Source organism: Corvus cornix, chromosome 10 (genome assembly GCF_000738735.6).
Source record: "Corvus cornix cornix isolate S_Up_H32 chromosome 10, ASM73873v5, whole genome shotgun sequence".
NCBI lineage: Eukaryota > Metazoa > Chordata > Aves > Passeriformes > Corvidae > Corvus > Corvus cornix.
Window position 1 is genome coordinate 20346030 of NC_046340.1, and position 138239 is coordinate 20484268.

General features: G+C 51.7%; 5 protein-coding genes, 4 non-coding genes and 1 pseudogene across 16 annotated transcripts; 4 read left to right on the plus strand and 6 right to left on the minus strand.

Annotated features, from left to right (window-relative positions):
• Positions 1–398: 398 nt before the first annotated feature.
• LOC104697489 (mucosa-associated lymphoid tissue lymphoma translocation protein 1 homolog) lies at positions 399–27407 on the minus strand. 2 transcript variants are annotated; one of them, XM_039557820.1, is made up of 15 exons: positions 27302–27402; positions 26085–26179; positions 25622–25740; positions 25286–25439; positions 23992–24170; positions 22942–23038; positions 21299–21325; positions 20291–20494; positions 15832–16009; positions 11482–11556; positions 10752–10879; positions 10385–10516; positions 10108–10259; positions 4678–4803; positions 399–2621 (listed from the first exon to the last, which is right to left on the minus strand). In XM_039557820.1, the coding sequence occupies exons 2-15, from the start codon at positions 26092–26094 to the stop codon at positions 2259–2261; spliced, it is 1944 nt and encodes a 647-aa protein (XP_039413754.1). In that variant the 5' UTR covers positions 26095–26179; positions 27302–27402; the 3' UTR covers positions 399–2258. The 2 variants fall into 2 exon arrangements, with proteins under 2 accessions (XP_039413754.1, XP_039413755.1); XM_039557821.1 differs by having other exon boundaries at positions 2333–2617; positions 27302–27407.
• A 4501-nt stretch (positions 27408–31908) lies between these two features.
• On the plus strand, positions 31909–65238 carry ALPK3 (alpha kinase 3). 3 transcript variants are annotated; one of them, XM_019293633.3, is made up of 14 exons: positions 32018–32160; positions 42303–42341; positions 45542–45663; positions 52188–52305; positions 53523–54546; positions 57635–59471; positions 60357–60504; positions 61553–61680; positions 61944–61979; positions 62099–62373; positions 62705–62793; positions 63024–63241; positions 63438–63486; positions 63647–65238. In XM_019293633.3, the coding sequence occupies exons 1-14, from the start codon at positions 32018–32020 to the stop codon at positions 63966–63968; spliced, it is 4548 nt and encodes a 1515-aa protein (XP_019149178.2). In that variant the 3' UTR covers positions 63969–65238. The 3 variants fall into 3 exon arrangements, with proteins under 3 accessions (XP_010410689.2, XP_019149178.2, XP_010410691.2); XM_010412387.3 differs by lacking the exon at positions 42303–42341 and having other exon boundaries at positions 31909–32160; positions 63647–63968; XM_010412389.4 differs by lacking the exons at positions 32018–32160; positions 42303–42341 and adding an exon at positions 35446–42033 and having other exon boundaries at positions 63647–63968.
• Positions 65239–65500: 262 nt separating this feature from the next.
• On the minus strand, positions 65501–75886 carry LOC104697518 (sodium/nucleoside cotransporter 1). 3 transcript variants are annotated; one of them, XM_019293634.3, is made up of 19 exons: positions 75564–75885; positions 74560–74682; positions 73860–73989; positions 73656–73750; positions 73223–73314; positions 72642–72831; positions 72144–72285; positions 71259–71372; positions 70801–70878; positions 70388–70468; positions 69968–70048; positions 69703–69828; positions 68368–68498; positions 67991–68159; positions 67598–67795; positions 67052–67133; positions 66474–66572; positions 65923–66034; positions 65501–65829 (listed from the first exon to the last, which is right to left on the minus strand). In XM_019293634.3, the coding sequence occupies exons 3-19, from the start codon at positions 73926–73928 to the stop codon at positions 65706–65708; spliced, it is 1983 nt and encodes a 660-aa protein (XP_019149179.1). In that variant the 5' UTR covers positions 73929–73989; positions 74560–74682; positions 75564–75885; the 3' UTR covers positions 65501–65705. The 3 variants fall into 3 exon arrangements, with proteins under 3 accessions (XP_019149179.1, XP_019149181.1, XP_010410736.1); XM_019293636.3 differs by lacking the exon at positions 67598–67795 and having other exon boundaries at positions 75564–75886; XM_010412434.4 differs by having other exon boundaries at positions 73860–74682.
• Positions 75887–76413: 527 nt separating this feature from the next.
• Positions 76414–76485, plus strand: TRNAH-GUG. Its single transcript has one exon. It is a non-coding gene; the product is annotated as a tRNA-His (tRNA).
• Positions 76486–77352: 867 nt separating this feature from the next.
• On the minus strand, positions 77353–77424 carry TRNAH-GUG. The gene has a single exon. It is a non-coding gene; the product is annotated as a tRNA-His (tRNA).
• Positions 77425–88164: 10740 nt separating this feature from the next.
• Positions 88165–106257, plus strand: LOC104697487 (SH2 domain-containing adapter protein F). The gene is given in 10 exon segments (XM_039557819.1): positions 88165–88261; positions 88264–88310; positions 88312–88587; positions 88589–88633; positions 95592–95721; positions 96700–96909; positions 98427–98564; positions 101387–101558; positions 101863–101982; positions 105101–106257. Coding segments are annotated over 10 exon segments (1422 nt in total). The 3' UTR covers positions 105288–106257.
• A 6497-nt stretch (positions 106258–112754) lies between these two features.
• LOC120410534 (mitotic-spindle organizing protein 2B-like) lies at positions 112755–125462 on the plus strand. 3 transcript variants are annotated; one of them, XM_039557514.1, is made up of 5 exons: positions 112769–112935; positions 113027–113169; positions 118200–118377; positions 121754–121917; positions 123363–123447. In XM_039557514.1, exons 1-4 carry the CDS (start codon positions 112808–112810, stop codon positions 121905–121907), a joined length of 603 nt encoding a protein of 200 aa, XP_039413448.1. In that variant the 5' UTR covers positions 112769–112807; the 3' UTR covers positions 121908–121917; positions 123363–123447. The 3 variants fall into 3 exon arrangements, with proteins under 3 accessions (XP_039413450.1, XP_039413448.1, XP_039413449.1); XM_039557515.1 differs by lacking the exon at positions 121754–121917 and having other exon boundaries at positions 123363–123455; XM_039557516.1 differs by lacking the exons at positions 118200–118377; positions 121754–121917 and having other exon boundaries at positions 112755–112935; positions 123363–125462.
• A 614-nt stretch (positions 125463–126076) lies between these two features.
• On the minus strand, positions 126077–126150 carry TRNAI-AAU. The gene has a single exon. It is a non-coding gene; the product is annotated as a tRNA-Ile (tRNA).
• Positions 126151–126230: 80 nt separating this feature from the next.
• On the minus strand, positions 126231–126302 carry TRNAM-CAU. The gene has a single exon. It is a non-coding gene; the product is annotated as a tRNA-Met (tRNA).
• Positions 126303–130424: 4122 nt separating this feature from the next.
• Positions 130425–137414, minus strand: LOC109146349 (annotated as a pseudogene).
• Positions 137415–138239: the final 825 nt, after the last annotated feature.

Below are 138239 nucleotides of genomic sequence, written 5' to 3' on the forward strand. Positions count from 1 at the left end.
AACCACCATGGGAATGTGGTGATTCTCCCCTGGGTTTGGCTGCAGGGTCTCCTTGGAGGAGCAGGAGAACTGATGACAGGGACAAGTGCTGTGGTTGGCACCAGGACAGGAGACCACCTAAGCCATCAGAGCCACACTTAGAAAGCAGAGGGACAAATCACAATGAATGAGGACTTATTTTATCTACACATTTCACCTGACATCATTTCATCCTATCTAGTAATTTGATCTGCCTTCTAAATCCAAACCTCAGTATTTTTAGTTATCTAAAAAAAGAAACAATGCTCACATAGAAGAGCCTGGAAGCTCAAGATGGAAGCATGAAATCCCAGTAGATCAATATTAAGTTACACCCTGGCAATCAGAGGGAAAATAAACACAGTTAACTCAGAGCCACGTGAAGCTTTGTGCATTAAAAACACCAATAGTGTTTTATTCAGAAAAAATAAACAGCCTCACTTTGAATGAGAAAACATTCACATTAGATGACACCTGGCAGGATAATGGGAGTCAGGAACAAGCCTTGCCTCAACAGCACAGGAGGGTGGGAACAATCCTCACAGAGACCCCCCAGCTCCTCCCAAATGCCTGCTGAGCCATTCCCACAGTGCCCTCAGTGGCTGCTAGTATTGAGTTCATCTTTGGTTCTTCCTGAAATTAGTTTATTATTTTCTGGTTTAGTTTTTCTATCAGCCCATCTTATTTAAACTATATCCTCTGAATTTTTTTTTTTTTTGAGCTTTAGGCTTTTTTCTAGGAGACTTTCTAGCCTTCAGCCAGCTGGGGCCCCTCTTCTTTCCCTTGGCTCTACTCACTGTGAGAAGAATAAAAGCCTCCTCTGTTCTCTTTGGTTTCCAGCACTTGTAGAATGGTTTATCTGGAAGCAACTTTTCAGATTTTTCTATGCTGCAACTGACACCACAGACAGAAATGTATCTTCACTGAAGGAGAGCAAAACTGAGAAAATTCTGCCTCCAACCCTTTTAAAGCAAGACAGAGCTCAGGCATTCTCCCCACCCTGCTACCCTTGACCTCTCAAGAAGTTTTGCCCTCCAACCTCTTTCTTCCACAGGACCACAGCAGCCAGAAGGGATCGCCAGTGGTCTCTGCCAGGCCTCAGCCAGCTTGGATCAGGTCATCAGCACCTTCTGTAGTCCAGAGTGAACTGTTCTCCAAGGATGGAGACTGCACACTTCACTGGGGTCACTGGCCCCTCTGGAACTATTGGATCACCCTCTCAGGCCGTTACTGAGTAATCACCTTTATCAAACATGTATTAGGGAAGCAATCAGGGAGGGGCCTGTGCCCACCCAGGCTGCCCTTTGGGCCCTGCTCACCTGTGGCTTTCCCCAAACAGCTGGTTCTCCATGTAGCGCTTGAGGTTGCCCACAGCACAGACAGGCACACAATCTGCAGAAAAAACAATCTGCACTAATAATAACTTTTTTGAGGTTATCCTTTCTCAATCCCGGTACATTCCATCTCTCCAGTAGGACACTCTGCACCTGAGAGGAACTCGGAACTGCAGAGGGCTGAACACCCTTTAATGCCCCTGTACCAGGCTGGAAGGGGCAGGTGTCAGTGCACCTGCCTGGAGGCTATTCCTGGTGGAACACCAGCCTCCGATGTAAACACACACTGCATAGAACACCTGACCTTCTTTTCCTGGCAAGCGACTGTCTCGCCCCAGTTATAAATACATTCTTCAGAAATACATAAATGCATAACTTAACACCTGCTTTGACACAGGCATGGGAAGGAAACCATGCTGGGACCCCAGGGAGAGCCTACACTCTCACCTGGTCCCCCTGGTCCAGCCCTGTGTCCCTTGCACAGCTTGGTGAGACCCAGCAGCCATGGTTGGGATTTGAGCCAGAGGGGTCTGTAGTGTTTGTGGGCTTCTCATCACATTCCATGCAGCAACTTTTGTTTTCAGGCAGAAAACATCAACCAGTGCCCTTGTCTTGCAGTGGTGCTGGTTTTGCCTGGCAATGCTGTGACTGGAGGGTGGCCCTGTCCTCTGCCCGACACAATGACTCCCCGCTGGTCCCGATGCTGCCATGGGACAGGGAATATTCCCCGAGGGAATTGAGGCCCTGCACACCACACGGTGCAGATAGGAGAAACCTTTCCAAAAAAGCAGCCTTGGCCTCATTCAGACAGGGCGATGCCGAGGCTGGGAAGCAGCTGGTGGATTCTGACAGATTTAGCACTCAAATTGAGGCCTCAGTTAAAAGAGCAGCTCCCAAGGTTGAGGCTCAGGGCCCGTCCTGCCCCGGGCCAGCCCGAAGTAGTGCCAAGCAGAGCTCGCCCAGCTCGCTCTCATCGTTCTCCTCGGGCTCGCTGCTGAAGTTGGAGGGGCTGCTGCTGGGCAAGCTGTGGCCAGAGCCTGTGCTCAGGGATCCCTGGCCCTTCGGGTCTGCGCTCAGCGCCAGCGCAGCTCGCAGGCACGCGCTGCCGGCGCGGGCAGGAGCTGGCTGGGCGTCCGGCTGGGAGTCATTCCTCTGGCTGAAAAACTGCCCCAGCAGGGATCTCTGGAGGGTCGTTTGGAGGCTTTCACAAGTCCTCTGTTTTGTGCTTGGCCGGGTGTAATGCAAATCCAACTGCAGGACCACGTCTGTCTGGAAGGGGAGAGCAAAGAACACAAAGTGAATGGGAGAATTCGATCGGAAGCAAAGCTCTCCTGCTGCTGCTGCTGCCAGAAAGGAGCCTTGGCTGGCTCTTGTGCAGGCTCACAGCCCCATGCTGTGGCACGATGGAGCAATGCTACTGCCAGAGAAAATGAGCTGTTCATATTCACACAGCTCATGATGCTTACAGGCCTCAGCCATGGATTCTGTATTTCAGGACTTCTCCTGAAATCAGGGATCTCATCAGCTCTATCAGGGCACTGTCACTGCAAGCACCACTCTGGCGATGTGGGCACAGGGGAGCAAGAGGGGCTGCACCATGGCCAAGACCAACGCACATGGGAGAGGAAAGCATTAAACACTTTCAACCCTGGAAGTGTTCCAGGCCAGGTTGGATGGGGCTTGGAGCACCCTGGGCTAGTGGAAGGTGTCCCTGCCCATGGCAGGGGGTGGAATGAGATGAGATTTAAGGTCCCTTCCAGCCCAAACCATTCCGGGATTCTATGAACTAAAACACACCTGACACTCTGAAAACCAACAGCTTTAAGCAGCAGTGCTCCACAGGGATCTGCTCACAGCCTAGCACTATTTTAGAATTTTCTAAAAGATGAAGAAATAAGAGAATAACCACATTCATGGCAGTCAAACCCCTGAAAGCAGACCCCAGCACGGCACTGTGCCTGAAACACCTGTGAAGAGCAGGGAGATGTATAATAGAACAAGAAGATTTTGGCAGGCGATGCCCAGTCCAGGTCTCTGTCTGCACTTAAAAGCAATGCAGAACAACTGGGAAAGGTTCAGAAAAGAGCTCCAGGAACAATCAAGAACTGAAAGCACTGCCATATGCTGAAGCACATCACGTACTCAGCAAGCAGAAGTTGCTGTAGGCAGATCCAGGCAGCAGCTTGAGAGCAGCACTCGGTGTAAGATCCACTGGCTGTGTGTTAGGAGAGGAAAAAAAATGTCCAAGTAGAGACAAAGCGCACACTGCTGTTTGAGGAGAGACAAGCCAGGAGACCAGCAATTCTGCCTCTCTCATGGTCTTTAAATAGTTTGAGGGTGTTTTCAAGCGTGCCAAAGAGGCACAGCTTGGATCAGGCTTGGCAGTGTTACTCTGATGACAGGAGATCCTGGCCAGCCCATGAGCTCATCTCTCAGGCAAGCACACAGCCTCGTGAGACATCCTCCACCTGAAGTAACTGGGCAGGTCTGACCTCCCCGTGGCTGATGGGGCAAAGAGCAGCTTCCCTGGCCAGGCAGCACAGAAAAACAGAACAATCCACGACCAGTGATGCCTGTCTCTGCTCCCAGCACAGGCTGGTGTGGGTCAGCTTTGATAGGAAGGTCAGGCAGGGGAGACAACACAACAGCAAAGAGCATCCACGCTTGGGCTCTGCAGCCTGATTGTAAATCAGAAAGATTATGCTGAAGTGGAAAAGGTGAGGTGAAAGGACAGTGCTCTCCTATGGAGCCAGGCTAGGAGAGCTGGGTGTGTCCAGCCTGGAGAAGAGAAGGATCCAAGATGACTTTAGAGCCCCTTCCAGTTCTTAAAAAGGGGCTCCAAGAGAGCTGGAGAGGGACTTCAAACAAGGGCCCTAAAATAACAGGACAAGGGGAATGGCTTCCCACTGCCAGAGGGCAGAGCTAGGTTGGATATTGGGAAGGAATTCTTCCCTGTGAGGGTGGCGAGGCCCTGGCACAGGGTGCCCAGAGAAGCTGTGGTTGTCCCATCCCTGGAAGTGTCCAAGGCCAGGTTGGATGGGGCTTGGAGCAACCTGGGATAATGGAAGGTGTCCCTGCCCATGGCAGAGGGTGGAACAAGATGAGGTTTAGGATCCCTCCTAACCCAAACCAATCTGTGATTCTGTAAAAGAGGGCAGCTTTTGTGCCTTGAAGATCAACAAGCTCCTCTAACATCAGTCTGGATGTGACACTGACACAGACACGTGGTCAGAAAGGCATATCCAGCTCCAGCCATGGGGATGGGGACACCAGTTCCATGAGAATGCAGGAGAACTGTGGAAATTTGCACCTGGTTACTCTCTACCTGAATTTTCTGCAGTGCACAGAGCTGGAAGATGCAGTCCAGCTCCTCCCGCTTGTACACGGAGGCGAGCAGACTCTCCACATGGTCCAGACGGCTCTCCCTCTGGATGGCCACGTCATCCGTCTCCTGGGTCAGGAAAACAAGAGGAAATGCAAGGAAATTTTAGCATCAGCATGAAGCACTGAGGCACAACTGCCAATCAAACACGTGCTCAGGGCTTTGATTGACATGTTGCCTGATGGAAATGCTGTGTATCCTAATAGGGAAGTACTACAGAGAGCAAGCAACAGGAATGCAGAGATTTTATACACTTGCCTTGTGCGTATCAATGAGAAGACCCCGAGTACATCTTACTATGAAAAATGGGGTATGGTGGGATTTTCAGCAGAGCCTGAAGCAGCACCAGCCAGTATTGTAATCACTGGTACTGCCAGCAGTTTGAAGGCAGCAAGTTTTCCAAGGGCACAGCTGGAAGCTCTGAGTTGTGCTGAGTGCTGAATTAGCCCCTCACCATCTACAGAACTACCAATTCTTGCTGAGTTCCTCAAATTTAGCCAAAAACAGCCCTGTGTCTGAGATCCTCTTCAGTACTGACTGAATCTTGGAGCCGCTAATACCCCGGGAAGAGACAAGGGAATAAAGGCCTTACGAAATCATAGACCATGGAACATCCTGAGTTGGAAGGAACCCACAAGGGTCATTGAGTTCAACTCCTGGCCCTGCACAGACACCCCAACAATCCCACCCTGTGCCTGAGAGCAGTGTCCAAACGCTCCTGGAGCTCTGGCAGCCTTGGGGCTGTGACCATGGATTTGAGTCCTCCAGAATGGACCATAGTCCACCAGTCCCTTCCAGAAGGCACTTGCCTCTGCTAGCTGACTCTGGCAACCGTCCCAGTGTGATCCTTAGCAGGAGAAGTTGTGCTGGGCATGCTGATGAAGGAGGCCGTTAGGATATTTGGGGAGGTAGAAGTTGGAGAAGCCCTGGGAGCTCTTCCCGGCCTTCCCTGAACTGCTGCCTGCAAACAGCCAAAGTGATTTGTTTCTGGCCAGGAGAGTATGAGGAAAAACATTGGATCCCAAATGCTGGCTGGGATCTGCAGGCATCAGGATCACCCCTGCATGCAAGGCTGGTGGAACAGGAGTAGCACCATTGCTGATCCAGTAGGTCACTGGAGGCTGAGGAAACACCATTTATCTCTGTGCAAGAGAAAGCCAAATCCATCTCCGCACTTGGCAGCTCATTACTGGAAAGATAAACTGGAGGGAGGTTGGGGAAGATCAGGCCAGTGAATGGAGACTAAACCTGGGGACCAAAGAGGCACAAAGCACATCAGCCAGATGCTGCTGACACAGGGCTTTGGCAGCACGGCTGCAGAAGGGAGGATGTAGCCCTGCTGTGTCCAGCCAGCTCCATCCTCCAGCACATGCTCCGACCCACAGCGCTGCCTCCAGCCCAGGGGTCCAACAGCACAAGGACCTGGAGCTGCTGAAGCAAGTCCAGAGGAGGCCACAGAGATGCTCTGGGGGCTGGAGGCCCCCTGCTCTGATGCCAGGCTGCGAGAGCTGGGTCCAGGGAGACCTCAGAGCCCCTTCCAGTGCCTAAAGGGGCTCCAAGAGCTGGAGAGGAACTTTGGACAAGAGCCTGGAGTGGCAGGACAAGAGGGGGACAGCTTCCTACTGCAGGGGTAGCGTTAGATTAGACGTTAGGGAGAATGCAATCTCCACGTTGGAACTTCCTCCCCGCAATTCAAACCATGACTTACTTCCATGTTGGAAACAACTTTTTATAGATTTGAAGGCCCCATAAAATCATAATTTTTGCTTTTCTTGCCTAAACTACGATTGTCTTGCTCTTTCCTTTCATTACTTCATCTGTGCTTTACTTGGCACACTTCTTTTCCATGAAGCATGGACCCAAAACTGGACCCAGTGTTCCAGCAACAGCCAGGAGAGCCAGACAGGATCTCACAAAAATCTCAGAGCTCTTGTTTCCAACCTTGCCATGGTTCTGTGCCCTGTTTTTGTCACCCCAGCTGTTTTGGGCTCTGACCAGAACTGGTTCCCATTCACTGCCCATCCCATGCTTATGCTACTTTTTATTCTTGCTCATGTGCAGGAACTTGCATCTGCTGAATAACAGCCTTGGCCTTGAATTGCACCTTCTGTTTATCCAAATCCTTCCAAAATCTAACCCTGCCTTGTAGCACCTTGCAGAGACACTTGCAGGTGTTACAGGATCTGTGTATTTAATAAGCACATCAGTGAAAATAAAAATCAATCCCACAGCCCTGATTTTCCAAAAAGCCCAAATATATTCAATCACCCTCAAAGGAGAGTTTTCTCTTAGTTTTAAATGGAATTTCCTGTGGATCAGTGTGTGCCCATGGCCTCCAGTCCTGGCACTGGGCACCACTGGGAAGAACCTGGCTCTGTCCTCTTTGCACGCTCCCTGCAGGTATTTGTAGACCTGAATGAGTTCTTTCTAAGCCTGTCCCTCCACAGGATGAACAGCCCCAGTTCTCCCAGCTTTTCCTCACAGGGGAGGTGCTTCAACCACTTCATCATCTCCATGGCCCTTTGCCAGACTCTCTCCAGTATGTCCATGTCTCTCTTGTGCTGAAGAGCCCAGAACTGGACATGTGTGGAGGACAAACAATATCCACTGCCCTTGCCCTGTCCCCCGAGCTCATCACTTTGATGCAGAAGGCATCAGGTTATCAGGCATGGAGGCCCTTTGCAATCTACTGTAACTGCTCCCAGTCACCTTCTTGTCCTTGCTGTGTTTGGGGGTGATTGGCTCTGTCACTTCCTCAGAGATCATGGTGAGGTTGACTCTCCTGGAGCTCCCCAAATCTTCATTCTTGCCCTCCAGGAAGGCAGGACTGACAGGGGCTTTTTTCCAGGCCTCAGGAAGACCATGAGGAGATGGAGAGTGTCCTTGCAGTCTTATCTCCAGCTCCCTCAGCACTTGTGGGTGCCCCCATCAGGTCCTGGGGATTTGTGAATGTCCAGCTGGTTCAGTGCTCCCTGACCTGGTCCTGCTCCTCCTCCATGTGTCCCCCTTGCTTCAGACCTTTTCCTTAGTTTCAGGATTCTGGGAGTCCTGAGGTACTTGTAGAAGCCCTTCTTGTTGCCCCCAGATCCAGCTCCACATAGGCTTTGACTTTCTGAGCCCCATTCCTACATGCTTCAACCACATCTCTGTAGTTCTCCTACATTACCTGCCCCTGCTTCTGCCTCTCGCACACCTTTTCATGTGTGAGCTCAGTTAGGAGCCCCCAGCAAATCCATGCAGGCCTCCTGATGCCTTTGCTTGACTCCCTGTTCCTCAGGATCCTTGAAAATCCACCAGCTGGGTTCCAGGGCTGTATCCCATGGGAACACAGCTCTCCAGCCTAGTGACCTTCAAGACAATCACCTGGGCAAGAAGCAACCTGGTGTGTCTGCTTCAGCAGGAGGGTTCTGATCTGCAGAAATCCCCTCCAACCCCAAACGCTCAATGACTCTATGCTCTCAAGGGATGAATTAAAGCCCTGACACATGAGATTCAAAGCCTGTCAGCTGACAGCAACTCATTATCCACAAGTATCAGCAGTCTGCTAAATTCCCAGCCACCACAGCCTCCTGTTCCACAAACTAATTCCCTTCCACACTCTCCTTTATCATTTCTGGCTGTATAGGAGAAAATGGAGAAAAGCATTTTCTAAATTAATTTTTTTAGACAATTCATAATTACTTATAAACCTTTCCCCATGGTGGGATGTGTTTTTTAATGAAGATGGTGCCCAGGAATTGGCAAGGCCAGGTTTTAGCTGGCCCTCAAATAGGGATATTCTAAATAAATTGGGGGAAGGTTGACTGGCAAGGCCATTATGTCAAACAGCTCCAGATCAAGTGTCTGGTAAACAAGGAGATCCAACATAAAGGTTTTTAAAAAGTAAGGATTTAAGCAGTATAAAGAAAAAAAAAAATAGGAATGCCTTGGGTCATGTGCGAGACCAGCCTCTCCCTTTAAAGACAGTGCTTGTCAGGTAAAAATGCAAGTCAGGCAACCCACAGGATGGGAGGGAATATGGGACAACTAAAGAAAATGAATCAATGCCAGAAAATTCCATCATAATTATTCCTGGCAAACCCACAGCAAGCCTATTTAAGTCCCTTTGATAACCAGAATGTGGCAAATGGTGGGAACACTCCCATTTCCTACATTCCCCATTTCCTCAACAAAACAGCTCTCTGGGATCATTCTAAGGGCTTACAACCTCACATTCAGCCTGGTGTTGTTGGCCTTCAGCCTCTGGCTCCTGCAGCCCAGCCACGCACGTGGGACTTAGGGGGACCCCAGCTGCCCTGAGCATCCCTCAGGTGCTCTGGAAAGATTCTGGAGGGAGCCCGGTGGGCATCTCAGGGACCCCACAGGGGTGTGGTCGTGGCTGTGGTGTCTGAGGTGGGGCAGGTGACAGTCATGGGAGGACATGCTGCTGCCTCTTCAGACGGCACTGGAGCTCAGCATGAGCCAGCTCCGCCGTGCAGTGGGACAGAAGCAGGGATCTGGCTGTACTGGGGTACCTTTTTGACTCTCTGATCCCTCTTGAGACAGCTCCAGAGGCAGGAGCAGGCAGCTGGGTTCCCCCTCCCCCCCAGTCACTGATGTTGGGGGAAGCCCACAAATACATGCTCACACACACAGACACAATTTTCATGCATGATGCTCACAAGAGGAAATGGTGGTGCAGCTTAGGAATGGGCAGGATCAGGCTCCAAACCTCCTGGATACACCACGCTGCATCAGTGACCCCAATGTGCTGAGGAGCAGCGTCCCTCCACGAGCAACAAGGGCCAAAAAATCCACCACAAACGAGCTACGCTTTGGAAGAAGGGCTACAGAAAACAAGGGAGATGGTTACAGAAAGGAGCAGCAAATTAAATCCATAGGGGTGGCCCATGGAGACCACCAGGAAAGCCCACACTGGGCACATGGTCTGTGAGGAAAGGTGTGAGAAAGGGTGCAAGGAAGCTGGTACAGCTCAACTGGGAAGGAATATACTGTTGCATTAAGATATATTAGCATGGCAGACTAAGAAGGCATGAGTCAAAAAGCCAGACCTGCTTTCTAACACAGAAAACAGAATAGCTCTTGGCCTCAATCAGATTAAATGCAATAATTTAATGAGGCAGGACAGAAATCAATCTGAGGGACAACTGGTTAAAGGCATCAAACTGCTGCCAAATCTTTTTTGTGATGCATGACGAGCAAGGCAGGGAATCCACAGAGGTGTGGAAGGAGCCTCAAAGAGGTGTACGCAGAGGGGGGGATCCATTTTCACCAGGGATCAGCCTTTCCCAGCCCTCAGGACTCAGCCCAACCACCCTCCGACCTCTGAAATGGAGAAAGCAGCCCAGGAACAGAACTGGCCAGAAGACTCACGGCAGGCCAGCGGAGCAGGAGCTGGGGGTCAGTGATGTGGGCCAGGGGTGGCTGTGGCTTGGCACACACGAACATCAGGTTGGAGAAGAGCCGGAGGAAGTGGAGCTCCACCCGTGCCCCGCATGGGAAGGTCACCGTTCTGCTCAGCGGCTCTGGAAGGGAAATTCAAGCAGGATCAACTCCTCAGAGGGTCCTGTCAACACCTCCCTGCAGTGCCGTGTCCCTGAGGAGCACAGGGACCCCCAGTTCCCTCCTCCCCACACCCCCCATGGCTCACCTTGGCTGTGTCCCCAGTGCTCAGTGGCTGCTCCCGAGGGACAGATGGGATCCGTCAGGGACCGGGCTTCCTTCAGCGTGTGCTTGATCTCCATCACCTGCTTCCCAGTGACCAGGGGATCATGGCCAATGTCTGCAGGAAAGAGTCGGAAGCACAAGGATCACTCCAGGTTCGTTATTGATCTCCCTGCCTTTCGGGCCCTACACAAATGTCCCCATGCTGCTCCCAGGCTACTGAAAGATCCCATGGGGCATGGCCTGTGATTTGGATTTTAGGGAGGAACGGTTGGCTGGCTGGGATGGGATGGTCTCTGCTCTCTCTTCTCACCCCCTGCACTGAAGCAAGTGGTTTCTAACTCGTCTCTCACCTTCTAACACATCCTCCAGCATATGTGTAACCTTCTTCTCTTGCAGAATGTGCTTCTTCAGGTATTTCATGAAGATCCCAGAGCTGAACTCCCCATCCTGCAATTCATAGGCTTCTGCATCTTCACTCCTGCAAGAATAAGGATATTTCTTCAGAGTCCTCACAGTTCTGCATTGGGCATGAGGTCCAGGGTGAGTCTGGGGTGGCCAACTCCATCCAGACTGTAGTGGCTGGGTCCAAGTGAGCTTCTCAAGGAATAACACAAAGTGCTTGGGTTGTGTCCTGGAGAGGGTGGGCAGGCCACAGGATGGGAAAAAGCAGTGGAAGGGAATGGGATAGGACAGCACAGTCTCCTCTGCCAGCCCAGGCAAGTGATGAAGGTGAAAAGCCAGTGGAACTGGCACTGGACCGGGAAATAATACCCAGCATCTCAGAAGGCTTTGGGTGGGCTGCTCATGGGACATGCACCTGGAGAATCAGGCTGAAGAACAGGTGACAGGAGCTGATGTCACCTTCACACACAACTTGTAACTGAAGCACAGGCTGACAGCAGCAGGAAGGACAGAAGTGCCTGAACAGCAAACCCAGCAGATGGAGGGTGAGAGCCAGAGGGAACACAAGAGAAGCCCTCTCCAGCCTCCAGAGCCACCATGCATGCAAGGATGAGAGGAGACAGGGCTGTGCCAGAGTGTGGTCCCACGTGAGGGTGTGGGGGTGGTGAAGTCACTTACGTGGAATAGCCATAGACAGTGTTTCCCCACGGCTCCAGTGGCTGCACCTGGGACAAGGCACACCCTGGGTTGTACCTGGAGAGGAGGCAAAGGCACAAGTCAGTGTCGAGGACATCTGCAGCTGGCACGAACAAAGCCCACACACTCCTCGTGTCCATCTCTTAGGGATGGCAGTAGGATCAACCCTCACCTCAGATATAACCAGAGAGACTAAAGCTGGGAGTCCCACCAAGAACCCAAACCACAGGGGAAGGAGTAGGTATGTCCAGCTGTGGCTTAACTGCACTGGTAAGCTGCTCCCTGCCCTGAGCCTGAAGCTGTGGTACAACCTGGAGCTGTGGGTACAACCTGGAGCCATGGGTGCACATTGCCACCTCCCTCCAGAGGCTGGATTTTAACATGTCCAGGCAGAACCACGGTGCAGAGAACACACAGGTTCACCATGGCCCAATGGACAACCGTCCCTCAAGAAGTCAGAGGTGCACACCACCATGGTTACAGCTCAATTGCCTTTGCTGGAGGTCTGGGACACCCCACGGGGCCCTTCCAGACCACACACACACACTTTTGCCTCAGGGAACCAAAGCAGGCTATGGATGATACGCCCCCAGATCTCCCTCAGAGACAGGACCAGGACACGCACACAAGTCTCAAAGCTCAAAACTGGTCCTGACACCTCAGTCTAGATGCAGCTGAATGAGCACAGCCCCTGTTATTCTCAAAATCAGGTAGATCCATGGTGACAGGATCTGATTTCCAACAAAAAAAGATATCTTGGTTGCATTGAATGGTCAAGCCTTGCCCATCTGACTGAAGCCAGACTGACAGCACACGGACAGGCTGCCTCCAGGTCACACCAGTGACTCGGAGCTGTTTCCAGTCACACAGTGCAAGAGCCAGGCACAGAGGCAGCATTAGTCCATGCAATTCAATCCCAGCACAGTTTCCTGGGGCTGGAGCTGGGACGCTAAGGAGAGCAGAAGGGACAGGGATATTGCCAGCAGCCAGCACGTCACCTACTGCTGGTGGCACAGTCTGGAGATGTTTAATGGCAGAATTCAACTGACTTGTGTAAGTTGTCTTAAAGATGATCAGAAGAGAAAATGTGAGAAAGAAGACATGTTTCTAAATCTGAATATTGAGATTTATCTGCTCCTCAACTGCTCCTAATTTAATGCAGAAATCTTTGGTTCCAGGTCCAAGGAGAAATCAGGGAATTCCTGGAAAAGGCAATCGCATCCACCCAAAATCAGCATATAAATGTATGAGGCTACACACAGGCTCTGTGCTCTGGTTCCTCGCCTGCTAAGGCTGAGCATCTGCTCCCACTTGGCAAAGGATGTGTTTCTCACCACCCTGGCATTTCTGATGCCAACATACAGGGTGAGGAGAAACTCTGGGTGAGCTCCCTCTTAGCACAGACACAGCTTCATGCATGAGCTGCTGACAGACCTGCAGCATCAGTCTGACCAGGAGGGTGTCAGGAAGGGAGGCCATGGGAGCCTTGTTTTATACAAAGGTGTAAACACACACAGCTATGAAATCCAGGTGCTTCCTTGAGCTGAAATGGTGATTTCTCGAGAAAAAATGAGCTCAGGAGAGAGTTCCTGCCCCCAAAAGGTCTGGGATAACACCCACTGCATGAAGTACCATGCTTGCTGAGGAAAAGGGGAGGTGTGAACTTTGCAGAAGGAGGGAGAAAACCAGCTGCACAACTTTGCCTAAATATCACAGCAGATCTCACGCTGCATCCTCTTCCCAGAGCACCACTGAGACTCCATTGAGCAAAGGAACCGCTGGAAATGCCAAGGAAGGAGACAGCAGCTCAAAGGGAGACAGACAGCAGCTCAAAAGCTGGTTTACAGATTGTTAACATTGGCACTGAGGTCCCTGTGCAGCCCCCACACTGCCTCCCCATCACACACTGCCCTCACATGGAACACCAGCAGCCCAGAGCTGCACTAGTCTGGCTCCAGCAGAGTATCCATGAGAGCCAGGTGTTCCTGCTTGGCTGCAGGCCATTCCCTGCCTGTTACCAAACTGGGGAGGACAGCCAGGTGCTGCAAGGTGTGCCAGGGAAGCAACACACTCTGCTTTCAGCCGCCAGCAAGAAGGGAGAAAGGGGATGCTCCATTCTGGGGAGTTCAGGGCAGCATCAAGGGACATCAAGCTCCCACTCCAGAGCTGCAGGACAAGTCCCAGCACAGCCAGCTTTAAGCTACTCAAAGCAAGCAGCCCCACCACGACAGCTAAAAGGCATGAAAAATTTATCATCTCTCCAGGGGCTGGCAGATCTCTCAGGGTATCAAAAGCTCTGTTGTCTTTCCAGTTCTTAGCACAGGAACCACAGCACGAAGAGAGAGACATTCCTACGTTTGCTCTCCAGGTCTTTTCTGACCTGTAAATCTGCCTCAGGAGCCTGAAATAAATGAACTAATGACAGCTTCTACTGCAGCAGTCCACCCACCTCTGCTGAAACTGGACAAGTAGTAATTTTCTGCAGCAGGATAGAAGTCTGCAGGCCAAGTGAGGATGATGGGTTTTCCACAGAAAGAGGAAAAATGCTTATCTCTGACCTCAGCAGCAGCTGCTTCACAACACAACCACTTCAGGAGGATTTAAGGCCAGGAAAAACAAGTAGCAGGGCTTAAAATATTTTCCCTGTCAAGCTGCACTCTTCTCACTGAGATGTTAACAAGATTGCAGCCAGGAGAAGAGAGGTGAACTGAACGCTCCCAGCCTGAGCACGTGGGAAACCTGGAGCAGGAAAGCACACAGTCAGCAAGATCAGCTCAGGTGGGTCAGGCTTGAAACACAAGACAAACCCTGTGCTGAGTTTCAGCCAACAATTTATGCCAGGCAGAGCTATCCCTCCACAGGCTTGAGGCAACCTGCCTGTATTTGCCAGGCTCCTTCGCCTCAAAAAACCAAGGGAGGGTTTCCAGCCCCTTCTCTCCAGCAGATCTCAGACAAGGTCTGATGCTCTCTGCACTAATACGTGACTGACCTGTGGAGGCCGGTGAGCCTATGGAACAAGGGACAAAGAGAGTCCGCTGGTGGGACAGTCCCTAAGATCAGAGATCCTCCCCAGGTTAGGGTGACAAAAGAGGCTTCCCCAGGATGCATTGCTCTGTTATGTTAATGTACTCCAGTTCTGTTTCCCTGGTTGGCCCATTGGCCTCCCTGCCCCTTGGTACTTTATATGTCCCTGCCCTAGAAGGTTCTCCACTCTCCATTCCCCCATTGGCCCTTGCCCCATTGCCACCCCCTCAGAGCTCCCCACTGTCTCCCTTACCTAGTCCCGCCTGTGCACCACCGCCGTGCCCTCAGATCACTGGTCCCTGATGCTCCCTCCGCTCCTGTATAACCCTGGACCCTCCTATGTTCTTTGTCTTCGTCCCTGGAACCCTTCATGAGCGTGGCTGCATTAAACTCCTCCCGTGGAACCCCATAGGAGGACCCTTCCTGTCTCTTTGTCGTCGATCCATTCCTGCAGCTATCTGTGGTGTGTGGGTGTACATCCACTCCTGGAGCTATCGGTGGTGTGTGGGTGTACATCCATTCCTGCAGCTATCTGTGGTGTGTGGGTGTACATCCATTCCTGCAGCTATCCGTGGTGTCTGGGTGTACATCCATTCCTGCAGCTATCCGTGGTGTGTGGGTGTACATCCATTCCTGCAGCTATCTGTGGTGTGTGGGTGTACATCCATTCCTGCAGCTATCTGTGGTGTGTGGGTGTACATCCTTTCCTGCAGCTGTGGTGTGTGGGTGTACATCCATTCCTGCAGCTATCTGTGGTGTGTGGGTGTACATCCTTTCCTGCAGCTGTGGTGTCTGGGTGTACATCCTTTCCTGCAGCTGTGGTGTGTGGGTGTACATCCACTCCTGCAGCTATCTGTGGTGTCTGGGTGTACATCCTTTCCTGCAGCTATCTGTGGTGTGTGGGTGTACATCCTTTCCTGCAGCTATCCGTGGTGTGTGGGTGTACATCCATTCCTGCAGCTATCTGTGGTGTGTGGGTGTACATCCATTCCTGCAGCTATCTGTGGTGTGTGGGTGTACGTGTGTGTGAGTGTGTGCCGGTCCTGCCGAGCGCTTTCGCCCTGGAGACGCTTTTAGGAAGTTGTGGCTGGACACCGCGACACTGACCCATCCCCAAGGACACCCTGCAGGACCTGACAGTGTGGTTGATTTTATGGCACAGATCAATAACATCTGACAGAGGCTCAGCAGCACTATGGGGGATGTAGCAATCACAGGGGCTGCCAAAACCCACAGGTGAGGATGGCCACCCTCCTCCAGCCCTTGGAACGCCCAGCCCAGGCGGGGGAAGGGGGAAGAGGACCCTACCACTTCCTGCAGGTGTCCAGCAGGATGATGTTCAGGGCCGTCTTCTGCTGCTGCATTTTCTGGAGGATCCTCTGCACACTGATGCAGTTCTCAGGGGCATAGGGTTGTGGAGCATCAACAGGGACCATGTAGTTCCTCCCCAGATGTTCGTACCCGTGCCCAGCATAGTAGAATATAGCTGTGAAGAGGGAGAGGAGAGGATGACTCAGGATGCCAACCTGCAGGTCTGTAACCAGCTCCCCATGGCCATGTCCCACCTCATGTCCTGAAGGAATACTGGTGCAGGGCAGACCTAGACCAGTAGCACCTATGGAACTGGAGCTACACTGACCTCACAGTTTCAACTTTTTCCCAACTATTCCCTTAATTAGAGTTGGAAGCAGCCCCAAGAGACTCTCCCTTACTTGTGGGTTCCTGCACTGTTTGTCTCCTGAAGTCCCTGGGTTTACACACTTCCAAAACCTCTGTGCTACAACACCCAGGCTCAGCACCTGCCAGGCTGAATTTCACCTTTGTACAATGTCTTGTACAAGAGCTCCTCAGCTCTTTGAAGGAATAAGGCAACAGAAAAAGATTTTACCAGGATGGAAAATACATTAACAGCCATTTAAATGAGACGCTCCTCAGTTTCCTAGTTTGGGAGAAGAGACTAACAACTCTTCTTAGGAGATCAGCACCAACTTAGGTGATGGGAAACATTCTTGACTTCAAGGGTCTGCCTGTTTTCACACACCTGTAAGCTGGTGAAAAATTAAGACACAGAGAGAAGTGAGTTCTTCAGATGTCCAGAACACAAGGATCATGTGCTGCAACAACCTCAAACCAGGCACCAGCCCTGTCAGGCAGGGGAGGAGTCAGACTCATGCAGATGCTGGTGGGAAGTCCAAGACCCAACAAGAATTTTGGGTTTTACACTGAAGCACATGACACTTAGTAATGGTTTCTGCTTTCCCAAGAGATGGCAACACAGGGCCATCCAAGTGGGAAGCCAGCACTGGGGAGCTTGGGATGGCCTAAGCTGGGGCTCTTCTCCAAGCCCTGTGTTCAGTGCAGGGCTGGCACAGGGATCCCCAAGAAGGCTGGAGCTTCCCAAAAGGAAGCTGCACAGCGGCTGGCTGCCCCTCCCCAGCACCAATGACACTGCTTGCGGGATGCTGGTTGGTGAAAGCCAACTTGGAGAATTGAAATGGGTTAAAAATAGCTCTGCGAGGTGACACAGAGAGTTGTGTTACTGCAACCGAAGGACAGTGAAGAGTGAGAGGTCAGAAATCAGAAAAAGCAGCTAAGAAGCAACAACAGGAGAAATTCTTCACTCAGATTCGCTGCCAAAGCCCACAGTTCAGTGAGTAACCTTTCCTCTATTTTCCCTCCACTGTTCCTGCCCCTGGACTTGGGAGGGCACTCACTTTGGTCTGATTTTGCAAGGATGCAGTAACAGGGGTAGGAGCTGAAGGGCTGAAAGCATGATCTCATCGTGTGGAGGATGGAAAACATGATCTCATAGTCAAAAAGGCCTTGAGTCACCTTTGGTTTCTATTCTCAGGGCACAATGGAAAGTTTCTCAAACGGCCATTTTCACAGGTGCCCGTGAGATTTGTGTTCCTCTTCTTGTGGATTGCCAGCCAGAGACAGTAGGATCTGATTTGCAGAAGCTTTAAACTTTCATAACTTGCAAATCAAACCCACAAAACCCTCCCCTGAGATTAGAAAAGAGAATAAAAAAGGAAGCCTTCTAGAAAAACTAGATGCAGGTTGGGCCCCTTGAGCCTTTGAGCACTGGTGGCTTTCGTCCCTCTGCCTGTACACACAAGAGAAGTGATGACATCTGTTACCAGGCAGCATCACTGAAGTTTGGAAAAAAATGAAATGTAACAGGAAAGCCCACAAAGAATGATTCAATCCTTAAATCTTCTAACTTTTGAGGTCTTGTTGAGCACCTGAATGTACCATCAAGTGCTCCCCATGCTATATAAACCACAAAGACTCATGTTCAAATCAAAAAGGGTGGGTTTCACATCACCTGAGCAACTTCTCCAGCCTCTCCCGGACTAAATCTCTCCTCCTGAACAGGAAAGTCAACAATTTGCCCAGAGAAGGAAAGGGCTGTTTAATTCTGAGTTCTTTCCACATCGTATGAGTCAGAACTGCCCATCACAGACAAACTTCCGAGTACCAAATTAAAAAGGGGAAGCTCCAGGCACTGCTTACAATGCAGCATGAGGCTTTATAAAGGCATGACTCCATTTTCCTCGTATTCCACTCACAACTTTCTGCTCTCGTTGCATTTCCAATGTAATTTTTTTGATTTGGGACTTTTTAGGATGCTCAAAAAAAATCCACGGGGATTCCCTATTTGTCTGAGGGATGTTTGGGGCCTTCAAAAATCCTCTGCAGCTTTTCTAAGATGAGATCAGGAGGAAAAGCAGCCTGATAACCCACCACCTCCACACAGTGAATTGGAGAAACCTTTGGATCATAGAATCATTAGGGTTGGAAAAGACCTCCAAGATCATCAAGTCCAACCTTGGACTGAACCTCACCATATCATGCAGTGCCACATCCACTTGTTTTTTGAACACTTCAGGATCCAGGCCTGGGAGGAGAGGGAGAAGGAGCTGTGCTGGGGTGGCTGGGAGATGTGGAAGTGGAAGAAAGTCTCACAAAAGCCCACAGTTCCTGGAGGGACAGTTACAGAGACCACAAAGCCCAACTGCCCTGTTTGGCACAGACCATACAACAAGGGGCAATGAGCACCAACTCATGGAGGTTCACGTTCACCAGTCAGCCCTCTCCTTCCTCTGTATGTCTACACAAAGCTCTCCTGACTTCAGCTCTGGTGGTTGCTACACAGGAGGTGGCACCTCCAGGTTCCTCAAGAACACTGGGATGCTGCAGGAGCGTGTCCAACACACACATGGATGTACAGGACTGGCTGTCACAGGCACCTCTGGAGTCTTTAACAGGCTGCCTGGGTTGTTCCTGGAGCTGCTGTCTCACCACAACTGGGGCACTCAGCAGGCAGCCTGACCCAATGTCCCATCATTAAATTAGGATTCCAGCCAATGTGGCAAGAATCCTGAACTCAATCACTGCTGGACCCAGCTCACACTGGGGTTCACTGCCTCCAAAGAATAGCACACCACTGAGCCTGGAGAGCTGTTAAGAAAACCTCAACCTAAGCAGGCGCTGCCTCACAAACACTCAACACTCAATTCAGCTGTTAGTGTTTTTCCTGACAGCGCACAAAATCAGTTTTGCCAGGAAGGATCAGAGGCCACGAATGCAGAAAAGCTCTAAAAGTCCAAATAAGGAATGACACTGTGAATGGTTTGCTGTTTCCAAGCATTTTTTCTCTCCAGTGCTTAGGAAGGGCCATGGATAAAATGCCATTTGGTCCTCACATGCCACGGATAGAGGGTAAGACTGGCAGCTGGGATGACTCTGACCTGGGAGAGGAGGTAAAGCTTGGGATACAAGGGGATTTCAGAGAGCAACAACAAAAGGAAGCTGCAAGTGAAGTCATGGGAATACGCTGTCATAGGTGACGTGCTCAGCTGGAGCACCAGGACTGCGCACAGCCCTTCCCACCAGCTCAGCCTCCCCCTCCAGTCAGTGCTTCCCAGAACAAGGCGGCTGTGCAGCATTTCCCTCGTGGCCAGGTCCCCATCCATTGCACAATCTCCAAACCTCACACTGAGTGCCAGCCTGGAATCAGCCCACGATGACTTTCACTGTCTGGGTGCCACACAGCTGGCAGGTAAGCCTCACACCGAGGTTTGGAAGCAAAAAAAACCACCTGCAAGGTGTTTTCAGGATATCTGTCATGCTGGGAGAATCTCAGGGACCCCAAAGATGCTACTTGCACCACCAAATCTGAACATCTGCTTTAAGACCCACAAATCTGCTGGTTGGGTTCGTGGCTGAGGAACGCTTCCCACTGAGCAGTGTGCAATAAGCTCGAAGCCCAACCTCAAAGCCACCTGCAGATGGAAATGCTCCTCTGCAAAAGGGTTGTCAAGGGCCCAAATTAGACCTTCAGGAAAGAGAACTAAGAAAATCATGACCAGATTCAGCAGTCAGGGCTCAAGAGGAGCTCCCCTCCTCACACATGATGGGGGAGGACAATCAGTCAGTCTCCTCAATTCTTTCAGCCAAGGAAAAATCAAAGCCCCCTTTCCCATTCACTATCAGAAGCACTGGCTCCCCAAAAACTCAGTTTGAGCCCACACTGTTGGGGTTGGAGGTGAGCCACGTGTTGGAGAAACATCCACTTTGCCTGACTATAACCTGGCCAAAACTGAACTACACTTATCCAGGGGCTCCTGCCAAGCCTGGTACTGATGCAGGTCTCCCTTGAGATAGCAAAGCTCAATTTCTTCTCTTTTAATTCAATAACTGTTCAGAAAATTGCCCAATCTCTACTCAGCATGGGCAGGTGGCTGAGCTGGCTTTGCCTTACCATAGACTCCCTTCCCCAGGAGCTGCAGGAACCGACTGACCGCTGCCACCATCTCAGCCTTGTTCAGATCCAGCAGGGAGACAACCTGGAAGCCCAGATGCTCCAGGAGACGACTCAGCTCAAACACATCCCTCACAGGAGCCATGAGGTTGGGGTGATGCTGGTAGCGGTTGTTGCCCACTAAAAGTGCTATTTTGCCTGTAGCTAAAACAAACACCAAGTGAAAAAGCCAGAAATGCTCAGCAGGAGGCAAGATCACCTCACCTCCTCCTGTTGGAGTGAGGATATGGGCAATCTAAGGAAAGAGTTAGGCAGCAAGGATAGACCCTAGGCTGCTGCAAGCCTGGAGCACCCTCCAGAAAGCCCTTGGCTTTCTGAATACTTCAACAAAATACACAAACAATCATTTTGACAGAAAGGCTTGAAAAGTTTTCACTTGACAACCAAAATCCCAGGAATGCAGAGGTTCTGCTCTACCTGCCCTACCATGACCACAGGTCTGGCGTGTCAGTGGTGCATGGGAGAGGGATTTGCTGAGCCAGGCTGAGGGGTCCTCTCCCTCACAGGGCTGAAGGAGAGAAACCCATGGCTCCTGCTTTGATTTTATCCCCACCTCCCACTGTAAAAAAATGGGATTTATGTCGCTCAGTAGTGGTGGGAGCGAGGAACTTTGCCTTGCTCTGAGGAGGTATTTCAAGTAGGGATAAGTTGTCATGTGAACAACACTTTTAAAATCATTTGGCAGGCACAGAGTTTAGGACTCAGTTACTCATTACGAATAATCTTACTCCACTTGCTGAGAAAGATCAGGGCTTGGCAGGGGATGGGACTCATTTTATGCTGTGCAGCTCTAATCCAAGAGTGCAGAGCCTGTGGCAATATGGGCATAAAGGCTTGAAGCGGTCTCTGCAGAAAAAGCACTCCCATTCCTTGTCCTCCCATCCACCCTGGAGCCTGGCTTTTAATTAAAGGAAAAATTGCTCAGGAAGAAAAGATGAAAGTACTCACCAAAAAACTTTCCAGAGCCACATGTACCTGGAAAAGAAAGAGGGAAATGATAAGCCTGGGCCCAGCACCCAGTGCCAGGTCTGAATCCTGCTCCAATATCCCCAACAATGCACAGCTGGATCAAACACACAGAGGATCTGCACAAGCAACACTCCTCAGGCAATTCCTTCATAGCCTAACTTTATAGACACTGGTCTGATGTTAGGAGGATTTATGAAATCCAGCCTGATTTATGACATCCTGAGCAGCTGGGATGCAAAGCCTGGAGAAGTGGCAGACCAGGATAGGAGGGACAACATGGAGAAGCTCGTACCTGATGTGACTCACCTGCTACCCTGCTGCAGCAAAAGCAAAGGGAACACAATGACTCAATAAAAGCTCCAAAACGGAGCGTTTCTCCCCAGAAATGTCCAGAACAGAGAAAGTTTGCCTGTTTGCTTTTGATTGCAATAATATTCCCAGAGTTTTTCATCTCCCTGCTCAGCCTTTCCCTGTTGTTTTAGCACTTCTGGCTCAGAAAAGCTGCTCCAAATGTTACTCACTTTGGTCCACAAACTCTCCTACCTGAGCACTTCCAGCCTCTTAAAATCATCATTACCCTAACAGTTCCAGCTTTTCCTATTTAAATTAGAAATAAATTTAAAAATCCAGCCCAGGAGAAAATTCCAGAACCCTACATGCTCTAAAAGAAAAAATTAGGGATAAATTGCATAAATCTCATGGGTCTTTGGCCCCTGAACCAGTGTTGCTAATGCACCAGAGATGCCTGAAAAGCTTCAGAACAAAACCACTCATCCTTTTCTGCCTCTGACAGAGGCACCTGTTGCAAGTTAAAGCTCCCCAGCAGTAACACATTGAACCCAACCCAATCTGGTGTCCAAATCTCACTATCCCCCTAGGACGTGTTTTGCCAGCTATGAGGAGGCAGGCAGAGTGCTCTCTGGCTACACAAGATCAATTTGTACTTTGGAGAAATTTTAAAGCCAGCCTAAAAGGCAGGATAAGAAGCTTATGGCATAGAAAAATCTCTAGATGGAGTAAAGAGCCAGCAAAGCCAGCCCATGCTATTCCTGCCTCACATAGGGTAAAGGCAGAGGGTCAAAGCAGCCAGAGGTGGAACGTGCCTGGGGGTCTGGGGACACATCCTCTCCCTGGGATCCATCACTCACACAGCATCAGCCCTGAGCTGCCAGCCCGAGGGGCCTGAACCTTCCCAAATAAACACCATCCTCTCCAGCTCCGTGTCTGAGCACATCCCTTAATCTCAGTGAGACTGGAAATGGGTCTGGCCACAGGAGCCTGCCGCGATTTGGCCTGGAGCTGTGAAAGCAGCACGCTGGCATGGTAAGAAAATGGCAGGGAGTAGCTGAGAGCACTGAGCCTGCCCTTACACAGCAGGTGTCTGACACACTACAGGGCCCAGCAGCATCCCACCTGTCGGACAGCACATTGCTGCAATTAGGGGGTTTTCCAGCCACTGCTCCTTTTACTCCCTCAGAGCCCCAGTATCAAGGAATCCTATTTATCACAGTCCTTGTTCACCAGCTCAGCACCTCCAGAGAGCACCAAATTCCTCTGTCCCCTGTAATTATGTCTCACATCAGGTGATGTGCAGCAAAGCAACGTGGGCTGGTTCTGCTCACCGATGTGAACGTCCACGGCGTTGGTCCAGTGCTCTCCGTGACTGTTAGAGGCACAGCAGAGGTACGTGCCGGAGTCACTGACCTTGGTATGGGTGATCTAGGCAGATCAAAAGTTAAATCACATTATTTATGGTGAAAGTCTGAAGCTCCCTGCCAGGATCTGCTGAAGGCACTCACGGTCATGGAATAAGAAGTATTTTTCCTGCTGTTCGCAGAGACTTTGCCTCACAAAGAATCAGGATGGGGACAAGACCCAGAGCAGTACTAGCTGGCGAGGACTCTGGTTCTCCAGCCCAGGATCCTGCTCAGAGAGGGACTAAAGCCACCACTGAGTCAGGGTGGCCATAGCTCTGTCTATGCAAGCCCTGAACACCTCCAAGGACAGAGACCTTGCTGCCTTTCTGGCTCCAGCACAGCACCATCCACTTCTGAAAACAACCTCTTCTTAGTGCCCAGACTGAGCTTTCCCATCAGAAGTGCAATCTAAGGCCACCACATAATACCATCTAAGGCCATCTGTAATACCATCGACCACTACTGAGAAGAGACTGGATGTCTTGTCCTTGTGCCCTTCACGTAATGCCCTGGAAGGAAATCTCCTTTCTTGATTCAAGAAGACAGCACTGATTTACACTCAGCCAGCGACACAAAACAAAGCGAGCCCTTCTGCTGCCTCCCTGACTCTTTCCTGTCAGGGCAAACCACATTTCCTTCTAGGTCTCCAGCAGGCACACAGCATTCCCGCAGCTCCATCAATCTGCACTCCCCTGCATACACAGACAATAACTGTTCTCACGTCTCTACTGTAAACGGGCACAAGAGATGTGCTGAGAGCCCTTGACGCATCTATGGATTGGTTTCCTCCTAGAGGAATATCCACAACTTTCAAAGAAGTCCATAAAACATATTCCCCCTTCACACAGAGCCATCCAGCTGGCTATCAAAGCAGTGGGGTGATATGTGGAGGGCTTTCTCACAACCCTGCAATCAGCTTCTCCCATTACCCACCTCAGCAGCAAAAGCTTCTGAACTATCCCCAGAAAACCTTACCCAGAGTTTTTTTCTCTTCTGCCGCTCCAGCAGGTTCCCATTGTGGTACCACTGGTAGCTGGGGGCTGGGACCCCCATGGCAGCGCACTGCAGCTGCAGCGGCTGCCCCACCTCCACCCGCTGCTCGCTGGGGTTGAGGACAATGACTGGTTCTCCTCGCCACAGCCGAGGGGGCAGACCTGCAAGGCAGCAACACAGAATTGGTCCTCCCTCCACAAGGACAGCAAACAACGGCCATTTTCAACTATCACCTTTCTCCTTGGGGAGCAGGGAACCCTTGAGAGCAACGCCTGTGATAGTAAATGCCACACCAAAGCCCTGCCTCTGGCTTCCCAAACCTGATCCTCGCCCTTTCCTTCCAAGGGTGCAGTCAACATTCTAAGGTCAACCACGCCCCAAGTTATTTTGGGTCAGCTTTGAAGTAGCCAGATGGGTTCTTCCAGTCCCAATACCCAGAATAACTCTGGGAAACCCATGGCAAGCATGAGGTGCAGGTGGACGGGGCTTGGAGCAACCTGCTCTAGTGAAAGTGTCTTGGGGTGATTTTATGATACTACTGTATTTCCCTATCATCTGCTTTATGCCCAGAAATGGGTCCCATAGCTTTAAGCTGGGTCCAGAAGAGGGGGGAGAGAAGCCAGGCGAATTCCTCAGCATGGTTTGTGTTCAAGGATTCACACACCCCCCGCATTCTCACCGCTGCAGAGCCGAGGGAGCACCTTTCTGCTTTTAGCCAGCCTCTTAGCTGAGGCAAGAAATAAATTTTCCCATATTGGCATACTGAATTCCTCCGGTAACTTCTTCTTCTTCTTCCTCTTCTTCTGGAACTCTTCTGCCTAGCTGTGATCTGAGAATCAGATCATCGGACCCCGTGGACCAGCAGGGAGGCTGTGGGGATGCCACATCTCAGCCTTGGACATTGGGAGGAGTCGAGCCAGCTACAGAAAAGAACTCTGAATCCGCCAGCTTTCTCCGCATTGAGGAGGTTTATTATCTAACACTACTCATTTGTTTCCTGTGCCTTGCTGGTACTCTGCTTGTTAAATAAATAGGTTTTCTTCACTTTCATCCAAGAAATTCCTTTCATATTGGTGGGGGGGGAGTGCTGAAACCTGTCTTCTGGGGAGGAGACGTTCCTTCCAGAGTGTTTCCCCCTAAACTTGTCTCGAACCGAGACAGAAAGGTGTCCCTGCCCATGGCAAGGGGTGGTACAAGATGAGCTTGAAGGTCCCTTCCAACCCGAACCATTCTGTAATTCCATAATACATCAAGAAGGTAAAAGACAGGTTTGTACCTCTGGCAACACACTGATGGACCTCCACCTTCACCCAGTCGGAGAAGACGGCATTTCTGTGGAGGTCATTGACCCTGCAGGTGTAGAGCTGGGTCTGCTCTGCAATGATGGGCAAGTCTTGGTTGGTCGCTCCAGGAATCGGGCGGCAGTCAGACTAAAGGGAAAACACAGGCAGTGGGCAGCAATTCCTTTCCCACTGCTGGCAGTAGAAGGCACTAGGAAGCCCCTTGTAAGAGCGGCAAAAGTGGAAATCCCTGGTTTCCTCCCCTTCTTCAGCTCCCCCACTGTGTGCAAGGACCCAGCCTGGTGCCATACCCAGGGCCACCCCATCCTTACCTGGTACTGACAAAACCACTGGTACTGCAGTGAGGTGCATCCCTGGGCTCGGCACCGCAGCATGAAGGAGTATCCCACCGGGACAGAGACGGAGACTGGCTGCTCAGTTATGGCAATGGCTGTGGAGAAACAGCATGTGCAGCTGGGAACAACACTGCAGTCACAGCCCAGCATCTCACCCTCACCCAGTGGCCAGGCATGGTGGGCTTCAAGAGGGATACTCATCCCAGCAGGCAGGAAAGACTGGAAGAACAGGGATGCTCCTGTGCCCAGAGACTGGAGAGATGGATGGATGGATGGATGGATGGATGGATGGATGGATGGGTGTGTACGTGGATGGACAAGAGGATGGGTGGGTGGAAGGATGGGTGGGTGGATGGATGACATGGGGCTCCTCTGGGTACTCTCGCAAGTGCCCGGGGGGTGGCACAGTCACTCTACCCACTGCCCCGTGACCACTCACCTTCCTGCATCGCTTCTCCGGCGGCTCCTCGCCGGCCTGGGCGGCCGCCGGCCGGGCCCGCGGCAGCTCGTCTCCCCGGGACGCGGCGGCGGCACCTGCGGCGACGGACGGCGGCGCTGGGGCGGGTCGGGCTCGGCCGAGGGTCCGCTCACCCTACGCGGCGGCCCATGGCGGGCTGGGGGCTGCGGCGCCGGGCTGGGGCCCGCACTCGGCTGCCGCCGGCCCCGCGGCCCCGGCACTTCCGCGCTCCCGGCCCGCCCCGCGCCCGCCGGCACCGGGGGCGGCGCCGCCACGCGCCGGGGCTGCGGCGGCCCTGCACGGCCCGGCTCCGCACGGCCCGGCCCCGAACGGACCGGCACGGCACGGACTGGACCGGCTCCGCACGGCCCGGCCCCGAACGGACCGGCACGGCACGGACTGGACCGGCTCCGCACGGCCCGGCCCCGAACGGACCGGCACGGACTGGACCGGTTCCACACGGCCCGACCCCGAACGGACCGGCACGGACTTGACCGGCTCCGCACGGCCCGGCCCCGAACGGACCGGCTCCGCATGTCTGGCCCGCTCCGACGGGGACGCTGCAGGACGTGTCCCTAGCCTGGGTGCCACGGCCGCCCGCACCTCCCTTCCCACGAGTGACCTTTCCCTCTCCCCAGGGGTGTCCTCACGCCCACCGCCACTGCTGACCTCACCCTCATTCACACGGGTGTCCTTTCCTCCTCCCTACAGTGCCCCCTTACCTCCCCCCCCCCCCCGTTACAGCTCGACTTGTCCATATCCCACAAGTGTCCTCACCCCCTCCCCACGGGTGTTTTCACCCCCAATCCCACTGGTGACCTCAACCAATCCCCACAACAGTCCTTGCCCCTTTGCCACAGGTGTCCATGTCCCCATTCTGGTGGCCTCAGCCACTTACCGTGAGTGTCCTCTCCTCCTCCCCACACACCTGCTTATGGGTGTACTTGCCCATATCCCCACTGGTGTCCTCACCTCCCTCCCCACCAATGTCCTCCACCCCATCCCCACAGCCGTCTTCACCCATATCCCCACTGGTGTCCTCACCCTGTTCCCACAGGTGTTCTTGCCTCATCCCCATGGGCATCCTTGCCCCTGTCCCCATGACCACCCTTGCTCTCATCCCCACAGCCACTCTTGCCCCCTGCCCACATCCCCTGTGCCCACCGCTCTCACCCCCCAGGCTCCACAGCCACACTCACCTCTCTCCTGGGGACCACAGCCCAAAAAGTTCATGGTGGAGCCAGCACTCCCACGGGTGGGCACATAGAACCCGCTTCCTCCAAGAAGTCCCCGCCAGCTGGGCCGGGCATCACGAGGGCCGCAGGGGAAGTTGTGCCAGGCCAGCCCTCCGGAGGTTGCACAAGCCCTTCTGAGAAAGGAAGGACAGACTGACGAGTCCACAGTGCTGTGCCGTAGCTTGCACTTACAAGGTCAGACTCATTAACCCAAAACTCATCACCCTTCCAGAGGCAGCAGGACTCAAGGAAATTACCTGGAAATGGTGAATGTAGAGGAGAGAGGGTGGCCAGGGAGTGATTGAGTGTCACTCCCAAGGAACTTTGATGTGACTGGGAAGGCAGCGTGACACAAAGCCCATAGGAATTAAGCCGGTCTGGGCTCAGGATGTGGGGTGACAATGTTCCCATTCCCAGGGCAGAGAAATTCGCATCTGGCTGGCTTCTCCCCATGTTCATAATCCTAGGAAGCAGGTTCCCATGGTGCCAGGAGTGACGGGGACCAAGACTTCAGCATGAGGGGGATGATGGACCAGTTAGAGAGGAGGCTGTGAGACTCTCACTCTGCTGCTGAAATTTCTCTATGCTGTAGCAGTGGCTATGGGCCGACCAAGGAAAAGCAAGGCCATCAGGGATGTCTCTCCCAGGTGGCAGCATGGAAGGGCACAAATAGGGGCATCAGGATGGCAGAGAGAAGCAGTTGTGGCCGAGTGCTCATGGATCCACGCTCTATGGAACCCAGGGCAGGGCTGAGCTGTGCCATAGGGTTGGAGGGACTAAGCAAGGCTGAGGGCTGCACCTCTACCTGCTGCTTTTCTTTTATAACCACTGGGGAAGAAGGTGGTAGGAAAAAGCCAAACCAAACACACCTGGTGGATCAAGGAAGGATTTTCTCCCTCCACATCCTTTCCTTTGTGCAGAATGGGACAGAATCTAACACTGCAAAGGCAGGAAAACCTGCTACACCTTGTCCATCCAATGTGACCCAGAGCAACCCCTGCTCCAAAAAAGGACTGATCTCTCCTTCCATGGATACAAGAAAGGTGATGCTTAGCATGGGACCTTTCTTTGTGCTCATCTCCCCAGCTGTCTGAAATAACACAGACTGTCCTTTTTCCTATTTTCTCGAGGGTCCAGCCAGGCATTTGGAAATACACCCTTGCAGGTTGAAAATCTATGAATGATTGTAAATGAGTATGTGCCAGCAGCTCCATGTCACGCATATGCTGCACAATTATTATCTATGCAGCACAGGTAGCTAATAAAAATTATCATTAAATAAAGCCCAGAACTTTCCTATGGCTAAAGATAACACTTCTGGTTGATGCAGAATCTCTTCAAATAGCTGGAGGTTGCTGCGTTCCCTGTAGACAGTTTCTCCAGGTTTGGACAGAGAATCCTCCTCCAAAGGCCTCCTCAAAAAGTCCATTGTGCTCATCCTCTGTCAGAGCCCTTCCCTGGCACCATCTGTGAATATTTGGGGAAGAACCAGAGGTGAGAGCTTGTTGTCAGAGCGCATGAAGAAGCCTGTCATTTTAGAAAGGGAGGAACTTAAGGGTGCAGAATGGGAAAGGGAAGGATAAATTGTGTGAGAGGAGTGAGAAAACATCTGCGACTCTGTGAGTCAGTGCTGGATTTGCAGGCAGAGGAAGAAAGCTTTGCTAATGAGGACTGAAGCCTCGTGCCCAGCTTGCTCAGGCTCCAGCAGCTGAACACGTTTCCCCCAGAGCTGGGAGCAGAGGGCACTGTCACTCTGAGCAGACTGACGGGAGAGCAGATGCTGTGAGAGGAAGCTGTCTCAGCAAGTGACGGGCACAACAACCATTCAGAGCTTGCAAGGGCAGAAAAAGAATATAACATAACCCCTGTTCCTCTGGGAGGGACGATCAAACACCATAGCAGGCTCTTTCTCATCACATTGGAGCTAAACCTGTGCTCACTATCCAGGCTTCTCTCCACTGACGGGGTGAAGCACCAAATCATGGTATGAGCAGGGTGGGAAGGGAGCTCTGGGGGTCTCTGGTCCAGCCCCCCGCTCTGAGCAGGACATCAATCAGCTGCTCAGCACCATGTCCCATCCACAGCCAACTGTCTCACAGAGTGGAGATTGCCCACCTCTTGGGTCCCTGTGGTACTGCTTGATTCGCTTCACAGGGCAAGTAATTTTCCTAATATCTAATCAGAACTTTCCTCCTTGCCATTTGCATTTTCTCCTCTCATTCCATCAGTCTGCACCTCTGAGTCTGTGCCCTCCTGTGGGTAGTGAAGAAAACAAGGTCTTTCCCTGAAGCCTAAAACCCAGTTTCTCTCATCCTCTTCTCCTATAACAGGTGTTTGAGCTCCTTCAATCTTTCTAATGGCCTTCACTGGACTTGATCCACCATATTAGTGTCTTTCCTGTATTGGGGAATCTGAACAGATACAGTTCCAGGCTCAAAGCAGAAACCTACCTGTTCTGGACACGCTTCTTAGATAGTCTGGGCCCTGTTCCATCAGATCAATATGCCAGGAGACTGGGCTCATGGTAAAATAATGTGTAATTCATAGGCTGGGACTTGAATTCAGGTTTCCTGAAGGTGTGGGACCTGAAAGTCCTCTTTCTCCTTCCCGAGAAAGGGACGGGAGCAGGAGAATGCCAGCTTGGGTCCTCCCAGCCCAGCATCCTGCCTCCCACATTTGGGCAGCAGCCAGAGCAGAGCAAAGGGTGTGAGATCAGGGCACGCACACACTGAATATTCTTATGCAGCTCAAACATTTCTTGAACTGAAGGTACTATCTTCATCCTGCATAAACCTCAGGAGATTTTCTTTCCACAGATTTGTCCTGTGGATTTTATTAATCCCTGTTGACGGTGAACAGCCACAGCCATGTGTGGGAGTAGCCTAAAGCTAAGGGGAGGGAGGAAGCATCTCCCTTTCACTTATTTTACCTGCTAATTTGACTTGTTCTCCTTGTCCTTCTCAGCTGTGTATACCTCAGTCATGGGCACCTCAGTAGTTTCTTCCAGGCTGAAGAGTCCCAGTCCTCATAGGTACCCTTCATGCAGCAGCCAGTCTGGACCTTGGCTCATCCTTGCTGCCCTTCTCTGAGTTCTGCATTTGGGTATTTTGGGGGTCTGCTGTATTCTGTTTGAGATGAATTATTTCTAAGTGACATTAGCTCACACAGAGCACACTGCTGCCTATTGAAAATGAGTATTGTGGTTTCCCCCGTGGATCATGTTACATTTGTTTTATGCAATTTCATCTCCTATTTCACTGCCTGGTGAAGGTGAAGTCTTCAGTCAGCCCTCTGGGACCACCATTCTCCATATTTCCTAGGACCACATCCAAATGTCTTATGAGGTCCATCTCCTTTGCATTTGCCAAGATCAAGTATCCTCTCTGGTATCACAAATCCTGCACCTGACATGCCTGATAATGTGATCATCTGCCACTGTTGTGTCACCTGTATAGGTGATGCACACACTCTGTGTGTCCATGCATATCCTGGTGCCAATCCCTATCCAAAGTCACCTTCCAAATCACAGTGTTTGCTGGGGAAAAGGAATCAGGAGTGTACTGCACCAACTGATCCATCACCTGCCCTGCTGCTTGCTGCCACATCTGCTGCCTCTCCTGCCCAGGGAGGACCAGCTCAAATCATGTTGTATTTCCTGGAAAGGAGCAATTTGCCATCATTTCCCTGCTCCTGCCACAATCGCTGCTGTGCAGCCATGGGCAGGCAGCTAATCCACTCAGATGAATCTGCTCCATCCATCATTCCAGTGCTGGAGGGATGTGGTGCCACCAGTGACACGTCTGCAGCTCATGATGCAACAGCTTGACAGGCAAGAGAAAGGTAGAACAAGAAAATAATCCAATTTTATTACTCATTATATTTTCATTTGGTATTAAATCACTGCTAGTAATTGTTTGTGACATGTATCCACCTTTTACATCCCTCTTTTTTGCTGTCTTTTTTAATGGAGACTGAATAAATACCATCACAGACTTTCTCTTTGGCATTCTGGGATAAAAAACAGGCTGCCAAGTCACGAGACCCCAATGTGAGGATGTGACTGCCATGACCACACTGAGTGGTGCAGCCAGCCAGGGTGGGAGCCTTGTGCCTGCAAGGAATCGGGGGATGTTGTAGCTGATCCTGAGAGATCACAGAATCATGGAATATCCTGAGCTGGAAGGTACCCACAAGGACCAATGAGTCCAACTTCTGGTTCTGCACAGGACAGCCCAACAATCCAACCCTGTGCCTGAGAGCATTGTCCAAACTCACCTGGAGCTCTGGCAGCCTTGGTGCCATGACCATTCCCTGGGGAGCCTGGGCAGTGCCCGACCATTCTCTGGGGGAAGAACCTTTTCCTCATATCCAACGTAAACCTGACACAACTTCATGCTGCACCGTCGGGTCCTGGCAGTGGTCACCAGAGACATCTTTGAGGTGTGAGAAATCCCCCGCGGTTGGGAGGTTAGTATAAGAAAAAGTCCACTTCTTCCTCAAGGCTGGACTCGAGCCGGCAGCGACGGCAGCAGGAGGAGGCCGGGCAGCGGGCCCGGGGAGGCCGGGCAGGGGCCGCTGCGTCACGATTGACAGCGGCATGTGCGGGGCGCCTATAAAGGGCGGCGCTGAGTGACAGGGCGGGCAGCGACGGCCGCGGGGCAGGGCAGCCGCACTCCGGCCATGGGCTCGACCCGCCGGGCCCTCGCGGGCCTCTACGGGCGGGGAACGAGCCACATCGACGGGGCGGAGGAGGCCGAGAGCGCGGCCTGGGCCTCGCGGCCGGACCGGCGGAGTTACCTGCTGGGCATCCGACCCCAGAACAGGTGAGCGCCGGCCCGTGGGAAGGCGCTGCTGTGGGTGTGTCCCCGGGCTGGCCGCTGCCGTGGTGCGGTGACAGCGGGCGCGGGACAGGCGGGGGAGGCGGGCCGGCCGGGCCGGGCCGGGCCGGGCCGGCCGCGGGTGCAGCGGGGAGGGCGGGCTGGCCCTCACCCAAGCCGTGAGGCTACCCCGGCCTCGGAGGGAGCGCGGGGCCGGCCGCCTGGAAGTGGTGTAGCCAATGGGCCTGGCCATCCCCGGGGAGCTCCTCCAGGGGAGAAAACCAGGCGATGGCTCTGGGTCTCCAGAGGAGCTGGTGTGCTGTAGACCAGTCCCTCGCCTCCCCAAAGAGAGCTTGGGGGTGTCACAGCTATTGCAGGGCAGGGCCTGTCAGCATCGCACATTGTGTTTGGCTGGGCGGGTGTGTGAAGTGGTGGCATCATAGAATAGAATCATGGAATATCCTCTCCACAAGGATCATCGAGACCAGCTCCTGGCCCTGCACAGGACACCCCAACAATCCCACGCTGTGCCTGAGCTGGTTGTCCAAACACTCCTGGAGCTCTGGCAGCCTTGGGGCCGGGACTACTGCCCTGTGGAGCCTGTTCTGGTGACCCACCACCTTCTGAGTGAAGAACCCTTTCTTAATATCCAATAATCTATCTTAACCCCCCTTGTATAGCTTAATGCTGGTCCCTCGGGTCTTGTCCCTGGTCACCAGAGACCAGAGATTGATCCGTGCTGCCTCTCCTCTTCCCCTCATGAGAAAGCTGCAGACCCCAGTGACGCCTCAGTCCAAGCTGTAATTGTGAAATCCTGACAAACACGAGTGTCTGCAGTTAAACTCAGGGAACAGCACTGACCTTCCTGCCTTCATTGTAGTAAAGCTGTTCACCAGACAGAGCGAGGGGCCCGCTGGGTTCTGTGCTCGGGTGCCTTATCTTATTGCCAAAAAGGCATTTCTACAATGTAGATAGGGGCTGAGCAGCAATGAGATCAGCATTCCTGGGTCAGGAATGGCCTCCAGCAGAGGGTCTGGGGTAGGAATAAGGCTTTGTTCGCAGGGAAAAGGTATGATAAACATGCTGTCAGCTGAGCCTGACTGAGGTTAGGAAACACAAAATTACAGGGTGACATGCCAGCAGCACCCAAGGTATCAGTGATTGTGTGAGGCATTCAAAAAAGCCTCGAAATTTCTTTGAATTCACTGGGAATGTTCTTCAGTCTATGAGCTCTCCAAATGAGTGTGCCTCTTCCCTGCTGATGGTTTATAAATAATCCATTTCCAGCGTGTCAAGCATTGATGCCTCAGGGAGTCAGACATTCATAAAAATAAACGCAGGACCAAAAGAGATAAAAAAGTGCTGCTTGGAAGTCAGGTGTTAAAACTGGGGTAATGCCAAAGTGAAGTTGCCTAAATTCAGTTTCTTTGTGCTGGTATCATGTCATGCTGGGGTGTGAGCTAATTGCAGACTGGCTGCACACCATGACATCTTCAGCACCATCAAATGCCCATACAGCTTGCACAGCCCGCAGCCTCAGATCATACCATGGACAGGAAATCTCTTAACTGAGCCCAGTGACTCCATTCTGCGGATTACAAGCTGAGAGAGGCTTTAATAAAGATGTTGAGATGTTTGGGTTGCCTACAGCTTAACTTTTCTTTCCCTTGACTATGCTCAAATTGCAGCTTTAATCAGTTTAACAGTAAAGGAGGGTTCGTCCATCCTGCAAGGAATACCTTCAGTGTTCCCAGCCGGATTCCCAAAGTTAGGTCTGCTGAGGAAGGCATGGAGCAATGTAGAGCCCATGCAGGCAGTGCACCTGGTGTCTTTTGGCTGCACCACCACTTGAGGCTGTGGCTCAGGCGCGGTAAATCCGGCCCATGGCTGCAGAGCTCTGAGCCCTGAACCTCTCGAACTTGTCAGTCTAATGCTGCCATGGCTGCACCCCAATTTCCATCCGTGGGAGCCCAGTGCTGGCAAAGGGACTCTGTGCTGCCCCACTTAAATCAGCAGCACATTCAATTTCCACAAATTCTCCGGTCATTTTTCCAACCGCTTATATACATGATCGTCAAAGCCTGGGGAAGGGCAATTTCATTTTGCCTCGTAACTCTGCTGTCTGCCCCTTCTGTTGTAAGAAGCAGTGACTAAATAATTGCTAAATGGCAAAACTGACCTTTCCTTGAATTCATGGCAACTTCCAGGTTCCCTAATGAGTAGGGAGGAGGCGTATAAAAGTCTGGTTCCCTGCAGAGCCCTACAAGTGCTGAAGGCTTGAGCCAGGATTTTTGGAAACTGTTGTCTAAGATGCAGGGCAAGGGCTTGAATGAAGTGGGGCTTTTTATGTTGTAATTAAATAATGTATCATAACAATTCTGGAAGGCAAGTGAGTGGAATAGCAAGGAGACTTTCAGAAAACAATTATGAGTGTAATTAAATCCAGGAACATCTGGAGAGCTTGCCTAGGAGAACTTGAAAAGCACGATGAGCAACATGCAGAACAGCAGATAACACTGAGCAGCTCTCTTTAACACAGAATGGATTTGGATTTGCTGGGTTTGAAGCTAACAAAGGCAATGGGACAAGTGATGCAGAACAGGATTGCTGTGGGAGGCTGCTCTGGTGGTTAGAAAACAAAAATGGATATTCCAATCCGAAGAAAATGTGGTGGTTTTCTCAGGTTTCTCTCTTTCTGTCTTTATATGTCTATATAGAATATGTTTAACCAAAATATTTGCCTGTTCTCTTCACCACTTCTTAAAGCAATAGAAAGTGTAGTAACATGGTAGAGATACATGAAGACATGGAAAAATCTTCAAGAAAAGAAACTGAGGTTGGAAATCCCTGCTTCTGGGGTGACTTATGAACACATTCTGCTCTGGGGTTCCAGCACAGCAATGGAGCTGTTGGAACAAGTCCAGAGGAGGCACCAAGATTGTCAGAGGGATGGAGCACCTCTGCTGTTAGGAAAGGCTGGAACTGTTCATCCTGGAGAAGCTTTTGGGTAACCTAATTGTGGCCTTCCAGTACCTGAAGGCAGCCTAAAAGAAGGATGGAGAGAGACTCTTTACAAGAGCCTGGAGTGACAGGACAAGAGGGAGCGGCTTCAAACTGCCAGAGGGCAGGGTTAGTTGGGCTATTAGGATGAAATTCTTCCCTGTGAGGGTGGTGAGGCCCTGGCACAGGTTTTCCAGAGAAGCTGGGGTTTCCCCATGCCTGGAAGAGTTCCAGGCCAGGTTGGATGGGGTTTGGAGCAACCTGGGCTAGTGGAAGGTATCTCTGCCCATGGCAGAGGGATGGAACGAGATGAGCTTTAAGGTCCCTTCCAACCCAAACCATTCTGTGATTCTATGTTAAGGGCAGTTTGGATGGTCTTACTTGGTCTCCCTAATCCTGTCAGAGGAAAGGGTTGTCATGTAAATTGAAGGATATGAATTGGGTAACCAGAACATGATTTTTTTGGGTTTTAACTTGTAGAATTTTCCAGAGGTGGTGCTAAGGGGGCCAAAAGAATAGAGATGTTGAAAATGGCCATAGAGAGAACATCATCCTTTTATTAAACAGAGCATTCAGGGTATTTACTTTTTGTGCCCTCAGGAACTAGTCTTTTGGAAGGATTTCCCTATGAGCAAACAGCTCAGTGTCTTTCCTTTGCTGGTCTTTTAGCCTACCTGATACTGGACAGTGTGAGGAACAGCTTTTGGCCACAGTGACTTTCCTTCTGCTCTGGCTGCTGACTGGATTTTTTTTTTATTTTGGAGTAGCTGTTTTGTTGTGTTTTTTTTTTTAAACAAACCTCTTATGTCTCAAAGCACTTGCCTATAATTATTTCACAAAGTGAGAGGAGGAGCTCTCAGTCCTGTCCAGGGTCTGCCTTAGCTGCATTCATGGGCCACAGCTCTCAAGACATCTTTTTAGGTGTCCTTTTTGTAAGAACTAGTGAGTCTGGAGAGTGTATTGTGCAGAGAGATGCAATTTTATATAAAATCTTCATCTGAGTGCTAGGCAAACCTCTCTGCTGGAAGTGATCAGCACCTCTTACCTCATGCAGGTGTCTGCTCCTAAGTCTTGTTAGAGCATTGCTTCCTTGCTCAAATATCTTTCTACTGTCACGGCTGCATCATATGCAGATATTTATAGAGTGTAGTGACATTGCCTCTGATCTTTTCTTGGATGACTGCTCGGGGTGGCAGTTGAGCTCAGGAGAGGGCCTTGCCACTTGTCTCTTCTGGCTGGAAGCCATTCCCGATGTTGTCCCTCTTGCTTTGCACATAATATCAAATGAAGGAGAAAGATCTGTTGCTATAATCAAGTGTGCTGGAAACTCAGGAGCACCTGGTTCCTGAAAAGCAGGTTTAGTTCAGACGAGTTCCCTGTTTAGCAGCTGGGCATCTGTAATGTCTGACAGTGATGCCTGAGATGGCCACCTAAAAACAGAGATTAGACAAGGGTAAGGGAACAAAGGTAGGTATTTATTTGAAGGGCCTTCAAGGTACACCCCGGGGAGTCAAGAGGCAACTCCCAAGATGGACCCCAGGTCACGAGTTCTTCACACTTTTATAAGTTTGGTCCATTTGCATATCAGGATCAATTCTTCAATTACAACCCCAGTTAATGATGTAACTACCCCAAGTTTGCCCTCCTCTTCAGAGGCCTTAGTTTACATATTTTGGAGCCTGGGACAATCTAGGTGTGCTTGGAGAGCAAACCTAGAGTGTCTTGTTATGTCTGCCTGGCATAAGAGAACAGTAGCTAACAGGCCACAAGAAACTTCAGAGTTACACACTAGGCAGTACAGGATTTGAAAAATATAAAAGTTAAAACCTAAGGCATCAATGGGACTTTGCTTTTGGCGAGGAGTGGTGTAACCCCCTGGTCAGATTCCAGCTAAGGCACCTGAGAGCACTCAGTCAGTTTGATTTGTGGGATGGAAGTGTCCCAAACTCTGGAAGGAGGGACAGCCAGTACCCACTGGAAAGGCAAAGTTAAAGGCGTCAATGACTCATCTCCACACCCTGTGACCTGTAGGACAGAGGTCTCTGTTTCCCATTGCTATAACTACCTGCACAGTGTGGTGTCTGGTTTGAGTGGGGCTTCTTGGCAGTTGTGCACTCTGAATAACAATCCCCAACAATTCCAAAGGGAGATTTTTCAGTTCCCTTTCCATAGCCTCCTGTCCATATGTCCATTTCCCCTGGAAAGCCAAGCAGAGCTGAGTGTGTAGGCTGATGAGCCAATGCCCTTCAGGGCCACTGTTAAAATACAGAGTATATCACATGTGAGAACTGTGCTTCTCTCTGGAAACCTCATAAAAAGAGATGTTTCCCAGGCCAGAGATACCATTGCGTGGAGGGGAGAGTGTGGTCATCTCCAAACAAGGCACCTCTCATGCCACAGCAGAGGCAGTTTCCAGGAGATGGAATTAAAGCCTGCTCTACCCTTGCTCTCTTCCGATGAGGGGAAGAAGGTCTTGAGCGAATGAAGTTGTTATCTCTCACTGACTCAGTCTCACACTTCACAGCATTGCCTGGTCCCAAGAAGTGGAAGATGGAAGGGCTGTTACAGGCAATTTTATTTTCTTTTTTTTTGGTTTTCTACATGTAGTGAGCTGCCAGGAGGATGTCACCTTTCTTGGGCATCTCATTGTCCAATATTTACTTTGCTTTTTTTTGCCATTTCTCACTCCTTGATGTCTTTCTAAGTTTAACTCGGGCCGTAGAGGCAGCAATAATTCCAAGTTAAAATACACAAATCTGAGCCATCTTCAGAGCATTACAGAGGCTGATACAGGAATGTGTAACTTAATTGATTGTTTTCCACCTTCTCTGTTAATGAAATCTAGCCCTGAATTGTTATACCCAAGTCCATGTTTTTCTCAGCAAATAGTAAATTACCTGCAGAAAAAATTGCAACATTTCTGCATCTCTGACACCGATTCGGTCTGTGACCTTGACAAGCAAAGACTCAATACATCTGTTTTCCAGTCAGTGAAATAATAATGTGTCTTGTACAGCAACATAACCCTCGGAGCTGCTTTATCACGGGCCTGCTGATAGCTCCTGCCATGGTGTATGAACACCAGCACACTCGTTCTGTGTGTGCAGGGAGTGCTTGATAAGGAGCAGGACACGTGGCAGGAAAGCAGCCGTGAGCACAACCATGCGTACATGAAAGCCTCAGTATTGGCTTTTAAATGTTGAAAAGGGTTCACTGCTGACAGCTGAGGCGGGTTTCGGAGTGGCTTGTATTTGTCTCAAGCAGTATTAACCTTGGAGGCAGACAAGTTCATAGGAAACCTTATACTTGGAAGTCTGCATGTCCAAAACATGCCCAATAATGTGACGGATCAGAGAGCCAGTGAGGAGGAGTGTCTGTAGGGAATTGCCAGTCCCTCTGTCCAGCTCCTGGGATGGACAGGCTGCCCGGCTCTCCGGGCAGTGCTGATTCCCTCAAAACATAACTTGGAATTGTCAGGTTTGCTGTCATAGACATATTTTGCTGTTTTTATCCTTCACTGGACAGCTTGTGTAGGTCAATTTTCATGCTGTGGAAGAGTACTGAGGAATATTGATCACTGCTGCAGCTCAAGCAGCTCGAGTCCAGGTGCTTGTCTATATGAGGATGGAGCCACTGTTAAGCCTATTTTAGGGTCTCCTGAGCTCTTGTTCACTTCCATGTGAGGAATGAACTGGAATGAGAAAGATTTCTTTATCTCAGGGTAAAGAAATACCAAAAGAGAGTAATTTCATGGAGTGATTGCAGGAGAGGATTGGAAAAGGTGCCAGACTGAAAATCTATGTTTTTCAAGCAGTTAACTTTTCAGTGCCAGTGGGGTGATGTACCAGCCCAGACCATCAACTTGAGTGGTTAAAAAAAGTGAGTGGTGTTGACAGTTCTGCATCCTGCCCTTGCAAGACTGAAATTCAGCAAGTGCATGAAAAACGGGGAAGGCTGTCTTCACTTCCAAAGAAAATTATGAGTAGTTGAAGGGCTAAAACCTTTAAGAGGATGATAAACAGCCAAAGGAGTTTGAAAGCACATGATAAAATGAAATTTAATGAAGAACTGAGACTGGTAGAGGGGATGTGGTAGAAACGTATAATGCTATGGTCCAGCACTTAAGAACAGTTCTGTATTTTCAGAAATAGCTTATAAAATGCTGAGCTTCTCTTCATGAATGGGAAGGAGGCTTCATCCCATGGGTGCTGGACATGCCTGGGGCAGACCTCTTTGAAGTCCACTTTTCCAATAGAAGGAAAAGTTATACTTGAGCCCTTGATTCACTACTTTAGACGTGTTCCTCAGGATAACACGAGCATTTGCCTTTATCCAGTAACTGTAATGGCCCTGAGCTTGCTCGAGGGAGACACATCCATTGCTGATGCTGCATTTCATTAGCAGAGCCTTGTGCTGTGTGTGCTAGTAAGTCCCTGAGGAGCCTGGGGCACAGACAGCCCGGTCCCAGGAGAGTCAGACCAGGCACGCTGGAGCATCTGGTGCCCTGCTCAGGAGTCCCCTGTTTCCAGCAGGGTAGATTGGGTTCTGATGTAGCTGTGCTGTCGCAGCTCTACATGGATATGCTGGAACGTAATTGAAGTGAAGCGCCAGCTGCCTGCAGGCGGGGTTGTGCTGGCTGTAGCCTCCACAATTTGATCGTGCTCTCTGGGGCTTAAATCTCTAGTCTGAAAAGCAAATTTAGCATATTGAGGTTAAACTTCAGTTAATACATGATGGTCTTTTTCTTCTGATAATATCAAGGCTCCTCAAGAGACCCTCAGTTCAGTGTTCAGCACTGTCTCAGGATGTGCAGTGAATAAAGCCCGTGTTGTCTTAATACTGGGGATTAAAAAAAAAGCGTTGTCAGTGCTTACTGTTTGATCACATCCATGAGCACAAGGGGTTCATGGCACAGGCAACCTTTGTTCTGCCTCTTGCTATTTTCTTTACATCCAAGCCAAGACACATCCCTATTTGTCTTATGCAAGAAATCATGATTAAAACCACGCTACTGCCTACACTAGCATTCTAGCCAGCAAGGATTTTGGGAACTTCCCTCAAGAAGGTCTTTAGTATTCCTGGAGGGTGAAAAGATGCTTTTCCCTTGCAGTGATAAGAAAAATGTTTTGAGACAAGTTAAACCTGTGAGTTGTGCTTCCAGACAGAGAGCTGCCTGGGGTAAGCCCAGAGCACAGGGATACAGCTGCCCCTGGGATCAGCCCAAGGGATAGAACCACCCCAGGGATACAGCTGCCACTTGGGGTGGTTGTGCTTGGGAGGAGTGTGGGGAGGAGGAACCTGGATCCCCAGGAGGCCAGGACAGGGTGAGAGCAGCACGAGGTGCAGTTTGAGCTCTGGAAGCTCTGAGGGTGTCTGACAGTGTTGAGGACAAGGTGAGGTGCTGGTCAGTAAGGCAGATAATGCAAAGCTGTGCCAGAAAGGGCATGGAGCTCACAGGGATGTTGCAGGAGGACACAGCTCAAAGGACACAGCTTCTCTGTCTGGCTTCTCCCATGGACCAGCACAGCATATGAAAGATGGATCAGGTGAGTGAGTGATCCTCAGCCTTTTACTGTGAGCATTTGATTTTCCCAGCTGGATCCCACCCAGCCTGCATATCCTTTGGCTGCATGACCAGCAGTTGGCGCTGGGAACGGACCAGGATCGTGTGGCGGGGGGTGAAGAGGGTGAAGCTGCTGCCAAAAGGCCAGGTGCCACCCATGTTCGTTGGGTTAAAGCTGCTCCTGAGCAACAGTCCTAAACTTCTGCTGTCTTTGCTTTCCTGAAGGAGAAGAGTCAGTGAGCCCTTCAGGTTTTTCTCCTTGATGGAAATTTTTTGTGGAAAGTGTCAGGACTTCAAGCTGAACTACTTTTTTCGTTATTATTCACGTGGAGGTTCTGCCTCCACAGGTGGAATGTACAGTTGGCAGGAGCAGTTTTCAGAATCTCTCTGTGGTCTTTTTTAGAGCAAGAGTTGGAGTCTTGCTGGCTTCCACATCACTGGGACTCACATATTTGGGGTAGGAGACCTGAAGAGGTGCACCTTCAGGTGGACTTCCATGTGGTTCTTTCTGCTGTCTTCTGTAGCACCATTCTAGAGCACTGAAGTTTGGTGGTTCACTGGTCTTCAGAACAGAGGCTGAGAAGGTTTGATCTGTCAGCATCTCTGGATGTGGTAGTCTGGCTTGGTGCATCCCAGAGGGGGTGCCTACGCTGCAGTCACTTCCAAGGCTCTATGGTGAGGTTGTTGCATAGGCATAACATGCACCTCAGTGCACTTAAACCACTGAGCTTACATGCTGCTGACTAGCTTGTCCCTGTTAGTTGTAGACTTTTGATTGCCACGTGGGTGAGCTCAAGGCTTGAGGAACTGTTCCTGACTGCAGGTCAATGCACAGAGGTTGTTTCCTACAGCCTGCAAGGGGCTGCTGCCACAGTCCAGCAGTGTGGCCCTTTGGCTAGGGCATGAGTCCCTGAAGACACTCCTTTGGGAGAGCTGGTGACCACTGGTAAGTAGCTCATCCAGATGTCTTGTGTGTTTGATTTCATTCCCTGAATTGGTTAATGCTGCTACATGTTCCTGCAAAGAAAGCAAAACCTGTAGATTCTTGTAAAGTCTACTTCTGTTATTTTATTTTGATGTTTTGCCAGATCTTAGTGATTTGGTTGGAAGGCAATGTGTAGTGATCAGAGAGTTTTCAGCTTCTCCCAGGGGCTGTCCTTGGAAACACAGAGGGCACCCAGCTCAGGCCACCTGCTTGCCAGCAGAGAATTGGGATGGTCTCGTCCATACTCCCGCCTGCGTTTAACCAGAAGTCTCCCGTGGTGGAGTTGCCTGCTTTGAGCACAATGCTGCGGATGGTGCATGGAAGGCTCAAGGTGCTGCTTCTTGGAAACCTACTTGTATAAATGTCCTGACACTGATTCTGTGCGGTTAACGACCATTTCAGTTTTACAGCCTTCGATTTCAATTCACAGTGTGGCTTGCTCGTCCTGGCAGGCAGCCTAAGGCAGCTGTACCTTCTTTTAATAGGAACTCTGACCTCTGCAAAACAGCTCATCATTAATATGTCTCTGTAACGGTTTGTTTATTTCAGCTCCTTTCCATGCTTTTCTCTCTAATGGTTTTTATGCTGTTTTTTGCTTAGCTTATCAAGCAGCAGATTCTCTCCCTCCAGTTTAGGAAGGTAAAACTACATTGCATTAAACTGCTCTGACCAAACACTTTCCTGAATCTGTCTGCACACAATTAACCTGTAATGCTTTGGTACTAATTAATTAATCAGTCGAGAGCCCTGAAGTGATCTAACAGCCTCATTTTGCATGATTTGATCTGTAATACTTGCTTGAACTGCAGAAAGAAAAGTGAATGTTCATCATAATTCCTGTATTAAGGTGCAAGAAATATTCCTCTTTCTTGGCCAAAGGATGGGTGTTCAGCTACTTCTTTATATTAAAGCGAGACTTCCATACAGTGACATTAAAAATTGGATGTGACTGCCCTGAGACATCCAGAGAAAAAATTTTCTTCCCCCCTACCATGGTTGTGAGGATCCTCTTTCACTTGGACTCTGCCCCAAAATGACTTGTACAGCTGTACTTTGCCTTTGGCAAAAGAACACATTTGGAAATCAGTTGGCATTTCTGGTTTGCTGGAGTGGCAGGTGGAAGAATGACTGTGGAGGGAAAGGCCTCTCCGGAACACCTCTACAGCTCTGGGATTTCTAACCAAAAAGTCAGAAAAAGAAAATCATGACAAGAAGAATATACTTCTCAAATCTCCTTTTCCAGCAGGCTTTTGTATGGAAATCCCTCTTTAATTGAAAAGGCTACTGAATTGCTGGGGGTCTCTTCTAGGCTCCAGGGCTTTTTCTGCCCCAAAGATGCAGCTCCAGGAAGGCCCAGAGAAAAAGTGGGTAGTGCTTTATGTCCAGTTCCTTGAATACTCTGAATTACTGGTTTAGAAAGCAATTTGAATTGGACAAGCCTCCTTGCAGCTGGAGTGAGTCACCTGAGAGCCCCACAGTGCCAGAGCCTTCAAATCCTGCTGTGACCAACACAATAGTTTCTTTGAAAGACTCAGTAGACCTTCCAGGCTTCCTGCCAAGTGTCATTAGGCAAGTCTCTGATTCATCTGCCAAGCCTGTGGAACCCCCAGCTTCTGACCACAGCTGCTTTCCAAAGCCATTCAGTAGCCTTTGGTATATGTATTTCACCTGGTTGTGGGATTTGCACTGAGTGGACCAGACTTATTCCCGGTGCTGCCTGCTGGTGCTGGTGGCGTGGTGCTGGGATTAAACTGGGTCCCGAGTGTCACTATGTGTGTGTGCATCACTTGATTATAGGATGCTGATCCGGTTTCCCTCCTGCTGGGATATGAAATGTTGGTTGATGCTTGGGAAATCCCTTTATGTGGATCTGAAAGGCATTTACTGGTATGAGGTGAGGGATCTGTATTGAAGGGAGCATCAAAACCCTACCAGTAACCGCCTTGTACTGGATTGTCTGCCTTGCTCCATGGAAATGGGCATTTTTTTCCTGGGATTGGAGTTTGGAAAGGTTGCTCTGATTTGAAACAGCTTTTGACTCCCACAGCCCTTTCCTGGCCCCACAGTTGAGTGAAGGGTTGCTTGCCAGGGCCAGTGTCCTAGTAACCATTGATTTCCACAGAAAAGAGTCTGAGCTGTGGAATCTGGTTTTTTTACCCCATCCCACACATGTGTTTGGATACAGACCATGTTTTTAACCCTCATCCAGTAGATGAATCGGGTTTGCAACATCCTGAGCTTCCCCTGTCCTGACCCTCATCCAGCACAGGGTGCCTGGGAGCTGGGTGAGGTTCCTGCTGCATCCCAGGGGGTTGTTACTCAGGGATTCATCTCCCTGCATCTCTTACAAACCCATTCTAGCAAGAAGCCAGAGGGAAAATAATGACACTGCCGCCTCCAGGTAAGTTTTCAGGGTGGATGGAACAGGCAGTCACTGTGGCTGGAGCTCTCCTGACACCTTCAGCCATGCATGCTTAGTCCCTGTCAGTGCACCTACCCTTGCTGGGTCATGCTAAATGTGGGGTTTTTTGGTTTGCCCTGAACCAGTTTGCTTCCTTAGCAGGTAGAGCATTAGTGGCAGCAGCACCAGCATCCTGCCTGCAAGCTGGGGCTGCTTGTGAGGCTGGGGTCCTCCTCATGGAACCCCCACCATATACTCTGAGCCCTTCTGCTCGTGGTGGAGCTTTGTCAGGAGTGGTTTGGGCATTTGTTCCATCCCTTGCATGTTTCTGGAAGCTGATCACTTGTTTAAGGAATGTCTTTCACTGCTGAAAATTATATAAATGAGCTGCCAGCTACCAGTTCTCTTGCAATATTTGCTGTTTCTCCCAATGTCCTTGCACTTGAGACCTTGGGGTCCCCTCTCCTATTGTAAATGTGTAGTGTTTTAATTGCAGAGGGAAAAATGAAATAAGAAGCTCTTCCCTTCCAAGAGCCTCAGCATTATCTGAAGGAAAACCCAATTTGGGATTAAATTTTTTCCCTTTATTTAAGAAAGCCCAGATATTCTGGGACCTTTCTCAGTGATGCTGCAGCAGGGTTGGCAGTGCTGGATGAACATGGTGATTTATTGCACTCATTGGACAGTGCTGAAATACCTGGAGAATCCATGGTCCACTTTTGAGCATTATAGATTGCACTGTTAGGACAGTGCAGGCTTTTTGGGTGTCCCAGCATGAACTTTGAGGTCAGAGCCTGAACTCCTGGAGTAGGGAGTGTGAGTGCTTACCTGCATCAGTGAGGAGCTAAACAGGGAATTCCCAGCTAGCTCCTGAGCTCAGAAAGCTGCTAGCCAGACTCAGGTCTTCCTCAGTGAGCTGTCCCATGGCTGGCAGCTTTTCTTCATTCTAAGAGGGCTGCTGCATTCAGGAGACATGTTCGATTCCCACTTGACCTGAAATGACACAAATTCTTCACAAATAAAGAAAAATCCCAGTGAACAGAAGAACTCTTGAAACATTTATGGTTCAGAACTGGGAATTGACTTTGTTAGATGGGGCTCTAAGTTTGCTGGCTGGCCAAAGAGATGTTTTGGTATAATCCAGAGCTAAAATGGGTCTTCATTAATCCAGTGGGTCAACATTCATTGCCCTGATAGCCATAGGGGCTAAGACAAAGGGAATGGCTCCCGAATGACACTTTAAATTGACAGTCATCTTGGGAGGGAGAAATCAGTCAAATGCCCTGTCACTGGACTGGACTTGTGAGCAAGTGTAGGGATCATGGGAGGGAAGAGGGCATGGACAACAACAACACAGGCTGCTGAGATGAGACACGAGGTGGACCCTTTGGTTTTTCTGGTGCTTTTATCTCTAAGAAATGCTTCTTGAATCTTCCAGGAGCACCTTCTGCGCAATCATTTCTCAGCTGACGGAGGAAACACAGCCACTATTTGAAACCACTATCAAATCCCGTGCTGTGTCCGAGGACTCTGATGCTAAATTCACGTGCATAGTGACAGGTAACAGTGTCTTCAGTGAATAACATGGTCCTGCCTCACCTGCTGGACTTATGCCAGTTAAACTGTCCAGCAAGTGATAACAAGGACAACAAGCCCACTGTTGTCAGAATGCCAAGTAGAGGTTCAACAATTGCATGATGATTTTAGCTTTAATTTAAGGGAGGGGGGAAACACCTGAGAGTGTAAAGACATAAAGGCATAAGCTAACATCTCAAACAAGGCAAATGAAAGACCAGAAAGTGGGATATGCTGGTTGCTGCTTGGACCAGCTACGTTTTATTGTCCTAATCTCTGCTTCTCTAATCCTGGACTCCATAACTCAGGAATGTGCAGTCTTGAAGAGGCTGTCATGGTGGAACCAACTCTGTCTTTGCTGGCTGTAGATGGTTAGAGCACAGCTACATTTGTATCAGTGATAAACTTCTGTGTCTGTCAACATCTGAAATAAAAGCTGGTCACTGCCCAATGAGCTAAAATCTCCCCTTGGGAAGGACGGTGTTAGGTCAAGAAGAAGAGGAGGAGGAAGAGGCCAAAAGAGAGGGCTGGTGCTAAGGCATTGTGGTGATGTGGCATGGCAGCACATTGGTATAGAGGCAAGTAGCTCCTTTGCTGATGAGATTTTGTTCTTTAGATATGGAGACTAAAATCTCTTCTCTCAATGTACTTGTTAACAACTCCATGATCCTTCCTGACCTCACTAGTATTAATTACTTCCAACAGGTTACTCAGTGAGAGACATGAAACAAGTTTGTAAGTTTTGGAAGGAAGAGAGTATATCCAGTGAGCCTCTTAGGCACAAGGGCCAAAGCTTTCCTAAGGAAATCTTTGGTTTGCTATTAGAAACGGGCTGGAAACAAAGCACAGCCTCAGTCCTGAGAGCTGCCAGCTATGAATTCTTGGATTTTCTCTTCTGGATTCCCTTGTTCTGAAGGCTGACCCCCTGAACTTGCAGGGGTACAATTGATGTATTGATTTTATTGAGGCTTAACTTCAGCACACCCCTTCTTGCTGCTTCTAGGGCCAAAGGGGGCTGCTGGGAGGTGCCTCCAAACCACTCTATTTGGGGAGTCATTAGAAGGGCTCTTCCCAGTTTAAGTTTTTTGAAAGCAAAAGCTTGACATGTTGTGCAGTACCATGGAGCGCACCATTCTGCAAGTGTCAGAGGTGAGAAAATGTTTAGGTATTTTGGGAAATCCAGAGCAACAGTCCTGGCTTCTTTCACTGGCTTAAGTCTTCACCAGTTGCAGAAGGTTGATGGTTCCTTCTAACAAATTCCGTCTCTTGCTGGTGTGCTGCACCAGGCAGAAAACTTGACCTGATACTGGCCTCATTTTCTGCTCAAGTGAAGGAAATTGTCAATGAGTCTCTTTCAGCATGTGTCACAGTATTTTTGTGCTTGGTAAACTAGGTTGGGGGACGTCTCTATGCACTTAGAAACTTCCATGGAATTGTTTTTAAAATCAGCCTTGGTCTGCCTTTGCCAGATGGGCATCTCCCACATGTGGTCCTATGGACTGCTTTAGGAGCTCGGGATCTCTTTGGGAGAGAGGAGCAGGAGGTGGAAAGCATACTCTGACTGCAGAGTCTGGGTGGTAGTTCAGTTATCTCACCCTACCATGATGTTTGTGTTCAACTGGGAGGCATTGCTGGGGGCAAGGAAACGGCAGTGACATCCCTGGCCAGTGACCAGGGTGGAACCAGTTCAGTCCCAGCACTGTGGCTGGAGTCCAGGGACACTTGGGTGGAGGCAAAGGGCAGACAGTCACCTGCTCCTGTTGTGACGGTCAAGCCACAAATATGGATACATGACCTACAATAGCATCTTACTTTTTTTTTTTGGCTACTTCTTGTCCAGTAATGAGAGTTACAGGCTAGTCCCACATCTGGGAATACTTGGACTAGGGCTTGCTGGGCCTGTCCTAGGAACACAGGAAGATGCAAGCGTTTGAAGAACCAATCTCCAGAATGTGCTGAGTGGTGCAGGCAGGGAAAAAGCAGGTCAGGCAGAGGCAGATTCCTGTGTGTGGAGGCACAAACCTTCCTTTCCTCCTGATGCCTAGTTCAGCCTGCTACTGGTGTCCCTTCTATGTCTGATTTGACTTTTTTGGGTCAAATCCTGCATCAGTTATTAGATGTTTTCTTTTTTCAGACAAAATTAGTTTCATCCTTTGTTCTCTAAGAGATGTGAAAAAGGGAACAAGAACATCTCCATTTACTGTGCAGCTTCATCCCACATCTCTGCACCAAGTGCTTTCCTTCGTGGGCCTGCCTGGACTTCAGGATCTCAAGGGTCATCACAGCTCATTCCCAGTGAGTGGATATTGGGCTTCTCTCTTCAGAGTTGCCCTTTGTGGAGGTGCTGCCACAAGGATTTTCCAGCTTTTAGTCACTTCTGTATAGCATTGGCTGGGAAGGAGAGATGTCAGCTGATGAAATGGGGGGAGTTGGATGAAGGGGCCTAGGTCTCTGGCTGCTTGTTAGGGAATGAGTCCAGCCAGGACAGGTGATGGCTGCATCTAGCCAAGACCACTGTATGTCAGCACCAGCCCACTGTTGTACAGCTGCCTCTTCAGTGCTGTTTCAGCCCTCCTTAGCCACGTTCAACCCCTCTGATCTGGCTTCCCAAATCGTCAGCTCAAGAGCTTGATCCCATCCCTGCCTCCATGGTTTTATTGCAGAGTACAGTGTGCAAAGGGGAAGGAGTTGGGGTAGGGTGAGTAGACAGTCACATGCTTAGTGGATGCAGTTTTTAATAAGGTTAAAGGAGTTTAACTTGCTGCATTGGTGGTGACCCTCTGAGCGAAGTGTTTGAAGGATGAGACTGAGGTGCTTGGATGAAGAATTTCTGGAGACATGCAAGGGCTGTGAGAGGAGTTTGGGGATGGGGTAGTGACTACAAGAGCAGAGAGTAGGCTGCTGGGAGATGAGGAGGTTTGGCTTTGGGGCCAAGGACAAAGGAAGGATGGTGGATGAGCGCTGCTCACAGTGGCATGGGGAGCTGCTGCTCTTAGTATCTGTCCCTCCTGTCAGTATTGCTAGAAGCTTCCTTGTCCTTGTGTGCTGGAGGGGTTTAAATCCATGAAGCCAGGAAGGGTAAGATCTTGCCATGAATTGTATTCCCAAGATTCTTGAAGCCCCTACTCCATGTAGCTTGTGTAGAGCAGAAACTATGGAGATTGTTTAATGGTTCTAAATTCTTACCACCTTCCCAAGTTTCAGAAGACTAACTCCCTCTCCTTCCCTGCCCCCAAAAAAATAAAAAAAGAAGAAAGTGACTTGAAATAGTTTCTCTGGGTGATTTTGGATAGGTATATTGAGAACTATTTTAGATGCAGTCACCAAGCTTTGAAGACTTCTCAGATTTTAACACTTTTCAGAAAAAATGTTTGATCTAAACCTGGCAATCTCCATGAAAAAAAAAATCCTTGCTCTGAAAAGTCTTCAGGATCCTGTGGTGGCTGGCCATCACACTGGAGAAATGCTGCTGGAAGACACACTTCCCAAAAAGCTTTTGCTGGGCCCGAAGATAAGGAGTGGATGCCTTCCCTCCTCCCAGGAGCGCCCGGCACCACTCTGTCTGCAGCTGCGGCGCTCTGGCTGGGGGCTGCAGGGGCCCAGCTGCCAGCAAATCCCTCTTGGCACCAGCTGCACGGGGGGGCTGCAGCAGTGGAAGGTTTGGAAGGACGTGTGGCTGCTCAGGGTGTCTCCTGCTACGGGTGGCCATCCGGTGCCTGCAGCATGGCAATGCCCTCGGTTCCACTTCATCCCACTGGACAAGCTGCGGATGCTGTGCCTGCAGGGGATGTGCTGGGAGTGATGCCTGACCCCTCTTTCCCCCCCTCAGCAGCCCAAAGATGGATGTCAGCAGCATCAGCACCAGCTCCCCTCCCCATACCGGGGAGACTTGTCCCTGCACAGGCGTCTTTCCATCCCCTGCTTGGCTCTAATTACAGTCCCTGGGGAGGGGTGGATGGTGTTTGGACAGGCAGCTGGGGCCACTGTCCCTGTGTGGGAGGTGGGAAGCCTTTCAGCATCCACCTGCCTGCAGACTTCCAGCCAGCACTTGCCTGCAGCTCCCTTTGGCTGCAGGCTGGAGCATGCAGTGGGAGCTGGTCCTGGCATTGGGCTTGCGTGGCGGTAGCTGCTCAGAGGGAGCAGGCAGCCTCAAGGACAGAAGTGCTACAGGTCAAAGGGAGTTTAAGCATAGCAGGAAGGCACTGCACAGCTATGGAAATTGCAGCTCTTTCCGGCATATGTCAGCTGGGAATGGAAATCAGCTGTGGAGGCCACGGGGGGACATCACAGCGTTTCTCGGAAACTGTCCGCTGACAGTTCCCTGAATGAAGGGCTGTGATTGCTGTTTCTTAGGGTGTCAGGAAAATCCACCTGCCAGCTCCCTGCAGGATGGACCATGGGGGCCTCCTGAAGGTCTTGCTTGCAGAACAGCCCTTGGGACGGGTTGGATTGCTCTGGGCACAGTGTGAGCTGTGTATGGAAATTGTTGTGTTCGTCATCCCTGGAGCAGAAAGAATTCACCACAGGCTCATTCAGCCCAGGGTCCTGCTTCCAAGTACAGGCAATAGTTAATATTTTATGAAAAATATAAGCAGCAGCATCAATCCCTGATGATCCCGTCACTGGGATGCTCTCAGGGTGTTCTCCAGTTCCCAGTTTAGGGCTCATTTTGTTCAGCCACAACTACCTGAGGGCTTTGCATGTCTCTAGGAACCTGTTTGGGAGGTCAGAACAACAGCAAGGAACAGGCCGTGGCAAGAGTGGGGCAGAGGGGGAGGACAGAAAGCCTTGCAGGAAGGGTGTTGGGAGAAAGTCATGGCTTGGCTTCCTACAGAAGAGGAGAAACGAGACACTACCCAACAGAAAGCCAAAGCTGCTGATGGCAGCAGTGGGAGGGGATTGAAGCAGCAAAGCATGTGGGAGATGTACGGAGAGCGAGGGTGGAGAGGGGGGATGCTGGGACAGTGTAGAGCAAGAGACCTTAGAGGGGGAGGAAGAATAGAGTAAAATCCAGTCTGTGAGGTGTCTGCTGTGGGGATGGATGCTGCTCATAGAGGAGAACAGGAAAGAAAAGCTTCTGAGACTTACCTTCCCAGGTCTGTCTGGTCTCAGTGGACTAAATCCCTTGAGGAGCCAGAGGACACTGAGGAGCCACCACAAGCAAGGGGTGAGCAGGGGAGCCAAAGCAGTACAGGAGATTTGGCATATGCTGCTTTTCTGGGTAAAGGCATGTTGGATTGGCCAAAACCTGGGTGAATTCATGCTGATGAGTCTGCTTCTGGACTCTCAGTCCGGCTCTAGGACCTTCATGAGAGCAGGAGTAAGCTGGGCTCAGGCATTGCTATGGGCTGACAACACCTTTGGCTGGTGCAAGGAGGACATTTGAGGTCCTGGTTAGCCTTCAAACCTGTGGCTTGGTAGCTGGGGTCCAGAGTGCACCTTTTCCCTGCCTTCTCATTACTCCAGAGTCATTGGGTTGGGACACTTTGGATATTCCTGGAAAGCCCTCATCAGCCCCATGTCTGGGATGTCCATGGGAGCTGACCCTTGCTACATTCTGGGGTGCTGTGGGTGATCCTTGGGGTCAGGTAGAGTTGAGGAGCATGCCAGACTGCTTCCTTCGGCCACACAGAAAGCCTGCAGGGACATTTGCAGCAGATAAGCTTCAGGTGTCTGCACTGGGGCTTCAAACAGCTGCTGAGCATATCGACTACAGCCAAGGCATGATGTGATCATTGAAACTTTCATCCCATGCCCTGGGGGTCAGCTTGGCTGGGCAGTGAGCCCTGAGTGAAGTGCAGGAACCCCTGCTGGCTGCATGAAAACTGCTCTTAATCCGAGCTAGAGCTGCTGTCAGTGGGCAGTGTAGGCTGTGGCTAGCGCTGGTCCATGGGGGACCTACATGCTGATCCAACACCTCCGCCAGTGGTGGGGTACATGGCTGCATGCCCAGCTTCCCAGCCAGCCAGTCACACACATCATGATGTCATTCTACTGAAAAGGCAGGTGACATCTGTTGTCAAGTGACATTTGTAGGACACTGAGCTGACTGTGATGCAATCAAGGTTGTTTCTGTTCAATGGAAAGTTTCAGATCAGCTTACAGGCTGTGACACTGTGTGAAATGCTGAGAGCTCCGTGGAGGGGTGAGTGCCCGTTCTCCAACCATAGCCTTGGCCTCATCAAAACATCTCTCTTCACATAAAAGTGACGGCATGCTCACCTTCTCCCAGCCAGTGTTACAGGAGACGAGCGTGTGATCCACTCCTCTCTGTTCAGGAATGAAGTGCTGGGATTTTTTTCTCAAAAATAGCGCTATTCCTAGGAGTGATAAAAGTCTGAGATAAGCCCATTAAGTTTCCACTGTTTCTGTTGTGCAATTTAGGAATGTGGTGAGCCCAGAATAGCATCTATCCTGGTGTACCAGATTGTTTTGCTGCTGATACCATGCTGGCTGTGCTCCTGTGTGGAATGTTTCACTCTCTGATATACCCTCCGTGTCCTCCCCAGGGTATCCACAGCCAGACGTGACGTGGTACAAGGATGATGAGGAGATGGATCGCTATTGTGGCTTACCTAAGTACGAGATATTCCGCCACGGAAACCGCCACACCCTGCAGCTCTACAAGTGAGTAAAGGAGCTGGAGAGTGGCTTCCTTTGGTGATGGGAGCTCTGAGTGTGTTCTCAGTGGCTGGAAAAGCTGTCAACAGTGATGTGGCGACAGTACTTGGCTGGCCCCGTCTGCTCCCCACTGTGAGTTCACAGCTGGCCCTTCCCCTCCAGTTGTGGCTCCCCAATCACACCAGTATGAGATCCATTACTGCATCCAGCGATAGCTGCCATGCTGGAAGCAAGAGGAAGGGAAGGAGAAATCCCTCCCTCTGGAGCCTTCCAGTGCTGAGCATTAGGGCTGACAAAGGTGAGCAAGGAGAAAGCACTATCTGCCTCCAAGATGATGGGCCAGGGAATCAGGTAGAAACAGTAGGATTGTCCTAAGCAAGGAAGGGGCTGCAGCCATGGCCCAGGTGGGCCTTTCCTAACTGTCATCATGGAAAGGGCTGCTTTGGCCCTGACTAATGAATCTAAGGGCCTCCTTCATCCAGCCCTGACTACCAACTTCTTTTAAATTTGAGCAAGGACTGTGTTTCTGGAGAGCCAGGCACACCTTGTCCCCAGCAGGCAGAGACCTGTCGCACCTTGAGTCCTGGATTTGGGATGTCACACAGGTGTGGCACTGACTGAAAATGCAGAATATCAGTGTTGCTGATAGTCCTGCCATCCTTGTGCTTCTAGCCTGAGCTTTTCTGCTCCCTCAGCTGTGCTCCAGGTGTCCATCAGAGGCTGGCTCACCTCTTGCAGTAGGGATCTCTGTGGGTCAGGTGTCCTCAAGGGGTGACAGCAGGGTTACAGGCAGGTGCTTGTGCTGGTGCCTGTGACATGGGGTGGGAAGACTTCGGTGGTGTGGTAGGGTAGAGGAAGAGCAAGAATGCCATGTGGGCTGTGTAGAGCTGAGAGAAAAAAGATCCTGCAGAGGACTGTGACCAAGAACAGCTGGGAAGCCTGGTGCTGCCTGTTGCTCCTCCATCACAGCCCTCATACCAGAGTTACAGCCCTGGCTGGAGCCAGAACAAATTTAACATCAAACTTGCTTGTCTGTTAGTGCAGAGAGCAGGCAGAGCCAGGGACGGAGGCCAGCCCAAGGCCTCCAGATGTTCTGTGGGCACCTTAGGGGCTACATCTTCTGGACTCTCCGGAGCAAGAAGTGGGAGAGCATGCATGCTTGTGTGTCCAGTGGACATCCTGGGGAGGATGGGTAGGTCTCACACACAGCTTTTGATTTCCAGGTGCCGAGAAGAGGATGCAGGCATTTACCAGGCCTCAGCTAGAAATAACAAAGGCATTGTGTCCTGCTCTGGTGTGCTGGAAGTGGGAACCATGACGGAGTTCAAAATCCATCAGAAGTGGTTTGACAAAATCAAGAGAAAAGCTGAAGAAAAGCTGCAAGAGATAGAACAGGGCAAGAAACGAGGAAAAGAAAATGTGGAAGTGGAGAAGTTGCAAGGAATGAGCCCTGAACGGCTCCAGAGGAAGCGGAGGCTGGCTAGAGATCAGAATCTCCGGTCAGGAGACTCTTCATGGGAGAAGGAAGATGCAGCAAAAGTGCACGTCGCTGATTCACAGTCCAGGTTACACAAGGATATTGCAAAGGAGACAAAGGAGCAGCCACTCAATGCGGTGCCAGGCTTCCCAAACAAACTGGTGGCACCTCTGAAAGCAGAGGTGACCACCAATGGAGATGCCACTTTGGAAAGTGGGGAGGAGAATGGGAACAACTTTCTCACATACATCTACGAGACCGTGGAGGACCTGGCAACTAAGCCAGGGGCGAAAGACTCTGCAGCTAAAAAGAAAAAGAAGGTGGAGGCTCCTTCAGCAGCAAAGCAGGAAGTTTCTAAGCGAGAAGAAAGTGGGAGAGACAGGGCCAATCCGTCTTCAAATCCCAGGTTTGCTCCTCCTGTCCCCTTACGCAGGAATGCACGTTTGAGGGCAGCAAGTGATCAAGAAGTGGAAACCAGTCCAAAGCTCAAAGAGCCTGGGAAAGCTGTGAAACAGGACACTAAAACCAATGATGATGTGTACTTCTCTTTAAAGGACATGTATTTTGATAAGCAAGTGAAGCCAACAGCAGGGAAGAAGGAGGTGGGAGCCAAAGACAAGGCCGGGAGTGAGGCTGCCCTGTGGCCTGTGGAAGTCAGCAGACAGACAGAGGATGCTCCATTGTCCTCTGAGGTGTTGGAGGCAAAACCTGTGCTGTCCGAGGGCCAGAGAGGCCAGCAGCAAGAACAGAAGTTGGAGGGAAACAAAGAGGTAACTAGGAGAGACAACAGCCAACACAGGGGTGGCAACAAGAAAATATCTGTTCTGCGCATTTGTATTGTGGCACTGGGCCTGGTAGGCTGCCTGTACCCACGGGATCTGCTGCCGAGGCTCTGCAGGTCTCCACTGGTGAAAGCACCCCGGAGAAGGGCTTTCTGGATTTGGTGAGCCCAGACAGCAGAGCTTCCACCCCATCTCCAAACAAATGTCAGCTGAGGTGTTGAGAGATGTAAGTTGGGGCCATTCGAGCAGCTGGTCTCAGTGGCCTGGGGCTCTCCAGTTTAATCGGCAGGCTGACCTCATTCGAAATGTTTTCAGATCAGGTCGGCAGGGAGCACTGAATGGGTATTTATAGCTGGGCTGGGTGCCTTGTGGTGGCATCTGTTCAGTTTAGCAAGGGAACTTCAGTTAATGAACCCCCTGGGCAGATGAGTTTGGGGTGCTAGGTCCCATGTGACCCTCAGGGCCTCGAGTTTTGTTTACAGTGCAACATGTATACAGTAGGTCTGGACTATTTTTTGGCTCATCCCTGTCGGAAAAACTCTGTTGGGAGACTCATTGTGGTGGTGATGAAGTGCCAGGGTACAGCACCTGCTCCTGACCCTCAGAGCATCTTTTAGTCAACCACTATTTTTGTCGCCTAACCTGAAGTATTTGCCATAAAAATATTAGCCTGGAAGCTACCAGACTATTTTCCCCCCATTTTTCTTTAATGACCCTTTCTGTCATAAAAGGTTCCCTGAGTCCAGTTTGCAGGTGCTGTCAGGATTTGGAGTTTGGGCTGTGGTAGGTGCTCACTTCCAGCACAGACAAGGCTCCAGGTGCAGCACCTCTTGCTTGGTAGGTAGTGCACATATTTCAGAATGTGGAAAAATCCACAATGCATAAGGGACTGACGGGTGCTCCAGTGGAAAAAAAAAACCCAGACATTTCTTCCTCTTTTAAATTTCTTTAGCCATAGGTGAGTGCAGCTTGCTGGTAAGAACCTGCTGTGTTGGGCAGTGCACACCTGGGTTCTGGCCTTGCTGCTGCACAGTGCCATGAACTTGTCTTCAACCTGACCCACCAGCATCACATACTGCTGCAGAAATTATTGCTGTTCAGGCCAGCCCATGGCAAAGCCATTTGTTTCTCCCCTGTCTGCTCATTTTAACACCCCTCGCTCTCAAAAACGAAGGAAAAATGCTGGTGGGCAGCAGCCAGGCTTGGGCTGTCATCCCTGAGCCTTTGACAGTACATCAAGGTTTTTTTCTCTTTAAAAACCCCACTCACAGAGGGAAACCTGTGACTTGTCAGCTGGTGTGCCTTTGAGGAGACAAAAGGGAATGCTTCTGATTTGAATTTGAATGCTTCAGCTTGTTGGTGCTGCTGGGGAAAGTCCTCAAGCTTTTGTGAGAGCAAATAAGCTGGTTTAAAGCATTTAAAGCCGATTCCAGGCATGTTTCAGGGTATTTTCAACTCCCAGGACAGGCGTTACTTGTCCTTTTCTTTTTTATTCTTTCTCTTTTAAACAATACAGGTCATAGCGTGAGTGTTTTCCTAGGCTTGGGACATCGCTGGGCCTTATGCTCAGGACTTCTCTTCTGAGCTGGATTTATCTGTAGCAAAAGGCCAGACTGTAGCCAGGCTCTGAACATCCTCCTCTACAAGAGCAGAGAAGAAACTAGATTCGCATGGTGATCACTCTTGCCTCAGTTTTAAACTGATGATTTTATTATACTTCTTGAATTTTGTGGGTAGGAATGGCCTCTAATGGTGTTTCCCCCACCCCAGCCCTTCAATACTCGTGTTGCCTTAACAATTGGAAAGGGAGTTTGGACAAGGACCTGGAGTAACAGGACAAGGGGGAATGGCTTTCCACTGTCAGACAGCAGGGTTAGATGAGATATTGGGAAGAAATTCTTGGCTGTGAGGGTGGTGAGGCCCTGGCACAGGTTGCCCAGAGAAGCTGTGGCTCCCCCATCCCAGGAAGTGTTCCACGCCAGGTTGGACAGGTCTTGGAGCAGCCTGGTCTAGTGAAAGTTGTCCCTGCCCATGGCAGGGATTGGAATGAGATGGGCTTTAAGGTTCCTTCCAACCCAAACCATTCTATGTTTCCTTTATTTGCTTGGAGAAGGGCTGAGAGACTGGTCTTACCTTTCCTCTTTTCCCCAAGCTACCAAATGAAGCAAAAGCAGCACAAAAAAGAGCCACAGCCCTCCTTTCCCATGCCCTTCATTCTGGTGGGCTTAAAACTCAAGTCAGGGACCTCAGGAGAAAATCCTTAGCAGCGGATCCTCCAGGGTGGAAGGGGGACCCATTGTGTGCATGCCCTGTCCCCGTGCCATTGTCCTGGTGATACTTGCAGAGCATCAGCCGGGCAGAGCGTGTACCACGGTATCGCTGCCTCCCCTGCAGAAACAGACCATGCCCCTTGGCTGGAGGATCTCGGCAGCTCTCCTCAGGGTGAAGCTTGGCCATCGCAGCAGGCAGCTTGCTGACACGTCTGCTGGGTGCAGCTGCAGTCGGAAACATTTGAGCTTCCCGAACGTCAGAGAAGCAGAATGGCTGAATAGTGCTGATAACGTCAGGGTGTACAGTTTCACTATAAATCATTTGGGCAGCCTCATCCTGATAGTGTGTGACATGCTGATTGCCCCGTCTCGCAGTGGAGATAGGGGAGCACTGAGTCTTTAAAAACATCAGAGAAATTATACAAGGTCTCAGCAATGGCTGGTGAAAATGGGAAAGTTTTGCTCCTTGGGAAGATGCTGAGTCAGAGGATATTGGATTAAAAGCTGAATTATTTAGAAAGGTAGATCTCTTGCCTCTGTACACTGCAAGGGTGTTGAAATGCAGAAGGGTTGGAGCTGATTAAAAGAAGAAAGATTTTGTGCAGCCTGACAGGTGGGACCCACTCCTGTGGGATGATGGTGAAGCCAGAAGACCCTGGATGACAGAGTAGCACTGGTATCAGGGTAATTCTCATGATTCAAGAAGAAGTTGGGCAGTGCCATATGGTACAGGTGGACCACAAGTATGACTGCACAGACCTGGGCAGTAACATGATGCTAATTTTCTTTTTTTTTTTTTTAACTAGGTTGCAGCAAGAGTGGGACAGTTTCCTGGTGACCTAAAGCATCCAGTGTCCAGTCCAACCAAAGAGACCAGTCAGCAAGGCAGTAAGGTAGAGGAGGTCAGGAAAGAAGTGCCTGTTTGCCAGGAGACCAGGGGGGCTGTGGAAAGGACAAATCCTCGGTTTAGGCCTCAGGAGCCACCAAAGCCACCAGCACCTTCTCCAGACCATGTACAGTCTGGCAAGGAGCACCCACCCCCCAGGAAACAGGCAGAAAGACATTCCCATGCTCTTGAGGGCAGAGAGACTCAGCAAGGACTGTTAAATCAAGAGGACAAAAGCCAAGGTGGGGAAGAGTCATTGGTAACAAATTTGAGTCCTCCAGAACCTGGAGAAAACACTCCTCTTGAACAAATCCCGTGTCAGACAGTCAAGGATGGGAAGAGCAAAGAGGCAGGAGCAGAGTTGTCTGGGAGCCATCCTGGTGTGAGGACAGCAGGAAGTGATGGAGCAGAGCCATATCGTGGGACTGTGCCCAGGGAGGCAGGAGGGGTACCTTTGGGCCATCAGAACACTGAAATGGCAGCTCCTGCTTCAGTTCCTCTTGCCAAGGAAGAGCTGCCTCCTGCTCCTCCAGTGAGGCCATCAGTGGGTCGGGAGGCACTGCAGGTAGCTCATGGCACCCCAGGGATGGAGGCCACTGCAGGAGAGGTCCTGTCTGGAGCCCAGCTGCTGCCTCCTGCGAGTGGAGAAACAGAAATCACAAAAACAGATGGATCTGCCCCGCGGGAGATGTTTTCAGCCATCATGTTAGAGGAGGAGAATGCCAAACCAGTGCCCGTGGGACCTCAGGGGAAGGAGGGAGGACTCCTGACAGCCACAGCTCCATGCCAGGAACCAGCAGCATCTTCAGGGACTTGGGAAGGAGTCTCTGAGGTTCAGCCACAGGTACCACTGGTCCTGCCTGGCTCTGAGAGATCTCAGGAGATGTCTTTTGAGGAGAAAATGCAGCACAAAAACCTGGTTTCCTCCTTAAAGAACTACCTGCTACTACTTCTAAAAATGTCAGATAGCAGTAAGGATGCCACAAAAGGAGACATTGACTCGGGGGACAAGGAGCAGCCAAATGCAGGTGAAGGCATAATCCCAGAGATAGGCATTGCTGGCCTTAGCCCTCGCACCTCAAGGAAAGTTTTGGAAAAAGTACAAAACAACCAGCTCTTTCAGACAGCAGAGAACTTGCCTCTGACCCCCAGGACATCCAGACGGATCACAGGCATGATTAACGAGGAATTTGTTACCAGCAAGGAGATGCTGGCTGGCAGGCCTGTGCCACCGAAGAGACGCGCCTGGGGGGCTCCTGAGGCCGAGGGGCCGCCTCCACTCTCAGTGCCCTCCATTGTGGTGGGCAGCATGCCCACAGCAGGAGTGGCTCCTCATCTTTCTGATTCGCCTCCAGTGAGCTCTGAAGAGAGCCCTGCCGACCCTCTGGCAGTACTACCTTGTGCCACACCAGAAGAGCTCGCTCTGGGGGCCCGGCGCAAAATATACCTGCCAAAACCCAAACAGGTGGGGGTGGAAGAGGAGGCAACCCCGGAGAGCCTGGAGCACACAAGAAGTCCGACTGTTTCACCACGGCAATCCAGGAAGAATGCATCCCTTTTGCATTCTCCTGCCCTGGCTCCATCCTCTCCCTCAGAGCAGTGCTCTCCAACCCTCATGAGGAAGATGGCCACGCTGGAGGTTCCTAAGCTGTACGAGGAGCCTGCAGGTGACACCAGTGGTGACCAGGAGGTCCCTGGAGATGCTAAGCCAGAAGCACAGCCAGCAGAGTCTCAGAAAACAAATAACCCATTTAAAGGTGAGGGAAGAGAGAATCCCCACGAAGCACATTCCCTTGTTGCCTACAAAGGGAGCCAGTGATAGTCAGCTGGGGCCACATGAGTTTTGTGCATTTGCAGGGTTTTCAGCATCAGCCTTTGGCTGTGTGAAAGCCAAAAGTCTCTCCCAAGACTTCTGCCCCAGTGCAGGGAGGGATGAGGAATGCAAGAGGCAGCAGCTCTGACACTGGCTGTCTCCACAGCCTGGGCTTCCCCAGCCCAAGGGATCACAGAATCCTCTTGATTATGGTCTCTGTGTTCTGGTCCTCATCAAGCCTGATGCTGGTAGGGGATCCTGAGCTACCTGGTCGAGTGGAAAGTGTCCCTTCTCATGGCAAGAGGGTTGGAACGAGATGGTCTTTAAAGTTCCTTCAAACCCAAACCATGATTCCATGATTCAGTGGGCATCACAGGGTACACACTCCTCTTCCACGTCTGTGGTCAATGCTAATTTGATTCCTTGTGGCATCAACTGTAAAAAGGGAGAATCCTGGGGTTGAAGGAACTAGGTGATACGGGAATCAGGTCTCTTGCAAAGTAAGGGTAACCTCGATAAATCCCTACTTCAGTAGATGAATGTTTCCTCCGATATTCCAGTGTTTTTCTGCATTTCCTCTGGCCAGGCCTCACTGGGTATTGCAGTGCTGCACTGTTGAAGGAATTTGTTGTACCGCTTGTATCCCACCCTGTTTATCCCAATGGAGCTCTGAGACCTTCCCTGGGAAGGCAGTGTTACACCAGGCTGTGCTGACATACACGTGATACCCAAAGCCCTGAGCAGCAGCGTGGGCGTAGGCTGGCCTGTCCCCAGAGCTGTGGCCAGCACTCTGTGTCTCACCACCCATCTCTTTGCACCCTGTCCTTAGCTCCACAGGTGGTCCGTAAGATCAGGGCAGAACAATTTTCCGATGCATCAGGAAACCTGAAACTTTGGTGCCAGTTCTTCAATATATTGAGCGACTCTAAGCTGACGTGGTACAAGGACGAGATCCCTGTAGCTGAAGCCCAAAGGAGGTAACCTGTCGGCTCCACGGCAGCACAGTCCATGTTGTCACCTGTCACATCCCACTCCTTGCCTTGACCAGGGTGAAGGTGCCCCTCTTGCTAAGGCAGCGTGGGAAGCTCAGTGCATGGCACAGTACATTGTGAATTTCATCATCTCAGTGCCCCACAGAGGGAAGGATTGCCCAGATGGGGAATTGCTGCCAAATTGATCCTATTGATGCTCCATCTGGAGTGTCTGCTTGGAGTACCCAAACCGTGGGGAGGGCAGAGAAGGTGTTACACCCATCACAGAAATCAAGAGCTGGATGTGAGCTGCAAAACTGGGACCCCAAAGAATCCATGTGAGGGTGGCAGCCGTGCTGGGAGGGTCTTCTATGCAACCACTGCTGGGAGAAAGCAGCTCTGGTTATGCCCTCCCTATCCCTTGGCACTGCCCTTGCGCAGGGAGAGCATGTTCAGATAGCTGGGGGGCTGGTTTTATCCTTTGGGTCTACTATGGAGAGCAACTTGTTCTCAAGCCCAGAGGATTTGTGTAGGAACATCATCCACATCATTTAGGGTTTGCCTGATGCCTTTGGTGTCCCCCGAGTTCCCTTTACAGTGAGCAGATGGAAAGAGGTGATTCTCGGGCAGAAATTGTCTCCTGGGGCAGATATTTGAGCTGGGGCAGATGGGCAGGAGTGGCCATTACCTTCCAGCAGACCAGAACAGAGCCTTCTCAGCCAGTGGGTTTCAGGATGAGAGTCCCACCTCTTCCCTCTGTGAAGCCCTCACTCAGGGGCAAGTACCTTTATCAGTCTGTAGCCTAATCCCGGTCAGATTTTGCAGGGTTTGCCTGGAGGATGAGCATGTCTGTTGGTACAAACCACAGGGCAGGACTCCTGGTGCCATGACATGCTGGGGGAGCAGCTGAGCTGCCCTTGGGATGGCTTCCTTTGTAGCTTTCTTCCATTCTGCCAAGGGCAGTACGGTGCCCACCCAGAGTGCCTGTCACAGGGCTCCCATGTGCCCCCCCCACACCACATGGGGATGTGGCCATGCTCCATTTTTTTTCCAGTGCTGGCGATGAGGGTCAGGCAGCTTTGGCTGTTGTGCAGGCGTCCCAGAAGGATTGCGGGGTCTATCGGTGCGTGATCAGCAACGAGTATGGCACCGACTCCACAGATTTCCTGCTCAGCCCAGAAGGTGAGGAGCCCTCAGCAGCCTCTCACAGCTGCCTGGGTGTGCCATGGGTGGTATAGCCTACTGCAGAGAGGGCTTGGTGCCAGGCTGCAGCGGGGGAGCCTTGGCATGTTCCTTAACACCACCTCTGAGGTGCTTCTGCCTCCGTGTGCCAATTTATGAGTGATTCCCACCATCCTGCCTGCCATCCCTAACTGTGCAAGTGCACGGGGCAAGGTGGGATCCTGGCAGGACCTTGACACCTCTTCGCTTTCTGTCTCCTCTAGTGTTGTCAGGATTTATCCTGCGGGAAGAGATTGAAGGTAAGGGCCACATGTGATGAGCTGCGACTCTGCCCCTTGCTGAGTGGGGCAGGCAGCTCTGGGGCAGAAGCAGGACGTGCCCATGTTGTCCCCACCTCACCAGCTCTTCCCCCCACCAGTTGGAGAGGAGATCGAGATGACGCCCATGGTGTTTGCCAAGGGTTTGGCTGACGCAGGCTATTGGGGGGATAAGCTCTTCGGGCGCGTGGTGAGCGAGGACATGGAAGTGGGTGCTGGTTTCTTGCGCAAAGCCTGCCGTGCCAGAGCCATCTACGGCCTGGAGCCTGTCTTTGAGTCCGGCCACACCTGTGTCATCAAAGTGCACAATTTCATCGTCTTTGGGACCAAGAATGAGAACAGCCTTATTGAGAAGAACTATGATATCACCATCCAGGTGGGCATCCTTGTGGGCCACCATCCACCTTTCTCCCTCCCACCTTCCCCATCTGCGTGTGAGTTGGTCCCCAGAGAGTCCCCAGTTCTGTGCCCACTTTTGCTATTTCCTTCCACTTTTGGAATGCTCTGGAGAGGTCTAGCCATGTTCCAAGGGGCTGGACATGTCCTTGCCATTCTTGGCTTCAGCTCTTCCCTCTGATTAACATGGAGCTGCTCGGGACTTTCCCATCACCCTTTGACCACCAGGACAGGGAAAAAACTGGCAGTGGTCCCACGGAGGCATTGGTGCAAGATGGGACAGGTTCTTAACTCTTCGTTTGCTCCTCCAGGAATGTAAAGTCCAAAACTCCAGCCGTGAGTACTGCAAGATCTTTGCTGCTGAGGCACGAGCCATCCCTGATTTTGGAGCAGTGCCTGAGTAAGTGATGTGCTGCAGCTCCACTGGCTTGATGCCCTGGCAGGGGATGGTGGGAAGATTTCCTGTGGGTGATGGGGCATCCCAAAGGGCAGTGCACTCTACTCCCACGCACAAATGGAAGGGATATTGGGAGGAAGGCAAAAGCCAGGGTTGCAGACGGTGGTGTGAATCGCCACTTGCAGAGGAGGGAGAGGTCACTATGCTGACATTGTCTGTGAATTCCCACACAGGATAATTCCTCTGTACCTGATTTATCGACCGGCCAACAACATCCCTTATGCCACAATGGAGGAGGACCTCGGCAGGCCCTGTGAGCAGTACTGTGTCACCGAGAGAGATGGCAGCTTGGTGGCACGAGGCTCCTCGGAGATTGTGCTCAAATGCTGCACCTTCCAGCATTGGGTCTACCAGTGGACAAATGGAAACATCCTCGTGACTGACATGGAAGGTAAAGGGATCTCCTGTGTGAGTCCCATGGCCCGTCACCACCCTCCAGCCTGGGAAAGGAGGAAAAGCCCCAGGCTTGCCCTCCTGCCTCTCTCTTCCCCCATGCCATGGAGCCCTCTACCCAGGGCAATGACCTGCCCTTGGTGGTGGTGCCTGTCATTCTCTGGACAGAGACTGGTTGTCCTCTTAAATTACAGGAGTGGGCTGGAAGTTGACCAACGTGCGGATTGCTACCAACCTGAAAGGGTGAGTGACCTCCAGCTGCTGGAGCAGGGTGGCCCTGGCTGTCCCCAGCTCTGCCGCTCACCTGGCGAGGGCCATGGTGGTCAGGCTCCATCCTTGCCTCCCTGCTCTGCTGGGACATCTCCTGGTGCAAAGCGGGAGCTGAGGATGGCTGTGTTGGCAGGTACCAGGGGCTGAAGGAGAGCTGCTTCCCCTCTCTGCTGGAGCAATTCCCGGCCACTCACAGGTGCAATCATTACTGCAGCATCCTGGGCCTGAAGATGCTGGAGCCAGCCAAGCCCAAGGGCTCCAAGAGTCCCTGCCTGGGCAGGAAATCTGCCCAGTCCAGCCCCCAGCTCCAGAAGAAGGTGTTGACAAGTCCTCAGGGCACCCGCAAGGCTGCTGTGAGCCCCAAGAGCTCCCGGAGAGCTGCAGAAACAGGGGAGGCCCCAACAGCCTCCAAACCCAGGTCAGGAGAGAGCAACAGAGCTGGCTGCCCGCAGTAGTCAGAGCTGCTGCAGCTGGGACCCCCACATGACCATTGTGGGAAGGGGAAGACCCTGGCAGTGGCCTTCTCTGTGGGGCTCCTGCCCAGCCTGCAGCGCTTGCATTGTGTGGTGTGTGCTAATTTGTGAGCAGCTGGGCCAGGGCTGCGGGAGCTGTGAGCCATGGGCCACCTCCCCAGTACCTCTACTGCTGCTGCTGTGGGGAGCCTGTGGGGCCGTGTGCCTCTCCACGCTCGGACTCGCTTTCCTCTCTCAACTTTCCGTAGGCCTTCCTTAAGGCAGGGGCAGAGCTGCTTGCTCGGGCTTGGCAGGCACCATGTCCCTGCCTGGCTCCCCAGCAAACTGGGAGTCCTGGACACCCTCCTGGCTCCCAGCACCTCATGTCCCTCTCTGTGTCCCCATAAAGCGACCGGGCCAAGCCTTGCCAGCACTGTCAAGGATGAGAATCCCACCAGTGCCCAGGCTGTCCCCTGTGCCCTGGCACCCCCTTTTCCCTGCAGAGGGCTCCAGCAGTCACTGCAGGGCTCCTCTGCTATGGTGCGTGGCTCTGGAGTGTTGGCTGGTCCCAGGGCGGGGTGCTTGTACTGGTACCAGCTGCTGCATAGGGATGGGGTTTTGCACTCCTGCCCTTCCCTGCATCCCAGGGAAGTCTCCCACCCTGTTGCTGGGTGGCTGCTGAGGGCAGCCGTGCTGCTCTGGATGGTGGCCAGTGCTATGGTAAGGATGCTCTACCTCACATGGGATACCTGGGAGCAGGACAAAGGAGCGACTTCCCCTCCATACCAGGATCTGCCGTGGCACATGGGGGTGTGTAGCCCACAGGACACGCTCCTCCTTGCCTCCGTGCCATACATAGATCCTGTATGCCCCAGCCCCACAGCACAATCTGGTGCTTAGCATCACCCCTCCTTGGCACAGGCTGGACTCCAGTGACAGCTGGCGGTACCCACTCCAAATCCTGCTACCCCTGGCTCAAGGCAGTGATGGACAGGCACAGGAACTGTCTGTTCCATCACTGTGCAGAGCATCCCCTTCCTTGGGGCATTGCAGGAGGGTGCTGGGTGCCAGTGACACTACCCTGCAGGGTGGGGTCCCAAGCAGTGGCTTGGTGCAGCCTGATGGAGGGAAGGGGCTGGGCTGGGAGCGTGGCGTGCTCTGGACTCCTGGTCCTTCATCGTTGGGTGACTGTAAAATACCAGTGTACATAATGTGGCTGCCTTGGCGCCTGGGTGCTCTCGAGTGCAATAAAGCGAGAAGGACTGGCCTGTTCCCTGGCGCTGTGGTCCCTCTGGGAAAGGTGCACCCAAGTACAGTGGGATGGGTTGGCTTTGTATTTGGGGGAAGGAAACATCTTCAAGCACTGGCTTTACCCCATCCATGCCCCGTGGGGGAAAAGATGGTGGCTGGGCCCAGAGCCTAAGGCTGGCAGCAGACAGGGGCTCAGCTTGCGAGGTCTGCAGCGGGCACGGGATGCAGCCACAGCAAAGGACCTTGTGCTGTGTGGGACAGCCACAGTCAGGGGCCAGAAGGGGTCTGAGGGCAAGCACACAAGGGTTGCCATAATTTATTTGGGAGCTGTTCCCTTGTGTCCACGGGGCCAGCAGCTAAGGGTGCAGGCTGCAAGGTGCACACAGCTGTCCGCCAGCACTGGAGTGGAGAAGACCAAATGCTCAGGTTTCTTTGGGGTTTCTTCTACCTTTGGGGATAGGCCTTGCAGGTCCTGGTGTTCCCCCACCTCTAGGTTGTCCATGCACAGGATGTGTGGTTGTAGTGCCCGCAGCACTCTGTGAGCCAAAGAATGCTCTCTGCCTGCTCAGCCCAGGATCCAGTGAAGGAGAGTGTCCCGTTCTGGAGCACCGAGCTGGAAGGAGAGACACAGGGTCAGGACAAGCTGCTGCCTCACCACCTGGGTCCTTGAGCAGGACCAGATGGCTCTGGGGCCCTTCACACCCACCTGGCAGAGAGCTGCTTACAGCAGGTGTACATGGTGTAGCTGGTTGAGCTGAAGTTGGTGGTGCTGAAGAACATTGCGCAGTCACCCACCTCTGTTGGCACGTGGAGGAGACCTGGGGGACAAGGTCTTCTACTGGGACTTAAGTGTGACCATGGATCCAAATCCCACACCCCAAGCAAGCTGTGAGTCCTGTACCCCGTGCCTGCTCACAAATCCCACACCCTGACTATACCTGCTTGCAAATCCTGTACCTGGGGCTGTGCAGGTCCCATGAGCCATCCCACATCACCCCCCAAGACTTCAGGGAGCTCCGTGAAATACTCCAAAAGTTGCCCTTGAAATGTTCCAGCCCAGAGGAGGATGAGGGGCCCCAGAAGAGCTGTTGGGCTTGGGCAGCCCTTGGCAGAGCCACGAGGGGAGAGCAGGGTTTGGAGGCTCTGGCAGAGCCTTGGGGGGACAGGCCATCCACCTCCATCCCTGGTATGTCTTCAGCCCTGTGCCTGTCCCTCCCCGGATCTCTCTGGCCCCACTGGCAGTGGGCAGAGACCTACCTGCCAGGCAGGCATTGAGCATGGAGACGCAGATGCCAGTGAGCAGGGCCCGCAGCACCACGGAGGCAAGGTCACTCTTGCGCTGGGGCACCATGGAGGCTGTGGGGGCAAAACAGACAGTGGGGTGAGTCAGACCCTTCCTCTGGCTTTACACTGGGCTGGGGACAGATGGGGACATGTCCTCAGTCCCAAGCTGGCTCTGCCACATAGTGCCCTGCCCAGCCCAATTCCTGCTGTCTAGAGGGCGTGGTGATCCCAGCTAGCACCCAGTGCATTATCTGCCCGTCCTGGCAGAGCACTGTGCCCACCCTGTACCTGTGGGTGATCCACCAGAGCCCTGAGCACTCCCAGCACTGGAGTCTTTCTGCTCTTTGCCCTGTGGCTGGGTGACACCCAGGCTTGGGGTAACATGCATGTGCTCTTGCACATGGGTGCAGAGCAAAATCATCCCGGTTACCTCATGCAAATCCTGTTTCTTATCTGGCAGACACCAAACATGGAGGCTTGAGGGCAACAAATTCCTGGCCCAGGATCCCCCTCACTTGTGCCCAGGCACCCAGGACATGGGTCACACTCACCCAGGCCTCCCAGAGTGATGCCAATCGAGCTGAAGTTGGCGAATCCACAGAGGGCAAAGGTGGTGATGCTCTCGGCTCGCTCCTGGAAGGCACAGCAGCAGGGGATGGTCACCTCTGCCCAAGAGCAACCCCAGAGTTGAGCACCATATTGGAGCTCCCAGACAGACATGATAGAGGAGAAGTCCCCCAGCCCAACCCCTTCTCCTTCAGCTATTTTTGGCAGCAGGGGTGAACGGCTGGGGGGACAAGGGGCCCTGTAGCACCATGATCCATCCCATCAAGGAGCAGGATAAATGGGAAAGGGCTTCACTGACTCCTTTCTCCCACAGCCAGCCATTAGCAAACATCCAAGTCTAGCTGGCCATAGGTGCCCCTCCACTCCCAGCACCATCAGCCTGATTCAATGACCTTAGAGGACTTTTCCAAACTCAATGGTTCTATGGTCCTCTGCCTGCCCACCCCCCACCTGCCTAGCCAGGTCCCATGCCCCATTCCAGCTGGCTCCATCCCTGCCCTGTGCCTGGCAGGGTGGGAGGTGTCCCTCACAGATATCCACTGCTTCCGGTTCCCATCCCACTCCTCCAGGCCCATCAGACGGTTCTTCTTGTACGTGGCCAGCTGCTGGTATGCCACAAACTCATTCAGGAAGATCTTGATCCCCAGGAGCTCAGCCACCAGCGGTGAGTCTGCCCAGTCTGCCCCCATGAGAAAGGCCACAGGCATGAGGATGTAGGAGCAGATCACCTGGGAAAAGCGTCCCAGAAGGGAATGACTCAGAGCTGACCTTCTGCACAGCCCCCGGATTGGACATCCGCTGCCAGCACTTGCCAAAAACCCAGCAAGGGTCTCAGCAGCCCACTGAGGCAGCAGGCAAAGGTGGGGATGGGTGGGGGATGCAGGATCTGGCAGCCCAGACCATGGGTCTGCTCCTAGGGATACCTGGAAGGTAAGACCTTCTATGTCTACCATCTCCCCTAACCAGCGGAGGGTAGCGTTGATAAACTCCAGCACGGCCAAGAAGGCGATGAGGTTGGCCGCAATGTTGGCCACGAGACCCACGGAGGCGGCAGCCCCATTGCTAGCAGCTTCCAGGATGTTCTGCTCTTCCCTGCATGGAAAAAGACCCCAATGTACTCATCTGGCTGGGCATCCTCCATGCCAGGTCAGCGCTCACTCCATGGATGTGTGCACACAACAGGCTCTCCCAGCCTTGGGCCACCTGCAGTGTCCACTTGTGCCCCAAAGTGCCCCCATGGCTTCCCTGCACTGGAAGGACACATGCAGCCCCACTCCACTGCCCCTCTCCTCACACTCACCCACTGGAGAGGCGGATGCTTGCTTTGCCCTTGAACTTGGACTCCTCCACTTCAGGGTAGACGAGTTTGGCCATGGCGAGGGCGCAGGGCGCAGCCATCACAGAAGCTGCGATCAGGGACGCTGCATCGATCTGCAACGTGCAGACCAGGGGCATAGGCACCTCTGCACAAGGCTGCACCCCGTGACCTGCCACCCCAGGGCATCCCAGTATGTGGCTGAGGGCATCCCAGCACGTGCCTGGTGTCAGCCAGTGACACTCAGAGCAGTTCAGGGCTCTCCACTTGCTCAGGGTGGGAAAATTGGCTGGTTTTCCCAGCTAAGCAGCCATGCACATGGGGCAGCTTGCCTGCATGGAAGCATTGCTGGAGCTGCAGTGATCGTACCCTTGGTGATGTTAATCTCTCCTGCTATTTGATTTAATCATAATGGCTCTTGCCCCTTCCTTGTCCCTTTTTACTGGTATCAGAGCAATAGGTTGTGTAACACTGCGAACTTCTACCTGCTGACAAAGGGCCAAGCTCCCAACCTCACCCCTACCCTGGCAATGTCTCATTTCTCTGACCTTCCACCCTTGGTTCCCCATTTAAGGAGACTAATTAATGTTTAAATAGCAGGAGCTCAGGCAGCAGGTTAAGGGGAAGGTTTATTTAGAGCACTGATGAACTGGAGAGGCATCAGTGCTCTGGACCCTGGGGGGTTGGGGCCAGGAGTGCCCAGGGGATGCTGGAGGAGCAGGGATTGTTCAGTTGGGCAAAAAGAGGGAGGGGGGTGGGTATTGCTGGTTCTGTTTAAAAAGGGGTTGGAGGGAAGACACTGCTCAGTGATACTTAGTGAAAAGGTGAGAATCACAGGCACAGTTTGAGTTGGATATAAGGAAAATTTGCTTCTTGTGACTGAGGCACCTGCGGGGGAAACCAGAGAGGCTGGGAGAGATCTCCATCCATGGGATGCTCACCACCAACCTGGACAAGGCCCCAGGCATCCCCTCAGTTGCCATGATCTCAGTTGGCAGGAGGCCAGACCAGAGACCTTCCCAGAGGGTCTTTCCAGGCTATATTATCCCATGATTCTGTGCAGGGACACATGGTAGGGGTCCCATAGCACTGCCTTCTACCTGGCAGGGCTCTGGGGTTCTGGCCAGGACAGCAAAGGTGAGGCTGGATGGGGTGTCTTTGGGACAAGGTGAGTCTAGACATCCTGCTCTCATCCTGCTTATGGAAGGGGACCATGGAGCACCTGCTGGGGGTCTTCTCTCATCCTCAAGTCCAGGGCAGTTCTTGCATGTCAGGACCCTGTAGCAGGGAGCATGTGGATCCAACTGCTCGTGCACTCACCCCAAAGGATATGTAGGCACCCATCACGCTGCCTGCGATGGTGGAAAAGCCACCAGTCATCACAGCATGGATTTCGGACAGGGTCATGTCTGCGAGGTATGGGCGGATGAGCAGCGGGGCTTCGGTCTGTGGAAGAGAAAACCCTGCTGTCCTTGGGATGGGGCCACACAGGGACACAGATCTCATAGGGAGGGAGAAGACCCTTTCTCCAGGGCAGGCTCAGCTGCAAGCACTGAGGAGCTGGATCTGCTGCCCAGGACCTTACCTGTCCCACGAAAATGTTCCCTGCCACACTGAGAGTCTCGGTGGGAGTGGTGCCCATTGAGACTTGAAGCAGCCAGGAGATCTGGGAAAGACACGGGCACTGTGTTGACAGAGGCTCCTGGCACCCTGCCACCATAGCCATGAAGCCAGGCACTGTTTGGCCCCTGCACGGAGGTGATCCTGGGAAGCACCCCCAGACTTGGTAGAAACGTCAGCTCTAGGGTTCTGGTTTTTCGGCTTTCTGAGAAGGACACGCTAGAAAGAGGGGGTTTGTGCCTATTCTTTTAAGCAGGACAAATCACCCCAAATTAGTACCATGACAAATTTCCTGGGACATCTCTCAGCTGACCGTAGTAGACAGAGAACCCAACAGGTTCCTCTCCTTTCCACTGCCATCTCAGATCTAGGAGTGAGGCCCTACCTTGAGAATAAGCCACTGCATGACACCGAGGTAGTAGAGGATGGACATCACACAGCTGAAGAAAACAATGATGGGCAGGGTCTGCAGGCAAGGCAAAGGGTTAAAGGAGAGCTGAGCCACACATCCCAGCACCCATGGGCACCAGGCTGGGCAGGATGTGGTACTGCACAGCCAGCCAACAGTACTGGGTGCCACAATGCCCAGCTGGGCTGGCAGGAGGGACAGGGACCAGTGAAAATCCTCCATGGCACTGAGGAAGTCCACAGGTGGATAACACAGCTGAGGAAGATCCGTCTCTGAGATGGTTGAGCTCTACTGCAGCAGATCTGGCTGCATTTAGCTCTCCGCTCTCCAGGACCCAGCAAAGAGCCAGACCAGAAGAAAACCTCCCCACGCCCCATTCCCTGGCTGACCTGGAAGGCAAAGACTTCTTCAATCAGTGTGTTCCCAAAGACAAAGCTGGAGCCAGCTGTGGTGTAGCCCAGGAAGTACTGCAAGGGAAGAAGTTACACAGTAGGACAGAGATCTACATCAGGTCCTTCCCTGGTATCTCATTCTGCCTAGTGAGGGGCTGTGCCCCCAGTCCCACACCTCCCTTCACTGCACACCGGAGAATGACTCTCTGAGACCTCAGATGGGGATACTGTTGGGCTTTCCCAAAGCCACAGGGCTCTGCTATAGCCTGCAAGTGAGAGCACACCGAGGGCTCTGGGCTGCTGCAGAAAACCAGGGAAGAGTTGGCTTCCCTCCAGTCCTGAACAAAAGTGTCTGTGAGCATGCAATCTCTGCCATGTCCCCTCCCCACACCACACTCAGCTTTTCCTGTTAATCGTAGGGTGCAAGCACAGGATGGGATGAGTAGATGCAGTACCTGGATCTGGTCTCCCAGCCATTGGAAAGCTTGAGTGCCGGGAGTCGTTCGGAGGATGAATAGTCCAAGTAAGAACTCTAAACCAAGACCCCAGAAAACGGCTCTCCAGGACACCTGGGGACAAAAAGCAGAACAGGAGCTGAAATGTTGTCAAGGCCTACAGGCTTCCCCCTCTGGTTTCCAGCTCCTGCAACAGCAGCACATGGCAAACACCACACAGTGCCCTGGGTGAAGGTCATGGGGAGACTGATAAAGTATCACAAAAACCAGCAAACATGGGTTGGTGACAGAGCCAGAAATGAGTTGGTGGGACTCTGGAACTGGCTGGAACATAACCTTCTAGGCTGACCCAGGAGACAAGCACAAAGACTTTATGATGACTGGTAGCACAGACCTGCTAGACTGAAACTGGCTGTTCAATAACCCTTTGGAGGAGCAGGATGAAGGGACTGCCAAAGCATTGCAGCAGTTTGGGCTGGAAACCACTGGGACTTCAATCATTTCTGACCATTTCAGGCCCCCAAGGCACCTGAAACTCAGGCCCACCCTCCACCCACAGCACCTGAAGCTCAGGCGTGGGTCTGGTGCTGGGTTTCTAGGTCTGACCCACCATGAGGGACATGGCAGAAAACAGGGCAGAGGCAACGTAGGGGAGCCCTGGGTTGGGAAGGAGAGCAATGCAAAGAAGAGCAGTGAGGTGGCTTTGGGGTCCACCCACCCAACCAGTTCAGCTCCCCAGGCTGTGCCCAGCTCGGCTCAGCTCTGCTGGGCTTCTGCTTCCTCCAGAGAAGGGGATGCCAGGGGGAATGAAGTGCTTGTTCTCCAGTGCTGGGTGGCCACCTCCTGCAAGGGGACGAATGGCCAAGTCACACCTGAAACACGTACCGCACTGTGGTGCTTGGAGCAGGCAAACAGGAACAGCACCAAAAAGCAGAAGCCACCTAATGAGATGAGCTGCTCTGGGTTTCTGCCAGGGTCCAAAGCCAGCCACACAATCAGGCCTGCCAGGAGGGCCACCCACAGGAGCCTGCAGAGGAAACCCCGGACTGTCAGCAAGACTGTGTCCCCATGGGGAGAGCAGCTCACAAAGGGCAGGAGCCGATTGTGATGGAATTGCCACTGTAAGGTCCATGTATCTGAAGAAACCTGGGGCTCAGGCACAAGCGAGGGGTGTGAACAGCCATCACACTACTGAGGCAGAGCAGCAAGACATCTCTGCCATGGCTTTTAAGTGGTTCCCAGACTGGGCCATACTCGCCATTTGTGAGGTGCCAGCATGGCACTAGAGCACATGCCTGATCCCATCAGCTGTGGTTGTGCTGGCAAGGGCCATGGGAAGGGACCCAGCTGCTGGGAGGGATCTGGCCCTGCCTTCTGACTCACCATTTCAGCCACTGCCAGGACTTTTGGAAGCACTTCCCGATGGGGCGGAGGAGCAGCAGAACCTTTGCCCCACAGTGCTTCTTGAAGATGTCCCAGCAGATGAAGAAGACAACCACAGCAGTCATGACCACCAAGGCAAGGGCTCGCTGGAAGTTGAGGTAACAGGCCGCAATGAAGTAGCACAGGTAGGCTGGAGAAGGCACATTGGGGGTCAGAAACATCAGGGCTGTAGGATCATGGGTTCATAACTAACTGGGGCCAACCACGAGGTTTATTTCCTCCAAATGTCCTTCCCTGACCACCCTTGAGGATCCCATCTTTGCATGAGGAGACCTCAAGAGCACCACCCCAGCTGGAAGCAGAAGGGGCACAGTAAACCCTTTGGGCAGGTAGAGAAAGGCCAGGGGGACAGTGAGGAGAAGATAGAACTGGACAGGAGTGATGGGGTGAGGAGGGGGCAGTGAGGCTGCTGGGAGTGGATACAACCTGCACACACATGACCACATTCAGTACATGGAGTCTGGAGGCGCAGCCAGCCAAAGGGGTGGGGATGTGGAGTCTCAGTGCTGGGAAGTCCTCACCTACTCCAAGAAGCCCCAGGACAACTCTTCTCAACACCTTGGCATGAGCCTTGCAGAAATGTTTTGCCTTGGATGCTGGCTGCAGGGCCTTCCTGGGGAGAATCACACGCCAGAGACATGAGAGACACAGAAGATGGATGTGGAAGATCAGCCCAAGCCAAGCCAAACCACCCCAACTGCAGCTGGCAGTTGACCATGGCTCCCACCGGGCACTTCCAGCAGGAGGAGGTGGTACAGGTGGGCCATAGTGACAAACCCCAGCACCCCCATCATCACCTCCTACGGGGACAGAGACCCGCCACTGGCACCCTACAAGACCACATGGAGCCATCAGACATTGTCCCGTCCCCCCATGTGCTCAATACCACCCTACTCTACTCCCAAATCAGGTTTGTCTCTGGCAGAGCTCACACATCTGTGCAGATTATCCCACCTGCAGTAGGAGGAGAACCTCCCTTTCCCTTCTCTTCTCTCCTCCTGGCTCTCACTACATGGACCACCACAATCCTCATAGTGTTTCTTCTCTCCCTGGAAAACATCATTAACTGGAGCACCCTGTGCAGGGAAGGGAAGGGAAGGGAAGGGAAGGGAAGGGAAGGGAAGGGAAGGGAAGGGAAGGGAAGGGAAGAGAACTTACTTCTAAGCTGAAAGCTGGGTTATCTGTCCCCTTCTCAAGGCTGGCCAGGGTTATCTGATTTCCTTCCATCTCCAGAAGTTCCTTTGCTTCAGTGCATTAGGGAAACAGCACTGGGAGGGCCCAGTGCTGGCTAGGGAGAGAATGATGGGATCACCTCGGGGAAGCTCAAACGTCCCACTCTGCTTTTGAGTTTTGGATGTCTGAGAGGAGAATGCCCCTTGCAGTCAGTATTCAGAGCAGGTCCTGCCCCAGCGCATCAAGGGACCATCCTATGGGGTCCTTAGGCGATGGTGCTGGTGTGCTGAATTCCTTGTAACTTTGGAGAGGTCTTTTATGTGCTTCTAAGGAATTATAGGAGAGGACTGAATGCAGCTGGGAGTGCTGGTACTCCTCATCCAAGTTGGTGACTGTGTCCACCAGCCTCTGTGAGCCTCTTTGCAAGATGGATTTTTCAAAAAGTATCCTTCCTCATCAAAAGGTCTTGGTGCAACCAAGTAAGAGGAAGAAGGTCCTTTCATGCTGATAATTAACACAGTGAAGGAATGAGGGGTAGGAATGAATGGTAATTTGCATAGGGACTGGTCCTAAAGAAGAATCATATGGGGAGAATTGGTCCAGCAAACCCAGAAGGACCAGTGTTGTGCCAGGGCAGGAACCCTTGGAGCATCATCCCGTTTGGACACCCTCCCGGTTCCTCTACCTGGAGAAGGATGAGGGAAGAGCAGAGACTTGCAGGCAAGGCAGTGATCAACTGCAGAAGCACTTCTGTGTGGGGACAGGGGCAGTAAGAGGTTGTCTTTGCTCTGAGGAGAGTTGTAGAGGTCTGTGTGGAGAAGGAGGAGATTACAGGGTCATCGCCAGTTTCTCGCAGTGTCCACTGAAGGGAAAGACTCAGCCCCAAATGAAACAGGTGAAAGTGGGGAGTTTTGGAGAACATCCCCCTTGTCATGGGACCTCATGGCAGCTGAAGGTGGTGTGGCCAGGGCTCCACAGGCTGACAGAGCCGCCATGGGGAACCACTGGGGCGTGCTGGCCCCCATGCGTCCCTGGGTTCATGGCTCCTCGGCAGCAGGGCAGGACCCAGGGCCATGGTGGGAACCCAGGACCTCACACCCCCCTCAGAGGCCTCCAACATCGCTGGTGCTCCTGGTGCTCAGGGATGTCTCCCCAGGACTCTGGCAGAGATCAGGAGGGCCCCCCTCCCCAAGTCCACCACCACTTCAAGGACACTCCCCAGGACCCATCTGTTCTCAGTGACCCCTCCTGGACCTCACGGAGTTCCAGGACCACCCCGGGTTCCTGGCTGTGACCCGGTCCCAGGCTCGGTGCCTCCCAGGACTCCTGGGCTGCTGCCACCTCCTCGTCCCCGCGCCAGCCCCAAAACCTCTTGTTTTGGTTCAGGCTCATTGGCTGCCGGCCCCTCAGGGGCGGGACCACATGGACAGGCAGATAATGAGGGAGGGAGGGAGCGGAGGGCTGCCCCCACTGCCCCCCGTGTACCGGCGCCCCGCGCACTCCTGTCCCGTGTCCCCCGCAGCCCCTGGAGCACCGTGGCCACGGGACCCTCTGCCCTGTGTCCCTGCACCCCACGCCCTCACACTCCCGGTGGCCTCATCCCCCGCGTCCTCACATCCCCGGTAGCCTCGTGCCTTCCCTGTCCCCACGGCTCCCCCGCCCTGGCACCCGCCGTCCCCCCGCACTCACCCGCCAGTCCCGCCAGCCCCGCAGCTCCCGGTCCAATGCCTCGGTTACCCATTAACAGCTCGGTCCAAAGAGCTGGGCTGGGCACTGCGGCGCCGGGGCCGCCCCGGCTCCTCCCGGGGCTCACACCGGGGCGCTCTGGAGGGCGTGCGGGGGAGGCCAGCGCCGTGGCCGCGCAGGGCACCGTGCCACCCAAAGAAAGGTCAGTCGGGAGACTTTCCCCCCAGGCAAAATGAGCCTTGAGGAGAGATACTGAAGGTAGAAACCAAACTTTTACCCCACCCTAGGAAATGTTTCCCAAAGAAATCCGGGGTGCGGCACACGTGGCCTCCAAAGCTTCAGTGGCGTGAAGTCACGTCACCTGGTCCCTGAGAAGGGCGGGGTGGAAGCCAAGAAAAAATGTCCCCCCTTGCACCGTGCGCTCGAAACCACCTTTTCACGTGGGATGGTGGGAATCGCATCCCCAGGTTTGTGCACCCCACTGGTACCTCCCGCTCTCTGTTTACACAGGGAGCGGTGGAGTGCTGTGGCTCCGGGTGTGCCAAACCGGGGCTGGCAGGGATCAGTTCAGACATAGGTGATTAATGACACCACCGGGCACTCAGGGCACTCAGTGCCACGCGCTGCCCGTAAACAAACGCTCTCCGAGCCACTTCCGCCCCTTCTCCCTGTGGATTTCGACCAATCCCGCCGCTAAAGCTGCCCAGGGTTGGGGAGGGGCGAGGGCGCGATGGCACAGATCAGTATGTGGGTGACAAAGGGGAAACCCCGAGACGTTCGGCCCCGCCGCGCGTCAGCGGCGCAGCACCAAGAGCCGCCGCGCCGCCACGCCCGCCCAGAGCCCCGGTAGCGCGCCGTGATCGTATAGTGGTTAGTACTCTGCGTTGTGGCCGCAGCAACCTCGGTTCGAATCCGAGTCACGGCATCGCCCGGCGGTACCACGGCACACGGGCTCTGCTTTTGCCGTTTTTCGCTCGCCCACCGCGCCTGCCGGTTTTTGGTCACGTCGCGCCGATATTTCATTTTTCTTCATTTTTCTTTCTTTTTTTTTTGCCGGTTGCCGGCGGGGCTTGGGGGCCGGGCCGGGCTGGGCTCGCCCAGCGCGGGGGGTCCGCGGGCGCCGAAGGAGTGGAGGGACAGAGAACAATAAAACAACGTAAGATGAAGAAAATAACATAAAAGTAGAAATAGTAAACAAAATCATAAAATTAAATTTTAAAGTAGTATTTTTAAAATGAGAGGAGACGAGAGGAGAGAATGAGGTACAAAGTAAGAGTAAAATTGGAATAAAAATAGAATTAAAAATTAAGCAAAAATAAAATATAAAAATAAAATATAATAGAAGATATAAAATTAGCCTAGGTAAAATAAAAGTAAATAAAATAAATAATTAAATTGAAAAATAATATAAAATGAACTATTAAAATAAAATTAAATATTAAAATAAAATATAATAGAAAAAACGAAACTATAAGTAACATTCGATGACAAAAAGGTAAATAAATGAATAAAATTTAAAAATAGAATAAATTAAAGAAAATACTATTAAGGATAAGAATAAAACATAAAGTAAAAATAAAAAACTAAAATGAAAATTTTAAGTTATATTAAACAGAAAAAAAATAAATAAATGAACATAAAGTAACTAAATAAAAAAATTAAAATAAATGAAAAATAATTAAAACAAGTTCAAAATCCTAACAGAGAACAACGATATTAAATTATGAAATAAACCAAAGCAGAAACAGCCCCGGCAAAAGCAGAGCCCGTGTGCCGTGGTACCGCCGGGCGATGCCGTGACTCGGATTCGAACCGAGGTTGCTGCGGCCACAACGCAGAGTACTAACCACTATACGATCACGGCGCGCTACCGGGGCTCTGGGCGGGCGTGGCGGCGCGGCGGCTCTTGGTGCTGCGCCGCTGACGCGCGGCGGGGCCGGCCCCGCTCCGCGCCCCTCGCTCCGCCCCCGCGGGCGTTCCCGCGCGGCAGCGCCGCGGCTCCGTCCCGCGTTCCCCGCGCGCGGCCGGGCGCTGCTGGGGGGCCCCGGGCCGGGACACTCTCTCTGCCGTGGTCCCGGTGCTCTCACGGCCCTCTCCCGCTCCCTGGCCCCAGCCCCGAGTCTCGCCCCGTGTCTGACCCCAGCTGCGGCGTTCACCCCTTCACCTTCACCCTCTGCCCTGGGCCCAGCTCCCTGCTCTGACCCTGATCCTGACCCCTCCCCTCATCCCAGCCCTGTGTATCCCAGGGCAACCCTGTTCCCCCAGCTGTAACCTCACCTCTCGGTCCCCTTCGTGTTTCTCAGAGAGTAAAATTTTTCCCAGCCACAGGACTAATGAACGACTGGGCACAGAGGTATGGGAGAGGAAGAGAGGGACTAAGGATTTTATGCCCCTGAAACAGTACCAGGGATCAGTCTGTGCCAGACTCCTTGTTTCTCCTGCTGAAGCACATATCAATAGCTAATGACTGCTCTCACCACTGCTGCTGCTTTCCTGCTCCCAGTACTAAAGGTCCTTTCATTTTCACAGATATGCAAAGAATTCCAAACACCTGGGATCAAAAAGATTTTTTGACATAAAATATTTTAGAGTCATCGCAGTATGACTCATTCTCTCAGAAGAGCTGGTCGCAAAAACATCATCTCCTTCACATGGGATGAGCTCATCGCTTGTCATACATACACACTTCCCATGGGAGGGGGTGCAGGGAGAGGCAGGGGTCCCCTACAACCGTGCTGGGCATGTCCCTGCACCCCATCCATCCTGGTGTATCTGCTGCAGCTGGCAAGTCCTAAATCTAAATCAGTCTTCCTGAGGCTTGGGGGAAACCAGAGAAATGCCCTGTGCACCTTGATTACTCTGTGAAGTAATTGCTCCAGCCACCCTGAGCTCATCTTGCTCATAACCAGCCCAAAAGAGCGAGCTCAGAGTGGTGGAGGAAGACAGAATGGGTTTTCGTGTCCTCCATTTGTCTATGCCCACCTCGTCCTGTCCTCAGCAGTTTGCTGCTGTGCACCGGTGGTCCTTCAGCAATGGTGGGAGCCTTTGCAGTGGGAGATGCTCTCCCACATCAAACTGGCTGACCAGCAGACAGTGAAGGGGGTCTCTTTGGTGGTATTTGAATGACCTGGGTGTCCGTGTGCTACTGTCCTGCCAGTGTCACCTTTCTCCCTCTCTTGTCCACGCACCAAGATCCCAGTCCATGCCTCCTATGGGGCTGCAGGGATACTGCTTTTGTTCATCTGTGTCCAACCCTGTCACCATCTGTGTCCTTATGCTGGAAAAAAATGGATACAGCGACACTGGAAGGAGATACGTGGTTCTCCTCCCATGCCCAAGGAGTTTGACACCATCATCATCCTCTTGACTGCACCAAGGAGACAAATCCAGCCACCAGGCACCTGCAGGACAGGTGTAGCTGAGTCGTAGAGGTGGGATCACTGCAAGCTCTGAATCCCAGGGCATGAGTTTGTGAAGGGAAAAGGTCCTTGTGCTGCCCTGTGCCTGGTCTCTTGTGCCTCCCTCTCCGCTGGCACAATGCCATGAGTTGGACCATGTCACTGGTGAAGGGATAAGCCCAGCTCCATGTTGGCCTGGACAGGTGCTGTGTTGAGTCAGGACGGTGTGGTGGGACCCATGGGAGATGGTGGGGCGTGCTCTGGCAGGACATGCTGTCCGTGACTGGTGGGGACAGAGAACCTACAGTGACACACATGATGACCAGGGGATTCCTCCTCGGGGACTTGCATGGGCAGGCAGAGTGGGACCCCTGAGGCTGGTATCACCACGGCCTTTATCCCAACTCCTGGCCTGGCAGGATGCAGAGCTCATGTTTGGGCGGGTGGGAGGATGCTGGGCACTGGGCACAGTGGGCTCCTTGATGGCATGGAGGAGGTAGCAGGGCTCGTGCTTTGGATGCTTGGCAGATGTTTCTAGAATGTGGAAGTTGGCAGAATTACAATGACCTCAACTGCTGGAACAGGCATGGCTGAGACAACACTGCAGCAATACAGGGGAGTCGGCCAAACATGGAAGTAAGCAGGGAGGTGCGAGAGGACACAGATAAGTTACCGGCTGTGGATGAGAAGGAGGGAGCAAGAAGCTGCTGCCACCCATCGCTGGTGGTGGCCTGTCCCAGCTCAACTTTCTGCCATAGGCTGCCCTCCTCAACAGAACTGGGATCCTAAGGAAACCGTGCCAGGTTGTCAGGGCCCCAACCGCCCTTTGCCATGTGCTTTTTTGTCCGGGTGGTTTGGACCTGCCAGGATGTGCTTGCACAGCATGGAGGAAAAGAGACGAGCTTGTGGGAGCATTGAGGGACCCATCTGTCTACTGGGTAACCTGATCCCTTCAGGCTGCTCAGTGCCCAGGCAGGATGGCTGCTCCAGGCAGGCTCCTCTGCTCTTCCCACCCTGCTCTGTCCCTCGATGTCTTTTCTCTGAGCCCTCTGATGCCTGTGGGTTGCATTCAGAGGGATTTTAAAGGTGCCTGGAATGTCAAAACACTGGTGCAGCCAGGCAGAGAGTGCTGCTGCACCCAGACGTTGCCACTCTGTGGCACAAATATAAATCTTGCAGCTGGCACAGGGACAAGAGCAATTCATCACTGCACGGCTGCCTTGGCTGCTCTGCCCCTTGAGTGGCCTCTCCAGCTGTTCCCTCATGGAGGCAGCCCCTGGCCTCCTTTCCCAGTCTCAGGAAGGCAGATGGGAGGTAGAGGGATCCCCACCACCTCCTCTTTTTCTCGTGGATTGCTAAAGCAGCCCTGGTGCTGGGGAGGCAGGATGGATGCCAGTGCTGTGAGGAGGCGCTCTGTGTTTTACTGGTGATGAAAAAGCAGCGGTGCAGGTCAATGCTGTCCTCTCTGGCTGTTCAGAGGCCAATAAATCCAACTCAGAAATTGCTCTACTGCTGAAATCCCACCTTCCTTCCTAAGGAAATCAGAGCAACTCTACCATCGAGCCCAACATCCCATATTCCCATACCCATAGGCACTGCTGGGGCAGAGCTGGATACTGGAGCAAGAGCAGGGAAAGGTTCTGGGGCTGTGATGATTCGAAGGTGAAGGTCTGGGTGGGTTTTAGGAGTGAAGGACAAAACACCTGAACTGGGAAACAATTGCAATCAACCTGACCTCATACTGTCCCCACCATCCTCTTCTAGGGCCACAGATGCTCTAAGGGCTGGAGCCCTTCTGCTCTGGAGCCAGGCTGGGAGCAGTGGGGACCTCAACCTGGAGAAGAGAAGGCTCCAGTGAGACCTCAGAGCCCCTTCCAGTGCCTAAAGGGGCACCAAGAGAGCTGGAGAGGGACTTTGGACAAGGGCCTGGAGTAACAGGACAAGGGGGAATGGCTGCAACCTGACAGAGGACAAGGTTAGATGGGATATTGGAAAAAAATTCCTGGCCATGAGGGAGGTGAGGCCCTGGCACAGGTTGCCCAGAGAAGCTGTGGCTGCCCCATCCCAGGAAGTGTTCCAGGCCAGGCTGGACAGGTCTTGGAGCAACCTGGGACAGTGGAAGGCGTCCCTGCCCATGGCAGGGAGTGGATCGAGATAAGCTTTAAGGATCCTTCCAACCCAAACCATTCCATGGTTGTACCTCATGAGACATGCACCAAGAACTGAAAGAGAAGGACTTGAGCATTTCTTGACATGAGTGTTCAGCTGTGATGCTCTCCAGAGGCTTTATGAGCCCACAACAGCACATGAGGTGGGTCCTGGTTCTTCCAAAGCCTGAACTTCAAAGGACATTTTACAGTCTGCTAGTGAGAAAATGGGAAGGGAAGACAAACAGGATATAACAGACTGATTTTCTGCTTGGTTATATTTTGGGATCCCCTTGCCTGGCTCCAATGCTCAGAAATCAAAGAAAATGGTACCCAAAATGTGTGGAGCAAGGATTTACCAAAGCTGTCCTGTCCAAAACCCAGGGAGCACAGAGCAGAGCAGCCTCTGGAGCCCTTTCCTTGTGTGTCCAGCATCCTGCTGAAGATGGAACAGAGGAAAGTGCCCCAGAGGAGAACCATCCTGCAGCCCTAAATAAATGCTGCCACATGTCTGTGTGTGCCCTGACTGATTCCAGCTTCCAGCTCCAGCTCTCACTCCGCCTTTGTCTGTGCACAGCAGGAGCCTCCTCCTGCTGCAGGGATTTATGGCCTCCACATAGCCACCTCTTAACCCGGCTTTGTGCTGCTGAATGGGCAGAAAACAGGCCACCATGAGCTGCCAGGCAGCCTGCCAGCCCTCACTTCTCCACCTCTTGCACTTGTCTCTGAATTCACCTTCATTTTCTGCCTCTCAGCCCCTTCAGAGAAACTGGACTGGTGGCAACTGCAATTGATCCCCTCTCTGTGGGAGGAATGGCCACTGTTTTACCCTTGTCCACTGAGCCCATCTTCATGATGGCTGATGACAGCCCAATTAAGAGATATAAGGGGATATCAGGGGTGGTTCACACCCCACAGGCAATGTAAAGCTAGTGTGAGTCTGTCTGGAGAAGGACGCAGCTGTGTGATCGTGGCTGTTGCAGCTGGATTAATCAAACCCACCATTAACCCCTTCCTGGGGCACTCAGGTCCCCTGCCAGCCCCACAGCACAAGCCCCCACCCGCATGTTGCTCTGATTGAGCTGCAAATGCTCCAGCTCCTTAGTTTGCTCAGCCTCAGATCGATGAGTGCAGGCGGCTCCAATCAATTCCACTTTACCACTCGCTATTGAGTTCAGATGCATGCTCTCCCAGCTGGTCCCGCTTCCTTTGTTCACTCAGAAGAGGGATTCAGGCATTTTATCCCAGCGGGACACTGCTTTGCCCTTGCAGGGTCAAACCCTTTGGTAGAAGCAAATAAAACCCCATGGAGGGCCAGCAATGAAGGGACAGAATTTGTGCCACGGTTGAAGCCCTAAGAGCATCCACCTGGCCGGCAGTGTGGAAGCAGGTGGCTGGGTGAGGCAATGCAATTTGCATGATATAATAGAGCTGTTGCCACCCAGCCAGCATCTGTCATGAGGTTCCCCTGCCATGATCCTTGTTTTGCTGCAGGAAAGCTCCTGTGTCTCAGTTTCCCTGTCCCCATGGGAGCTGAGTGGGGAGAATTCAGCTCACTGGGACTTGAGCCCACACAAATGATCTTGCAGGAAAAAAAGAATAACATCAAAGAGTTTACATAACAGCTGCTTGGAAATTTCCCTCAGACCTGGCATTTGTCAGTGAAAGAAGTGTTTCTTACCCTCTGGGTGTCAGACCTACAGTCATTTTTCCCTCATCTCTTGTCACCCAGCTTTCTTACTGGCCTGTCTCCAGGGTGCTGCACCTGAACCTGTGGAAATTAAGTTCCCCACGGCTCTCTACACCTCATCAAAGTGTTAATGACATAACGGATCACATCACAGAGCAGTTGTGACACTTGGGGTTGTGATGTGCAGAGGGCTGTCAGCACCAAGAGCAGAGGCAGGGACCAGGATTGGCATGGCTGAGGGGATGACCGATGGATCTGGCTCCAAGCTGGCAGATGTCTTTCAGCAAGTTGTCATCTCTTCTTTTGGTCAATTAGCATTGCTTCAATTATACTATCAACTGCATAGTGATTTTTTTTTACAGAAAGGTTGGGGAGCTGCAAATAGTGCCTGCAGAAATTCACTCCATTTGGTAAAGACACATGCTTTGGGCATATCCTGCCCAGGCTTTGATGGTCTCCTGGTGCAAATGTGTAGCAACACTTCCCCTGGACATGATCCCTGCCTCTAAAGACTCACAAGGCTCCTTGTGCCAGTCCTTGTATTTAATATGTATTCATGGATTTTTTTCTGTGGATTTGTCTGGTCTTGTTCCTAAACTATGTAGCATCTGCAGCAGCTCCTGGCAGGGAGGGCTGCTGTGTGCTGAGTCTCCTCCTTGTGTTATCCTTGTTATTGCAGCCTCTCCCACCTCCCCCAGCTGTGTAGATCTCTGCTCTGTGACCCTGGCTGTCTCTTTGCTGTGCCAAAAAGCCCTGGTCCTTCATGGACCCCATGTGCAGAGACCTTGGATCATCCTGTTGCCCTTCTCTGCACATTTTCCAGCTCTGCTGCATCCTTGGAATATGGGGACCAGGAATGCATGTAGACTGGGACTGGCTAGGGAATAGTGGCACCTCTGATTTCATCTCTCCTTTTTCCTGACCCTTCCTATCAGCTTGACAGAGAGTCTTTGAGGTTTTGACCTCTACTGAGTGCTAAGGGGATGGTTTCACAGACTGTCAGAGCTCCCAGTCTCAGAGCCCATCACTTTAGACAAGAGCCTGGGCTTGGTTTCCCCATGTGTGTCACTTCCCTAACACTGGCTTTTGTCTCATTTCATTGCCAAGTTCCTCAGCCTCTCAAAGTCCTCCTGCAATTCCTAGCACGCATCCGCAATTTCCAGAATAATTCCGTATTCTTGCAGATTTTGCCGTTGACTTCATCTTGTCAAAAGATCTGTGTGTGGAAACGCAGGGACCTCTGCTGGATCATCCTCAGGGGCCTGCTGGCTTTTTCCAAGAAAGTCACTAGCTTTGGAAAAGAGAAATTCACTGCAAGAGAGATGTGTTGACTCTTCCCCAATATGTCATATTTACCCATCTGTCCCCTAACGATGCCAGTTTCCTCCTCCGTATGCCAATTTTTGTTCATTTGCAGAGAACAGATGTGTCATTTATCAGTCTGGGACTCCCTGGCTGCCTCCCAGGAAGCATTTTTGGTGTCACAGTTGCCACCTTCCAGTCCTCATGTCCCCTGCTCTACCCAGACACCGGGGGAGGTCTGGGTGTCACCCAGCAGATGTGACATCCTCCTGGTCCCTGCTGTGCTGCACAATGGGGTGTGTGTGGGTTGCTCCTGGGGAGGAAAGGAGCAGGAATCACCACAGCTCCTGCGAATGGCTTTTATTTGAAGCTGTGGAAGAAGCACCTGAAGATTCAAGGAGCTGCAGGCTTCCCTGCAAGCCGGATGAGATGCTGGCGTCAGGGGAAAGAGCCGACCCAGCACCTGATTAAGGTGACACATTGGCAAGAGTCAGATTCAGCCCCCACATTAACGGGGGGTGAGTCACCAGGGAGTGTGCAAGGGCAGAGACCTTCTCCTCTGAGTCACCGGAAGCTGCTGCTTGGGGGACGCTGGGCTGTGTCCGCACCACCCAAGGTTAAACTGGAGGGGAAGGTTTACCAGGAAGATGTGCCACAATCCCTCCTCAGCCCAGGGAAGGTCCTGTGTCCTGTTCTTGGCCCGGCTGCCATACAGGGCTCTTGTCTCCAGCTGGGGGTGAGCACCAGGAGCACTTAGGGCGCCTGAAACAGCTCCTCAGGCCCCGGAGGATGGATGAGGGCTGAGGATGCACAAAGCTCTCTGCTGGGGCTGGCAGGAGCCCAGAAGACATTGCCTGGCTTTTTTTTCCTGGTGCGTGCTCTGACCTGTCTAGATATACCCAGACAAGCAGCTCCTTTGGTGAGAAGAAGGGTGATGCTGTGAGCACCAGCCTGGAGATCTCAGCAAAGAGCTCCTGGACCCTTCAGAAGTGGAGAAGAGGGTGGGAGCAGAGATTGCAGTGCAGAGGACCAGCCCGGCATCCTTGCACACAACTGCAGAAAGCCCTTCTGCCTTCCCTATTCCTGTGGTCCCTCAGAGTGAACCACAAATCACTTCTGCACAGCCATGGGTTGTTCTCTTCCTATTGAAGGACAGTGTGTGAAAGGCTTCGTCACCATCTTTCCCTCCCTCCTGGGGGCTCCATGGGCTGCAGGCACTGCCAGGCAGCCTCCAGCACTGCACATCCTACCTGGAGATGCTTCCCGCTGTGGCTGTGTGAGAGAGAAGCTAAAATGTGGAGTCTGACACGCAAGTGGTGCGGCGTGTGCTCCCTGATCCTCCCCTCCCGCGTCCCCTGCCAGTCCCTACATCCGTGGCACTCCATGACAGCCATCTGTCATGGTGAGCTGCGGTGACTCGCAGGCAGAGTGGCATCACAGCCACCGTTGTGGTATCGGGGTCAGTCTCCACAGTGCAGGCATCAAACCTGGGTCCCAACGTGCATCAGATATGGAGCATGTAAACAGTTGGGATTGGAGCAGCGCCAGGTGCAGCTTGAGCTGCACACAGAGCCTGGGTTTGGCAGTGGGAATGTAGAAATCTGCCACTGCTCCTCCAAACCTGAATTGAACCACTGTGAGCAGAGGGATGTCACCAGCATCTTGTCATGGCTACAGAAAAAAAGTATGAGCAGCCTGTACCTGTGCCAAGCTGTGCAGGTGGTAAGGAGGTCATTTGGTCTCCTTCTGGAAGGCCATTAAAGCCCCCCAAGCAAAAAGGAGTCTCCCAAGGGGGCTCTCACCTCAGATGTGTTCTCTTCACCTGCTGCTTGTGTTGCTGCCTGGGTGGTTTGGCCAGGGGGAAGCCAATAACCAGGGGAAGCTCAAATCTGAGGGCTCAGGTGCATCCAGGGATTTTGATGCCCCTCCAAGCTCTGCTGAAGCCTGAGGTGAGAAGGTGATGCCTCAGGGGCACAGATCAGAGAACGGGGCTACATCGGGCCAATCTGGAAGAGAAACAGGCCTGACAAATGGTGAGGAGGTGCTGGGGTCCTACATGGGCGTGGACCACAGACCTTTGTCAAATCCCAGCATAGTCCCAGCATAGCTGCCTCTCCAAGGAGGGAGCGATGTGAGGGATGTGCTAGGACTGGATGGGAAGGAAGAACCTCTGCAATTCCTCTAGTACAGTAGTATTTAAAAAAACCAAACACCACTACAAGCTAGATGCCTCCTCCGTCCCCTCTCTGGAGACGCTGAGCGTGTGTTTTCCAGACCTGAGGATTTAACAAGATCCATCTCCAACAGCTGTTGCTGAACATCCTCCTTGGTTACTGACAGAGGGTGGAACTGCTTTCAATCTCAAGTGCCATTAGCCCTGCTTCCTTCCAAATGCTGGACAGGCAGATTTATTGAGAATCTCTGTCTTTTCTGCATTTCAATAAGTCTCATCATCTCCATCTGCCAGGAGCAAGGTCTGCTGCTAGACCTCAAACACTGCCTGGTGATCACTTTGTTCCTCGCAGATGCTTTTTCTCCTGATGCCTTTTGCATCTTGCAATCCCTATGCTTTGAAATTTCCAGTGTTGTTTTCTGGGTTCCATGTTTTCTTCTTCCTGTGGAGAAAGCTCCCTTGGTGTCTGGTTGGACCTGGGGAATCTGGATGGGTCTCTCAAGCAGGAGTGTGCTCAATGAATCAGCAAATCTGGGACTCAGTGGGCTCCCTGGGCACATGTTGGGTGTGTACAGCGCCAGGATGGCACAAGAGGCTCCGTTCCTTGGCAGCCCCATCCTTACTCTCCTCCTGCACAGGGCTGGTAGGAAGGAGGTCACCACAAGAAACTTCTCTCCCCAGCTAGGCACCCTGACAGAGATAGCCCAGCACCTGTCCCCACACTGTGCAGGACCATGGCTCATGGTGTGAGGACATGCAGGAACCCATTGTGGCATCTGTCCCTGCTCACTGGATGCCTCTGCACAGCTTCAGCTCTGTGGGGGTCCTGCTCTTGGAGCAGCCTGTCTCTGGCCCTTTTCTTTCTTCATGGCCTTCGGGGATTCAGCCTGTGAGCCTGGAAGCAGATTTGGGTGAAGGTGTGGTATTTCGGAAGGGATGTGAAGGATTTGGGGGCATAGCTCTGGAGACAGGGCTGCTGGGGCATTGGAGAGCCCAGGGAAGCAGTCTCCATGGTGGGTGAGCTGAGGGGGTGGTCAGGCTGGTGATGGCTGTGTGTCCGGGGGGAGCAGTCAGAACGTGTGTTAGCATGCTCTTTGCTGCTGCAGCGGCCTCGGGCTCTGCTGCCATGCTCCAACACACTGCTCCCAGTGCCACATTCCCACTGCATCCCAGGGGATGTCCTCCAGCCCGTGTGCTGGGGATCAGCCCTGCACACTCGCCCCAATGTCTCTGCACATCCAGCTTGAATTCAGCCTTCTTCCTGAGGACTTCTCTGCCTTGTCCCGGCTCACCCCTTCCTGCAGTGTTTCTTGTGGGGGTCCACAGCACCAGCCTTGTGTTTCAGTCTCTGTCTGGAGTGAACTGCTCCCACCAAATACCTCCCAGGCCCGGGGTTTGCACCGAGGTGTTGGACTCGATGGCCCTCGTGGGCTCCTTCCAGCTCAGGACATTCTGTGACCCCACGAGGGACCTTTATCGCCCCTGCCTCGCCAGCTGCCTCCCCGTTGGCCCTTGCCCTGGTGCCGGAGGACGCTCCGGGGTGGCTGGGAGCAGCACCGGGGCCGGATCGGGCCCAAGGCCGCCGAGAGCGAGCCGAGAGCCCGCAGCCCGCCCGAGCGCGAGAGGCGGCCCGGAGTGCCGGGGAGGGCCGCGCCGGGCGCAGCGGAAGGCGGCGGGGAGCGGGGCGGGCCCCGGGAGAGGCGGGCCGGGGAGGCCGGGCCGCGCTCAGGGCCGCGCCGGGCCGTGCCGGGGGAGCGGGCGCGGGGCGCGGCGCGGGCGGGGCGGGGGAGGCCCCGCACCCGGCGCTCCGGCAGGTGGCACCTGGCTGCCTCCCCCGGCCGCCTCCCCCGCGCCCCCCCGGCCCCGCCCGCCGCGCTCAGTCCGCCGGCGACCGATGCTTGCTGAGCGGAGCGCCGGCTCGGAGCGCGGCGGCGGCGGCGGCGGGGCGGGGGCCGGCGGAGCCCCGCAGTGCGTGGGCACCATGGCCCGCTGGCCCGCGAGCACCTGGGCTTCCGCAGCGCCCGACCCGCACCACCCGCGGCCGCCTAAGCCCGACTACCGCGCCGGGCCGCCGCCGCAGCCGCCCCCTACCGCCGGGGGCGCGGCCGAGCCGCTGGCCGCCGCCCAGCCCGACATCGTGGCGGCCTACCGGCTGCAGAAGGAGCGCGACTTCGAGGACCCCTACAGCGGCCCGCCGCCCGCTGCCGCCCCCGACGGGCCCCGCTATGTCTCGCCTAAGCACCGGCTCATCAAGGTGGAGGCGGTGGAAAAGGTGCCCGCCAGCCCCCCGCCGCCGCCGCTGGTGCCCGCCCCCCCAGCTCGCCCCCGGCCGGCCCGAGCCGCCCGACGAGCCGCCGCAGGAGGTGAGTGACCGGGCACGGGGCTCCGCTGCTCTCCCCGCGGTATCCCGGCACTTGGGATGCCCCGAGTGACCACGCCGGACCCTCGGCCCTTGCCGTGACGAGCAGGGCCAGGACCCCAGGGGCAGGTGGAGCCTGAGCGCCTCGGTCACGGAGATGCCCTCGGTGGTTCCGCCAGACCGTTGGCATCCACAGTAAGGAGCAGGGTTAGGATCCTCGAGCACCGAGAGGGGGCCACGGCCAGGCTCCACGGGGCTTTCGTGTCGCGTCCCCCCCTGTGCCCTGGTAGCACCGACATGCCGGGCACACGTCAGCGGGAACGGGGGCGGCCCCGGCTTCCCCTCCGGCTCCCGCGGGAGGCAGGTATGATCCCCAGCGGGAAGTGCGCTCGTAGAGGAGTACAGGACCGTCTGCGGTGCCCTTCGACGCTGGGGCCGGTGACCCTGGGCCTCCCACCGCTCCATGCCCGGCGGATCTCTCTCTGCCCGCTGCCCGGGCTGCCCGTGCCAGCGGCGGCGGCCGGACCCCCGGAGATGCCGTGCTGCTTTGTCAGGGAGCCTCAGCGCCTCTTTGTCTGCCGCCCCCCCGCCGCTTCTCCAGGGTGAGAGCAGAGCTTGGCGCTCCCGGTGCTGGCAAGGAGGCGAGAAACATCCCCGGTGAGAGGTAGGAGCTGGGCAGAAGCTCCCTATGGGGAGACGGGCTCTGAGTGGCACAAAGGCCTGGTGGAGGATAAACCCAACCAGGGCTGCGGGCCTCCCTCTTGGCGGAGAGGCTGATGCGGGGACTGCGCAAATAAAGGCAGGAGGGGGTAATTAGTGCCCGCTAGCGCTGCCGCCTGCAAGACGGAGCTTGTCAGGCGAACTCGACGGGATTGCAGATCTGGCTGGCGGAGGGAGTCGTGGATCCAGTCAGTGATCACATCCGTGGTCCTGGGACTGCCAGGTGGCACCATGAAATAAGCACCGGGAAAAATCTGCTAGAGAATGTTTTAAGCAGATAGAAAAACTTGTTGCGGTGGATCTTGGGAAGTTGCTTGTACTGACTAATTTCTTTTTGGAGATTTCCAGAGTGGCCCAGAGCTCCCCTTTTGAGCTGGGTAAACTGGCTGCTGCGGGCAGCAGAGGAGGATGAGGAGGAGGGCACTGGTTGCAGGGACCAGAGGTGCCACCACGGTGCTGTGGTTTGCTGAGGCAGTCTGGATGGTTTTTTCCTCTGGAGCACGCGTTGCGGGATCAGAGCAGGAGCAGGAGCGTGTGGACTCAGGCTGTGATGTGCAAAGGGCTGAGCCAGAGTTGTGGGAAGCAGGGACTGCTGACAGATACAGCCAGGCTGTTTGGGGGTCCAAAGGCTGGGGAGAATCTGGGAAGTTTAGAGAAAAGTCAGAAGCTGGAATACGTTTGGGGAAACTGTGCTAACAGCGCTAGGCTGAAGAAGACCCTTCATTTATCCAAGATAGGCGGTGATTAGATTACTGCTAGTCTCCTGCATGCTACTGTAGGGAGGAGGCTTCTAATTCTTTAGGGCTCTGGTACATGATGGACACAGACAGAGCTCCAGAGCCTGGGTGAAACTGGAATAAAAGTGGAAATATTGGATAGTGCTTGCAGCTGTCCATTAATACAGTTTTCCTAGAGGAGCCAGGGAGCATCCACCATGTGGAGCAACTCTGTTGGGCTGAAATGCCCTTTGCAGCTCTCATCTGCTAGCCTTGGCACTGGGCTGAGCAGTGGGTTCCCCAGCTGCTCCAACATCATGGTGGCACTTCCTGGAGGTGGTACAGGAGGATGGAAGTGCCTGGTGGGGGTTTCCTGCTGCTTGTGACCCTTGCTCTTGGTGATGTCAAGCTGTCCTGGAACAGGGAAGGGATGCTGGAGCTGGGTTGGAGCCTCTGCTGAGATTATGGTTGTGCAGGGGGCTCAGTGCTCACACACTTAGGAAGAGGCTCTGGGCACTGTTCCCTACCTGCTGCAGGGACTGGGACTGCAGACCCCTTGGATTGTGTTGATGCTGGAGATAAAGGAGAAATACAATTCTGTGTACAGACAAAGCTGCTGGAGCAGAGAGGGTTTTTGTTAATGATTGATGGGGAAAATCACTCTTAATAAAATGTGCAGCCCTTCCAAGTGGGGACAATGAGGATGGAGAGAAGTGGAAAGAGCAGTCACTGGTTCCTGATTGTGTGGTTTGGCTGAGACCGTGTCATTTGTTGTGGTTGGGGGCTGACTATGTTCCCTGGGAGCCCTCTGCCTGCTGTAGCTGTCCTGCGAGTTCTGGAGAATGGAATGGGCAGGAACATCTTGGCACAGGAATCCTTCCTGCCTGGGCTGCACGATGTCTTGCTGCTGTAGCATGAGCCATCTCATCTTTGTGCCTTCTGTGGGATCTGCAGCATCCTGTGGGGTTGCATTAGAGAGAGCTCTGCAGTGACTCGTGCTGCTTTCCAAACTCTGCTGGAAATGGTGCGGACAGCACAGGCCCTTCTCGATCTGCTTGGTCTGACAGGCCTTTCCCTACAGCAGTGGACAATGGACTGGCCCTGTGTGGTTCACCTGAGCCAGGTGGATACCCTGGAGATGTCTTCCCTGCCGTGTTTGGATTAGGCACAAGGAGCAACGCCACTGGGATGCAGCGGGGAGAGATGTGATGAGGGACCTTCTGCTGCCTGCACCCCAGGTGTGCTTGAGGATGGGCTTGGGGATCTGCCTGAGGACATCTTTGTCCTGTGCCCACCGGGACCAGTCTCTGCTGTTCTTGCTGGGAGTGCAGGGTCAGTGCTGCAGGGTGTGGGAACAGCCTGTCAGGAAGCTCTTGGGTGTGTGTCTTTCCTGTGAGAGCCTCCTCGAACTGAGTCATCTTATGTGATGCTGATGCCGTGCTGTCCGTCCCGCATGCCCTCCTCCTGTGCCACGGGTGCAGCCCTAGGCTCCCTGCCTGGGCATGCCGTGCCCCATGGGGCTGTGGACCAGACCCTTCTGGGAAGGTCAGTGTTGTATTTGTTTTTGGGTTTGGCTTCAGTGTCTGCCAAAAGCCAAGCTGCCAGATGTGTAAAACTGGAGGAATTTTGCACCTGACAGAATGAAATGAGTTTGCTCAGTTTAACCAATCTTCTGAGGAGACCCCAAATGCACTTTATCTCCAGGGTGAGAAACTTGTTTTTAAGGTGGAGGATCTCCCCAGGAATGCTCTGCAAACCTCTGTGTAGAGTGGAACATCTTGTTGTGACATAAGGTGGTGGCAGGTAGAATGTTTCTGGGCAAGATGAGACAAAGAACCCAGCTCTGCCCTGGGACTTTGGTGTCAGAACTGTGAATGCTCTTGAAGAGCTGTGATCTGTCACCTTCACTAGTGGGCAGCATAAAAGCTGTTTGATTGCGAGAACCCAGTGATGATCTGGTTCTTTGCATTAATTTTGTTTTGACTTTCTTTTTTTTCCCCTTACAGTTGGCATGTATAATAGAGCGAGACAAGCTTTGGTGCTGCAGCAGGGATTTGGGATTTGCATTGCCATGGCAGATAAATACATGAAAAACAGTCATGCTCAAGCAGGATATGTGTCCAGGTGCCAGTGGTGCTTGGCTGCTCCCTGAAGGACTGGTCTGCACCAAGAGCTGCCCTGGGATGGTGGCTTTGCATGTCAGGCTTTGCTTTGCACCCAAATTATTTCAAGTCTAGCAAAGCTTGTGCTGTGTATGAGCAGGAGATGCCTCCATAGCCATGTGGTGGGATCAGCAGGTGGTGAGCAGCTCCCTCAGCAACATGGAACATGAGCAAAGCATGGAAATGCCTGGCCTTTGACCAGAGTGTGGGGGCTTAGGCAACCCCTGGGAGCTGCCCTGCCAGCGGCTGTGGCCCTCTCCTGCTCTGGGGAGCAGCCGTTTGCCCTGTGGCTGCTGCTGAGAGCCCTGCATGGCTCATCAAGTCCAGTACTCAGATTAGGAAATGTCAGAGATGCAGTTTCCTGAGCAACTGTAATATGGCCTCATGTTCAAGGGCATTAGGATGTGCCCGGGAATTGCATGATCTCTGCTGTTTGCCCCATTCCAGGCACTGGCTGGAGCCTCCAGTCCCTCAGTCAAGCACATTTTTGTGTGCTTGCTTGTGCACCCTGAGGTTGTGATGCTCCTGGAGGCTGTAATTACCTCCCCACCTTTTCCGCGGCTCTCTGCTGTAATATCTAACCATTTAAAAAACAAATGGGTTTGTGTTCTCATCACCCTACAGTTGGGAGATCTTGCTCCTTCTCCTTGAGGCAGTGGAGAAGCAAACTAGTGTGGCAAATTCCCCCCAAACTCAAGTAGCTTGCCTCTAATCCAAGGCCTTTTCTCTGCGTCCAAGCTGAGCCCAGCAAACCACATTCTCTGTCAACAATCTCTGCTGAGTGCCACTGCACCCTTCTGCAGGCAAAATACCCAGTTTTTTGGGTCTTGACAGTGACCTGTTAGGATTCTCCACTATCTTCTGCTTTCTAGACCTGGAGGCATCTGAGTGGAGGCCACTCTGTGAGCCTGCTGGAGCTTGTGTGTTCCCCCCGGGATGCCAGACCTAAACACGAGGAAATACAGTTGGAAATAAGGTTGGGCTTGATGATCTTGGAGGTCTTTTCCAGCCTTAATTATTCTATGACAGTGACCACTGCATGCAGGGAAGCCTCTCGGCCCTGTCTGAAGCTGCTATGTGTGTATGGGGCAGAGGGAGGGTCCAGGACTGGGTCTGCGCTTGTCTAGGAAATGTGGTTTGTGGCAGGTCTAAATGTGGTCAGGTTGGGCTTGGGGCCAGAGGAACAGACAACTAACCCCAGGAGGGTCAGCAGACTGCATTTCACAGCTCCCCAGCATGCTTGGAGCCATGAGAGCTCTGCACAGGGTGAGCATTGGACATGGCACTGCCCGTCCACCCACCCTGCCTGTCGAGCCGGTGCATTTGTGTGTGTGGGGACACTGCCAGCATGCCCATGCCTCTATTGTCATGAGCACGTGTGTGAAGATGCTGCTGCTGTCACAGGACTGTCACAGATGTGGAGGTGCAGCAGGAGCTCTGTGCAGCTTTCGAGGCATGGGAGAGGCCGTGGGTTCTCCCGGCTGTTTGGAGCGGCTTCACTGAGATCTCGCAGACAGCAAGTGGGAAGCAGGTCCTGGTTGACCAAGCAGCTGTAAAAGTCACCAGCGACTTGCATTTGCCCTGGGGAATTTTGCCCTGGTGGCGGCAAGCAAAGGGCTGCAGACCCCTGGGCTCAGCACTGCCTCTTCATGTCCCCAGTGCCTGACAGGGCCTGAGCAATGCTATGTCACCCCTTGGATGATGGAGGTAAGAGCAGATTGCAAAGCCAGGGGCTGGCTGCTCCTGCTGCCCTGTCCTGGCTCTCTGCCCCATGCTTGGGGTGGAGACAGTACTCTGACACTGTCTGTCCTCTGCTGCCTTGCCAAGGGGTGAGAGCATCTGCAGCTCCCATGTTTGAACCCTATTTTACTCCTCTGGGGTGGTTGGGATTTGGTCTGAGGATGATCAGCTACTCGCTCATGCCCTGGCATGGAGGGACCAGGCTTGGAGGGCTGACCCAGTTCCCCATGCATTGGCTGCCCATGGAGGTGGGACATTTAGGGAGGAGATGGTGAGCCAGGTGCAGAGAGCCATGTGCCTCCTGTAGCTCATAGGGATGCCAAGTCTTGGGACTGCACGGAGGTGTTTACAGTTCCAGTTCCTGTTCCCTTTTCCTGCTGGGTTTTGCTGTTACAGGCCATTGTTGGGCGTTTTGCACAGGAAGGAGGGAGAAGTGTTTTGTTTTAAGCCGGTTTTTGGAGCTGCAGAGGAATGTGTGAGCAGCCGTGGTCTCTGTGGCTGGCCAGGAGCAGGGGCAGTGTGTAGTGGTGATGATGGAGCCTGGCACTGGGTGGGATTAGACAGCTGCCACACCATGCTTGGGACATTTGGTTCTTGCTGTGGGACATCTCCATAGCCCATGTTGTGGTAGCAAACCCCCCCAAGCCAGGGGTTTGCGTCCTGGTAGGTGAGCAGACCCTGGTAAGGTGCTTGGGTACACTTAATTGCTGCTGGAAATATTGCCTGGCCCTACTTTGGGAGCAGGCTGTGTGGCTGGAGGGTGGGATGTACAGCTCCAGGCTTCCTGGGGACTGCAGTGTTGTGTGATGGAGTGCTCTGGCTGGGAAGCTGCTGAGGTGCTAGAGCAGGCATGTGGTTCCAGTGCTGGAGGGGATTGAGCTCTGGGACATGCCCCATATCCTACTGCAGGATCCTCTCCTTCTCACTAGTAAGTGCAAATCTCAGGAATTTAGTGCTGACCCTGTGACATGGCACTTGAGAAGCTCCTGGTTCTGCTTCCTGGAGAAAGGCTCTGTCTTGTCTTACTTAACTTAGAATGTGTCTGGGGATGCTTTGGAGGCCTGGGAAGGAGTGGAGAGGAAGCCATAGGCTGTTCTTAGCCCTTTTGTTAGAAAATACCTTCAAATGAGTGCACAGGAGCCCTGGAAAATAACCAGCAAGTTCCTAGTCATGCCAGTGCCAGCTGACACCCTTCTTTTGGGATCTGTGCCCCTTCTCCACCTTGGGAAAGGAAATGTGGCTGTGTGCAGGAGAGCATCTGTGTGCCATGGAGGGTATGGCACTGCTGGCAGCCCTGCGCCGCAGTGGGGACCCGGCCAGGACATGTGTGTGGGTGCTGACAGTGCTGAGCCTGATGGTGAGGGAGGGGCAGGTCTGCCTTCTGCTCTGCTTGGCTCCATCCCAGCTTTTGGGACAAAGGCTGGAGCGTTTCCATGGCCGAGTGCCGGTGCCTGGAAAGCTGTCAGCTGCCAGCACCTGCTCTGCAGGGCTGCCATGATGCAGGTTTGGGCTGTCAGTGGCCGCTCTGGCTGCTGCTGGAAGAGCTCGTGGGGAGCTCTGCCTTCCACCTCCCAGTAAAGGCAGAGAATGCCCTAACTCTTTTCCTAATCTTCCCCTCTTCCAGCTGGCTGTCCTGGAGGACTACGCAGATCCCTTTGATGCGGCACAGGTGGCAGGTAGCCAGGCAGGGCTGGAGAAGGTGATGGAGAATGACGGATATATGGAGCCGTATGAAGCCCAGAAGATGATGGCTGGTAAGGTGGAAGGCTTCATGCAAAGGCCACTCTTTACACCTCTGGTCCCCAAGTTTGGTGGCCGCTGTACTCTGTTCCTTGCAGCCTGTGACAGCATTGGCTCCCCCAGACAAGGCAAACCAGGGCAATGGCTGTGGTGGGGGACAGCCATTTTACAGGCAAATTTTCCCAGCTTCAGCCTTGTGCTCTGGGTTTGCCAGAGCACTCAAAGACTGTCTGAGCACTACAGGCACATCTCTCCCTGCGATGCTGTCCCCCAGGACTCCCAATTGCCAGGCTGAGCCAGGAGGGACCTGACATTGCATGCATCTGGCTTAAAAGTAAGATGGATGTGGGACCTATTTAATTCAATTAGGACTGGGCCAGAACATGCTGTGTCTGCTGCAGCAGCAGGGTCCCCTGTGGGCCTGTCTGGGGCTGGAAAACTGGCAAGCTGGGAGCATGTGCTCCTGAAGGCAGTGCTCAGAGTCACCATGGTGGCTTGTGTGCTCCAGGCTCTGGCTCTGCTTTGTGGTTTTCATGGAGCGAGTGGTTTCTGGAAAGCTCATGTGGCTTTTTGAAGTAGACCATTATATTTCTTGGAAAAACCAGCAAACAGTGGAGACGCTGCTTGTGCCTGTGGGAGAGACTATGTTTTTGCTTGAGGGAAGGGCGTTTTATTAAACTGGCCACTCTGGGTCTCCAGGGGAGAAACCCAGCCTCACTGCTTGCAGGAAATCAGGCTTGGGGGGTACTTCTGTCCCCACTGACCCCATTTTGCCGGGCTGCCCAGGAAGGGGGGGTGTGGTACTGTGGGGATCTTGGTGCTGCCGAGCAGCTCTCCCACTTCTGGCAGCTGCTTGCTGTCTCCTCCTCTGCTGATGCTCCCTACCCCATTTTACCCATGGGTGACATTGAGCCCTGTCATCTACCACGGTTTTGGGGACCATGGCTGTGTTGGGCAGAAGGCTCATGGTCTTTTCCCTCTTCTCCTGCTAGAGATCCGCCAGAAGGGCTTACGGGAGGCTCCCGCCCGGCCGCTGCACCTCTACGACACTCCTTATGAGCCTGTGCTGGACATGGACAGTGACTGCCCAGCTTGCCCCCGGCCCAGGGAGTCCCGGCTGCCCGAGGATGATGAGCGGCCGCCAGAGGAATATGACCAGCCCTGGGAGTGGAAGAAGGAGCGGATCTCCAAAGCCTTTGCAGGTGAGTGATGGGAGCAGCCATAAAGCAAACAACACTTTTTGTGAAACTGGATCCTTGGGGTCAGTAATGTTGGCCTCTGCATTTCCATGGCTCAGGGAGTGCTTGTGTTCTTGCAAAAGCTGTTTGTCTGAGCAGGGAGCCAGGCTGGACAGAGTGATGGATAGAGCTGCCTTGGTCATCTGTCCAACACCTGTCTCCTGTTGCCTCTTCCCTGCTCTGACCAATCACAGCCTCTGGTGCAAATTAGCACCCCCAACCTTGGGTTACCGGGGTCGGTTCAACCCTGGGCTCAAGCAGATACCTCCATCCTCAGGGCAGGAGGATGCCCAAGGAGCCTTCGTCCAGGCTTCGTCCAGCCCCCCGACCTATTTATCTGTGCTGCGGGATCGATTGTGTTTGTGTTTGGTAATGAGGAAATCCATGCTGTGCATTAGCGCTGGCTCCTTGCCAGTGCTGGCTAATTGCCACGCTCTTATCTAGGATGCATTTTAATTGCAGCATTGTGTGTCTGTGCTGCAGTTGGCACTGAGGGTGCTCAGGCTGGTGGCACTGTGTGGAGATGATGGCAGAGAGAGATGTGAAAATTTGAGGTTGGAGAGTGGTTCACCTTTTGGGTTTGGGCACTGCGAGCTGGAGATGGGTGTGCTGGGCTCAGCGCCACAGTGCCTACTTGTGCTTGGGGCCACCAGGTCCCCCAGCACCCTGTTCTGAGGATTCGGCGTGTCGGGCTCCATCTTGGAACAGTGTGTACTGCTGGGCTGGGTTTGTGCTTCGGTGTCTGTGCTCTGGATGAGCCACCTTGCTTGATATCCCTGGGTGGAGGTGGTGTGTTCACAGGTCTGGCTCACATGTGGATGCATGTGAGCGCTGCCCAGCGTGCTTCAGGCCTGCTCCAAGTCCCAAGGGAGTTAGGCTGCTGTTCCCTGGGCCACGCTGGGACCTGCTGCCTGTTTTTTTCTGAAGCCAGAGCAGGTCCTGCTGTGTCTCGTGGGGTGTTTTTTCTCTCCAGTGATGCCAAAATATCTCTGCTGTCCCATTCCCCCTTTGGGGGTCCATGGGACCCCTGCTGATGGACAGCTGGTACTGGCACAAGGCTGCAGCCCACTGCTGCCTGGCAGGGGAATGTGGACGCTGTGGGTGGCTGGGAGACACCTAGGGCAAGACAGGCAGGACAGATGGCAATGGAATGTTCGGCCAAGGCCCCCAGACAAGTATGTGGAATAGGGTGATTGCAGGCTCCCCCATACCCTAGAGAGGGTTGGCTGGAAAACCTGATGAAGGAGCAGGGTCTCTCCATTGGGAATATGCCCCACCTCAGGCCTGTCCTTGCTTGGTGCTATGGAGGGGATGAGATGGCCAAGCTGGTGTAGGGCTCCTGGGAATTTAGTCCTCAGGTCTTTTCCCCCACAACTGCTCTCCTTCTCCATGGACCTCTGGTGTTGCTGATGGTTTTTTCTAAGCCCTTTCTTTCTGTCTCTTTCTCTCTCTTTCCCACACCCTCCCCACCCCCCATCCAGTTGAAATCAAGGTCATTAAAGACCTGCCATGGCCCCCACCGGTGGGACAGCTCGACAGCGGTGAAAGCCCCCCGGATGGGGAGGCTGGTGCCCCCATCCCTCTGCAGCACAGCCAGCACAGCTACGAAGACGCCAATGGTGGGTCTCGCGTGACAGCGGTGTGTCCGGGGGGGCTGTGGCCAGTGCTTGCTGTGACCCTGGCCCACTGCGATGCCTCGGAGCTTGCCCAGTGCACTGCCAGACACGACCCTCCTCCTCTGCCCTCCTGCAGCTCCTCCTGGCCCCCTCAGTTGTCATGTGCTGGACACCAGGTGTTTGTCCTGCTGCACCTTCCTGCTACGAAGAGGCACCAGCTCTTTGCAGCAGTGGAGCTGCTCCGGGGGATTATTCTGTGGCGGAGTCATTACTGTCCCTTTTGTTCTCTCCTCTTTGCCTCCAAATTCCCAACATTTGATGGCTGCTTTTAAGGTCTTCTTGACAATTGCACTGAGTGTTTAGCTGATGTTTTCTTGCGACTTTTAATACCCAGGTCCCTTACAGGTGTGCTAGCAGCTAATTCAGATCCCAGTGCTGAAGATGGGGCTGATTTTTTCCCCTCTTCATCATTTAGCACTGCTCCATTTCCTCTGCTGTTTTATTACCTTGCTGTTAGTGTCAGGAGGTCCCTGTGGATTCTCCACTCTTGCTTTTGCTATCCTGAGCAGCCAAATCTCCCAGGTACACTTTGTCATCTCCGGTTTGCCTTGTTGTGAAGCCTTTTTTGTGTGTGCTGAGCACAGAGCCCCTGGGTAAATCCCCTTTGGATGCTGCTGGCAGTCTCGCTTATGAAAGCCAAATATTGCTGCTTCTCTTTTAACCCTTTATTGATATTTTAAGGACCTTGCTCTTATGCTGTGGTGAATTAGGATTTTGCCAAGAGCAGTAGGTGGGGGGATTTTGTGGAAAGCCATGACTGAGTTGTTAGCAGTGGGGAACTGGGATGCAAGCTGTGCCCTTTCTTGTGCAGTGGCCATGCCGTGCCTTCCCCACTAACACTGCCCAGGTGGGCACTGCAACATGCCAGGTACAGATACCTGATTTCCTTATCTGCAGTTACCCAGATCCCTGCAGAGCTTCATAAGATAAAGCCAGAGTGGCCTTTGCTGCTTCCCGGGTGGGTTTGAGCACAGGCTGCAGGTGATGGCTTGTTTTGGTGCTGATGGTGGGGGCACTTGAGAATGAAGTGGCTGCTCTGAGGGCTTTGTTGGGGACTTCCCAAAACCGTAGGGATGCTGCAGGCTGAGATCAGTTCTCAAGAAGAAAGGTCTTGACAGGTGGGAACTTTCTGATCCTCTTCCTGCAATGAATGCACGTGTCAAGAAAAATTAATCTCTTTGCTATGCAGCCTCTTCTTTTCCCCCATCATTTATTATGCCCACAGTCACTCTGACATGCATCTTGCTCCTGATGAATACATCAGTTTGTCATTTTTCCTGGATTTAGCAACACAGAGTCTCTTTTTTCTCTCTGACTTGCCTTGCTTTGTTATGTTAAGTTTATCTTGCCAGAGTTTTGTCTCATTTTCTACTTCCCGTGTCTTGGGGTGACTTGAACGTCTTGAAGGATGTCTTCTTCCTCCTAAGGGCTTGTTTTTAATATCCTGTTTAATCATGCACATGCCTCTGCCTCCCTCTTGACAGGTGCAATGCATTACTTTTGAGCCTGTAACGCAATGACTTTGTGCCGCCAGCAAACACTTGGGCTGTTTGATTGTCTAGCTTTTAACAATTGCCCCAATTTTTTAAGGTGATGAGTTGAAATTGAAGCCTGGGCGTGATGTACAAAGGCGAGCATGGTTAGTGAAAAGCCAGAGCACCGCAGAGGCAGGGCTTGTCAAGTCGTAGTGCTGAGTACCTCCTCCCTGAGCTGCTGCTTATGGTGGTTTAAGCCATGCTAAGCTGCAGAGGATTTTGGCTGGGCTTGCTTTTGGCTGCCTTCCCCTCCTTGCAGTGCTGGGGGGGCTGGAGTCCTGCTCACCTGCATAGCGTGTGGACAAGGTGTCACTCAAACATCCTGCCTTAGAGGATGCCCTGCTAGAGAGGAAAACATCCCTCTGGCTATTTTTTGCCTCCCCCTCCAGCAGCCAGGAAGCATGGAGAGAAGTTGTCCTGTCTGGGGCATTCCAGTAGTCCTGGGAGCTGTGATTCCTGGGCTCGGCCACCTCTGGGGTGACTGTGCTGCCATGGTATCAGCCCCTGGCAGCCCCACACTGTGGCAGCTCTGCCTGATCGATAAGTAATTTGTGCAAGGGGGTTGGCGGTACAGGGAGCAATAATGAACTCTTGGGAGGAGGGAGAAACAATATTGTTAACGCTGAAATCATCCTGCACGGAAATAACAGGCGGTGGGAGGCCAGGTCCCCAGGGCATGGCTTGGTCAATCCCCCATGCTCGTGGCCATGGCTGGGCTGGTGACAGGCAAGTGGCAGTGCCCGGGGAGGTATCTGCAGTCAAAATATCCCCTTCCCACCTCAGGGAATTGTTTTTTCACCCCATGTTTATTTGTGCCAGCAGAAATGTGTCCATTGGTTCCAAACTGACTGCTTCCTTTAGCTCCATCTATCCCCTCTTCTTTTTTTTAAATCTAATTTTTTCCTCTGAGATTGGGGAACCTCTTCTTGCTGCATCTCACTTAACTCTCTACCACAGCCACCAAATGTGTTTTTGCATTAGCAAAACCTCCTGAGCTTTTGAAACCTCCCTGGAAATGTCTTCCATGGGTTCAGCTACTGGCTCCAGGCCTGGCATGGTGGGGACCCAGCCTGGGCACTGCAGTGATCAGCAGCCCAAGAGCTGCCCTGCTCTTGCTTAGAGCAGGGGGATGGGGCACTGTTGAGGGGACCCAGCGTGATGTAAGTGGCTCTGGCTCTTCCTGCTGGAGAAAGTTAGGATCCCAGCCTGTGATGCATGTCTGTTTTGCAGGTCCCACGGAGGGGCTGGGGTATGGCCGCACCTCGCCCTGCAGGGAGGAGAAAGCCAGGGCTGCCCTCAGGCATGGCTCCAGCAGCCTCAAGAGCACAAAGACGCTGACCACTGAGCCTGGCCCCTTTGTTGGGGAGAGGATTGACCCTGCCCTGCCCCTGGAGAGCCAATGGTGAGTCCCGCCTGCCCAGAGTGGCTGCCCAACCCCTCCAGCTGCACTAGGAAGCCCTGTGGTCACACCATGAGGAGCCCTGGGGCAGACTTGCTTCTTTCTTTCTTCCTCGTCCCCACACTTCAGCCTGTTTGTCCCTGCCCCTTGTCTCCCAGCCCCAGTGGTGCCACCCTCTTCCCTCTTCCTGAATGTGGCTGCAGTCCCCGGGGAGGTGCCGGGGGCTGGCACTGCTGCTGCCCCAGGGCACAGCCCTTCCTATGGTGTCTGCTCTGTGCCCAGCACAGCCCATCCCTCTCCCCTCCAGCTGGTACCACGGAGCCATCAGCCGGACAGACGCAGAGACACTGCTGAGGCTGTGCAAGGAGGCCAGTTACCTGGTGCGCAACAGCGAGACCAGCAAGAATGACTTCTCCCTCTCCTTGAAGTGAGTGAACCTGGCGGGGCTGGGGGGGTGTGGACCCACAGCAGGGGTGACCCGGTGCCATAGGTGGGTGCCCCAACTGAATTGTGCCCATGCTAATTGGGTAATTGTGAGATGACCATGGGTGGTCAGAAATGGCTGCAGTATGAAGTCCACACTTTTCTGTGGTGTGGCACAGGTTTCTGGTTTGATGTCTGGGAAAAAACATCTCTCAGGAAGGCTTGGAGATCTGGAGGCCCACTGCTCTTCCTTGGCAGTGCTAACAATCCCTTAGATGGATCAAATGATGTGCCTCAGTGCCCAGTCAAATGTGTCTGGTTACAACTTCCAGCTCTGCCTTCTTGTTCCCCCTTTTTTTGTAGCTTAGTTTCATGGGAAAAGAAAGTTTGTGCGAGCCCACTGTTGATGGAAATGGGGGTACCCATCCTTGCCTCCCCAGCCCACAGATCCATTGCTCAGCTGTAGAGAGGGCTTTACCCTGCTCTGATTTGCCAGTAGGGAAACCTCATCCCCACAGCACAGCTTGGTTTATGCTTGGGTTTTTTTGGGGAATCTTTACATACTCCCCAGTTTTCCAGATTCCCTGAATGCCAAAATTGCATGAAGCATCTTTGCATGTGTTCTGACAGGGGGGAACTGCCCACAGCTCCTCATCCAGCTCTTTCCTGGCTCTTGGGGCAGTGTGAAAATCAAAGCTGTTACTTTCTGAAGATGATGATGGATGAGCAAATACCTTCTTGCTCTTCTGCTGGACAGCTATATTAGCTCTGTTCCTGCCAGATGGGAAACAAGTATTTATGGAGCACTTCAGCTGTCTCTGCCCAACAACAGGCCCTGTAACCCTACACTTCTCACAGTATAGTTTGGGTTTCCCCAGTGGTCTCTCTACCTGCACTGCTCCCTGCAGATTTCAGCCTTCTGTTTATTTCCCAGTGGCACAATTGTGAATTAGATTGCTCTGTCTCTCTCCATATTTTTTTTCACTCTTTTTGTTGCCTTCAGCACCAAACCAGGGCAGGAGTTCTGCTGAAAATACTCTTTCTTCCTTCTCCACATAGAGATTTCAGATCATCCAACAAACCCTTCTGGAAGAGTTCCCTCCTTTCCCTTTTTTTTTTGTCAGAATTTTTACTGATGCTTTAGTTTTCTCAGTGCTTTTTCCTTGCCCTAGCTTGTGAGCCGTTTTGGAACAACAGCTTGTTCTGGTTGGTGAACTGCATTTGAGGCTGCGAGAGGTCTCACCATCACCTTGTGAGTGGCATTAGTCAGCACGTGTGTTGGAGAGCCTGGGAGGTGCCATTCCATCACCAAAGGTGGCTTTCCACCACCTCTCCACAAGCCAGTCACCTGTTTCTTAGTGTTTTTTCCCTTACTTCTTGCCACCATCCTTAGCTTTATGGCAAAATCCTCCTCTCAGATGGCATGGTGTGCAGCAGTCACACCCACCTTCTCCAGTCCATCCAGGAGTTGCTCGGGCATTGCCTTCCTTGCAGAGTTTGCGGAGAACTCACAGCCCTGAGAGCAGGATTTTTACTCCATTGCCTTTCTCTGTAGAGCCTGTTCAAGGAAAAATCCCCTGGGATGCTTTTTATAGAGCTGTAAGCTGGCTGTCTGCAGCTCTCTCTATTATTTTTTTTTAACTTTGTTTTTTTTTTTTTCCTTGAGGAAGGAGGCACAGCCAAGGAGATGGTCTGAAAAGCATTCCAATGCTGACCTGAAGTTCTTTGGTGTTTCTTTAAAGGAAAATATGCACAAGAGAGAGCAGCCAGGAGGAGGTCAGGTAGCTGGAAGGATTTAACCTTGCCGTGACAGTCCTGGCTGGTCCCCCACTGCCTGTCATGGACAGGGTCATGTCATTGCCTCAGATGCTTGGAGAGTGGGTCCCTCCTGGTTTGTGCCTCCATGAGAGTGGCTGAGGCCACACTGCAAAGCTTTGGGTTCTTCCTTGTGCCTGTAAAGGTGCTCAGCAGGAGCACCACCCACCCCTTGTCCTGGCTGCTGGTGTTTGCAGCCTGTTCCCTCAGTCATCGCTCCAGGGATGCGATCTCATCGCATCCCTGAGCTTGTGACAAAGACCTGTGGAGCAATTTGGGCAAAACACAACCAGTATCATCTCTCCATGGTCCCATGTGGCAGTGCTCCGGTTCCCTGCCACAGGGACACAGGACACGGCGAAGCTATTGCTTTTCCTCGGCCCCTGGTGGGGGGCTGTAGCTGTCTCCCAGGACAGCTGGCTCTTTGCTTCTGTCTCTAAATGGATTTCAAACCCATTCTAGTAATGCAGCTGGGCTGTCCATTATGGCCCATCTCCAGCTGGGGGGATGGGGCCAGGCTGTGCAGCACTAGAAGCGGCTCAGCATCACTGATGAGGTCCTGTCTGCTTTTAAGTCATCAATATTTTGCCATAATGTGCATTCCAGACACTGCAGACAGGCTGTGGCTCTCCTCGGAGACGCAAATTAATAGCAACAGGGCCATTAGTCCGCCACTTGGAATCAGCATTTGTGGCAGGATCTGCCTGCACAGCTTGGCGTGGCTTGGTGCCCGTGCTGTGCTGGGAAATGGCCTCACTACGCTGAGTGGATTTTATGGAGCCTGCAGCGGTGGCGTGGGGAGAGGGGGAAGGAGAAAATCCTTTGGCTGTGGGCCACAGGAGAAAAACCTGGTTTGCCATGGCGAGGCTGGAGATCTGGGAGCTGAAGTCCTGGGAGCTGAGGGGCTCCTGTGAGAGCCAATGGTTGCAAAAGGGGCATTGTCACATGCAAGGAGCAAAAGCCACTACCCCTCCATGACCCTACAGCAAGTGCCCCTGCTGCCCTTACCTTGGTGATGCCTTTCCTGCCCACACACACCCCAGATGGGTCCTGCACACCCCGTTGCATGGCCGTGCTCCCCAAAGGGTCACAGTGCAGTGTGGTTGGCCATGTCCCTCCTTTGTCCTGTGGGCTTTGTTGGAGTCGGCCAGGAGCAGGATGGTGCAGGCAGGGCCATGGCTGCAGAGAGGAGCCAGCAGTGTCCCCCTCAGCTGCAGAGGCAAACTGCCTGTTGTCGGGGGGTCAGGAGCTGAGGGGAGGCTGGGGCCAACTGTACCCCCTAACCCTGTCTTGATCTGTCCTTGCAGGAGCAGCCAGGGCTTCATGCACATGAAACTGTCCCGGACGCAGGAAAACAAGTACGTGCTGGGTCAGCACAGCCCGCCCTTCGACAGCGTGCCGGAGATCATCCATCACTACGCCAGCCGCAAGCTGCCCATCAAGGGGGCTGAGCACATGTCCTTGCTTTACCCAGTGGCCATCCGTACCCTATAGTACTCACTCCCACGAGCCAGGCTTAAGGCTGGGTGCACCCAAAACTGGCCTATCTGCAGGGCTGAGCGCCACCGTGATGAGGATGGGCTCCAGACCGTCAGCCCACAAGCAGCTCGCTGGGCACGGCCAGTGCTGTTGGGGATTGCTGCAGCCAGGCCCCTTGTCCTGCTCTTCTAGGGGCTCCCATGCACTGGTTTGCCTGCTGGCATGGCACTGGAAGGACCCCCTGTGCGAAGAGCTGAGCGGGGCTCGCCGGCTGTCCACACCTGCCTCCAGGCAGAGCTTGGGATGCCAGGACTGGGGCTGGGACCTTGGAGAGTCCAGGGAGGGGGGGCAGTGTATGTGAGTACGGGGATAAATCATCTGGTAGCAGGCCTGAGGTGCCTCCATGAGGGTGCCCATGAGAGACAAAACGGCTGTGCCCACAGGTAAGAAGGCTCGCAGGGGTGAGCAGAACCTCCCTGGGGCCAGCGAGGCACGCAGGGGCCCAGGCAGGCTGCCCTCACCTGCACCGGTGCTCAGTACTCACTGCCATCCTTTGCCAAATGTAAATAGTGACCGGCCTCGGCTGTGTGTGCAGCACCACTGCCTAATAAAGCGGTGCATGGTTGCCTCCTGCTCCATGGGACTGTGTGCCCACATCCCACTGCAAGTGGGGGATCAGTGTGGCAAAACAGCCGGAAGCTTTTAAGTGAATTGATTTTCCCTGCTCCCTTGCGTACACTGACACCAGCATGCCCGTCCAGCCAGTTCACTCCTCTGAGACACAGGGGACAAAGGATGCTGGTGCTCATGTCCTTGCCATATCTTTGAGACCCTTTGTGGGCAGTGATGAGCTGATTTTGGACTTGCCTGTTACTCCGTATAGAAGGGGGTGCTCTTTGGGATCTTTTGCCTTCTTGTTTTCCTTCATCTCTCGTAAATCTTAGGCAAAATCCCTGAATTTCAGAGAGCTCCTGATCTCCTCTGAGAATTTACTGGCTCCAGTCCTGTTCTTTGTCTTCCTGACACCTTGTCTTTGGGCCAGCTTGCTCCTCTTTTTTTGGCTGAAGTTCTCTCTGGTGCTCTGTACTGTTTCATGCATACCTTGCCTTTTAACCTTGTTCCTGGTGTTGCTCCTGTACCCATGCACTTACATTTCCTGTATCCGTGCTTCAGCCTAAACTCCATCCTGCTGTTGCTCCCCAGCAGCACATTCCCTTTCCCCTCTGCTCCATGGATGGGAATGACAGCAGCAAATTCACTGCTGGACCAGCAAAACATTTTCTGTAAGTGGAGCAAAGCCCTCAGGCATCGGTGGGATGAGTTAGCAGTGGCTTGATGAAGGCTTTGTGAAAAAGCATCATCCTCCCCTCTGCCTGCTGCCAGGAAGAAGCTGTTCCTCCTGGTTGCTGTGGGGGACTGAGGTGATTGATGGGATTGTGAGGACCTTGTGTGAGTGAGCGCTGCAGCCACTGCAGGAACCTTGCTCTGCCATCCGAGGCTCTGGGGTTTTTCAGACTCTATCTTAGCTGAGGGGTGGCTGCCCTGCACAGTTTTGAGCTGCTGTGGGGGCCATGAGGCATGGCCAGTGTGGTCTGTGAATGCACCCCGCGGTTGGGAGCCTGCAGAACTGCGCTAGCTTGTTCCAGGATGCCTCAGCCTCTGCCACTCCTTAAAAGGCAGCGGATTGAGTTGGTCGGTGTCTCCTTACAGCCCACTTGGCTGCTGGCAGTTCTGGCTGCCTCTCTCCATCCCAGGGAGGCGTTTTGTCCAGTGGGGATGGAGGTGAGTCTAGTGAGAGAGCTTTTCTCCCAGAGCCTGCAGGAAGGGCTGGAGATGCAGAAATCTGCACAGATGCTGCTGTGTGCCCTTTCTGCACTTGGAAGGTTTTAAGTACTATTTAGCAGCCCTGCTGTCCCCTGATGGCTCCAGTGAAGAGCTCATCACGGGGGATCCTCTGCCTTCTTGGAGGCTGTGAGTGGGAAAGAAGAGGCTTCTTGTGTCCGTGCAGCTCCCCACGTAGTGTGGGGCTGTTTTCTTGAGGAACTGTGTCAGGGAGCAAACTGCCTGGGAGCCAGTGCTGGCTGTGCAGCCTTATGGTGAAACCTTGCCCAAGCAGCCTGGCTCCATCTCAGGAGCATCCCTGCTTGAGCACAGGGATGAGAGGAATGAGACCTGTGTGCATTGCACCAGCTCCCCAGAACCAGTCATGGACCAGCAGGACTGCCCTGCAGCTCCGCTGTGTGTCCAAGTGCTTCAGGAAAGTGGCTCTTGATCATTGCTGTGGGAGTTACATCCCGCCTGAGCCCCTTCTTCTCCAGGCTAAAGAAGTGAAATTCCCTTGTTCTGCCCCTGACCATCCTCAGCAGGACTCTCTGACTCTCTTCATGTACTTGGAAATCGTATCCAAGTGGGGTCTCACTAATGCCAGATACAGGGAAATAACCCCTTCCTTTGTCCTGACCACCAAAAATATGTTTCCAGTTCTGGCATCCTCAGTGATAGAATGTGAACAGCAGGTCCCCAGAAAATTTGAACTGAATTTCTCTTCAAAGGGTATTTTAGTGCTGCCTTTGCCGTCCTGTGACTGAAGTGAGCATTGTTTGGGAATGAGGTGGGTGAGGGCAGGCATCCACCAGGGCTAGAGAGGTGACAGGGATCCCCATTCATGAGAACGCTAATCCCCAGGAGGGACAAGGGCGTGAGCAACCTTATGTGGTTTTGAGGTTAACCCTGTTGGGAGCATAAAGTTTGACCAAAGACCTTTGTTTGTAATAATTCCCAATCCACTTGTCCAGCAATCCCCTGTGTTTTCCGAACTGCCTGTGTTCTGTGTCCCTCCTCCCAGTAAGTGAAACAGCTCTGTCATTCATCGCCGGTTGCTAGTCCCTCACTAAGCCCTCCATAATTGCCAGGCTGGTTTAGCATACTGCAGGTCCTGATAATGAAGGAAGGAAGTTTGTTTTGTAATTGGATTAGCACTGTTGGGAACAGCTCATGCACAGTGTCACGGCTGAGCTGGTGTGGCCCCGGCCTTGTGCCGCTCTGACTGGTTGTGGCTCTGCCTGGGGCTGTATTACCCCTCCACAGGACTTCACTGCCCAAAATGATGCTCACAGGGCTGTCTCCCATGCAGACAGGCGGAAGGAGTTCAGGCTGTTCAGCCTGGAGAGGACAAGACTCCAGGGAGACCTTAAAAACCCCTTCCAGTGCTTACAGGGCACAGACCTGCAGAGGGACTTTGGACAAGGGCCTGGAGTGACAAGATGAGGCAGTGGTTTCAAACTGAAAGAGGGCAGGTTTAAATGAGATAGGAAAAAATTCTTGGCTGTGAGGGTGGTGAGGCCCTGGCACAGGGTGCCCAGAGCAGCTGTGGCTGCCCCTGGATCCCTGGAAGTGTCCAAGGCCAGGTTGGACAGGGCTTGGAGCAACCTGGTTTAGTGGAAGGTGTCCCTGCCTATGGCAGGGGATTGGAACATGATGAGCTTTAATGTCCCTTCCAATCCAAACCATTCTGTGATTCTATGAAAAGATGTAGTTTTGCAGGATGGAGGCAACCAAGAGGGATAAAAGACTGATGGAGGGCAGAATTGGAGCTTGCCCACCTGGGAAGCTGGGGTGTGTTCACTGACTTCCGTCCCTAATGTCTCCCACCTGGTGGAAATGAAGCTCTTTGGTTAGTGCCAAGCCTCACATCACCTATCCCAGCACAAGTCATCAAGGCTCCTGAGTACCTCAGAGGTTGGAGAGAACTAGCAAATGATCCTTGTGGGACTGGGTTAAACCTTCACATTGTTTAGGGTGTGCTCCGTCATCCATGCCCCCTTCCTGCCCCTCTGGCCTGGAGAAGTTCCCTGAAGCCCAAGCCTAGTGATTAGTTTGAAACCCCAGCCCTAGCAGGGATGCTTAATTACTTGAGTGTCCCTGAGAATGCTGTGCCCTGTGTTTTGCCTCCAACCACAGCAATCTGCAGGAGGATCAGATAATAGCTCAGCTGCCAGAGTTCAGAGCAAAGGAGAAAAATTTGTTCCTGATCCTTGCAGGCTGCCAGTGGAATGTGCAGGGTAGCACATACATAGCACACATGTGCACTGGCACAGACATGGCCCAGCTGAATGCCTCCTCTCCAATCTTCTCTTAAAGACCAAATGATTTACCCAAGGGACAAGTTTCAGCTTCTGACTTGGAGACCAGCCTCACTCAGTCCCTTCAGTACTGTTCCTAGCATCCTTCCAGCCACTTTCTTGCTCCTGGTGTCCTGTTTGAAAATTGTCCCAAGACATCTCTTCTTGTATGCCTCCACCTAATTTTGAGTCTACACCTGTGAATAGTTCTCTCCTTTTCCATGCACAGTTTTGGAGGCCTGTCTCCAAACCAGCATGCTCAGGCACATAGAAGGGGAAATTGTTTTAAGCTAAAGGAACATCGATTTAGATTAGATACAAGAAGATTTTTACAGTGTGGGTGGTGAAACCCTGATACAGGTTGCTCAGAGAGGTGGTGGAGATCCCATGTGTGGAAGCGTTCAAGGCCACATTGGACAGGGCTTGGAGCAACCTGATCTAACTGAAGATGTCCCTGCTCACAATAGGAGGTTGGACTAGAAGGCCTATAAAGGTCCCTTCTGACCCAAACCTAGGATTCTATGATCTTCCAGGTGAGACCATCCCAGTGCCTTGCTAGTGATGTGGCTGTGTCCCTCCCCAAAACACATCCCAGGCATGATGATTCCACACTCCCAGCCCTGCATTTCTTGCTATTAACATTAGTGGGGTCATCCCAAGACTGGGGTGGGGAACAGTGCTGGAAGCTGCTCAGAGACATCCCTTTAACATAGCCCAGCATTTACTTGGTTAGCTGGTTCCTCCTCTTGCTAAATCCATACCCATGACTTCCAGCATTGGAAATTGGTTCATACTGGGTGCAAGTCAAACTTCTTCCTTAAATCTAACCAGGCTAAATTATCATAAAAGATAGAATCATAAAAGCATAGAATGGTTTGGGTTGGAAGGCACCTTAAAGCTCATCTTGTTCCAGCTCTCTGTCATGGGCAGGGACACCTGCATTCTCTGTCCTTCCCATCTCGCTCAGCTCGATGACCTGCACAGCCACCAGTCTTTCTCTTAATTTTCACCCTGAACATGTGTGTGCTATCTTTTTCTCCATTAAATGGCAGGCCCTGACCTGTGCCTGTGTGGGACTGGCAGGCTTGCTGCATGTCCCCTCTTCCTGTCCTGTGCCTTGCTGTGCATCCACAGTGCGCTGTGATTTACTGCCTGAGCGCAGCATCGCAGCTCCTGCCCACAGTTACCTCTGCACATTCACAGCACGTCTGGCTTTGGTGTGCTCGCTCTGACCGTGCTCAGCATGTCCTGGTTGATGGGGAAGGCTCGTGCATCTCTTTGCCTCCATGTAGGGCGATGTCTGAGCAACCCCCAGCTCTGTCTGGTAACTCACTCTAAGGATTGCAGGCTCTCTGCTGCACCTAACTCCCTTTTCCTTCCACACATGCAGGTTATCAGAGCCTCCCCTGCTCCCATCTGCTCAGCCCCTCTCGTAACCATGTCCTGCAAGGGCTGAGATGCAGCCTGGCATCAACATCCTGGGCTGTCCTGGCTCATCCTTCTCTGGAAACCACGGACTGAGTGCTGACTGAGTTTTAAAGTCCTGCTAGAGGTAATGGAGGGTGTCTGGCAGGCAGCAAGACCCAGGGTCCTGCTCAGTGTCATTTAAGCCAGAGTCCCAGTTGCCACCCGCACTGCAGCTCCAGTAACTGAGGCCTTCTCAGGGGAAGTGTATGGATTCCCAAGGACTTCCTCTACTGACCTGTTGGATTGGGAGAGCAAAAGGGAGAAACTGAGATATCAGAGCCCCCAGAAATGCTTCAGAGAAAACCTTGAAGTCCAGAGGAGAGGATTGTCACTCCAAGTCACAGACTAGGCCCATCCAGGCTTACACCAAGAAATGTGGGGAAGGTGTGGCACAGCTGTGGGCTATGAAGGAAGCATGGGAGGGACAGGGTCTCCTGTCCCTTGTCCTGGGAAGGTCTCCAGCCCTGTTTGTGATGCTGGTGACCACAGCGTGCAGGGAGAGCTGCCAGCTGGAACAGACTGGGGCTGGGAAGGAGGGAGGTACAAGCTGAAACTTCTCCAGCTTTTTGTACAGAAGGCAGTTCGTGGGGTTTTGTTTGTTTGTTTGTTTGTTTTTTCCCAGAGAAGTGCTGAGCTAAAAACCATCTTCCTCACTTCTGTTGTGAGTTGTAGCTGAGCTCTCATGTGCCACAGGCTGGGGGAGGTAGTTTATGTGGGACCAGGTCTGGAGACTGCACCACCCACATGATGAGGGCTCTTGCACTTGCACTCGACTTCCAGCCTGTCCCAAAGGAAGTGGCACATCATATACCAGAACAGGCAAGAGAGCAAGCACAGGGATGTTTTTCAGCGCCTTCTGCATCACAGACCCTGTACTCCCTGCTCAGCTGAGGGTCCCTCTGAAAATCCAACTTTTGGGACACCCTTAGGCTCTGTGGCTTTGGCATTGGCATTGGCAGCCCTGCAGACAGCACAGTAATTTGTGCTGGCAGCAGCTGCTCCTACTCAAAACACAGCCATAATTGTTCTTGCTGGGCTGGTCCTGCTTGGGGCCATAAGGAGCAAGATCCTTCTTTTATCGTCATCCATCTCATTCCTGTCTTGGCAGCTGCAGTAAATGTCTGTCAGCAAGGCCATCAGGGCACAAGGTCGGGTCAGCTGTGGCAGGGGATGATTTTGACAGACTCACAGGTTGCTTGGGATGTGGAGTGGGAGCACTTTTCTCCTGTGGCTTGGTGTAGGGATGGGATGGGGTCTCTCATGGCAGTGCTGGGGGGACACGGTGACCCCTCTGTTCTGCTCTCCATTAGCAGCGCAGCTCCGGGGTGTGTGTGTGCTGGGCCAGGGTCAGCAGGAATGCGCCATCCCTCCCTGATGGCAACAGCTCATTTCCATTTAGATAGAAGAATTTCAATCTCAGTTTGCCAGCTCTTCGCCACGGTGCAACTCAAGACCCAAATTTCCTGAGCAACGCCAGATGCTCTCTGGGCTCGGGGACTGCAGCGCGTTCGGGGGAGCTGCCGCCCGGCCCTGGGGACAGTTGGGGGCGAGAACACCGGTTCTGTGTAGCTGCGCTCGTTCCCACGGCATCTCCGCATCCGAAACTGCCGTACTGCCCTTAGCGCGCCCAGCGGCCCTCGCTGGGTTCTGCCCTGCTCTGGAGCAGAGGCACCCGCGGGGAGGCCGCGCGGAGGGCAGCGGGGCAGATACGGGACACCGGACACCGCGCCCCAGACCCTGTCACTGCCCGGGCGCTGCGGCGGCGCCGGGCAGGGGCCCGCGGCTGGAGCGCGGCTGCCGCCTGCCGGGAGCAGCAGGGCCGGCCCGGCGGGGGCGGGGCCGCCAGGAGGCGCGGCCGGGGGCGAGGAGGCGCGGCCGGGGGCGAGGAGGCGCGGCCGGGGGCGAGGAGGCGCGGCCGCACAGCCATGTCGGAGGCGGCGGCGGGGAATGGCGGCGGCGGCGGCACCGATGGCGGAGGCGCGGCTGCGGCGGAAGCAGCTGCTGAGCGCGGAGGAGGCGGAGCTGTTCGAGCTGGCGCAGGCGGCGGGCAGCGGGCTGGACCCGGAGGTGTTCCGGTGAGCGGCAGGGGCGGCCCCCGCGGGAGCCGCCGGTGCCGCCGGAGTCCCCTCTGACGGGTGCTCTCGGTGCCGGGTGTCCCCCCCGCAGGGTGCTGCTGGACCTGCTGCGCATGAACGTGGCGCCGCTCGCCGTGTTCCAGGTGCTGAAGTCGATGTGCGCCGGGCAGCGGCTCCCGCCGGGGCCCGAAGGCGGTCCCGCCGCGCCGGCGCCGATCCCCGCCGACACCCGAGGTACGCGCCGGGCGGGGGCGGAGCGGGGCGGGCGGGGGGCGGTGCCGGGCCCTTCCCCGGTGTGTTCCCGCGCAGAGTCCCCCGAGGACGCCGGGCCCCGCCCGCCCCCCGGCCCCTCCGCTGCGGCCGCTGCGGCCCGGAGCGCGCCTGGCGCTGCCCCGCGCCCGGCCCGCCGCGGGAAGGGGGCCCGCGGGCTGCTCGGCCGGGCCCGGGGGCGGCTCGGGCCGAGGGGCCCGCTCGGTATGAGCCCAGGCCCGGCCGCTTCCCGCGCCCCGTTTGTCTTAATGTTCATCGTTTCTAGGCAGCGAGAGAGCCGGGGGCAGGTTGCTGTAGTACTTGTGCTGCGTTTTGTAGCCTCCTGGCTCTTCTCGCCAAGCTCTTAACAAAAAAACTCCTTTATTCTACAATATTATACAGTACTGCTTTGTTTGTATATAACTCAAAAAAAGTTAAAGTTTCCGGGCCATGAGGAATCCCCGGAAAAGGAGAGAGCTGTGATGCTTGCTTTACTCTGTCCTCACGTGTGTGGTGGCTTCTAACACCCATCCAGCGGTTTCCATCCTCTAGAGGTGGTATTTGTGTGGGAAGATGAAGTGGAAGGCTATGGGGGACTGTCAGCTAAAATAGTTACTGCTTTTGAATTCATTTATCTCTCCTTACTGCTCTAATCTCCATGAATGGTAACAACAATAGCTCTGAACTTGTGCCATATATACATATATATATATATATATGTAATTTTATTTTTTTCCTAGCCAGTTCTAATAAAACTTCTATTTACTCCCTGAAGTGACTTGTGGCTGGTAGCTCACCAACTCTGTGGATTACTTCCAAAACCTTTAAAAACAAGTAACTAGAGTAAGTCTGCTGTCACTAAGCCTGAATTCACAGTGGAAAAGTTCATTTCTCTTGTGCTCAAAAATGTGTCAGAAAGGGGCAATGGTCCCAGCAAGAGCCTGAAAGTGGATGAGATCAAGTGAAATTGTGTTGTCATGTCTTTTTCTCTCTCCTTCTCTCTGTTTCAGGGTGAAAACACTGTTGTAGGTGTTGAATCTGTGTTGATCTATGCTGAATTTTGAGGCAAAAGTTGCAAAAGTAACTGCCAGGAAGGACTATGCTGGGAACACGGAGAATGGGGCAAGAAAGAAGAACTTGGTGGGAATAGGAGGGAGAAGAGTGAGGTTTCCCTGCATAGTAGCATAGTAGCACTTAGTCTGGTCTCACTGCTGAGGCTGCATTGGTGGTTGGGCGTGTTTATTCTCTTGACTGTGCTTGCAAGTCCTGTAGAAAGTGAAGATGAGAGGGGGATTCATTTGAAAAGTAGTCAGTTTTGGGAAAAAGGAATTATGCCACAATCTGGTACCTTCACAACGGCAGAGCTCAATGAGAATCCCCTCCTTTAGCAGCTGAGGGGAACTTAGGAAGTTTGCTGAAGCCCAAATAGAGTGTGTGGGTAAAGTGTCCAGGAGTCCCTGGACTCACCATGAACAGGTTTCCCTTTCTCAGGAGATGCTCTTGGTTAAGAATTCCCTGCTGAGAAGGTTGTTGTGGTGAAGAGAACAGCCTCACATGTGACTGTGAAATGACTCCGAATATGCACAGGGGCAAGGGAAGACACCTGTCTTTTTTTCTGAACAAAATGGGAGAGGTGCAGCACTTTGATTTTTTGAAGTGTGAAGCAGTGTGCTATTCTGGTACCACATTAAGAGGAAACATCCCAAAAGAGCAGAGATTTTGAACAAAAGATGCTGTTAAATTTTGCTTTCTCCTCTCCTCTGTTGGTGCTCCAGCTGTTACAGGCTGCTCAAACTGTGAAGAAATGTTGCAGTGGTTTTTGTTCCCATCTGTAATGTGGAGCAGCTTTTTTTTTCTCTCATGTATGCTCTTTGAGTGGTACTTTCTGGACAAATGAGGCTTTTTTTCTTGGACTGGGCTACTGCTATGAGCTAATTTTAGCTAGTAGTAGGCTGGCTCAGGTTTGAAACAGGCCAATAGCCACTTGTTTTTTAATCAACATTAAATTTCTCAAGATGAAAGCCAGAAGCCCTAAGGTAGAGTTGGTATGCCCTTAACTGTTGCCTCCTACCAGCCTGCTTCAGGCACCTTAGAGAGGCTGGCTTTGCAGGAGTTATCTTGAGAGCTTAATTTGGTGCTCATTCTGTATCTTTAGCAGAGCATCTCCTGGTCTGAGTCAGATTTCAGTCCTACTGTGTCGAGCCAGGCTTTTCTCTCCCTAGTATCCCTTTAAAATTGATGTGTTGGTGATGCTATGATGATTTTTTGTCTTTTTTTATATATACCTTTTATATACCCTTTTATATAGCTTTTGTGCATCCCCAGTGCTTTTAGCATGCATATTTGTAATTCCTGAAGTCTGATAACTTAGCTTAGACCCAATATTCTGTTAAGCCAGGAGACCAAACATCCTGGAGGCCTTGCAGTTGGAGGCCAGAAAGCCCTATGCTATCCTGAGAAACCAAGGTCTTCCCTAGAACATCCTGTAAACTAAGATAGGCCCATCCATGGGGGGATTCCTCAGGATGGGGGCTTCATTCGAGCCTCTCACTGGAGAATGATGGATATGCTAATTTGCAAGGCCTATAAATTGTATATGTGATCTATCGTGTGTGCATTTCGGCACATTCCATCTGGATGAAGTGGTGCACCTTGAGGATCCTTAAATAAATACTGAGGTAAAAACCCCTTTTTCCCTTAACCATGTCTGGCTCTTAATTTTAAGACCAGGGAAAGGCAACATTGGTATCCTGGAGTGCTCTGGGACAAGCCCTTGGAACCAAAGGCGAAGTGTAGTGAAGATCAGGGAAAGATGGGGGTGCTTTTGGCAAATATTTTCAATATTAGTTTGGCTTTCAGTGGCCAGTTTGGCCTGTTGCTGCCTTATTTTCCATGGCTAAAATACGTTCTCAGTGCAAGTTAATGCACTGGAACTGCTGAAGCAGGAAGATTGTGCCCATCAAGCTACAGTTTTGCTGCAGATATGGTCAAACATTAAATGCTAATCTTGGATTTGCCCTCTTTGCAAGCTGTTGCTCAGTAATGGTGCTGAAGAGGCAGCTGGGCCTCCTTTTTCTTTTCACTTTCATCCTTGACCAAATTCTGATGGACAGCACTTCTATACCTTGTCAGAAGACTTGGTCTTCCCAGCTGTGTCAGGTTTTTTGTTTTCTGTAAGCCTGTGTTAAATTGGAGCCCTAACTCACTTTGAATAAAGCTTCTCTTTTTAGTTTCTGCCAGCCCAGGTGACTTTGCTGTCACTCAGCATTCACTGACATGAGCTAATTCCGTTGTGAATAAAATTACCATTGAAAAGCTAATGCTCAGAAAATGGTTTAGGCAGAATGTAAGCTCAGCAGGGGCTTATCACAACTTTAGTCCTGTGTTTTCATTTCTGTGAGTATAAGAAGTGCTGGTAAGATCTTGTTAATATGAAGGACATGTTTTGTCCAGTCTTCCTTGTAAGGATCACAGAATCAGAGAATGGTTTGTGTTGGAAGGACCTTAAAGCTCATCTCATTCCACTCCCTACCATGGGCAGGGACACCTTCCACTATCCCAGATTGCTCCAAGCCACATCCAGTCTGGCTTTGGATATTTCAAGGGATGGGGCAACCACAGCTTCTCTGGGCAGTCTGTTCCAGGGCCTTACGGCCCTCAGAGAGAAGAATTTCTTCCCAGTACCTGATCTAAACTTATCATCCTTCAACTTGAAAAAGAATCACTTCTCTTTCACTGAGCTTTCTAGTTCTGGGCACAGTCCAAGTCCATCCTTCAGGAGTTCGGTAAGTGTTAACAGGGTGTCTGGGGGTGTCCTCTGGGCTGGATCTGTTCTGCAGGAGCATTTGGTTTGCCTTGCCTTGCCTCCTTTCCCTTTAGGAGCTGCTGTAGAGAAGGGGAACTTAAGCGCTACCTGCTGTTGGCTCTGCAATCTCGTTGGAAGATGCTCCTTCCATTTAAGAAGAGGATGGTGCAGCTTCCATGCAGGACCAGGCATTTGGCGAGGGAAAATGCCTCTTCTGCATTGCTGGGACTTGTGTGTGTGGTTACAGCCCAAGCTCTGTGCTTGTATCAAGAACAGTGATTGTCCTGCGCAGGCTTCTCAAGCTGCTTCACGGCTTTCGGCTCAGCCCCTGCACTCCCTCCCCTGTCAGAAGGCAGACAAGTGGCTGAAGGAATCCAGGTCTCACCAAAGATCACCCAGGCCTGTTCTGCACCAGTTGTATCAGTAATGAGATCCTGGCTTAGGCTTCCCAGTACATCATGGTGCAGGGAGGCTTTTTAAAACAGCTGAATAAGGCTGACTCAGCAGTTCTGATCAGCACTATTGGTAGTGAGGGGTGCCCGTAGTTATTTCAGCTTTTGTGCTGATGAAGCATCAGAGGGAGTCTGAAATGAGTGACTTTGTGTTTTCCCAGAGAACACAGCCATGGCGTTCTGTGTTGGCTGGTAACTGAATCCATGACAGCTGCCTGCAAATTGCTGTGTGTGGTTTTTAGAGCATCCATCTGGCATATTTAGCTGGATGCAACTTAATGCGAGCTATGTTCAAAATGGTCCCTCAGCATTTGATTTGGGAGGGAAAGTGCTGGTTTGAAAGAGAAAGAAATTCCCAGGTATCCTTTTGTGTGTGTGAGGGGGAGGGTTCTGTTAAGGACAGTGGTGTTGAGATTGGCCTAGACTAAACGTGTATAATTAAGTGTCCTATTTTCTCACATACTATTTCTGTGCTTTCTGTTTCCATCAGCCAACCCTCAAGTCCCTGCTGGTTCCCACGCAGTTTTCTACCCCTCCATACACATGCATATGTCAATGCCCTGCTCTTTTTTTTAGGCTGATGAATAGTCTTTGATGCTTCTCTCACTCTTTGAACTCCAACCTCTTTTTTCACATTCCCCACTTCCCCAGAAAGTGTCTTCACATAAAATTACTTCCCGAAGTTTTACCCCAGCTGATTTCTCTTCTGAATGTGTTGTTAACCTGAGCTTGCTTTTCAAAACCTGTCTCCTTTGTAGGCCTGTCACTTGATGTGTGGCTTTTAAGGCAGCAAGGAACTGACACAGGAAGAAAGGAGTTGTGCATAGCAGGGGTCAGAATGCTCTCCTGCCCAGGGAAACTGTCACAAACTCCAGTACCTGTTGGAAAAGCCACGGAGCCCATCACCAGCCATGGGCTCTGTCAAAGGTTCCCAGGGTGAGTTTTTATGGTCTGTGTGGAAAAATACGCTGTGGAGAATCACAAGTCCTTTTCTGCCCCAGCATTTTTAACTACTTTCTTCCTGTGTAAATACTTAGGTACAGTCAAGGTCTCAGAATTGTAAGTGTTGCTGTTCAGTTGTTTCCTAAATACTCCTCCGTGTATTACACAGCTTGTTGCCAATTTGTCCTTCATGTGTGTTCTTGCCATCTTTGCGGTTTTTGTGTCCTTCCCTGTTCATCCCTTTTTCTCACTTCTTGTTTCTTTCCCCTTGTGCTGTCTGTCTTTAGCTGTGACCAGCCTTTTGCAGTGGTGACTCTTGGGTGCTGCTGGCTGGCCACACTAGCTGCTTTGCATTCCTCTTCCACTCAGCCTTGAGCTATCTCAGGGTTCGACTTGATGTGGGATTTGTAGTGTAGACTTCTGTATTAAGGAGATAAGGATAATGCTGACAAGGAGAATGCTGTGTAAAGCTCTGGTATTGCAGAGGGAATCCCCATGGAGATGCTAAGGATTTATCGTAAATTTATTTAATCTGGGGTTTATACATCATACACTGAATTTTCCTGTGGGTTATACAGGCTATTATGCTTTAATTGTAAATTAAATGTCTCCATGGGATCTGAGTGGTGGCAATGTGTGCCTTGCACCTGAAAATATTCCCAGACACTTCATGGTCTGCATGTCTTCTCTGAAAAACTGTAGAATGACCTATTGGTGACTTAAATAGGACTAATCAAAGGACTAATAGAGTCCTGATCATGGTTTTCTTACTTTGTTGCTCATACTCAGGTTTTTTCCAGTACTCCATCAATACCATTCCAATGAGTGGATTTCCTACACTCACTGAGGAGCAATTAGGTTGCCTTCAGGATTTTATCCTGCAACTCTCGCTCCCTCCAGCTTTTCCTACCATAAACAATAGAATTTAGGCCTTCTGAATTAGAGGTCTTTATTCATGTTTTGTGAAGTGATGGACATGGTAAATACATGGGACAAGTTCTATGCACAAAGAATTCCTGATGCGAAGTTGTTGCTGTTCCTCTCCCTTCCCCCTCAGGCTCACATTCTAAAATGAGTGATTTTTCTGTATTGTAGGCAACTGACTAGCTTCAATTTATAGACCTCTGTCATCTTCTGGTACAGAAATTATAATTATGTCAGTTATTTTAGAACCGATAAAAAATTTTCTCACCTGTACTGTACTTTTTTGGATGGCTGAAATTGCCTTGGTTAAAAGTTCCTGTACCTTTCCTCTCCCAGAAAGTAGTAATAAATTTTGATCCTCTCAAAATACAGGTGAAGGAGTCTTTTCTACTTCAGGAGAAACAGCAGACTAACCGCTTTTATTTCTTCTTCCTTATCCCAATAATAACTTGCAAAACGTCTAGGCTGAAATGTCACCTGCTGTGGCTCTAGTCCCAAAAGAATAGGTGGCCATGGAGGTTTCTCTCCCGTCACACTTTCCCCACTGGAGCTTTGCAGGTTTACCTGAGGCTCTGAGCTTTTCTCGCTGCTGACATTCAGCTAAATGCTGCACTGGGATAATTTTTTCAGTATGTCTTTTCTGGCTGATTATCAAGCTTTTTTCCTCCTCTTTTTCATGCTCTGCAAGGCAAGAAAGGAAAGGGATTTAGAGGAATACTGTAAATGCCAGACTTGTCATGTGTGGTTTTGTGGCAAAGTAATAAGATATGAGTTTGAATGATAACTCAATGATAATTAATTATTTCCCCCCACCCTACCAAAGAAACACTCAAAAAATCTTATGATTATGGATTCAATAGAGCTCTCTGTGAAAAATGAGGGACCTTTTCCCCATCTTCTCTTTCTGTAATCTTATGTGCAAGAGAAAGAGAGAAAATGAGATAGCCCAAGTGTGGTGGTGAAAACTAGTAAAATGAGGAGCGACCAGGGACACGTGAGAATTTGTAGGGAAAAGGCTGGTGTGCTTCATGTTGATCAGTGATGGGAGAGAAGCTCTTGTGGCTCTGCTGAGCAGTCTTGAAGGGAACTATTTATCAAAAGAGCAGGAGAGGTGAATGATTTGGGCTCTTGAGTGATGTTTTGGTTCTGGAAAGAGCCCAGGTTAGGTATTAACTGTTGAAGATGTGGCAGCAGCTTTGAAGACCTAAGAATTGTGTTGTAGAAGAGAACAACTTGTGGAGTTGATGGCAATATGCACTGCAGGAGATATCTTGAGAGTGTTGCAGCCCTGGTATCCCTGACTGTGCTACAAGTAAATGTACCAACAGACATTTATGTATTTATTTATTTACCAGTGAGAGAAAAATCTGTAGTCCTTGTTACTGCTCAGAGGCAGGAAAGGATCCCTTGAGGAAAGCAGTAGGTTGAGTAGAGAGGGGACTGAAAGAGAAGAGCTTTAAATTTCTACATCTGAAAGCATATTTGGGGTTGGGGTTCCTTTCTTGCCTCCTGCTTGACATAAGGCAGTGCTTCTTTCTCCCTCTGGTACTTAAGACTGCTTGTGTGCACATACCATTCTTCCCAAACTGTGCCTGGCTCTCGAGGAGATAAACAGCTCCTGCTTCTGGGGTCACCTTTGGGGAGGCACATATTTGATTAGTGTCTCTCTTGGCTTGTCTCTTGCTTCCGTAGCTATTTGGGCTGCAGTTATTCTCTGGCAGCCAGACATATTCAAGATAAGGACCTGTTACTGGTCTCACAGGGGAACGACTTCTCTTCCTGAGCCAAGCAGAAGAAAAACTTGGGTGATGAACTGACCAAAACCCCCACACCCTGCCTCCCTCTGCTGTTCATGGGAAGGAGGGAGGGGTTGGGGGAAGAAAAGATGTTTTTAAGGACTTATTTTACCTCTCATTATCCTTCTCTGATTTTCTTAGTAATAAACTCACTTTGTACCTCTAAGATGAGCCCATTTTGCCCTTGGGAGTGTTTTCTCCCAGTCCTTAACTCATGAACCCTTTGTTAAATTTTCTTTCCTCTGCCCAGCTGTAACAAGGGAGGGTGAGTGAATGGCTTTTGGGGGTGCCTGGCATTTGGCCAGTGTCAAACCACGGCAGTCACCAAGGAAAATATCAGTGAAATCCTTTTTGTTCGTCTGTACTACTTGAATTACAGAGAGTTTATGGTCCTTGAGCTGCTTTTGTGCTTTGTGGTAATTGTATCTGTTATCTCTGATAGTGTAACTGAGGGAAGCACAAACTGTATACCTGTCCCTGCACACTTCAGGAGCTGTCCTTGTCTGGTCTGCACAGACTGCTTCCAAAAATACACTGGGTATTTATGCAGTTTCACTGGTTTGTTTTACTGTGATTTCAAGGCTAGGGGGATGGACAGCACATGCTTTGAGTGCAGCTTCTCTTCAGTCAAATGATTCTTTCTCCCCAAGTTGTTTTCAGAACATTGAGGGCCTGAGTCCAGTGGTGCTTAAGGGTACCGGTGTGTGTGTATACATACCTGGGTTGAGGACCTGCCCTCTCAGCGGACAGATGCTTGTGAGAAGGGGGAGGACATTCACCTGGGGACATGTCTGGGATTGCTAAAAGCATCATGGTGAATAATGCTTTTATTCTTGCCACTTTTTCTCTCAAATACTGTGAGATCACGTATTGCCTTTGCGCAGTGTGTTTGTTTTCATGGACAGCACTTGCTTTAGTGAAGCTGCTTAAAGTGCCTGAGCTACTACACAGCTGCCAAGGCTGGTTGGCTGGCATGGGATGGTGACTGCTGGCACGTCGTTGCCGTGCTTGACAAGAAGAGAGTTTTCCAAGAGCACCTGACTTGGCTGGGATAAGTGAATGGATTTTTGTGCCACCCAAATTTTAACAGATGAATAGTGGCCACCTGCTCTTACTTGGAAGTTCTCAGATTGTCTTTGTGGTGCAGCAGGGTGTTAACTGGTGGTATTGATGTGAGTCCTGTTCCCAGACAGCTGCTCCAAGGAGACAGGATGGTCTGATAAGTAACAGTCCTCTGTCCGTAGCACAGATGATCCAAGAGAAAAGATTTCCAAACCATGTCCATGGAGACTCTAGAGTGTAGAGCAGCTGTTGGTATTGTGGAAGTTGCTCTGATAATGGTTGCCAAAATGTCACTCTTCATTTTAATTGCATGCATGTAACTACAGCCCACTGTATTCCTGTTTTGTTTTCTCCTTGCTATTATTCATTTTTATGGTGCTTCATGGAGGTTGGCGTCTTTAGTAAAAGCTGTGCATCACTTTCTTTTTATTCTCTTTCCTAAAGTGAGTCCTACTTCTCACTTGAGGGAGTGGCAGGAAAAGTCAGTGTCCCTCATCCCCTCCTGACATTTGTGTCAGCAATACCGAGTCTGTCACTCTCTGCTCTGACAGGATCCTGTTGCCCCTTGCCTCCCTCAGCTTCTGCCATTGTACCCACTGCTGCTCCCTGCTCCTGCTGTGCCTCTCAGAGCCCATCAGTTGTGCCCCCAGGAGGGGAACTCTCACCTCCTGAACTCAGTAAGAACACTGGAAGTCCTGTGTAGAAAAACACCAGAAAATGTCTTGAAAACACCAGAAAATTATAAGAAATCCAAATCTGCTCATTGAGTGACAGAAGTGATATGCAGAGAAGTGTTTGTGATCTGATGATGTGGCAGCAGCCTCAGATGCTGGTGGACACTGGCACATCCTTTCACTTATCCCAGCTCAAGGTGTTGGAAGCTCTTGGTGTTCCAGCAGTGCTGTTTGCTATGCTGCTGTTCCTGTGCGGAGTGAGTGGAACAAAGTGGCTGGTTACTTTGTAGATTAAACCTCATGAAAATTAAAAATGCTTCCACTGCAACTTTGGGTTTTGCAGCACCAATACCTGTTGGGCTGAATTCACCAATTTGCTTTCTGCACTGGATGCTGAAGATGTTTGTGAGATCTAATGGAGTTTTGCCTCCTGCATGCTTCCTGAGGAACGCTTGTGGCTATCTGCTGTGCAGTGATGCTTGGGTTGGGATGTGAAAATTAATGGATATATTTATTTATTCAGGGAGAAATAAAACCAGCTCTGCTGTCAGTGGGACACAGATTCTGGCCGAAAGAAGCAGCCGGGAAGGATCTGCCCAGAGGATGCCCCGACAGCCGAGTGTGAGCCGTATGCAGAAGGCAGGAACCTCTGGGAAGAACACTGGGGGAGGCAACAGTACCTAAATCAGACCTTGGAACAGATGGGTTTTGGTGCTTGACAATGTATATAAACTGTGCTTGTTAAAGCTGCTTGTGTTGTATGTATTAACCTGCAAACATAATTTGTAATACAGGAAACAGAGCTGTTGGTTTTTATTTCCAAAAATTCCTTTGGCCACGCAGACTGCTAGGAGGTGCTCTTGCATTTGGCTTGCCCTGTTTCCCCATGTGCCTGTTTACAGCGTTCTGGCACCTATATCTGAAACCGGATTGATCTCTCCCAAAACATAATCCCATGTTCAGTCCTCCCAGTGGTGCTTGATGTGATTATTCTTTTACAAAGCATTACAGCCCCCTTTGCCTCAGGAGCCTGGTCAAATGAGGAGATTGTTCCAGATAAGGGAGGGAACAGCTCCATCACTTAGGGCAAGAGACATACAAGTACCTAAAATGGGTAAGTGGGTTTCTTAGAGCTCAAGTGTTACCATGCATGGTTCCAGAGGGTCTCCAGGCAGTAGGGTGCCTCCTAATGGCTCTAGGAGCTCAGGGGCTGTTAATGAATTCCATGTCCCTGATTAGGAGAAAGTGCCTCCATTCTGTGCGATTTAGATGGTGATTCCTCAAGAATCTCAAGATCTACCTCTCACAGGCCTGCTTCAACAGGTGCTAAAATGAGATTTGCAGGGTCTGGATTTCTCCTACTCTGATCAGGTAACAAAGTGCAGCTGCTTCCCTCAGTAAAAGGTGGTGGAGTTCAGAGGCCTGAGGGGGGGTAGCCAGGCACAAGTTATGGGGCTGGGCATCGGGAGAGCAGACTTTGGCCTCTGTAGAGATCTGTATCTGGAGATACAGTCCCATGGGATCAAGCCCTGGAGGTAAGTGGCACCCAAGGAAGAAGGTTGATATTCTAGAATATCAGTGCTCAAGAGTGAGTCCCGCCTGACAACCCAGAGCTGCATCCCATGCCTGAGGTCCGGCTACAACCCTGACATCCCTTCTTAAAGCCACATCCCTGGCCCCTGTCACCCCTCACCCCATGTCCAACCCCTCTCATAACCTCAGCCTTGTTCCCTCCAGGCTCTGCAGAGCTGGAGATGCTGCTGGGGGCTGCACTGAGCTGGGACTTGGCTGTGGTGCAGCACCTTGGGGTGGGGGCTGTTCCCTGTGGCACCTCAGGTCAGTGGCCTGGGGGCTGTAGGTCCCCTAAGGTTGCCAGGGACACTCTGGAAGGGACAGGGCAGGATGTGGGATGTTTTTGAGGGGTGTTGAGGTCAGCCAGGGCTGCAGGGAGCCCTCCTTCCCCCATGAGACAGCAGTAGGTTTTGTGATTAAAACCTCACCTCCTTGAATGAAGAGGAGCAGGGGGAGCTGGAGTAGCCCTGGGAACCGCCCTTGTGCTAGGGATTCCCTGTCCCAGCTGCTCCCAGGGCTCAGAGGTAGCTCCCATCCAGAAGGGTGAATGGGGCCACTATGCAGGTCACATCTGGTCCCTTGCTAGCAGCAAGTATGTCGTGCTATAGGATGGAAAGGAAGAGCATTTTGGGATTGTGACTTATGGGATGTTCAGGGGAGGAACCAAAAGTGGGGAGAAGGAGGGATCAAAGTGGTTTGGGGGAGCCATAAATGTGGGAAAATAGAGGGATAAGGATATGACAGCCTGTGTGGCTTCTAATGCCCATCTACCAGTCTGGGATTACAGATGCAGTCTGTGCCTCCTGGGGATACACACTGAGCCTTGCTGGTGGCTGATGCGGGGGACATGGATGTCTGTCACTCTTAGGGTGCTTAATCAGGTGCATGGGCAGGACACTGACTGGTGCACTTTCTGTGCAGCTGTTTGGGTGATGTTGGCTGTATTGTTGCCAAAGAGGCTTGTAAAATCCACAGATAATTTGATGAGATTTGTTTTATAAAGCAGATAAGCAAATCAAACTAATTAAAGCTCTGTCAATATTTGCATAGAGATGTGTGATGTCAAGTGGAATTTGTACTACCTGAGTAACTTCAGAATTCTCAAGATTTTAGAAGGGTAACACAGAATGTGTAAATACTCACCTAATAATTGAGGGCTCTCAACCTCACAGAGTGGCCTTGGGCAGCATCCTGGCTCAAAGCAGGAGATCCCAACAGTCCTTTTCTAGGGACAACTGGCTCCACTGCCCTGCCTGCCCACCAAGGCCCCAGCTGAGTTTGATGTGTTGTCAGATGGCCACAACATCCTTGCCATCTGACCTTCAGCCCCTCCACAGCACCAGCAGATGCAATGGTTAGTGCTGCACTCCTGAATCCAGCCCTGGCTCGGCTGAGATCAGTCCCGGGTCTGGAGGGCTGCTGGAGCTGGTGCACTGCCACGAGCACCCAGTGAAATTTATCCTTAAATAGGAATGAACACCTGCAAAAGGAGGAGTAGGGAAAGCAGGGGGAGAGCCTAGCAGCTCTCCCAGTGGACCATCCAGCCAGGGCTGAGTAGTGCAGGCAGGATCCCTATTTTCCAACAGACTATTTCCCTGTACCATCATTGCCAAAAAAGGGAGGGCCGGACGGGAAAAAAAAATTGAAATTCACGAAAAGCGAGTGTGGCCCGTACGGGGATCGAACCCGCGACCTTGGCGTTATTAGCACCACGCTCTAACCGACTGAGCTAACCGGCCACGCCGGCAGCCGCCCCGCGCCGCCATCCCCTGCCCCGCCGCCGGCTCCACCGCCCCAGAAAAGGGAACAAAAACGCAGCTAGCAGAGGATGGTTTCGATCCATCGACCTCTGGGTTATGGGCCCAGCACGCTCCCGCTGCGCCACTCTGCTCTCGCCCGTGGAGAGTTTGTCCATGCACGGTCTCATGTCCGCTTCCGCTCTGTCCCCGGGCACGCGGCGGCGGCGGCATCGCAACCCGGGAGGCACCGACAGCCCGTGCGGGGTGACAGGAACACTCCGCTGGCCCCAAAACGGGGGACAACGAATGAATGCACTGGTGCGTGGCTGCCCCACTTGCTGTTATAGCTTTGACCCTGGCCCGGGAGCCACAGGCTAAGTGCCCACTGCGCTGCTGAAAGCAGAACAGAGACAAAGCCCATCTGGTATCTTCTGCTTTCTCGCTTGCCTGGTAGGAGCTGCCATTCACCTGTCGTGTACATCATATTTTGGGAAAACGGGCAGGTGTCCTGTGGGGAACATATAAGAAGGCTGGTGGGTGGGTGGATTTTTGCACAAGTTTCTCACAAATTCGGGAGCATGGTTTCCCAAACTGCTGTCAGTGGGAGGTATAAGTATTTTGGAAAACCCCCTGGATGAGAACATAAAGCCTGGGACTGGGGCTACTCAGCACATCACACACCTTGTATCTGCCTTGGACAGCACCACTGTGTTCACAGCAGCCTCGTGGCAGCGGGACTCAGGCGCAAAACGAGGACACGCTGTCAGCACTGCGATGTGACTCCTCATTTTGAGGAGAAGTTGAGGATGTCGCCCACGTGCTTACCCAGCACGGAGCCAGTTTTACCCTGAGGGGCTGCTGGCAGTGACTTCGTCCCTTTTCAGTCCCACAGCCTCTTTCTGACAGGCACAAGGAAGTGGGGTGGACCCCTGGGGGGTTTGTGTTTTGCCATGTTGGCGTTACCCAGATTTTTTGGATAAACCTTTTCCTTTTCTTGGTCCTGGGATGACCGTCCCCAAAAGCTGCTGACTCTATTGAGGTGTTCCTGCCTTGTAACATCAGTATCTTGCCCCCAGGGTACTGAGGTGTGTACCAGGGCCATGCTCAGAGAAAGGGATCTCTCACCTCTGAGACATTTCTGGGTCCAAGAACTGCACTGCTGCAGATGCTAAAGAAGGTGGAGAAGCCATCTTCATATAAAAGTCATATATACTACTTTTTGGCCTTGAAGACTGTCAAGAAGTGGAGTAGGTCATGCAGGAAGGTTTTGTGGCCTCTGTCCTTGGAAATCTCCAAGACCAAGCTGTATGAAGCCTGGAATAATGTGGTCTCACCCCAACAGCTGACCCTGCTTTGAGGATGAGGTGAACCAGAGATCTCCTGGGGTGCTCCCCCTCCTCTCAGGGTTGTTCTGTCTCATGAGCTGTGTCTGTATGCTCTGCTCACCTGTGGCATCCAGGAGACTGTGCCTGCTCCTACAGCCCTTGCCCATTATATTTTCCCTCAGTGTTGAAGGGCTTGAAAAAAAAGAAAGCCCAGGCAGCACAAGGATGAGAGACAAGGAAACAAGGATGAAGAAAACAGGTACATACTCCCATTTCCAGCCCAGATGTCCCTCATCCCCTGCAGTGTCTTCCCAATGGTAGTGGGTGGCTTTTTCCCATGCCACAGCTTGATGGCCTAGGGAAATCCTCCTTCGCAAGGAGGATTTCAGGTTTTGGAGTGTTCTACACCCACACTGAACAAAGTGTTTTGTGCCAAGTAAGGAAATATGGTGGCAAGTCAATGATTCACCACACGTAACTGCAGACATCTATAATTGTTGTGGACATACCCAGTGCCTTTTAAAATATTCTAGAATATCCAAAATATCTGCTTCATATTGGCAAATAAAATAGAGACCACAGGAGACTGCTTCTTCTGCAATGTTACTGGATACCAGTTAAGATGTTCCTGAGTGTCTTGAACAGCACTGAAGGCCCTTCACTGCCCAGTGGTTTGAGTCCTAAATTTCTACATCTGAACTTGTCATAGCCACCTGCCCTATAATCAAAGGAAAGGAACAGACACTTCCAAGGTGTAATTCACCACAGCCTCAAAAGTCAAAAATGTGGAGGGAAGTCACAATGTAGAAATGCCTTTCTCCACTGACTGAGAATGTTGGGAAACCAGGTGACTGACACACACGGAGAGTTTGTGTTGCAGATGTCTACGTGTTAATGGAAATCCATTAAAGCAAAAAAAGCAATAAATACAGACATTTCTGGGCCTGGTTAATTTGGCGTCTTATAGATAAGTGCTGTGGGACAGATAGATGCGTATTCATGAGTTAAAAACCCTATTTAGTTGCCTAAACTCAGTCAAGGCATGAGAAAGATTTTCCTGTCTCATCTAGCTTTGTGTGGCAAGCGGTACCTATTCCTTCTTATTTTTACTAATCTTCTCTCCAGTCATTCCCTCCTCTAGACCCTAGGGACGTTCCCCATTAGCCATTTTTTGCTCTTCTAATTGCTTTTAAAAGCTTTATTTCTTTACTGTGATCACCACCCTTGTTCTTCGCTGCCTCTGCTGCTTGTTGCACTGCTTGGACACTTCAGTGATGTGGGAAGCTTTGTTAACCACTATTTCTTTCATTTTTTAAACCACATTAACTATTAGAACACACATAACAATCACAATTCCACAATCTACAGACTTCTAAACACCGTTTCCTATTTCCTATTTCCTGTTTATTATCAAGGACAATGAAAATACACATTCAAAATAAACTAATTTCAGTCTGGTAAAGATGGTCCTCTCCATTCATCTCCCCTCCTCTCACCAAACAGCAACAGAGTGGGCATTCCTCTTTGGAAGTTGTTGCAATGTTGTTGTGGGAATTTTTATTTTATTTTAGGGTTTTAATTGTCAGCCCCAATATGGATAGCATTTAATTAATTTTAGACTGGATGTCTCCATTGCATGTCCTGTATAAACTAGAAGTTCTTTAGTGTATTGCACCAAGTGCTTCTGGATCATGGTTTATAATAACCAAATCCAAACCCCCAAAATACTCTTGGATGTAGACATCTACACCTCAGATGTGAACAACTAGAAGTAACCTGAACATAATATTAATAAAAAATAGTCTATTTGCTAGAAATTGTATTTCAAGTTATTCTGAACTGTTTCAGCTGAAGTGATGAAAATGCAAGCAAGCAGGCCAGCAAGAAGATATCATATCCAATAATATGTATATAATCACATTCATGGATTTAACTGGCTTACCTTACAGTGCTCACTGCATATTCATTTTCTCTCTTAAGACCATCCCCCAATGATAGCAAGATTATTTACCTATTTTGTTCCCCTGCTTATTTATTTTTATGAGCTATATATTTCCAAGCTTTATTCAAATTAACTACATTCAATGGCCATGTTTGTGCCTGTAACTCATTAAGGATTATTACCCCTTTTTTTTCTGACAGCAAACAGCCCTCCCAAAGCCAGCAATTTCCTCATATGTTTTCACAGAGCTTCTTTTATTTCCTTGTTTCTCAGACTGTGGATGAGGGCTGACCAAGGGAGTGAGAATGGTGTAAAATTGGAGAAGACTTTGTTTGGCTCTATTTGTGTATTGTGATGAGGGAGTACATAGACAGCTAATATTTGTTGCTGCGACCCAGCCCACTGAGGGGCTGGGGCTGCATAATGCCAATCAATCCCAGCCCATCCCCTGGATCGAGTTCCCCGAAGAGGCAGACTCAGAGGCTGGGTCGATGGGCGGCTCAGAAGCCTAAGCCGCACCCCCTGGGCGGTGCCCGGGTACAAGCCACCTCCCCCGCTTCGGGAAAATTCTCGGTTACTCGGTTGTTCACTGGTTCTCCGTTATAACTCCCGCCTCTCGGTTTACCCCCAGTGGTTCTTGTTAAATTGTATCCTCCCCCTGGCTTGTAACTCATTGGTTGTTTTCCCCTTTTGCCACGGTTTTCAAATTCCCTATAAAACTGAGGACAAGCCTCGGCGGGCGATCCCATCACATTCCACCCCTTCCGAGCTTGTTTGGGTTGTGAAACTTCTAACAATAAACCTGTTAGGAGTCAGACCCGAACAGCCTCTCTCTTCCTTTGTCTCCAAGCTAATGTGAGCCGATACCATCGGCTCCTGCTGTGTTTCCTCTGCAAAGAAGCCAGCTAGCCAGCTCAGCAAGCAGCTCTTTTCCTGATGCCGAAGTCGCTTCAGCGACACACAGAAGAACGCAGCTGGACCCTCTCTGACTGGGGGCTCACCAGAGCTCATGCCTTGAGCACAAGAACTGCGTTAAATATTGACCAGTAAAAAAGAACTTCTACAAGAAGATGTAAGCAGCAAGTGGAAAAGGCCTTTCTCCTTCCAGTGGCAGAAGGAATTCTCATGACTGTGACAATGATGTAGAGATAGGATGAGAAGGTCAACAGGAACGGAGGCAGTGAGCACACCCCTGCCATGACAGAAGTCACAAGTCACACCACACAAATGTCACAGCAGGAGAGTTTTATCATTGGGAATGAGTCACAGAAAAAATGGTCTCTTTCATTAGGCCCACAGAAATCTAAATTTGAGATCAGGAAGGTCAGTATGGAGTTAGAGAGAAAGCCACTGATCCAAGATGCAGTGCCCAGCTGGAGGCAGAGCCTGGTGCCCGTGAGGGCTGGGTAGTGCAGGGGCTTGCACACTGCCAGGTACCAGTCATAGGACATTGCTGCCAGGAGGTAACACTCTGCAGCTACCAGGCAGCTGAAGAAATAGTATTGGGTAAAACACCCCTGCATTGAAATGCTTCCGTCTCCACCCAGGTAGCTGAGCAATATCCTTGGCTAGATATTCGAGCTGTAGCAGATTTCCAAGCAGGCCAAACAGCCCGGGAAGAAGTACATTGGGATGTGAAGGTGCCAGTTGTACACTGGGATGTGAAGAAGCCACCATCAGCACAACAATGAAAGTGTTTCCAGTTATGCTCACAAGGTAGATTGACAGAAACATCAGGAAGAGAAGAGAATCCAATTCAGGACCATTCCTAAAATCCAGGAGGATGAACTTTGTAACATCTGTTTCATTTTTCCACTCTTGGTTTGCCTTAACTTTTGTTCTAGTGTTAAACCAGGAAGTGTTAGCAGCAATGAAGGCCTCAAGAGTTAAGCTTCCAATAAGAAAAATTTCCTCACAGAATAGAGAAGCAAAGAGTAAAAATATCCTGCATCACTAGACCTGTAATGTAATTTCTATAAAGACTTCCCACATACTAAGAGTCACATTGATTATTACTCCACATACTAAGAGGAGAACATACAACTGAAGTGATGTCCACATTTCTTCTCTGGCACAAGGGTAGTTTCTAACATGTCTCCAGTCTGTGCATCCAAATTAAAAAGCAATAGATGCCATCACGAGTTTTGCCATCTTTTTTTCTGTTGTGAAAAAAAAAGGTTAAATTGCTCCAGCAGTGACATAGCCATATTTCCATTGCTAATAAATATTGATGCATTGATGTATATATATATTCACTATTTATAGGTGTGTAGCATGACCTTTAATGCAGATATTTTTATTATTTGAAGAAAGTTGAAAAACAATCCAACTTCCATCCATGAAAACAGGTGTGAACGTCATCTATACTATCCTCAGCATATATCCACCCTGCCAATAAAGCGCTGAAACACTCACAAACAAAAGCGCTTCACAGTTACCTCAGTCTTCAGTCTTGTTAATGTGCAGAACAAATGACTCCAAATTTATGGAGTTTAATTCACCTAAAACGGACAGAGTAAGTCATCTTCCAAAAGTACCTATTTCCTGTACCAAGAACTCAGACTTAAGTAGCCAGATACTTAAAAAGAAAAATACAGTTCAGAAAAATCCTACTTCTTGTCGTAGTGCTCTCTTTTGTTTTTTCCTCATGTGTACTGAATAATACCTTTCTCTAGATTCCCTCGCAAGTCTGATTTTCCAAAAATCCTGAAGCTTCAATTTACTTGTTCTGGATTTGTTAAAAAAAAAATTCAGTGGTCAAAGCTAGTCCCAATATGGTGGTTAAGGGTGTGCTGGCACAGGAAGACAAGAGAGTGCATGCACGGACAGGTAACCTGAGAGGATAACGCAGTTCTGGGCTTGTTGCACGAGCTCTGGCGTGCCCTCAATCAGAGAGTGTCCAACTGCGTTACTTCTGTGCGTCGCAGAAGCGACCTCGGCATCAGGAAAGGCGCAGGCTGGGCGCGCTTGCTGGCTTCTTTGCAGAGGAGACACCGCAGGAGCCGATGATCTAAGCTCACATTAGTTTGGAGATAAAGGAAGAGGGAGGAGGTTCTGGTCTGGCTTCCAACAAGTTTATTTTCAGAAGCTTAGCAACCAGAACATGGCAATGATCTTAATCGCACCCGGAGGCTTTTCCCTCAGTTTCATAGGGGGTTTGAAAACCGCGGGGAAAGGTGAAAACAACCAATGAGTTACAAGCAAGGGGGAGGACACAATTCAACAAGAACCAATGGGGGAAACTGAGAAGCGGGAGATACAACAAAGAACCAGTGAACAACCAAGTAAGAGAGAATTTTCCCAAACAGGGAAAGGCAGTTTGGACCCGGGCGTAGCCCCGGGGGGATGTGGCTTAAGCTTTGGAGCCGCCCCTCAGCCCGCCCTCCGAGTCTGTGTCCTGGGGAAATTCAATCCACGGGAGGGCCCGGGGTTGATCGGCATCTCGCTGCCCCAGCCCAGCAGTGGGCTGGGTCATAACAACAAGAGGAATACAGACAAACTGTATGAGCAAACAGGGATCAAGTAGGAGAGCTAAAGCCCTGATTAAATTAAACCTGTCTAGGGACTCCAAAGGCAATGAGAAAAGCTTTGATAGGTATTGGTGATAAAATAAAGGAAAATGTGGGCCGGCTCTGGGCCCTTCTTTCTGGAAAGAAACAGGAGATCTGGTTACCCAGGACTTGGAGAAGGCTGAGGCCTTGAAGATCAAGGCAAACACGACTTGTTTGCCTTGATCTTCACCAGCAAGTATTCCAACTGCACTGCCCAAGTCACGGGATCTGAAAACTGACGGCACTGGGGTTTTTCAGATTGTGCAGAAGAGCAGGATCCAGGGAGACCCTAGAGCCCCTTCCAGTGCCTAAAGGGGCTCCAAGACAGCTGGAGAGGGACTTTGGACACAGGAGAAGGAGGAATGACTTCACATTGACAGAGAGCAGAGTTAGGGCTAGAGAATAGGAAGAAATCCTTCCCTGTGAGGGTGGTGAGGGCCTCGTACAGGTTGCCCAGAGAAGCTGTTTAGTGGAATGTGTCCCTGCCCATGGCAGAGGGTGGAACGGGATGAGTTTAAAGGTCCCTTCAAACCCAAACTCTTCTATGAAAGGATTCTATGAAAGGAACTGAACAGAAAATCTACTTCTCTTTTTCTTCTGAGTGGACTCTTCTACTCAGCTGTCTTGGTCTGAAAGACAGGTGTCTGCCAAGGAAGGCAGGAACCTCCCTTGGAATGGAGAGTATGACCCCCTTCCCTCTGAATTATTATAACTTTGAAATTAAGGGGCTTTCAGGCAAAGCTATGGGAAAAGGAATAGCAGTTCTTTACTGGTATGTGTGTGGGTAACAAGACAAACAAACACCAACACTGGCAGCACCAACGAGCAGCAGCAGAGCCCAGGGCCGGCCTCTCCCGGCCGCAGGCCCTTTCCCCTCGGTGCAGCTCCGCTCGCGGCCGCCAGGGGCGCTGGTGGCTCCCGGCCGGGCAGGGCGGGTGCGGGGATTCCCCGCGCCTGCAGGGGGCGCTGTGGCGCCAGCTCGGCCGCCTCTCTCCCTCACGCGGTGATGGCGGGAGAGCCGGCAGGAGAGATGGAGAAGAGGCTTCCTGTACAAACCCCCAGGGGCAGCCGGTCCTGGTTCCCCTCTGGATGGTGAAATGGACTGCAGCAGGAAGCAGAAAGCTGGGTTGGCAGGGACGAGCAACATCCCAGTGTGGTAGATGTGAAAAACAAGGTTCACTCCTAGTAAAATTTTAAAAAAAGTTTAATAAAAGGGACAATTAGGAGACAATAGCAAAAAGGGTATTATGGCCGGGTGCTTTGGCAGAGATCCAAAGGCACACCTCTACATCCAAAAGATCATCTTTAAAAGTACACCTCTTATTGCACATTCATCACAATCATGCATGATTCATAAATTCTTTGGAGTTTCTGTGTTTCATCCCATCAGCCTTATCTTCCTCCTTGGCTCCATTCTGTCTCTGCTCCCTCCATAAATTCTCTCTGGTTTTGGCTCTTCATCTTCTCTGATAAGATACTCCAGGAATGTGAAGACTTTCTCTGCCTATCTTTTCTAAATTGACTATATAAACAATAGACATTCTATATCATGTATTACATTACAGAACCTTGGTAAAGTTTTTCTAACATTAAGGAACATGAAAAAAGCCAACATCACAATACATTCATAACACTACCTCACTTTTTCTTTTTTTACAGATCATTTGGCTTGAGCAGTATCCCTTGTTTTCTAGCCTTTATTATTTGCTCATTTTTTTCACAAATCAACCTTGCTTCTTCAAAGGGGTCTTTGGTATCATTTTGCTTCTTTAACACCATGATCTTTTGTGCCGTTCCTGATGCAGCCAATTTTGGTTTCACAGGCATTGGTACTATTTGCATGCCTTGGACCACAGTAGATATTAATCGAATACAACAGGGGATCAGGCAAGGGAGAAATATCAAGCCTGCAGTGGCACATAAAAGGAAGAAACCTAGCTTCTTCCACCATTCTATTCCCAATACATTATCCCACCAGCTAAGTTTTAGTGCGGATTCCCACTTTTGGACCGGTACATGGGCTATTTTTCTGATATTTTTGGCTATATCTAGGATGGCATCCCCATGGTCATCTATCTTCAAATAACAGTCTGATGTATTAAATTTTCCACAAACTCCTTCAGCCGATAGATAGTCTAAAGCCAACCTATTCTGATACACCACAGCTCTTGTTTGGCTCTGTTGGCTAGCTAGTAATTCCAATGCCTGACCGGTTTGGTTCGTTATTATTTCTACAACTGCTTGGAGTCTTATAATGCGATTCAGCATATAAACTGGGGTTCGATACCCCCAACTCCCATCTTGTGCCCAGGTGGCTGGCCCATACATTTCAATTATGCGCTCAGCATGCCATTCCTTGTCTCTCCATTTTTGAGATCCTCCAATCAATTCTCTTTTATTCCTTTTCAGATCCTCATACACTGGTATTCCTACTTCATCTCTGTCTGGCTCAGGTAAAAGAAAGAATCCTGGGTGTATGATTCCCAGGGTACAACTCCCTTTCCACTGAGAGGGGAGCTTTGCATATGCCCTTTTTCCACATATTCAAAATAGGCCATCAGTAGTCAGCTTTTGTTGATTTATATTTTCCCAGAATTCTGAAATGTCTGGGATCCCAAAATAAGGATTTTTGTTTCTATCATTGCATTGAAAGAGTTTGACCTTATTATTGTACTTACAATTCTTTTCCTTTGTTTTCTCCTGAGTCCAATACAGAGCTGGTTTCTTGGGGACGCACCATGTAAAAGTTCCATTACTGACTTTATATCTCTTACGGGGAGTATTTCCTACTTTGTTGAGGAAATTGTTCCTGGTACGCCAAAGACACTCCTATCACTGTTGAACTCAGTACCCACCCTTCTGGTCTGTTTTCTCCCCTTATCCTTGTCCGATTCCACTTAAGGAGTTCTATTGGGCTTAAGCTACTGCCTTTCCATGGCCATTCCTCTGTCATCAGAAGCCCTCCACAGACCCAGCAGTTGGTTACATTAAGCTCTTTACCTATCCTTTCCCCTAATTCCACAAACAGGTTTTTTCCAAATTTTGAGGTCTCATTTTCTAATTGTTGTTTGAGTTTCACATGCATGTCTTGAATTGGGGTCGATATAGAGTTAGATTGTTGTGCTGGCTTTGCCTTCTTATTCACCAGTTGTTCTTTTACTAAGCCTGAGACTTTACTCCTAACAATATATGTGAAACAAATCCATCTTCCCCCTTTTGGACATTTACTTCCCAATTTGCTACCACTTGTTCCTAGGTTTTCTACAATCCAGTACTTTTTCCCATTTTGCATACAGTTTTTTCTACTTTGGATGGGTTGTAACAGTGACTGTTGACATGGGTATGCGCAATGAAAAAGGAACCTCAGTGTTTTTCCATATACAGCTTTTGGTAACACCTATGGCATGGCTTTGTTGGTATCCCCAGAGGGAAGAGACAAAAAAGGAGTGACGGATAAAGGAATAACAGAGGTCCGATATGGCTGATACCTCCACCCCCCCTGCCTATGGGATTGCTTCCGACAGCAGGGGTATGTGATCTTCTTGGTGGTAAGTACAGTGGTCAATTCGGTCTTGCCCTCTATTTCCTCATCACTTCCTCTTCGTTAATTTCCAGGCAAATTGCTTTTGACACTTCTTAATTGTAACTTCACACCGTTCCTCAGGTATCTCCCATTCATCAGGCACTAGTAATTCCCATCCACAAAGCAGGGTTACTATTGCAGCTGCTCTTTACTCTACCTGGATGGGGAATAGATTTGGCGTTCGATACTTCATGCAGTAGAGTGTCGTTTCTGTGAACTACAATACCAATATTTTTTACAGTATAGACATTTACATTTAACCCAGCTAGCATGTCCAGTATTGGGGTGAATCAGACAGGGTATATGGTATGGCACTGTTGGAGGTAGCGATTCCTCCTCCTTTTTAAATAAATCACAGGCTAAGGCCAGAATATGAGAACCCTCAGCCTGAAATAGTCCTGATCCTCCTGTTCGGAGTGGAAGTATTCCTCCCCAAGGAGGGTATTGGAGGTATCTCAGGACTTGTCCAGGCAACACTTGAAACCACTGATAGAAGCTTGGCTTTATTTCCCAATCAGGTGTGATTCTTGGTGTATCTCTTGAATCATTTGGGTTTTCCCAGCGCATTAACCCCCAGTTCCCTCTTAAGAGTTAACTTGGTATCACCAGGCTTAGATGTTATAGTCCACTCCTTAGGTTCTTCCATGGGTCCTTTGATTCTGCTGGTGTGGATCCACCCTCGCTCCTTGGTCCGGATCGCTGCCTCAGTCATCAGTAGCACCTGAAAAGGACCTTCCCCTTGTGGCGTTAAAGATTGCTCTTTCCACGTTTTTACTAGTACCCACTCCCCTGGATGGATGTTATGGATTTTAAAGTCTAAAGGTGTAGTTTGAGGGATTATCCCTTTTAACTGCAAATCTTCAAGGGTCCTTGCAATTGTGTTGACATATGCTTTAACACTCATTTCCCCTAATTCATAGGTAGCAGTTTCATGTTGGGTGGTCAGAAAGGGTAACCCAAACATCATTTCGTAAGGTGACACTCCCAGGTCTGACCTGGGTTGTGTCTGAACCCTCAATAAAGCCAGAGGTAGGCATTTTACCCACGACATTTGAGTTTCAATTATTAATTTAGTTAAGGTTCTCTTTAAAGTTTGGTTCATCCTCTCTGCCCATCCTGAATTCTGTGGATGCCATGGGGTATGTAGTTCCCATTTTATTCCCAAGGCTTGAGTTAATTGCTGCAGAACTTTTGATGTAAAGTGTGTCCCTCTATCTGAGTCTATCCTATTAATCATTCCATACCTGGGAATAATTTGTTCTAAGAGGGTTTTACATTCTACATTGGCTGTGGCTCTGACAGTGGGAACAGCTTCCACCCAATGAGTAAGATGGTCTGTTATTACTAACAAGAATTTCCACCTCTGCACTTGGGGGAGTTCAGTAAAGTCCACTTGGATACTTTGAAATGGTCGGAGAGCTAACTCATGACCTCCTGGAGTTGTTTTCCTCATCACCTTTTTATTTACTTTTTGGCAAACCACACATCTTTCCGTTATTTGTTTAGCCAACCCATAAATTCCAGTGCACCCATAATTCCTTAGAAAGTGATCACACAAAGCCTTAGTACCCCAATAAGTTTTTTGATGCATGTTTTCTAATATTTTTCTGGTGAGTGATTTATTAAGTAACTGCCTTCCGTCCGGAAGTTTCCATTTTCCACATTCATCTGGCTTTCCTCCTGTCTTA

Bases quoted from the DNA above. Each gene is read 5' to 3' on its own strand.
- LOC104697489 (XM_039557820.1), bottom strand. The intron at 25,440-25,621 runs GTAAGGATGGGG...TTTTCCCTTTAG, and splicing joins AGTGGTTTTGTCAGTACCAG to TCTGACTGCCGCCCGATTCC. The intron at 23,039-23,991 runs GTAAGGTTTTCT...TGATCTGCCTAG, and splicing joins AGAAGAGAAAAAAACTCTGG to ATCACCCATACCAAGGTCAG.
- ALPK3 (XM_019293633.3), top strand. From the start codon at position 32,018: ATGGGCTCGACCCGCCGGGCCCTCGCGGGCCTCTACGGGCGGGGAACG. The intron at 61,980-62,098 runs GTAAGGGCCACA...TCCCCCCACCAG, and splicing joins CCTGCGGGAAGAGATTGAAG to TTGGAGAGGAGATCGAGATG. The intron at 62,794-63,023 runs GTAAGTGATGTG...ATTCCCACACAG, and splicing joins GATTTTGGAGCAGTGCCTGA to GATAATTCCTCTGTACCTGA.
- LOC104697518 (XM_019293634.3), bottom strand. From the start codon at position 73,928: ATGGAAGGAAATCAGATAACCCTGGCCAGCCTTGAGAAGGGGACAGAT. The intron at 72,832-73,222 runs GTGAGGACTTCC...TGCCTTCTCCAG, and splicing joins CCTGGGGCTTCTTGGAGTAG to CCTACCTGTGCTACTTCATT. The intron at 69,829-69,967 runs GTAAGGTCCTGG...TCTCTTCCACAG, and splicing joins GGAACATTTTCGTGGGACAG to ACCGAAGCCCCGCTGCTCAT.
- LOC120410534 (XM_039557514.1), top strand. From the start codon at position 112,808: ATGGCGGCGGCGGCGGCACCGATGGCGGAGGCGCGGCTGCGGCGGAAG. The intron at 113,170-118,199 runs GTACGCGCCGGG...TCTCCTTTGTAG, and splicing joins GATCCCCGCCGACACCCGAG to GCCTGTCACTTGATGTGTGG. The intron at 118,378-121,753 runs GTGAGTTTTTAT...TTTCTCCCCAAG, and splicing joins CTCTGTCAAAGGTTCCCAGG to TTGTTTTCAGAACATTGAGG.